At 40.2% G+C, this 144179-nt stretch overlaps 3 protein-coding genes and 2 pseudogenes across 18 annotated transcripts; 3 read left to right on the plus strand and 2 right to left on the minus strand.

Annotated features, from left to right (window-relative positions):
• Positions 1-16819: 16819 nt before the first annotated feature.
• Positions 16820-19538, minus strand: LOC113906930 (annotated as a pseudogene).
• Positions 19539-41251: 21713 nt separating this feature from the next.
• Positions 41252-98283, plus strand: CREB1 (cAMP responsive element binding protein 1). Of its 10 annotated transcripts, XR_003515007.1 has the most exons (10): positions 41489-41660; positions 59972-60093; positions 66457-66603; positions 67313-67354; positions 74174-74274; positions 77334-77476; positions 82150-82332; positions 84229-84379; positions 92101-92670; positions 93952-98283. XR_003515007.1 is itself a non-coding variant. In XM_027565580.1 (9 exons), exons 2-9 carry the CDS (start codon positions 59980-59982, stop codon positions 92243-92245), a joined length of 1026 nt encoding a protein of 341 aa, XP_027421381.1. In that variant the 5' UTR covers positions 41459-41544; positions 59972-59979; the 3' UTR covers positions 92246-98283. The 10 variants fall into 10 exon arrangements, 8 of the variants coding, with proteins under 8 accessions (XP_027421397.1, XP_027421381.1, XP_027421388.1 ...); XM_027565580.1 differs by having other exon boundaries at positions 41459-41544; positions 92101-98283; XM_027565602.1 differs by lacking the exons at positions 92101-92670; positions 93952-98283 and adding an exon at positions 87341-88075 and having other exon boundaries at positions 41484-41660.
• Positions 98284-104081: 5798 nt separating this feature from the next.
• METTL21A (methyltransferase like 21A) lies at positions 104082-114111 on the minus strand. Of its 5 annotated transcripts, none has more exons than XM_027565667.1 (5): positions 113951-114111; positions 113516-113606; positions 112920-113099; positions 111365-111476; positions 104082-105786 (listed from the first exon to the last, which is right to left on the minus strand). In XM_027565667.1, the coding sequence occupies exons 3-5, from the start codon at positions 113064-113066 to the stop codon at positions 105389-105391; spliced, it is 657 nt and encodes a 218-aa protein (XP_027421468.1). In that variant the 5' UTR covers positions 113067-113099; positions 113516-113606; positions 113951-114111; the 3' UTR covers positions 104082-105388. The 5 variants fall into 5 exon arrangements, with proteins under 5 accessions (XP_027421468.1, XP_027421459.1, XP_027421452.1 ...); XM_027565658.1 differs by lacking the exon at positions 113951-114111 and adding an exon at positions 113758-113935; XM_027565651.1 differs by lacking the exon at positions 113516-113606.
• Positions 114112-114191: 80 nt separating this feature from the next.
• On the plus strand, positions 114192-127421 carry LOC113906919 (protein bicaudal D homolog 1-like). Of its 3 annotated transcripts, none has more exons than XM_027565694.1 (2): positions 114192-114739; positions 127108-127421. In XM_027565694.1, exons 1-2 carry the CDS (start codon positions 114511-114513, stop codon positions 127140-127142), a joined length of 264 nt encoding a protein of 87 aa, XP_027421495.1. In that variant the 5' UTR covers positions 114192-114510; the 3' UTR covers positions 127143-127421. The 3 variants fall into 3 exon arrangements, with proteins under 3 accessions (XP_027421495.1, XP_027421486.1, XP_027421504.1); XM_027565685.1 differs by lacking the exon at positions 127108-127421 and adding an exon at positions 118945-119145 and having other exon boundaries at positions 114192-114756; XM_027565703.1 differs by lacking the exon at positions 127108-127421 and adding an exon at positions 118945-119145 and having other exon boundaries at positions 114193-114739.
• A 49-nt stretch (positions 127422-127470) lies between these two features.
• On the plus strand, positions 127471-131557 carry LOC113906937 (annotated as a pseudogene).
• Positions 131558-144179: the final 12622 nt, after the last annotated feature.

A 144179-nucleotide genomic window follows, 5' to 3' on the forward strand; every position in this document is an offset into this window, starting at 1 on the left:
TTTAGCACTCTGTCTCATCCAGCAGGGCTCCATTGCATCCGGATCCATATTTCAAATGGCAGGAGCAAGCAACCACCTTCTTTTGATGTCTACATGGCTTAGAGTGAAACCTACACCAGGCAGAGTTTTATTAGATTTAAATGGACTAGAAAAAAAGTGAGGAGAAAAGGAAGAAGATGATTTATCCTCCTTCTAGTCTAACAAACATAAAAAAAAAAAAAAAAATTCTCATAACAACTCATTTTAAAGCCAAGGGTTGAAGTCAAGGACCACATGACTGATTGGAGGAGTGAAAAAGTTTCCTTCTAGAACTAAACTAAACCATTAAATTATAGAAATTAATTATAATAATAAAACAGCCATAACAATACAAACATTTACTGCCTATACCCTGTACCTGGCACTGTGCTAAGTGTTTTTCAAGTTCACCAAACATGCCTGAAGGAGGGATTTACAATGACCCTTCCCTCTTAGAGAAGAGATAATAAGCCCACAGAAGAGCTATTAATCTTAAGATAAGCATCAACATCATTGGTATTTTTTCTTCTCTAGAAATAAAATATTAATTGTATTAATATTTTAAATTTATAAGCAATAAAGAATATTTTATGTAATGTTTTACTGTAAGCTAATTATGTTTACAGTTCAGTTCAGTTCAGTTCAGTCGCTCAGTCGTGTCCGACTCTTTGCGACCCCATGAATCGCAGCACACCAGGCCTCCCTGTCCATCACCAACTCCCGGAGTTCACTCAGACTCACGTCCATCAGTAGCCTTGAATAAAAAAGCATGGGTTAAAAACGATCAAATGTTTGCAACCTGAAATTAATATTCAGTGCACTGGGAGAATGTAAAGTTTAAGCAGAAATGAGAGTGAAAGCAATAATTTGAGCAATGCTAGCCTCCGTGTGGCAGAAGAGGTGATCGTTTAGAAGGACACACAGGAGCCAAGAAAGGTCAGTGCTGGCTTCTGTGTCCTATTCTCAAAGCCGCTCTTCCATTAAACAGATCTAATCCTTCATGCTATAGAGAGCTGCATGGAAGGCAGTTTGGAGGTATACTTAATTATAAAGAAGGAAGGGAAGAAGGCAAATCAGAAGAGTAGAATAAGAGGAGGTGAAGAAAGGAGAAAAAAGATTAAAACATAAATGCGGACTCTGAGTTAAATCCAATGTAGGCAAATAAAATCAGCATAACCACAGAAAGATTTTCAAGTTTGCAGATGTAAAGCCTCATGAAATCTGCATATTAAAAAATGCAAAGCAGGGAATTCCCTGGTGGTCTGGTGGTGGTTAGGATTCCAGGATGCCATGGCCCAGGTTCAATGCCTGGTTGGGGAACTGAAATGCCACAAGCCACGTGGCAAAAAAAAAAAAAAATGTTATTTTTATATTGAAATTCTTGGTATCAGAACTTGGCCTGTAGTTCAGAAAATAGCAGTGTTTAGGGCCACAGGAGGGAGTAGAATAACATGGTAACAATATTATTTTTGATATTTGTACTATATATGTAAACCATGTAGAAGTTTTCCAATTTTGGGTTTTCATAATAAGAGCTATTATTTACTGAGTGCCTTGTGTACCCAACTCTGTGCTAAACACTATTTGTAATACTCTGTTTGATTTGATATCCCAACAGGTCTACCAGATAACTATAATTACCCTCATTTGTACATGAGAAAACTGAAAATGAGAGAAGATAAGTTGCTCAAAAAGGAGCAAAAAAAGGTACTGCATTTGAGACAAAAGAGTCTGAAATGCAGTACTTGGGTGTAGTCTCAAAAAATGACAGAATGATCTTGGTTTGTTTCCAAAGTAAACCATTCAATATCACAGTAATCCAAGTCTATGCCCCAACCACTAATACCAAAGAAGCTGAAGTTGAATGGTTCTGTGAAGACCTACAAGACGTTCTAGAGCTAATGCCAAAAAAAGATGTCCTTTTGTCTTTTTCATCGTAGGGGACTAGAATGCAAAAGTAGGAAGTCAAGAGATACCTGGAGTAACAGGCAAATTTGGCCTTGGAGCACAAAATGAAGCAAGGCAAAAAACGCACTGGTCATAGCAAACACCTTCTTCCAACAACACAAGACTCTACACATGGACATCACCAGATGGTCAATACTGAAATCAGATTGATTATGTTCTTTGCAGCTGAAGATGGAGAAACTCTATATAGTCAGCAAAAACAAGACTGGGAGCTGACTGTGTCTCAGATCATGAACTCCTTATTGTCAGATTCATACTTAAATTGAAGAAAGTAGGGGGAAACCTCTGGGTCATTCAGGTATGACCTAAATCAAATCACAATTATTCAGTGGAAGTGACAAATAGATTCAAGGCATTAGATCTGATAGACAGTGTGCCTGAGGAACTATGGACAGAGGTTCATAATATTGTATAGGAGGCAGTGATCAAAATTATCCCCAAGAAAAAGAAATAAGAAAAGGCAAAATGGTTGTCTGAAGAGACCTTACAAATAGCTGAGAAAAGAAGAGAAGTGAAAGGAAAAGGAGAAAAGGAAAGATATATTCATCTGAATGCAGAGTTCCAAAGAATAGCAAGGAGAGATAAGAAAGCCTGTTTAAGTGAACAATGCAAATAAATAGAGGAAAAGAAAAGAATGGGAAAGACTAGAGATTTCTTCAAGAAAATTAGAGATACCAAGGGAACATTTCATGCAAAGATGGGCACAACAAAGGACAGAAATGGTATGGACCTAACAGAAGCAGAAGATATTAAGAAGAAGTGGCAAGAATACACAGAAGAACCACATAAAAAACATCTTCACGACCCAGATAACCACAATGGTGTGATCACTCACTTAGAGCCAGACGTCTTGGAGTGCGAAGTGAAGTGGGCCTTTTGAAAGCATCACTATGAACAAAGCTAGTGGAGGTGATGGAATGCCAGCTAAGTGATTTCAAATCCTAAAAGATGATGGTGTGAAAGTGCTGCACTCAATATGCCAGCAAATTTGGAAAACTCAGCAGTGGCCACAGGACTAGAAAAGGTCGGTTTTCATTCCAAACCCAAAGAAAGGCAATGCCAAAGAATGTTCAGACTACCACACAATTGCACTCATCTCACACACTAGTGAAGTAATACTCAAAATTCTCCAAGCCAGGCTTCAACAGTATGTGAACCAAGAACTTCCAGATGTTCAAGCTGGATTTAGAAAACGCAGAGGAACCAGAGATCAAATTGTCAACATCCGCTGGATCATAGAAAAAGCAAGAGAATTTCAGAAAAACATCTATTTCTGCTTTATTGATTATGCCCAAGCCTTTGACTCTGTAGATCACAATAAACTGTGGAAAATTCTTCAAGTGATGGGAATACCAGACCACCTTACCTGCCTCCTAAGAAATCTGTATGCAGGTCAAGAAGCAACAGCTAGAACTGGACATGGAACAACAGACTGGTTCAAAATTGAAAAAGGAGTACGTCAAGGCTGTGTATTGTCACCCTGCTTATTTAACTTATATGCAGAGTGGTGATGGTTTAGTCGCTAAGTTGTGTCTGACTCTTGCAACCCCATGAACTGTAGCCCACCAGGCTCCTCTGTCCATGGGATTTCCCAGGCAGGAATACTGGAATGGTTTGCCATTTCTTTCTCCAGGGGTATATGCAGAGTAAATCATGCAAAATGCTGGGCTGGATGAAGCACAAGCTGGAATCAAGATTGCCAGGAGAAATATCAATAGTCTCAGATATGCAGATAACACCAGCTTCCCTGGTGGCTCAGAGGTTAAAGCGTCTGCCTGGAATGTGGGAGACTCGGGTTTGATCCCTGGGTTGGGAAGATCTTCTGGAGAAAGAAATGGCAACCCACTCCAGTACTCTTGCCTGGAGAATCCCATGGAGGGAGGAGCCTGGTAGGCTACAGTCCATGGGGTCGCAAAGAGTCAGACATGACTGAGCGACTTCACTTCACTATGGCAGAAAGCAAAGAGGAAATAAAGAGCTTCTTGAGGAGTGCAAAAGAGGAGTGAAAAAGCTGACTTAAAACTCAAGATTCAAAAAACTAAGATCATGGTATCCAGTCTTATCACTTCATGGCAAATAGATGGGGAAACAATGGAAACAGTGACAGACTTTATTTTCTTGGGCTCCAAAATCACTGCAGATGATGACAGCAGCCATGAAATTAAAAGACACTTGCTCCTTGGAAGAAAAGCTATGACAAACCTAGACAGTGTATTAAAAAGCAGAGACATTACTTTGCTGACAGAGGTCCATCTAGTCAAAACTATGGGTTTTTTTCAGTAGTCATGTATGGATGTGAGAGCTGGAGCATAAAGAAGGCTGAGCACCAAATAATTGATGCTTTTGAACTGTGGTGTTGGAGAAGACTCTTGAGACCCCTTGGGCCACAAAGAGATCAAACCAGTCAGTCCCAAAGGAAATCAATCCTGAATATTCATTGAAAGGACTGATGCTGAAGCTGACACTCCAATACTTTGGCCACCTGATATGAAGAGCTGATTCATTGGAAAAGACCCTGATGCTGGGGAAGATTGAAGGTAGGAGAAAAGGACGACAGAGGATGAAATGGTTGGACAGCATCATTGCCTCAGTGGATATGAGTTTGAGAAAGTTCGGGAGATGGTGAAGGACAGGGAAGCCTAGGGTGCTGCAGTCCATGGTGTCACAAAGAGTTAGACACAACTAAGCAGCTAAAGAACAAGCTGCTCAAAGATACACAGGAAGAGGCAGAGCTGCTCATCAGTGCCAGTTCCATGTAACTAGCACTACTCTCAAAACTGCTCCATCATAAGCAGTAGCATCACTGCCAACAGCCACACTTTGGAGCAATTTACATAGAGTATCAGTTTTGATCCCCACTTCCATTACTGTTACTCCCAATTTACAGGAGGAGAAACTGGGGCTCAAAGAGGTTAAATAATACCCAAGGCTACCTAGCTAGTGGGCTTCCCTTGTAGCTTAGCTGGTAAAGAATCTACCTGCAATGCAGGAGACCCTGGTTCAATTTCTGGGTCAGGAAGATCCCCTGGAGAAGGGACAGTCTACCCACTCCAGTATTCTTAGGCTTCCCTGATGGCTCAGATGGTAAAGAATCAACCTACAATGCAGTAGACCTAGGTTCAATCCCTGGGTTGGGAAAGTCCCCTGGAAGAGAGCATGGCAATCCACTCCAGTATTCTTGCCTAGAGAATCTGCATGGGCATAGGAGCCTGACAGGCTACAGTCCATGGGGTCACAAAGAGTCAGTCATGACTGAGCGACTAAGCACAGCACACACCTAGCTAGTAAGGTGGTGAAATTGAAATAGAAATGCAAACAAGTTAACTGCATATATTAAACTAGAGCATGCTTCAGTGTTCTATGCATTTCAGAAATATGACTAACAAATGAAAACACTTCTCTACAAATAATACAGAACTACTTTTACAATAAATGTTAGTAAATGGCTTGCTCTGCACTCTGAATGTGAGAATTAGCATGAAAATCAGGTCAGATTCAGTTATAGGTCATTTAATGCAGAGACCTGTTGATTGTGTATTATTTTTGTTTTCTCATTTTGATAGAAATATGCTGTAATGAGTTAACTGTAATAAATCACATTAATAGTTTATTGGAGTTAGAAACAAAAGAATTGATGCTTAGTCTTACTATCTTTCTAAAGCAACAGTGAATTAAATTAAGAAAAATATTCTAAACAGTAAAGGATGTGACTGGAAACTGTTTTCTTCTACAGGATTTCAGGTATATGCATATTTGTAGATGCATACCAGGGCTATTGGGCTTCCCTGGTGGCTCAGAGAAAGCGTCTGCCTGCAATGCAGGAGACCTAAGTTCAATCCCTGGGTCGGGAAGATCCCTGGAAAAGAAAATGGCAACCCACTCCAGTATTCTTGCCTGGAGAATCCCATGGACGGAGGAGCCTGGTGGGCTACAGTCCACAGGGTCACAATGAGTCGGACACGACTGAGCGACTTCGCTTCACTTCACTTCACTAGGGCTATTTGTCTGGCAACAAGCAGACAAAGATGAACTTTGAAGAGTTCAGCTAATCTCTCCTCTTCCGCTCTCTTCCTACACTTTAACTTTTATAGTAAACTGGTTAAGTTATAGGTATTTATCTAACAACCGAGAAGTACACTAGAAAAACACATTTTATAAAACATGCATTAATCAGGATAACATAGACTATGCTAGATTAAAGTATGAGCCAGTGACTCTGAAAAGTTTAATCTCTTGCTCACACAGGGTGCTATGCCAATTAGGCAACTCCCCAGGGCATCTATCCTTTATCTGGGGACTCAGTAATCTAAGCTGCTTCCACTGAATGGCTTTGCTATCTCAGGACATGGCCTTCAAGATCACAGCAGGAGAGAGGGAGAGGGAAGCTGAAGGATCATATACAGGTCTTAAATGCTTTGTTTGAGAACTACTACGTGTCATTCTACTTACAATTCAGTGGCCATTCTGCTTACATTCTACTTACAATTCAGTGGCCATTCTGCTTACATTCTACTTACAATTCAGTGGCCATTCTGCTTACAGGCTCATGACTAAGAGGGCTTGGAAAAGTAGCAAGTAAGTGCAAACGTGATAGATAATATATCAGTGTCTCTGATATAGGGCACTGTATTCATGTTTTCTTAATACTACTACTGCCACTATTATTAATACTAACACTACAACTAATAATAAAACCATATATTTATCACAACTAAAGTTTATTTTTGTTATTTATCATTATCAAGGAACAAACTTTTCATTTTTATTAGTCAGTTCCACTGAGGTTATTTTGCTTCATTTAACCTGACATAAATCTTTCTACTCTTTGGGATTTCTTTTTGTTCTTTTTGTATTTTCTTGAGCTGGGTATTTTATATTCAATCTGATTTATTTTCTAATAAACACTTGTTATAAATTTCCCTCCAAATGACACTTGTCTACTTTTTATAATTCTGATAGTACTACTTTCATTGTGGTTTCATTCTGAATATTATACAATTTTATTCTGACTATCTCTTCATCCAGAAAACTATTTAGGAAAATGTCTTGCTAATTTCCAAATGTATAGATTTCTCTCCTTATTGCTTATAGGATCTTAGTTCCCTGACTAGGGACTGAACCTGGGCCACTGCAGTGAAAGTGTCATGTCCTAACCACTAGACTGCCAAGGAATTCCCAGGTAGCTCTCTTTTATTGTTGTTATTGTTAACTTATAATTGTATTACATTGTAATCAACCAGCATGGTTCCACCTATTTGGTAGCAAATGCTTAACTTGTTGAAATTTTTTTGGCCTGTTTTGTTTTTGTGTTACTATGTTTATCTCATTCTCTAAAATAAGGTAAAGAATTACCTAGAGGGTTTTTACAAGATAACATATAGCCAAATGTTTCTCCAGACTGTTGTTGTTCAGTTGCTAACTCATGTCCAGCTCTTTGCAATCAAATGTACTGCAGCATGCCAGGCTTCCTTGCGGAGAAGGCAATGGCACCCCACTCCAGTACTCTTGCCTGGAGAATCCCATGGACGGAGGAGCCGGTGGGCTGCAGTCCATGGGGTCGCTAAGAGTTGGACACAACTGAGCGAGTTCACTTTCACTTTTCACTTTCATGTGTTGGAGAAGGAAATGGCAAACCACTCCAGTGTTCTTGCCTGGAGAATCCCAGGGACGGGGGAGCCTGGTGGGATGCCATCTATGGGGTCGCACAGAGTCGGACATGACTGAAGAGACTTAGCAGCAGTAGCAGCAGCAGGCTTCCTTGTCATTCACTATCTCCCAGAGTCAAGTTTACACAAACACATGTCCATTGAGTCGGTGATGCTATCAAACCATATCATCCTCTGCCACCCTCTTTCTCCTTTTGCCTTCAATCTTTCCCAGCATCAGGGTCTTTTCCAGTGAATCAGCTCTTCACATCAGGTGGTCAAAGTATTGAAGCTTCAGTTTCAGCATCAGTCCTTCCAATGAATATTCAGGACTGATTTCATTAAGGATTGACTGGGTTGATCTCTCTGCAGTCCAAGGGACTCTCAAGAGTCTTCTCCAGCACCACAATTCTAAGGCATCAATTCTTAGGCGCTCAGCCTTCTCTATGGTCCAAATCTCACATCCATACACAACTTCTGGAAAAAACATAGCTTTGACTACTTGGACCTTTGTTGGCAAAGTGATGTCTTTGCTCTTAATACACTATCTAGGTTTACCATAGCTTTCCTTCCAAGGAGCAGGCAACTTTTAATTTAATGTAATGGCTACAGTCACCATCTGCAGTGATTTTGGAGCCCAAGAAAATAAAATCTGTCACTGCTTCCATTTTTTCTTCTTCTATTTGCCATGAAATGATGGGACCAGATGCCATGATCTTAGTTTTTTGAATGCTGGGTTTTAAGCCAGTTTGTTCACTCTCCTCCTTCACCCTCTTCAAGAGGCTCTTTAATTCCTCTTCACTTTCTCCAGACTATACGTCATGATTTCCAGGGGCAGTTATAGGCATTGTATTTTTACTGCCCATTCATACCTACCACAGCAATGATTCTCACATATACCACTGGTGAAAACCTCTATTCCAACTATTCTGTAGTTTTGGAATTTGATGAATTGAGATTGGGGTTGAGAAGATCCCCTGGAGAAGGCCGTGGCAACCCACTCCAGTATTTTCGCCTGGAGAATCTCATGAACGGAGGAGCCTCGAAGGCTATGGTCCACAGGATCGCACAGAGTCGGACATGACTGAAGTGACCTAGCACAAACACATGCTACTATGAGCATCACATGATAGCTAAAGATCTGTATAACAGAAATAAAACCCTAGTTCATCTTCTAAAATGTCGATGGCTTGTGAGAAGGTGTGACATTCGCATTACTTTTGCATCTTGTCTCTATGCACAATCTTGAGCATTCAGTAAAAGCTTCATAAAATGTCTTAAATGTAATTTATGAGCATGTGCCTTAGTTTCATGTTGCTACTGGAGCAAATCACCACAGACTCAGTGACCTAAAACAACACAAATTTCATATCTTAGAGTCCTAGTAGTCAGAAGTTCAAAATGGATCTCACTGTGCTAACCAAGGTGTTGGCACGGCTGCATCCATTTCCGGAGGCTTTAGGAGAGACCGTATTCTCTTGCCTTTTCCCGCTTCTAGAGGCTGCCACATTCCTTAGCTTGTGGCTCCCTTCCATTTGCAAAGCCATCAAGGGCAGGTCTTTCTCACAAAGCCAGTTCTCTTTTTTCTAACGTTTTTGCCTCTGCCTTGCCCACTTAAGGATTCCTGTGATTACATTTGGCCCACCAGATAATCCAGGATAATCTCCTTATTTTAAAGTCAGCTGGTTAGCAACTTTAATTCTATCTACAAACTTAATTCCCCTTTCCATGTAACATGATATATTCATAGGTTCTGTGGATTAAGACATGAGCATCTTTCAGAGGGCATTATTCTGTCTACCACAGTACATAAGACCAAAAAGGAAAAAGAAAAAGAAAAAAAAAAATAGAGGAGGAAATGACAGTGAATTTTTTAAATGGAGTAGTAACATTTACAACAGTAATAAAATTACAAATATATAAGAATTAGTGCATTAGACTATAAGCATCTGGAACAAAGCAAAAAAAAAAAAAAAAAAAGCTTTATTCAACACTATTAGTTTATTCCAAAAGCACACACACACACACATACACAGAGTAATACCTTGGTTAGCTGATGCTACAGCTGGGATATTACTGTTTATTAATTAGACAAATGAAATAAAAAATGAACAACATGTTTGCTAGTTATTACACTTTTGTAGAAAAAGTTCCTAAATGCCTTTCTTCCTGGAAAAGGATTTTTTTCTTACTGCTTCCATTCCAGCTCACCTCTAACATTTCCGGAAAAGTTCTAGGAGGATGGATAAAAGCCTTAACATTTGCCTCCCAGCTTAATTCGTCACAGCGCCAGGATGGATGGTGACTATGCAAACGTACTCTGGAGACAGAGCACCGCTGGCCTGAATCAGAAGCAAAGGCTGGTCAACATCGCCCCCTTGTGCAGAGAGGCAGAGACATCACTCCCTCTGGCTACCCAATCGGTATACTGCAGGAAATTTCTTGGCTGAAACTCCACGGAAAATGGCTGTTTGGAGAATGAAATTCCCCAGAGCTTTTAGAATCAACTCTTTTCATCGTTTTAAGCCTATTTATTGGGAAATCTCTCTAAAATATATTACACATAAGAAATAATCATACTGAGTCAATACTGCGTGAAAGAATGTAACGGCATAAAATAAATTATTCATTGCCTTGCCTTGTAAAGAGCACTCTGAATGCAATTTTAACTATCCTTTTTGGCTGTGAACCTCAGTCCATTTACTGTTCCACAGAGTAGATAAAACACCAATATTCTTTTGCATGTTTATGACTTTTTTTAAGGTTTTTTTCATCATTGCTGTTTGGGTTTTTTGCCTCCTCTGTTGCTTATCAGTGGTCACTTTATTTTGAGTTTGTCAGTGTGGCTTCCTTAGCAGCTTTCTTTCCTTTTTTATTTGCTGTGGAAATAGTAATTAGGATACCAAGCTGGTTAGAATTATAAGTAAAAGGAGGTTAAATAGGCTCTCAATAAAACCCTCTCTTACAAGTAAAATGTGTGAAATTTAAGACCAAACTAGAGAGACAGTGCACACAGCCCTGCCTGTTGCATTGCATTTCAGGGCTGTTTGATATCTATTTGACTTCTTAGCAGCTATTTTTCCCTCTTCCCTATTTTTTTTTTTTTTTTTTCTGAATAGGTTAGTGTGCTTTGGCAAGATGGAATATTGTTATATTTTTCAATGTGTCAAAACTATTAAATGGAATTTCCTGGGAATGAAAAAAAGAAAAGCCATATCCCTTTGAATGCTTATGGCAAATTGATACAAAACCAGGGATGCAACTTAAACACGAATTAATAGGAGAAAACGCAAAAGGTGGCTCATCTGTATAGCAAAATACTATGAGATACGAGTTGTGTATACCACATGTACGCACATCGACTGGAAAATATGTTCACTGTCCTGTGGTTTAGTTGCTACACTGATAGAAAAATGTGCCTCTCTTTGGTTCCCCAGGGGACAGTGCTGAGATCTATTTCAGAAGGCCCCTTGGGAGGTGGCAGCGGGCTCTAGCACTAGTCACCCGCAGGCTTGTCCCACTCAGTAATGCATCCTGATATTAGTTGCCCCTCATTCCCGGGTTCACTCCTCCAGTCCTTACTCTGCTTCCTTCGATCATCACCGCAAGTCATTGCACACAGCCTTTGTCTTGGGCTTTGGTTTTGAGAGAAGCCAGGTTAAAAAAAAAAAAAAAAAGACATTGCCAAAGGAGAATATGATGAGCCGCTGCACCCACTTACAACCGTGAGGGAAAGACTAAGAGAATGCAAGAAACTGACCCAGAACCATGGCACCAATCTGCTACAGAACCATCTACCTCTAGACATCTTGTTGCATGAAAAGAAGAATCCCCTATTAAGTTGTTGACAATTGGGTTTTGTGTTGTTTGCAGCCAAAGTACTTCTTGGGAGTATCTCACTTAGAGCTGAAGGCAGAAGGATCAGCCCTCATGTGGGAAGCCTGGAGGAGTTCCGTTTTGTGGAGAATGCTGGCAGAGACAAAGACAGAGGGAATGAGTCCTGTGGTTTACATTCTTCTACCAGTAAATTCTTCTTTTTGCCTAAGATAGTTGATGTAGTTTCTATCACTTGCAAACAAAAGTCCTGCGTCATTTAAGTCTGAGTTTATTCTTGTTCTACAAAAAAAAAAGTGGGTATGTGTGTGTTAGCGTATGTTCACTGAAGCATGGGAAAACACAAATGGATGTACTGAATGGCTACCAGCAGTTGTTTCTGAGAACTGGAATAGAGGGGAGTAAGAAGGACATGGGCTTCCCAGGTGGCGCTAGTGGTAAAGAACCCGCCTGCCAATGCAGGAGACAAAGGAGATGAATTTCGATCCCTGGGTTGGATCCACTCTAGTACTCTTTCCTGGAGAATCCAATGGACAAAGGAGCCTGGAGGGCTACAGTCCACAGGGTTACAAAGAGTCAGACAAGACTAAAGCAACTCAGTGTGCAAGAAAGTCATATGTATAATTTTCACTTTATGAACTTTTAATGTTTAAACTTGTTATAACCAACTTTATCATTTTTGTACTTTTAAAAGACCAATAACTGCAGAAATTCTGGGATAATGTATGTGTTGTTTGAGGCTGTTTAGTTTGAGATGTGTGGCAACTGAAAACTAATACACGAGTCATCACAAACCTGAGAATCACAGCTTACAAACCACCCAACAAACCTCAGGCAGACAACCACAAATCCCAAGGCCCAAATAAAAGCAGAAATAAGTGCTGAGTAAGGAACTGATGCCGGGAACTTGTATCCAATCGGCCTGTGACTATGGCCCCCTACTCTCCCAAACATATAATTTCCATTACTTCTCCTAAAACCCGACCCAATAAGCCCACGATCTAAGTTAAAAACAAACATAAAAGTGTGCCTGCCATGCAAATGCAGCTTCAAAGCAAGCTCACCCATTTACCCCTTCGCTGCCTAGACACAACAACCTAGAGCAGCCACGGCTTCCAGAGTCAATGTCAACAGCCTGAATGAAGCACTAAAGAAAATGGGAGGTGTGCTGGGCTAACCTGAGCACAGGGGCTGACAGGATGCAGCCAGGACCAGAGGGGATGGGGTCGTGGGAAAGGAATACACTGGCTCAGCCACACAAGCCAGCTGGTAGATGGACCAACGCAGAAACTAACAGGGACACGACACTCTCAGGGTCGAGATGGTGCCGGCAACTGGAGCACTGACAGGGGAAAGAAAATCAGGACCAGCAGGACTGAAGCCAGCAGGACCCAGAGCAGTGGCAGGAGGACACCAGGAACAGAACTCAGGGGAGGACCAGCAAGATCCAGTGTGAGGCTGCAGGGCTGGGAGGCAGCAGCTGATGAGGGCCGAGACCCGGAACTCCAGGTGGGGATACTGAGGCAGAAATCCAGGGATATGAGGAGTAAGAGCTATATATGCATACTTACCACATACTAAGTGCTTTAAACTCACAGTGCACTTAATTCTTCCAAATATCTTGTGAAGGGGAACTTTTACCATCTCCATTTTTGAAAAGAAGAAATTAAGGTTGATAGAAGATACTGATTTGCTCAGCCACGTGCTAGTATATTGGTCAGCTTGGGCTATTATAATAGAATACCACAGATCGGGTGATGTAAAGAACAGAAATTTGTTTTCTCCGCCTTCTGGGGTTTCAAAGTCCAAGATCAAGGTGCTGGCAAGGTTGGTTTCTAGTGAAGTCTCTTTTCCTGGTTTGCAGATGGTTGCCTTCCTGCTGTGTCCTCACATGGCCTTTAATTCAGTACACATGTAGAGAGAGAGATCTCTGATTTATCCTCCTCTAATGAAGACATCAGTCCTGATGGGTTAGGGCCCCACCTTATGACTTCATTAAACCTTAATTACCTTCTTAGAGGCCCTTATCTCTAAATATAGTCACATTGGGCTTTCGGGCTACAACAAAGAATCTGGAGGAGACGGGATGGGTAGGGGAGTGGGGATGGAGTGGGAAAAAGACACAAATCAGGGGAAAAAACACAAATCAGTGCAAAAGAGCTAGTTAGTAGTAAATACAGACAGTATGACTTCAGAATAGTTCAATAAATTAAGATTATAGTTCAATGAGTTTTGAATAAACGCATATACATTCAAATAACCCACAGTCCTAGCAAGAACTAAACAGTACATCTTAACCTTGAGACTCCCTCTACCAGACTATCTGATGACAGGAGGTGATGCTACTGGTAGATTTCACAGCAGCCCGGAGTCATCTCTGGCACTGAAGACACAAGGTCCGCGAGCAGCAAGACTGGATTATGAACTCCCTTCTACACACACCCACATCTGTACGGGGCTCCCTGCCTGGCCAGTCCTCACCCTCTGCTGCTCTGGATTCTAGCAGACTGATCCTCCCGAGCTATTACTACCCCTCCCTCTCTGTGTAAGGCAGTGCCTCTGGCATCTTCTCTGTGGCTCCAGCTCCTACAAAATAGTCCCGCAGTGGTTTCCACCAGATGACCCTCGTGCCTCCTCTACTTTGGTAAAGAAGCACTTCCTCCCTGTTGAGTTCCAGTTCAGAAGAATCAGGGGCTTCCTGCTGTTGCTAGTCTCTGAGTTATCCTGCCATCCATTGCTTGGCTTCTCTGCTCTTCCATCTCCTATACCAACAGTTACCTGCATTATATTCCACAGATTCAGACACTCAGCATGGTTTCTCTTCTCCTGGTTATGCTTTTCAAACCAGGGCTGCTACAGCCCCTCAGAAACTGGGGCAGTTCTAGGCATTGGACGGCGCCCGTGCACAGACGCTGGAAGATGGAGGACTCATTAGCAGAGATTTCTCCAAGAGAATACCAGAGATTATGTTTTTGTTCTTGACATGTTGACACCTTGCTGGTCTATCTTGTTAGCAAATTAGCACTTCCCTCCAATCCATTTGTTGCCCGTGGCTCACCGGTTTTTCAGGTGGACCTGTGCAAGCTGTCGAAACTAGCGATGCTTTTATCACATGGTTCTTTAGCTACTGTCATGACATTATGCTACTAATTGGATTTGTCGAACTGCCACATATTTTCCCCCAAAAAAGTGCATGTCTCTACGAAGTGGTTGGGGAGAAAATAGTGACTTTGGAGTGCAAAATCGGATACTCCAACACTGAGAAGCCTTCAACGGCCTGTGGGTATCCCCTTGGATGCTGCCAACCAGCTGGGGTGGGGTCGGGGAGAAGCCTTTGCAGAGGCTTAAAAGAGGCACAATGCCTGGTCAGCTCTAGTTCCAGTTTACGTCAAGCTCTAGCTAACTGTAAAATCCATATTGAGTAGATTCCCAGGACTACCGCAGAAGGAACCCCATCTCTAGTTTGGCTGCAAAACTAAGCCTTGGCTTCCAAGAGAGGGAACACCAGGAGGCAGACTGCACCCACTGGCTCACTGCCCTGTATCTGGGGACTTCTCCAGAGCTGCAATACTTCTGAGTCAAGTCTCCTTTCCTCAGCGCCCACCTCCTAAGTGACAGGCTGTTGGCCGGTCCTGATTGCCGGAGTAGAAGTCCTGCTGTCTGGGATGGGGAAGGAAACCAGACAGCTCCCACTTCTCCTTCACTCACTACGTGATAGATCACTTCAGCTGGAAGAAGTATCGCAAAAGGACCTGGAAGCTAGTGGGAGAAATGTGACCCCAAAAAAGAAAGAAAGAATCCTTTAGTCACAGAGCTTTTTATTCTAACCACAGAACAGGCTCTTGCTTTCTGTGGGAATAATAAAATCCTAGGCCCGCACTATACTAGCTCCTCAAACAAAAAGCAGCTCCCTAGACTGTAACTCCTCAGGGCTTCTGGGTTGGATTTAGTTTTCACTGGGTAAAGGAATACATTAAAAGGAAAGACTGAGTACCCTTAAGAAAATCAAAGGAGTAAATAAGCTTGGTGTTCAAACAAGGAAAACACAGGCTGCAGGCAGCTCTGCCCTGTGGTGGATTCTGCACCTGGTGAACAGACAGCACTGTGTCTGCCCCAGCGGGACTTTCCCCACAGTGGACCGGCGGCTTCAGAGGTCCAGCAGACTGCCAGGGACGGCTCTCCCACCTGGGAAAATAGAGTGAAAAGGAAGGGCTGAAAGAGAGAACTTCATTCCAAAGGAAAAGCACAACAGCTAAAAGTTATTATAAGAGAAGGATCTCAAAGCAGGTGGCAGGAGCTATTTTAAGGGTAAAGAAATATTCTTGGTGGAGAAGTGTTTGGGAAAAAAACACAAATAGTGCATGAATATCATATTAGAGGAAGAAAATGTTCTCTCCAAACTAAAGAGCGGGTATGGAGTCAGTTGTTTTCACATCACATAAGCCCAGTGCATGCCACCTCAGCCTTTCCTCATCTCACCTGGCTCCTGTCTTTGGCAACCCTTTCCTCCAAAGGCAGCCAGATTCAGAATTCTCTGAGAAGAGTGTTCCTCTAAATTATTCATAGGACAGTTCTACCAACTTCCTATCCTCCCCTTCCCAGAAGTATCTGCTCTGTAATAATCCAGTGAAAATGACCAATGCTTGGAACAAATAATGAATCACTCCTTGTAAAATTTCAGGAACTTGTATATATTTCATACAGGGAGGAATGTCTCTTCAATTCAGTTCAGTTCAGTCGCTCAGTCATGTTCGACTCTTTGTGACCACATGAATCGCAGCACGCCAGGACTCCCTGTCCATCACCAACTCCCGGAGTTCACTCAGACTCACATCCATCGAGTCGGTGATGCCATCCAGCCATCTCTTCCTCTATTGTCCCCTTCTCCTCCTGCCCTCAATCCCTCCCAGCATCAGAATCTTTTCCAATGAGTCAACTCTTCGCATGAGGTGGCCAAAGTATTAGAGTTTCAGCCTCAGCATCAGTCCTTCCAATGAACACCCAGGACTTTAGGATGGACTGGTTGGATCTCCTTGTAGTCCAAGGGACTCAAAAGAGTCTTCTCCAGCACCTACCCACATCCTAAATGGTACCACATATAAATATACTATAAACTTGACCTTTTTTAGGGTATGAGGTCTTGTTTTATGGGAGTGAGAACATTATTTTTTAAATACTGATTTTCAAAAGTTGAGATCACTACTTTCAATTAAAATCTAAAACAGACCAGAAAAATATTTATGATGTTATTTCCAACTTGTCTTCTCTTCCTCGTACGTGAACTTTGTTTTTAGTAAAGATACAGGAAAGTGTCTTAAATAAGCAAAAAAAAAAAAAAAAAAACCTTTCTAAAATCCTATTTAATCTTGTATTTTTTTTTTTTTTTTTTCATTTTCAAAACTGGCTTTAAATACTCATCAGAGTGCTATGCGAAGCGACTGGAGTGAGAGCATGTTACACATATGAGCGGGGGCTGGAGTGCCCTGAGAGAAGAGGGACCCATCCACCAGGGCAGCTGGGGTGCCCCACACCCACCCTGGGATAAAGGAACAGATAGAGGCCCTCTCTGGAGGGTCCCATGGGCCAACTGGGAGCCAGCCCTCCCTTCGAGGTAGATCATCTGGGAGGGGACCGAGAAGGAGCTCTCACAGTGGCGGTGATAGGCGGTCACTTCCTCAGTGGTACTGCTGATAGCTTGGGTAGCTTGGGCCCGGGGTACCCTCCTTAGGGGGCAGCTGGCCAGGGTCCTCCAAGAATGGGGGTGCATTGTGGCACTGCTGGGCAGTATAGCAAGTGAGAAGGATGCCAACACCCTCGATGAGGGCCAACAGGATGGTCCCCCATCATTGCCGAGCCCACCATGGCCAATGGGCCACTGCGGGCAGCCAGCACAGCCCTGGTCTGTGCTCCACTGGTGATGGAGTTCCAGGGATCTTCCTTGCCCCGAAGCCGCATCAGACCACACTTGATGGTGGAAAACCGCGCTCCTCCCCCGCCTGCCATAGTGAAGGCTCGACCGCAATCATCCACAATTCGCCATGGGCAAGGTTCCTGAGCATACTCCTCCATGGCGCCGCACAGTATGGCTAAACCCCAGCTGGGCCACACCCCCCGTTGTATTTCTTTTCTACCAGTGCACTTTTGGAAGTGTTTTATCCATATGACACTCTAGTCCTGGTAGGGATAAAACACGACTGACAAGTCTATGTCCATATTTACAACTGGTAGGGATTCCTACCATAATATTGACATTCTCAGTTCTCACTACAGTAGACTATTGCCAGGGACAGACACAATAATCCCCTCAATTGCATGCTTTTTCAATGTGACTCTGCTACTCCTTCCATCAGTGCAAGTGAAAGTGTTAGTCACTCAGTCATGTCCGCCTCTTTGGGACCCCCATGGACTGTAGCCCACCAGGCTCCTCTGTCCATGGAATTCTCCAGGCAAGAATACTTCCATCAGTGAGTGGAGTCCATTTCCTCTCCCCTTGAACCTGGGTTGGCTTTGTGACTTTCTTGACTCACAGAATTTGGCAGGTGTGAGTTCCAGGCATCCTTGTGGAGCCCCAAACCTCCATGTAAAGAAGCCCAGGCTGTCCTGTTAGATAAGTGTCTCAGAGGAAGGAGCCCCAAGGTGCCCAGCTGACAGCCATACCCAGACATGTGAGTGGGACCTTGCTGCATCCTCCAGCCGGAGCCATGACCAGCCCACACATGTAGAGCAAATGCGTATCTTTTCCACTGAGTCCACTCAGATGGCAGGTCTACAGAATCATAAGCAAATTACTGCTTTATGCCACTGTGTTTTGGGGTACTTTGTTACCTAGCAGTAGAGAACCAAACTACTGACTTTACACAAAATGACTAAATTGTGTACAGCTACCCAGATTTGGTACATCCAAAATGAAATACTTAACCTCAGAAAGCATCATCTGTCTAAATACAAAAATGTAAATGATTGAAGTTCAAATTATGCTCCAAATCAGAGACCACTTCCCCCAGACCCCTGCTCGCCTTCTTCTATGGCAGTGGCCCTCAAAGTGTGATGCCAGAACAGCAATATCAACAACACATGAGAACTTGTTAGAAATGCAGATTTTGGGCCTTCTACTGAGAGAGAAACTCTGAGGATGGGGCCCATAAATCTGTATTTCAACAAGCCTTGTAGGTGAGTCTGATGCATGCTGAAGTGTGACAACCACTGTTCTATAGCAATAACACTTCTGATGCTTAACTGGTATACCTGGCCACCTGGATAAAAACTAGGTTAGGTGGCTAGGTAAAGCCACGGCTAAGTTCCGACAAACAAAAAGTAAGCAGAAATGGGAAAAGGGGTGTTCTCTTCTCTGTCTCTTTCACCTTCATGCTGGCTGGAATTCAGATATGATGGGTGGAGCCCTGGAAGCTGTCTTTGATCATGAGATGATCCTGGGAAAGGAATCCATGCACAGCAGAGCAACAAGACAGAAGGAGCCCAGGCCCCTGATATTATGGAGATGCCACGTTCCCTGACTTCCTGAACATGAGGAATTCCTATCTTCAGTTCTGTTTCTAAAGTTTTCTACCCCTCACAATTAAATCCTAACTAAGATATCATTCTAAGTAGTACCCCTTCCCCTTACCAGCTGAAATATTCTTTAATATAAGAATATTTTATTTTCTTCACTTGTCACAAGATATTCTTTAGGTTGTTTCTATTTTCATTTGCCTATTAACCATCTCCCTATTTGACTGGAAGCTCATGGAGGCAGTTTTATTCATCATTGAATCCCCAGCATCCAACACATTTTACCCTCCAAACGAGGACTTGGAGAATATTTACTGAATCAGATGGACAGATGAAAGAATGGATGTAGTAAAGCCACAGTTTTTCCTGTAATCTTTAAGCACTGATAAAATGATCAAGCCTTAAATAAATCTTTTTACATCCAGTAAAACTATCTCCCTACAACATCTTATCTGTTCCACAATGTAATCTAAACATGAAGCAATAATAGTAACTAACACTTTTATACATCTTGTGTGAAAGTCACTCAGTCGTATCTGGCTCTTTCCAACCCCATGGACTGTAGCCTCCGAGGCTCCTCTGTCCATGGAATTCTCCAGGTCAGAATACTGGAGTGGGTAGCCGTTCTCTTCTCCAGGGGATCTTCCCAACCCAGGGATTAAACCCAGGTCTACCACATTGCAGGCAGATTCTTTCCCATCTGAGCCACCAGGGAAGCCCAAGAATACTGGAGTGGGTAGCCTATGCCTTCTCCAGCAGATCTTCTCCAGCAGATCTTCCTGACTCAGGAATCAAACCAGGGTCTCCTGCATTACACCAAAACAAGCTCCAAAAGAGGCACATACTATAATATACCTTACCAGTATTCCTCAAACCTGTCAAAAATCATCAAAAACAGAAAGTTTGAGAAAGTGTCACAGGGAACTTAAGAAGACTAGAAAATGTAACCTAGTATTCTGGATGGAATTATGGGAACAGAAAAGGGCATTAGGTAGAGACGAAGGAAATCTGAATAAATTAAACACTTTAGCTGATAATAATATGTCACTATTGGTTTAGTAATTGTAACAAATGTACCACACTAATACAAGATGTTAATAGCAGGTAAACTGGGCCTGGGGTGGGGTAAGGGGGGGTTGTGGGTATATACTCTCTGTACTGTCTGCTCACTTCCTTAAATCTAAAACTGTTCTAAAAAATGAAGTCTATTTTTTAAAAAAGACATATATTAATTCTCATGAAAACTGAGATGGGAACCATGATGAGCCCTATTTTACAGATAAGAGTACCTTAAGTTCGGTTCCCCCAAGTCTTTGAGACTTAGAATATACGTCTCTTCTGCACCAAAATGTATTTGATTCATTTAAATAATGTGTATTGATTACTGTCTGCCAGTCAGAGACTGAGCTTAGGTGATTCTATTAAGAGAGGCACAATTAGGAAGGCAGAAAGAACTTTGTATCTACCTACTGAAATTAAAGGGCACAAGCAAACATTTTATTAATAAAGTGTGCACAATCCTAAAGTGTATTTTACATGGTGACAGCACATATACTCCTTCAATAGCTAGAAACAACTGAGCTTGACATCTAATTATCAAGATAATTATTTAAATATGAAGCCACCAGCTGGCATAAATTTTTAAGAACACATAAGCCATATATCAGAAGTTACAAGGCTGTTTAAGAATGAATTTGTATCTTATCCCAGATACTAAAATAACTAAGGCTCTATCTTTGAGGACAATCCCTGGTCTACTGAAAGAACACCTCAAAGGAGAAAACTTCCTATGTCATTTGCATTCCTTTCTGAAGATATTCAGTGTAAACTTCCTTAACTGTTATTTTGGCTGGTAGAACCTTAACATTTTCATTACTGATTACTCCACTGATCAAAACAAAGATTTGGTACATTGGCTGATCAAGCTGAAATTCCTGGCCCATGCCAGTCTGACCATGAAATGTCATACATGCTCACATAATGTGGTACACGAAGACAAAAATAAGCTTTTTTTTTTTTTTTTTTGCAAAGTGTATTACCTCTGGGGCTTCTTGATTTTCATACCTGGAACTGTAAGCAACAGGTAGACTCCAATCTAAATATCCACCTGAAACAATACCCAAGGGAGCACTTGTACCCGTAACTTCACTGCTTCTTGTGATTCCTTTAGCTGCCTCACTGTATTTAGCCTTAAAAGTCCAGCTGAGGCATTAGGTCCTTCACAAAGTTTTAGCCCGCTCAGTGTGGGCCATGGCACCTTGTACAGACCTCAGTCATAGTACTTACCACAATTCAGTACATTTTAACAAGTAATAAATGCAGATGAGGTACCATTCTGGGCATCTGGGAAACATCAGTGAACAAATCAAAGATGCCTACCCTTGTGAGGAAAAATATACAATAAATAAACTATAATAAGTAAATTTTATAGTATGCTATAATGATAAGTGCTATGGAAAAGTAAAGGGCTTCCCTGGTGGCTCAGTGGTAAAAGAATCGGCCTGCCCATGCAGGAGATGTGGGTTCAATCCCAGGTCTAGGAAGATCTCCTGGAGAAGAAAATGGCATCCCATGGACAGAGGAGCCTGGCGGGCTGTAGTCCATGGGGTTGCAAAAGAGTTGGACACAACTTAGCAACTGACCAACAAAAACATATGGAAAAAGAAAACACGGAGCGGGTTAAGAGGGCTGGGATGGACTAGGGCACAGAAGAAGGTTCAAGTTATAGCACTTGAACTATATATAAGAGTACTCATGTTCTCTTCTGTGAGAACAGGATTTAAGCAAAGACTTGATGGAGGTGAGGGAATTAACTCACTTCCTTCAAGTCTTTGCAGATCCCAGAAAAAGAGGCTTCCAGATAGTGGAAAGAACAAGAGCAAAGACCCTCACACAGGAAAATGCTTGGTGAGTTTGAGAAGAAGCTTGGAGGCCAGTGAGTCTGGAGCAAAATGCCTCAGAAGGGAATAGGAGGGGAAGAGAGAGGCAAAGCAGGGAGCATCAATGATGGCAGCTTGTGGGCCATTACAAACACTGTGGCTTTTACTCTGCGTGAAGTGGGGAACTGTTGATGGGCTTTAAGTAGTGGAGAGACATGATCTTATTTTTGCAAGATTCACTCAGGTCATTATGTGGGGAATAAAATTGTAGCGGGTCCAAGACAGAAGCAGAAAAACCTGTTAGGAGGTAATTATAAGAGAGGAGGATGCCTCAGGCAAGAGAAGTAGCATAAAGTGGGGCAGATGAGAGCCAGGTTTTGGATTTAGCATCATGGGGGAAGGAGTCGGGTGTAATCCTTGTGTTAGTCGCTCAGTCATGTCTGACTCTTTGCTACTCCACAAACTGTAGCCTGCCAGGCTCCTCTGTCCACGGAATTCTCCAGTCAAGAATACTGGATTGGGTTGCCATTTCCTTCTCCAGGGGATCTTCCCGACCCAGGGATTGAACCTGGGTCTCCTGCACTGCAGGCAGATTCTTTACCATTTGACCGCCAGGGAAGCCCCGATAACAAACAAAGGAGAGCCAAAGACGTCTTCAGGGATTTTGTCCTGAGCAACTACTACAATGGAGGTATCAGGAACCAATGTGGGAAGACCATAGAAGAGGCAGATTAGTATGTGAAGAGCAGGAATTCATGAAAGAACATGAATTTGGTTGTTGTCTGAAAATGTTCTGTTGACAGTTTCTGGTAAGATGGAATAAATACAAGGAGAGTGGGTGTCAGCACTCTGAAAGAAAATCTGGGATTCAGCAGAGCAGCACATTTTAGAAGTGCTCCATTTCAAATTCCCAACACTTGATATCAGAGACAACATTGTGAGGAAAAACACAGAAATCAATGTCTTTGAATCTAAAAGTGATGGTGAAGAATTAGACTCTGAACACGAAAAAAATCTAAAAACACCTCAAATGATTTATCTACATTTACCTCTTTATACATGACCTGAGAATAAAATATGATTTTAAAAATCCACTAGATAGGACTAAATTTTCAAAAAATAGAAAGTAACTTCAGTGGTAAGAAATCACCATGTAATAGTTTAATGGGCAATGCTTTTCTTAGTGACACAAAAAATATCTTTAAATTGGATACAAGGAAATAATGATGATTAAAAATAACTAATACTTACTAGCCACAATGAGCCAGGGACAGTGCTAAGTGCTATACATGGAATTTTTTTTTTTTTTACTCTCACAACAATCCTATGAAGTAGTAACCAATTTCCCTCCTTTTAAGAGAATGCCCAAAATAGTGCAGAAAACTTATGTGTCTTTTGTATGTCCCATACAATCTTTGTGCTTTGCTACTTTTTCCCCTTTGGAAAAAATCATCAGCTTCCTATTTAATAATTCCTCACCTTTAAGAATTTTAAGAAGGAAATCTTTAGCATGGGTCTTAGATGCCTGCTGCATTTATTATCCCAAGTCCAGCTGCTCTCTCTGCTACACATAGACTTCTAATTCCAGTCTTTTGTGTGTGTTTGGGGTTTTGTTTGGTTCCCTTTTTCAAGTCAAAAAATAGGCATGGGAGACTTCGCAGTGTCTGGGACTCTGTGATCCCAATGCAGGGAGTTCCAGTTTGATCCTGGGTCGGGAAAGTGAAAGTGAAAGTCACTCAGTCATGTCCAACCCTTGTTGACCCCATGGACATACAGTCCATGGAATTCTGTAGGCCAGAATACTTGAGTGGGTAGCCTTTCCCTCCTCCAGGGGATCTTCGCAACCCAGGATCAAATCCAGGTCTCCCACATTGTGGGTAGATTCTTTACCAGGTGAGCCACAGGGAAGCCCAAGAAAACTGGAATGGGTAGCCTATCCCTTCTTCAGAGGATCTTCCCAACCCAGGAATTGAAACGGGGTCTCCTGCATTACAGGCGGATTCTTTAGGAACTGAGCTCTCAGGGAATTGGATCTCAAGTGCTACAACTAAAGATCCCATGTGCCACAACTGGGACCTAACACAGCCAAATAAATAAATAAATTTTTTTTCAACAAAAAACAAAAAAACAAGCACAGAAGGAGGTGCAGGGCTAAAGGGATGAGTAACTGTCCCTGCCTTGAGGCACTTACAGTCTAATTGGTGAAACAACACACAAATGGGTAATCTACTCCCTCTCACATGCCAGGTTTTCTGTGTGTGCAGCAAGCTCTGACAATGCAGCAACAACTCAGGGCAGGCCCTGATGGAAAGAAAAAGTGGGTGTTTTCTCAACTCCTTCAGCTTCATGCTGGATTACGGGTCATTCTGGTAAACATTCTTGGGCTGCAGTGAGCCACTCTGAGGGTGTTTTGATAACTCTTTGATACCTTGTATCACATAGGCCACAAGAGCATACACTGTTTGTTTAATCTTGGACTAAAGATGACAGACTAGGTTCTATGTAAGTCCTGAAGATGATTCAGTTCCGGCTTCCCAGGAAAAAAAAAAAAAAAACAAATTCTGACACACAATTACCAAAGCATGGTACTGGCTGCGCTCAAAAACCACAGTTACAAAAACTATTTAGCAACATACTGTAGAATAAATGTTCATTGACATTTACAGAGTATTAGTCAATAATATATTAAACAATAACATTTACAGATTTATTACATGAATCTACACAGGGTACTTGTACTGGGGTTAGGGAGTGGGGGAAAAAAAGGACGTAGTTCATTTTGGAAAAGGATCAGTCTAGTTAGGGAGCCTCTGTGAACCTAGAATAAAAACCAGAGTTATAAACACACCAAATTCTAGTAAATTCAATCCCATTTTACTGATGTTTATAACCCTCATAGGCTGCAGTCCATGGGGTCGCAACGAGTCGGATACGACTGAGTGACTTCATTTTCACTTTTCACTTTCATGGGTTGGAGAAGGAAATGGCAACCCACTCCAGTGTTCTTGCCTGGAGAATCCCAGGGACGGGGGAGGCTGATGGGCTGCCGTCTATGGGGTCACACAGAGTCGGACTCGACTGAAGTGACTTAGCAGCAGCAGCATAACCCTCATTCATAGTTTGAGACTATGTGCACTAAGGGACCTCTTATATTAACAGCATCTCAGAACTGTGACAATATCTGCTCAAACCAATGGATTAGGATGATATGAAGTTTTTTTTTCCTGATCTGCAACTACAAGACCCTAATGGTATAAAATCTGCTTGTGCAGGGGAGGGATGAGCAAGAATGTGCTCTAAGTTCAGCTGGCAATAAGATATTTCCTAGAAGAAGCAACACTGTTGTTAATGCAATTTACAGAAACCTATACCAAATCACTGTCATTTTTGACAGGTCCCTTAGGAAAAAAAAAAAAAAAAAAGTGTGTCAAATACTAAAACATTAGATTTTAGCTGACTGGATTAGATTCCTTGCTAAAAGCTGTCTACACAGAAGCAACATTGACAATCATGACACTGAAATTTTTAAGGGTTCTTATTCTCATCTGTAGCCTTAGGATGTGTACAGATGAAAAGATTTATTCTCTCCTCCATCATCCTTACAAACTCAAACAAGTAACTTCATCTAAATTCCTTGTAGAGGGAAGGGGTAAAAGCCTAGGTGGGAGGAACTTTTGAAAATAGTGTCTCTTCCCCACTCCATCTTTTGATGTTACTGATGGAAATGGTCTATGTGTGAAAAAGAAAACCTGAGAACCACTCATCTGAAATATCTGAACACACAACCAGATGATACAGATAGTTTCAGGAGATACGGGAACTGCTACCATTAAGCTCACCTCCAGTACAATTCCACTATATAGAGAGGGGATGCCTCCTAGGGTGTGGCTTGAACCGCTGTATCCTGTACCTGAGTTTAAGTGAAAGTGAAAAGTGAGAGTGAAGTCGCTCAATCATGTCCGACTGTTTGGGACCCCATAGACTGTAGCCTTCCAGGCTCCTCTGTCCATGGGATTTTCCAGGCAAGAGTACTGGAGTGGATTGCCATTTCCTTCTCCAGGGGATCTTCCCAACCCAGGGCTTGAATCCAGGTCTCTCACATTGTAGACAGACGCTTTACCATCTGAGCCTCCAGGGAAGTACCTGAGTTTAGGTAATAACAACTCCTGTGAGGGCGTGAGTCAGCTGCGTTGCTTTCCAGTGTCACCAAGACTACATACATGACTAAACCACAATTATCACAGAGATCAGAAAAGTTTTATCAAGATGCACGTGAACATCAGCATGAAGACTGATGCAGTTAACGACCACTTCACCCTTTTTATTCATATATTGAAAGAAATGTTAACTCTTCTAGAGAAGAAATGTGCTCTGATACTTCTGAAGTACATCCTATGATAAATTATATTTCACTTCAGCACAGTAAAGCATCAGTTTTTAAGCCCCAAAAGACATCCTGTGTGGATGCTTTGCTTTCTTTGAATAAGCATTAGGGAGCAAAGGCATAAAACCTAAAGGGGAAGGAGTTAAGAATCCAGTAAGAGAGTTATAAAGTTAAGAGAAACCTATCTTTTTGGACTGATGTTAAAGCTGAAACTCCAATACTTTGGCCACCTGATGTGAAGACCTGATTCATTTGAAGAGACCCTGATGCTGGGAAAGATTGAAGGCGGGAGGAGAAGGGGATGACAGAGGATGAGATGGTTGGATGGCATCACCGACTCAATGGACATAAGTTTGAGTGTACTCCTGGAGTTGGTGATGGACAGGGAGGCCTGGAGTGCTTCGGTCCATGGGGTTGCAAAGAGTCAGACACGACTGAGTGACGGAACTGAACTGAAGTGAATGCTGTAGATATGTGACTGCTACAACTAGTAAAAGAGTAGTGTAGCCAAAAATGCAGTATTTGGACAGGACTGCAAAAAAGAAAGCTGTTATCCTTAGAAAGTCAAATGTTTCCACCTTCTCAGGGTTACTAATGCTGTTTTCCCACAGCTTCTTGGAAAAATATCGCTGTTTTCTCTGGGCTCTTTCCAGGTGCTTTATTGAGAGAGCAAAATGGAGGAAGAGGAAAATACCATAAACAACTTCACTGTGGAAGGATGGGAAATGCTGACCTCAATCTGCTTCTGTTCTTTCTGTATAAAATTCTCATATGCGTAATTGCAGAGGAAGAAGGATAATCAGAAAATATGGCATTGGTCATTTGCTGATTGTTCTAGCACAATAATTCTCAAATATATTCATCCTTTATAGTCTAAATCAGAGCTTCTAAAACACTCTATGGTAAAGGACCAAATTTTAAAATTTCCAGTCTACTGCAAGCTTTTATAAATTACAGTAGAAATGAGTTACTAGAAAAGTAAATTTTTAAAAATATACAAAATATAAGCCCCCAAATTTTGTATTAGTGATTTCAACAGGCATAAAATACTATGTCAAATTGCTATTAAAGTTTATAAAAGCTTATTCTCAGCTTCTGTACTTACCTTGTGGCAGATGGATAACAAACTATTCTGAACTACAGTCTGAAAAGAATTGTCTTAACCACACACCTATTCACAAACATGGGACACATATACATCACAGAAGCACACACAAGCACATCAAAGTAAAGATAAATTTCTATCCATTTAAAAAATAATTTAAATATATATATAAAATAATTGTTCTATGTATTTCTTTAAAATTCACTTTATACCAAAAAAGTTGATGAGAAAGCAGCCATCTCCTACCCCACCTCTCCCCTTCAGTACCTACCCAAAGTGGCAGCTGTCTAACAATCACACCTATCAGGGGAGCTGTCATTGCCAACCTCCCGTCCCCCCAGCCTGACTTTCCTCCTGGGGCTCTCTTCTTCTCACAGTTGCTGACCTGAGTATTCCCTCTGCCTCTCTTCTATGCAGGGATACCCTTTGAGAAACACTATAATGCTGTTCAAAATATTTGCTGCTCCTGCCTTGGGGTTGATTATACTCACCCCATTGATGTCAGGCTTGGTTATGAGTTGTGACGTCCCATCCGATGGGAGGATTTTCCATCTCTGCCTTGTTAAACTCAGAAGTGACCGTGTGACTTGCTTTGGCCAATGACATGTGACATTCCAAGGTGGAAACTTAAGAGAGAGTTCTATCATCTCTTTTCGTTCTGCCACAAGTCTGGCAATTTCACAGATAAAGAATGCTCCGCCAGCCTGAGTCCAATTATGATGATGAAAAGGAGCAGAACTACACAACGGGCACAATGGGTGAAAAGAAATAAACCTACACTGTAAACCATTGAGAGTTTGGCACTGTTTGTGACTGCATCAGAGCCTGAGTTGATGAATATATCTGTATTTCCTAGATCTCCTTTGTTTTATGCTCTAATTTTGACAATTTATCTTCCAGTAGCTTCCTGAGAAAGTGTCTATAACAGGCAAAGATCTAATATGTCTGAAAATAATAGAATACTGCATTTGAAATAATTTTCTCTCTGAATCAGAAAGCACGGAGACATTGCCTTCTAGTTCCCAATGATGCTGTTGGGAAGACCACTGTTATTTTTATTTCTAGTCCTTTGTGTGTATCTTCACCCACTCCCAGAGGCTTTTAATGGCTGCTCTAAAATTTCGTGGTTATGTGCTTTGTTACGGGCCTTTTTCAAGAGACCTGAGTATCTTTCAATCTTAATGCTCATGTTTTTGAAATCTCGGACGGAATCTTCAATATTTATCTTAAAATCATCTTTTTCTTTTTTAAATAAAAATTTTAGTTTCATCAAAGTTAAATATGCTCTAAGTCTGCAGAGTCAACAACCTTCTCACTGAATATTTACTGTTCCCCAGGGACAGCTACTCTGATTTTTTTTTTTAGCTAGTTCTTTGGTATTGACCTCCATATCTCTACACATATATTTAACTGTGGTAACATGATATTTCTGTTTTAGGCATTATTTATTTTCATTATGGAAATGAGGATTTATTCTCCTCCTTCTCTGCACATCCACAACATACATGCTCCTTTCACTATATATCATAACTTTAATTAGATTAATCATGAGTATTTACATTATTGGGACCTTGTATACCAGTTAGATTTGAGTCATGTAATAACTATGATTACTTTTCCTCTCCTACCAAACTTTTTGTTTTCCCTGGAGTTAATAATTGTATTGTTCTTTTCATTTAGTTTCCTAAGCATATATTGGCAATTCAAAACTCTCCACGACTCATTTAAATTTCATCTCAGTACATTTTTACATGTCAGACTTTCTAGTTTGTTGGTTAGTTGGTTGGATAGTTTGTTGGTCTCTCTCTTTCATGCTGGACAATTCCCTCAAGTTCACTGGAGCACTCCCAAATGGAGGTCCTTTCTCCTCATTTCTCAAGAAAGAAGGATTGAATATACTTTAGTTAGCAGTTTGTTAGCTGGGTTTATAACTTTTAAATATTTGGACAAATGTTCCATAGGCCTCTTTTTATGCTCTTTTCCCAGGCTCTACAAATGGCATAAAGCAGACACGGCCACTAACCCCTGAACTCTGGCTTCCTGTCGGGCAAATTTGCTTCCTTTTCATCAATACCCCTCTGCAGGCTTAGGTATCAGCTTCCCAACTCTGCTAAGTCAGTTGCCCTTCCTCCATTCATCCTATCTTCTAAGCATGCATTGAATTCTCTCAACTGCTGTTATCAGCTTTTCTGTTCCTTTGTCCTTGAGGGGTCGTAGAAGTATCCTATTGCTGCTGTGACCAATTATCACAAACGAAATGTCTTCAAACAACACAAGTTTATTATCTTAAAATGCTGGAGGTCTGAAGTCCGTAATCAGTCTCAGTCCGCTAAAATCAAGGTGTTGGCAGATGGCATCCCGTTAGGAAACTAAGGGAGAATCTGTTTCTTTGCCTTTTCAAGTTCCTACAGGATGTCTGCATTTGTTGGCTAGTGACCTCATCCTCTATCCTCAAAGCCAGCTGCTAAGCATCTTCCATTCTTTCTCTCTCTCTCTCTCTAACTCTCCTGCCTCCTTCTTTCCCTTATAAAAAGCTTTGTGAAATCACGTCCAACTCTTTGCAACCCCATGAACTATAGCCTGCCAGGCTCCTCTGTCCATGGAATTCTTCAGGCAAAAATACTAGAGGGGGCAGCCATTTCCTTCTCTAGGGGATCTTCCTGACCCAGGGGTTGAACTCAGGTCTCCTGCATTGCAGGAGGATTCTTTACCATCTGATCCACCCTGGAAGCCCTCGGGGATTACACTGGGCCCACTCAAACAATCTAAGATAATCACCATATCTCAAAATTCTTAACTTAATCACATCAGCAAAGTCCTTTTTTTTTTCAAATAAGACAATCCCAGGTCCCAGAAATTAAGATAGGAGTACTTATGAAGGGACTGTTATTCTGTCTATCGTAAGGGTTTACACTTTTCTTACTCCTTTAGTGTGGAATGTCAGAAATGAGCAAAGCAAAAAATATGTGTTCAATCACCTTGTTTGATCAGGAGCCCAAATAGTATGTGTACTGTTTCCAGTCCCTGGGATTCTTCTCAAATCTTTTTTCAAGTAGATAAAAATAACAGATAGGAATAATAATAGAAATAACCAAATATCACTGAAGCCTTTAATCTATACATGAGATTAGAACAACCTTCAGAAATTTTTCATGAATCATAAGTGTCACTGTTTGGAAGAGAATCTGGCAGAGTAGAAATGGGAAGAAAATGAATAAAAGTGGAAAACAGAACAAATGAGTGGGAAAAAAATTTTTTGAAGGAGGTGCTTATAAGATTATGAAATATACCTGACACTCAGTAATATGGGTGCTAACCACAGACTGACAGACAAGAATCAAAGATGAGAACAGAAAGGTCACATCACATATGAAAAAAAGTTAAATTTAGAATTGGAATTTCTAAATTCAAACCCCAATTCTCAAACTTACAGTCTGATCTTGTGCAAGTCAATCAGGTGTCTCGGTTGTACAGCTGAAGCCGAAACCATCAAAAAAAGTTATCTCAATTTAAATCAGCAAACATATATGAAAGACTTCAGGGAGCCATCAATCACATTGCAGTTGGATGTTAGTTGAATCTAAAGCAGAAATCGGCACTAATTGAAAACTAGCATTATGGCAAAGTAATGATAACATAAGAACCCAACAGCTGGAAGGCAGACTAAAAGAAAATTTTCTTTCCTATTTCTAAAACAATGGACTTAAAAAAATAAACAAACAAAGAAAAAGATGGACTAACCATAAGAAAATTCACCTTAATGCATGGTCACGATTGCAGATATTCTATAGAAATACCACTTTTACTCATTATTATTACTATTTTTTACTGAACTCCTTCAGTGTGCCAAACACCCCATGCTAGGTATTAAGGTTATAGCAGTGAATAAGGCAGATGCAATCGCTGCCCTCACAGAGGTTAGTCTAGTAGGGAACCAGAAAATTAAGCAAAAAATGGCAAGTAAGTGTGATAGGTGATTTCAGTTCAGTTCAGTTCAGTCGCTCAGTCGTGTCCGACTCTTTGCAACCCCATGAATCGCAGCACGCCAGGACTGCCTGTCCATCACCAACTCCTGGAGTTCACTCAGACTCACGTCCATCGAGTCAGTGATGCCATCCAGCCATCTCATCCTCTATCTTTCCCTTCTCCTCTTGCCCCCAATCCCTCCCAGCATCATGGGAACCAAAACATGGACTTCAGGCAGTGAAATCAGACTAGGGTGCAAGTCTGAGGTAGGGGGTTAAGTACCGTGCTCAGAGTTCATGACATACCCTTCAGAGCTCAGCCACACAGCAGGAACTAGCAAAGCAAAAGTGAAAGGGGATGGTTAGACAGAGGGTGCCAAGGAGCCTACTCCTTCACCTAGGAAGACTGACAAGGTATTTTGGAAACTTTTTAGCCTAATTCTTGTGTCATGTATGAAATGGTGACAGGACCACTATGAGAGTAAAGTGCTTGTATTACTATGATGCTATCAGACTCACACTAATGAAATAATAATTACTTTGCTTTCTTCTCAAAGTAAATTCCCTCCCTTACTTCTCACTCTACAACCAGGCAGTGGAGCACAGTGGCTAAGAGTGCCACTGTGGGATCCGTTTGCCAGATCTGGAAATCAGGCTCCGGAATCAGGTTGCCAGCTTTGGGTTCACATTCTCACTCTTGCCACTTGCTAGCTCTAAGACCTTGGAGAGGTTATTTTCTTCATCCCTTTAGGCTTCAGCTTACTTATGTACAAAATGTTCCTAATGTTACTATTTTCCTCATTAAGTTATTATGAGGATTAAGTTAGTTAACAAGTCAAAAGTGTTTAAAACAGTGCCCAGGCCAAAGTAAGAACTCAATAAATCTTCACTTATTGCTGCTACCAGTTTTATTTGCCAACCACTGGCCTTTTGTAATTTCCAGGAGGATAAGAGGTCAGTTGATTTTGTTTACATGGCATTGCTTTCAGTCACAAGGAAGACAAGAATGCAGCAAGACTACTAGCTTACCAACTGGTCCTCAAAATAGAAATAAGACGCAACCAGAATCTTGCTGATCAGTTCTTCGGTTCTGACTCTGAACGTGGGAAGATCAGAAAGCTTCAAAGAGGTCTTCGTCTCTTTCAGGTTATATAGAACTAAGACAGAGATGGCAGAGAGTGTGACCATGCTGAAATCAGGTCCCATAAGAAGGCAGTACTTTGGTGGACTCTTATGATTCAGGCTGTAAAACAGAAACAATATTTATAGATGCATTTAGAGACTATCAAGCTAAGGGAGACCTGTTTATGCAAACCAATGCCAGGAGATTAAGTCCAAAATTTCAACTGCATTCACTCATGAAACATTTGAATGGCAGCTATGTATAAAATACTGTTCTAAATGTTAAGAATATAGCAGTCAAAAAAGAGACGAAAGTCCCTGCAAACATATTAAATGAGCTAAGTATATATCATACCAGAAAGTCACAGGTGCCATGGAGAATAATAAAGTACCAGAAGGAGACAGAGAGAGCAAAAGAGCAAAGGTGGGGTGTGGGGTGAACAATTTTCATCAGGGTAATAAGGGAAGGCCTCATGGAAATGGGGACGTTTAAGCAAAGACCTGAGGAGGTGAGAAGGACACGGAAACGTCTCAAAGGAGCATCCTGACCAGAAAGAACAGCAAATTTGAGTCCCTGAGGAGAATGTGTCCAAAGTGTTGAGGAACAGCAAGGTGGTCAATGGGCCTGAGCAGTGAAAGGTCGGGTGAGAAGAGCAGGAAGTGAATCAGAAAGGAAATGGGGTCTTGTAAGCCTAACTGTAAGAATCACAGCCTTTTCAGAGTGAGGTGGGAGCTACTAGATAGCTTTGAACAGAATCATAGTTTAAAAGGATCACCCTGGCTGCTGGGCTGAGAAGAGAATGAAGGCTAATGGAGGCTGATATGAAATCCTGATTGAAGGTAACGGCAGCTTGGACCAAGGCGGTATCAGTGAGGATGGGAGAATTAGTCACATATTTTGAAGAAACAGCAGCAGGATTTGATGACAGATTGGATGTGGGGTGTAAAAGAGTTGCTGAGTAAGCCTCAGCAGTGGAAATGATGGAGTTACCATTAACCGGGACAGAGAAGGTTTTAAGTATAGAAGGTTTTTGAGCAGAGGAGAGATCAGATCAGGAGTTTAGTTTTAGTATAATAAAATGGAAAGGTCTATTAAACATCCAAGGCTTCCTTGGTAGTTCAACTGGTAAAGAATCCACCTGCAATGCAGGAGACCCCGGTTCGATTCCTGGGTCAGGAAGATCCACTGGAGAAGGGATAGGCTACACATTCCAGTATTCTGACATGGAGAATTCCATGGACTGTATAGACAGTCCATGGGGTTGCAGAGTCAGACACGACTGAGCGACTCTCACTTTTCAGAGGTCTATTAAATATCCTTGGATACACAAGTCCTACTCTGAGACTGGGGAGTTGTGAGCATATTTATATCTGATGCCATAACACTTAATGAGGTACTGAGGGAGAGAGCATGAACCAGAAGAGGTGCAAGGTCAGAGACCAATAGTAAGAGGTCAGTGAGCAAAAGAGATTGAGAACAATGACTAGTAATGCATCGTGAATATCAGAGGAGAGTAAAGTGCCCTGTAATACTGAAGAAACAAGTGTAACAAGTGAAGTTACATGGGCGGTTGTGATTAACTGTGTCAAATGCTGTTGATAAGTCAACTGAAAAGACTGAGAACAGGCCATTGGATTAAGTAACATGGAGAGCAGTTTTGGTGGAATTCTGAAAGCAAGAGCTAGTTGGAGTGAATTTAACAGAAAATGTGAGAAAGGAACTGGGATGGTAAATACAGAACTCTTTCAGGGATACTCACTGTAAAGAGAAAAGAAAAAAAAAAGGGGGACAGTAGCTAGAGGAGAAAGTAGAAATAGAGAGTTTTGTTGTTGTTATTGTTGAAGATTAATTTTAAGACGCAAAATATTAATTTACATTGTTTTTCAGTTGCTAAGCCATGTCTGACTTTTTGTGACCCCATGAACTGCAGCATGCCAGGCTTCTCTGTCCATCATTATTTCCCTGAGTTTCTTCAAACTCATGCCCATTGAGTCAGTGATGCCATCCAACCACCTCATCCTCTGTCACCCCCTTCTCCACTTGCCCTCAATTTTTCCCAGCATCAGGGTCTTTATCAATGAATGAGTCAGCTCTTCGAATTAGGTGGCCAAAGTATTGGAGCTTCAGCTTCAGCATCAGTCCTTCCAATCTACCTTATCTAACTTATGTAGGGAACTATAACTGGTAAACAGAACACAAACAGATGTAACTGATCAGTGCTTTCTCCTCTCTATTGGAAAACTATTGGGAAAGTCCAATTAAAGTCAAAAGACTAATTCATGGGCATGGACAATAGTTCTACCTTACCACTGTTTCCAATTATTAAGACTCTCCAGCATCCATCTACACTGCAGGAAAAGTACTGCTAAGTACATCAGATGCTTTAATCAGCTGGGCAGGGTACCTCTCCTGTGACCAGTGCTGGAGAAACTCTAACCATTCTAATCATTCCTTCATTCAAGAAACATTACTGAGCGCCTGTTACACGCCAATTACTAGGGATACAAGTCCAACAAAATGTAACATCGCCTTTAGGAAGTTCATGGTTCAATAAAGGATGCAGACAAGCAAGGAAATCAAACCAGTCAATCCTGAAGGAAATCAACTCTGAATATTCATTGGAAGGATTGATGCTGAAGCTCCAATACTTTGGCACCTGATTCGAAGAGTCAACTCACTGGAAAACACCCTGATGCCTGGAAAGACTGAAGGCCAAAGGAGAAGGGAGTGGAAGAGGATGAGATGGTTAGATATGTAATGTTAGATGTTTAGATATGTTAGAACTATTTAGTGACTGAACCACAACTAAATAAATAGTTCTCATTTAATGGTAAAAGAGGTATGTGTACATGTAAGAGACAAACTTTGAATTAAATAGTTAATTGCTTAGTATGGGGACATCTAGGTCATTTCTTTATAGATAAGCTTCCCTGCTAAGTCACTTCAGTCGTGTTCACTCTGTGCAACCCCATAGACAGAAGCCCACCAGGCTCCCGTGTCCCTGGGATTCTCCAGGCAAGAACACTGGAGTGGGTTGCTATTTCCTTCTCCAGTGCATGAAAGTGAAAAGTGAAAGTGAAGTCGCTCAGTCGTGTCCGACTCTTAGCGACCCCATGGACTACAGCCTACCAGGCTCCTCCATTCATGGGATTTTCCAGGCAAGAGTACTGGAGTGGGGTGCCATTTGCCTTCCCTGGGGGCTTACAAATCCACCTACCAATGCAGGAGACATGGGTTCAATCTCTGGGTCAGGAAGATCTTCTGGAGAAGGCAATGGCAACTCGCTCCAGTATTCTTGCCTGGGAAATTCCATGGACAGAGGAGCCTGTCTTCTGTTCATGTGATGACAAAAGAGTCAGACTAAACAACAACAATGGTTCAAGTGTTTGACATCCATCAGTGAACAAAACAAAGACACTCCTATTTAGAATGTGTATATCAGCAGGGGAACCAATACACAATGAACATAAAAAGTAGTAAAACAGACAGTGTATCTGAAGATAATGACTGCTATCGGGAAAAATAGGGGTGGCTGAGGTAGGTGTCAAATTGTAATTTTAAACAGTATGAGCAAGGCCTCAGTGAGAAAGTGGCCATTGGGGCAAAGACCTGAAGGAGGTGAGGGAGTCAGCTATCTTCAAATTTAGAAAAAACATTTTAAGCACTGAAACAGACCCAAGGTGCTAAGGTAGAAGCGTAGCTGGTGTGTGGCAGGGGGAGAAGTAGGGAAACTTCTTAAGAAGTAATTGCAGTAATCCAGGCAAGAGATGAAGGTACTGCAGATCCAGGTCACCTGTACCTGCAGTGGGGGTAGTAGTCAGTTTTTGGATATATTTTGAAGGTACAGCCAATAGAATTATCTACAAGAATAGATGTGGAATAAGAGAGAAAAGAAGGTATTAAGAATCATTCCAAGATTTCTAACCTCAGCAACTAAGATGGAAAATGCTGCAGGTGCAGATGTGAGGGGGAAATCAGCTCAGTGTTGGACATATTGAGCTTTAGATGTCTATTAGACACCTCTGTAGCACCTAAGATCCTCTTGGCCTTCTTGCCTGTGGGATGATTTGCAACTTATTTTGTCCCTATTGCCATGGCCACCCAATCTCAGGCAGTAACCACCCACTAGTGCTTTGCCTCATGCTCAGGCCCCACGTCTCACACAAAGGTCTGCTTGGTGCCCACACAAAACATAACTGGGTATATGTTCCAGAGGAGGATAGTGTTAGCATTTTCTGATTGAATCTTAACCTTCTCTCCTGACTCACTTCTTTTCCCTACCCTCATTTCCCCAGGACGGTACTCCCTAATAAGATAGGAGCACAGAAGCCTCTGCCTCAGATTCTGTTTTCTGGGAGAACCAAGGCTAAGACAACATCCTAAGACAACAGCGAAGGCATGAGTGGATAGCTGTTGGGAGTATGGAGTCTGGAGTTTGGGAGAGTGATTTGGGGAAAAGATATAATTTTGAGAGTTAATCAGCATGGGTGTTGTATTTGCAATCACAAGACAGGATGAGGGCATAAACGAGTGAACAAAAAAGATAAATATCAGATACTGGAGAAGTTGACGATTTTATTCTAGTATCTTTGAAAGCAGTACTTTTGAGAGCAGAAACAACCTTTTATTCATTGCTATAGCTCCAGTTTTATAGTACAGGGCACAAAGTAGGTGCTCAACAGTTATTTTTAGAATAAACAAAATAGGTCATCATGGCCCTCGGGTTAGATAGAAAAACAAACTAAGTCACGAGAGGTGATGAACTAAAACAAGCAGGATTCATGGAACTTGAGTTCACAGTGAGGGTAAAAATTAGGTTCAACAGCGGAAGCAAGAGAGAAAAATAACAGGAAAAGGAAGTGGTGGTTAGAAAAAAAGTGCTCAGATACCACTTTCTCCTTGAAGCCTTTTACAATCATCTCATCTGCCTTATTCTAAGTCCACTTGCACCCATGTGCTCTTCTCTTTCATTAACCCTGTTTTCCAATTGAAAAATTAAGTCATGAATGGGAGTAGCTTTCAAGTCCCAGAGATAAAAATGGATGCTAAAGTTGGATGATTCTAGTTCATTTCTATGGTTTATGGATATGCAAATACATGAAATTAGAAGACTACATTTCAAATCTGAAGTATATCCAAAGTGTTTAGTAAAATAACATGCACTTGAATGACTGGATGACTGAATGAATAAGTGAATTAACGAGGTCAGGTAAGAACAGAGGTCAGGGGAGCTGACATCAAGGACAAAATACAACTGAATGACTGTTGGAGGCTCACCGATCTGACCATAGGGCAGAGGTGAATCAGGGAAGTGGGGCTGCAGTTAAAAAGCACCTAGGAAGTTAGCAAAGCAACCAAGACATGAAGAGGTAGGGCCTAAGTGAGTTCACAGTGTGAACAGAAAAGGAGAATGCAGGGAAATTTTAAAATTAAAAATTACCATATTTGTTGAGTCGTAAGTATAGGCTATGAGTAACTTTATGACCCCATGGACTGTAGCCTGCCAGGCTCCTCTGTCCATGGGATTCTCCAGGCAAGAATACTGGAGTGGGTTGCCATTCCTTTCTCCAAGGGATCTTCTGGACCCAGGGATCCAAACCCAGGTTCTCCCACATTGCAGGCAGATACTTTACCATCTGAGCCACCTGGGAAGCCCCAAATAATCCCAATATTTTGGTATCATGTATAGTGCCAGGGTAAGAAGAACAAGAAGGTAAGCTACATTTTGAAAGTGTATTTGACACAAAGATGAGATATATAAATAAATCTAATAATGGGCAACATTTTAATTGACACTTGTTACATGTCATTGTGCCAAGTACACTTTCCATGAATGATCTCATTTAATTACCATAAGTCAGTCATGTCTGACTCTTAGGGACCCCATGGACTGCAGCCTACCAGGCTCCTCTGTCCATGGGATTTTCCAGGCAATAGTACTGGAGTGGATTGCCATTTCCTTCTCTGCGGGATCTTCCCGACCCAGGGATCGAACCCGGGTCTCCTGCATTGTAAACAGACAGTTAACCGCCTGAGCCACCATTTCACTGATGGGAAAACTGAGGTGCAGGAGGGAAGACCATGCCCAAAGTCACACAGCTGAACCAGGATTTGAATCCTAAAATATTAAGAAATTTTGCCATGACCACAGAGATATTATTTGTTCAATAAATACTTGATGAACACCACTGCATTGTGCTGAGGATGGGAGGAGAGAAACTCTGGTGGCAAACGAGGCACACTTGGTCACTACCTGCACAGAATTACATGGACAGTAAACAAACAATTCCAAGAATGATGAATCAGGAAAGTGCTAAGTTACAATTAGGTAGGAGGAGTGGGTGACAGAAAAGAATTTTCAAGGAAAGGGAATAGCATGTATAAATACCTTGAGGTGAGAGCCTACAGTAGAGAACAAGAGAAAAGAGTCTGGAAAAATAAAAGACATGGCTGGAGTGCAGATAGCTAGAGAAATCATTGGGGAGGCTGAGAACACAAGCCTGGATAACGGAGGGCCTGGCCTTCACGATAAGGACTCAGATTGTGTTCAGTAAACAAAGGGAAGGACTGAAGGAATTCAATCAGGGTAGTGACTTGATCAGATTTGTATTTGTTAAAAATTACTCTGGCTGCAGTATGGCAAATGGATTGGAATGAGCCAAGACCAGTTTTGTAGGACCTAGATGCTAGTTGCTCAGAACTTCCAGCAAGAGGTGAAGTTAGCTTAGAGTGGGATGGAAATGTGGTCATAAGAACAGAGAGAAGCCACAAATCCTATTCTTTCAAGGTAGGTCTAGGTGATTCTGATGTGTGTTAGAGGTTTCTTAGGTTTCTGAACTAAGTAGATGGATAGGATTTCCTTTACTGAACCAAGGGCTATTAGGAAGAGGGGTTTGGCACACCCAAGTCATCCAGATGAAAGTGTAGCAAAAGCACTTGGAAATATGAATCTAGAGTTCAAGAGCAAGATCTAGGCTTGAGCTCTGAGCTGGAGTCTTTTGCATCTGGTATCTGAAGGGAACAGAAGAGGAGGAGACCACCTAGGAAAGCATACACGGTGGGACTCCAGAAGCAGGTGAAGCTCAACAGGATTCCAGTATTTAACAGTTGGCTAGAGGAGAAGCGGGTTGTTAAAGAACCAGAGAGTTAAGAGGAAAACAAGAGTTTAAGACAAGAGCATACGTGGATGAGGGTGTGGGCAATAGTAAGATGCCAGAACAAGGTCTTGTAAGCAGAGGCCTGAAGCTTGTCTGTGACAATTCAGAGCTGCTCCAGGTGTGTGGTAAGAACAGAAACTAGACTAGAGAGGGCTGAGGAATGAGTCATGAGAGAATGTCCATGTGGTAAGACATGGAGAGGGACTTAAAGACAGAAATCTAGGCGTGAGAGATTTGGTGGTGGTTTAGTTGCTAAGTCGCGTCCGACTCTTGTGACCCCATGGACTGTAGCCTGCCAGGTTTCTCTGTCCGTGGGATTATCAAGGCAAGAATACTGAAGCGGGCTGCCATTTCCTTCTCCAGGGGAGAGAGACTTAAGGCTGTTCAAATACTAGACAGAAACGCCAGTAGAGGAAGAAAGGTTGAAAATAACGGAAGGAAAGGAGGTTATTCTTCAGCCCAAGGAGAAAGCAGGAGGAGATCTACAGTACTAGGCTACAGTACCGGGCTAGGGAACTCTTTCAACAGCAAGTCAGTATGGGGCGGAGCTCTGACTTGGACCCTCTCCGCTTCCTAAGACACATTTGCTTTAAGCGTGCCTGCTAAGTTGCTTCACTCGTGTCTGACTCTTTGCAACCCCATGGGCTCTTGCCCTCCAGGCTCCTCTGTCATGGGATTCTCCAGGCAAGAATATTGGAGTGGGTTGCCATTTCCTTCTCCAGAGCTTTAAGCGACTGAAAGTGAATTACAACAGACCTGAAAGACCGGGAGAGAGCATTGCCGAGTTAAATAAAAAGAATAATGATAAAGTCAGCATCGAGTCTCGGGTGACCTCTCAAGGGGCAAGATCAGCAGCTTCCAAGCAACGGAAGTCGTACTGAGGGTTCGGATGGGGGAGTGGGCGGTGAAGAAAAGGGGGCAGCGGCTGCAGTAGGAAACTGTGAAAAAGAAAGTAATACAGGATGGTTCCCCCTCCACCGCTCCCCCCCCCCCACAAAAAAAGGAGGGCAAGTAAGGGGGGTTAGGGGAAGACACTTCGAAACTGCAAAAGAGCAACCTCGGTCAGGGCAGGTCATGGCTCGGAGGCCGAAGGTGTGCCCCACGGGCCTGGCCTTCCTCGCTGCCCGGCTAAACTCCGCCAGCTGCCCGGAGTCCCAGGGCCTCCGTGCCCCGAAATTGAACGGTCCCGCCGGCGCTCGCCAGGTTTCTCTGCGGATTCTCAGAGCGGAGCCTCCCGGCCTGCCCAGAAAGGCGGAAAACCCTTCCCACAGGGGCCCACGACGCCCCCGGGCCGCGCCGAGGCCTAGCATCCCAGCGTCCGGCCCAGGCCTCGGGGAACCGCAGAGCTGCAGCAGGCCTTCCTCCCCGGCTCCGCACGGCTTCCGCGCTCAGCCGCGGCCCCGACCCGGTGGCGCGTCTTTCTGGTCCCTGCAGCTTTTGAAAGTTCCCGGGGCCGGCGGCGCTCTGGGGCCCAGGCCCGTGACGCTGCAGCCGCCCTAGAGCCCGCCGCTTACAGCCGCAAGGGCAGCCCGCGCGGGGGTTTCCATCGAACCGTCCACACCCTTCGGGAATTCCCCACCACGCCACACACAAACCCCAATTCTTCCTGCAAATTTCCGCCGCCGGTTTGAAACCGTCGATACGCGGCGAGGGCAGCGGGGGTGCGTAGACAGACCCCCTCTTCCCCACCCCTGGGTCCCAGCCCACCGCCTCTTTCCCTCTCCCGGAGGAACCCCTCCGCCGCGCCCGAAGGAACTCGAAGGTCTTCGGCAACTTCCGCCTCCAGCGCGGAGGGCGGGGCCGCTCGAGCTCCTCCGGGCCGAGCTCGGCTTTTTCCGTGCGCGGCCGCTGCGCACTCGGCACTGGGCGGCGCTGGCTGGCTCCCTGGCTGCGAGTCCTCAGTCGGCGGCGGCTGCTGCTGCCTGTGGCCCGGGCGGCTGGGAGAAGCGGAGTGTTGGTGAGTGACGCGGCGGAGGTGTAGTTTGACGCGGTGTGTTACGTGGGGGAGAGAATAAAACTCCAGCGAGATCCGGGCCGCGAACGAAAGCAGTGACGGAGGAGCTTGTACCACCGGTAAGAGGAGCAGGAGGAGGAGGCAGGAGCCGGAGAGAGCCGGGGGGACGGAGGGGGGACGGGGAGGCGCCGGACACCCGCGCTCGGGGCCTTCCCCTCGCAGGAGGGGCCGCGGTAAAGATGGAGCCTCCGCCCGAGCCCCACACCATCGCCGCCGCTCGCAGCGAACAAAGAATAATGGCGGCGGACTGGAGCCAGCGGCGGCCGGGGCGGCAGCGACTCTGCCTGCAGCCAGCGGCGGCGCTCATGGCGGGGGGCGGCGGGCGGCGGGCGGGGTGGGAGCCGGCGGCCGGGGGTGTGTGCGGGCGGGCGGCCGGCCGCGGCGAGCTGGCGCCCGCGTTCCCGCCGCCGCCGGGCCGGGCGCGGAGCCGGGAGCCCGGAGCCGCCCCGGGGGAGGCCGCCCGCCGGCCCGGCCGGCGCTGCCCCCTGTGCCGCCTGCCCGGCCCCCGCCGACAGTCTCGCCCCCTGACCCGGCCCGCAGTCCGCCGGGGCAGCGCCGCCGAGGTGCCCGCGGGGGGTGGAGGAGGAAGAAGGCGACAGTTAAGGGCAGAGGAGGTGAAGGTGCCTGCCTTCCCGGTAGCCTCCGTGTCTGCCATGCCCGCCTAGCGAGGGGAAGCGGTGCTCAGTCTGACCTACTCTCCTCTTCTCTCTTTGTGCAATAAAGTTCGAAACCCAAGGTTTTCCTCTCGTCCTGTATTTTATTCACGCCCTTTCCCCCCGCTCCCGCCCCATTGGGAAAATGCTGTTTTCTGTGCTTTTCTGCTTACATGAGGTAATGAGAACTCGCGCTTTTTAAAATAATTTTTGACTCTTTCCCTCACCCTCTTTTTTTTTTTTTTTTAAATCAGTAGTCATGGAAATGCATTCTTTGGAGGAGGAAGGGGTGCTAAGAAAAATACATTTGTAATTAAAAACCTATTGGGATCTTGTAAAAGGGAAGCTGATGTTTGAAAACAGTTTCGGTTTTAACCCTTTTCAATAAGGTAATCACTTGAGAGCTATCATTCTGAAACACTTCGTTGAAAGGAGTATTAGCGATGTACTTTTGTTTCACATCACCTTGGCGGGGGGCAGCCGTGGTGTTGGGTCCTTTGGATCTCCCCTCGCACCCCGACCATATTTCTCACATCTTTCTTAAATACGAGATTGGTTAACCCTAATTCTAAAAATAGCCATTTAAAAGTATCCATTATTTGCCTCGCCCGTAGTAGGTAACCCTAGCCCCAGACCCACAATAATTTAAGCCACAAGGTTTATTTTTTTCTTGCCCTATTGGGGAAAACGGACAGCAGAAAAATCATTGACACATCAAAAATTAAAAGACAGTTTTTAAAGGACCATGGGATGTGACCTATTTAAGTTTCTCTTACCTTCTTCAGAAGTTAAAATTTCATGCTAGCGTTAGCTTTCATCAGTTCTGCCTTCTAAAGGTTTAATATAAAATACTTTTGGTTGCCAGTTGTTGAAATCTTTTACATTCATTTCCTGATTTAAATATAAAGCCAAAACGGTTATTTTAGGTGATGCAAAAGGTTCTTTTTAAAATACTTCCCTGTCTCATGGTATGATAGAATGGTGATTGATACAAGGTTTCTTGTTAGGAATAAATACTGTTAGTAGGAGCATTGTCTTCTGATATTCTTTATCCAAGTCACTTTTCCAAAACCTCCTTGCTGTATTACTAGTATTAAAAAAAAAAACACATTGGCCGTTTTTCATTGCCAAGAAATTTAATTAAGATGAAATAAACAGTATTTTTCCGTTAAGGGTTGGGAAGATGATTTTATTTCCAAACACTGAGGAAATTATGGTCTTGATGATGCCATAGATTACTGGTTTTCCTTAAGGATTTTCTGCAAACCAGCATAAGTTGAACAGAAGTTCTTTGCCCTTACAGATACTATCTGACAATGACGCTTCCTTTGTTGAATTTTTTTTTAAAGTTATGATAGTTTTTTCTTTTGTTTCATCCAAAAGATCTTTAAAATTTTTTAATTATAAATTCATAATCTAATTCTTACCAGTCTCAGGTGAAACTTCGTAAACTTTTGTAATCATTAATATTTGGATATTTTTTTGTAACATGTTACTAAGTTATACTCTACCCCCTCCAGGGATCAGCAGAAATTACAGTTAAATCTGCTTGAACCTTTTTTTAATGGACGTGTATTCAGAAAGCCAGTGAGTCTTTGATAGAAATTAACTGAAAACTATTAAAAGGGCATTTCTTATGGAATATAAAACTCCAGTGTAACTCCTTTTGAATCATTTTTTTTCCTCCCCCAAAGAAGAGCCTAAGGAAACTTATTCATAAAATGGCACCTTTTTCTGCTTTCTGAAATTCATTTTCATGATTAGATCTGATTAATAGACATTTTTGTTTCTTTATAGAGACGTACTTTTATTTTTCATTCTAAGACACTGAGTTTTATTTGGGGGGATATAATATGGCTACAGTAAAAGCAGGTATATAGCCCTCACTTCACCTCATTTTAAAAATTCTTTTCCTTTATTTACACAGAAAAAAATTCTTGTACTCTTATTCATACAGTGTATCAGTGAAATTTGTAATTTCATTTATTCTGTAAATGTCTTATCAGACATGGTTATGTGGACTTGTTTATAGCCAGCCTGTGATACAATCTTACAAGCGTATCTTTCTTGATACATAGTGTCACTTCAAGTGATGGCTTCTTTATTGACTAGTTAGAGCTCAAATCTGAGTTTAAGGATAGTAGTCAGAGAATGAGAAAAAGAAAATGAAAGGATTTTTTTTCTTCTTACTCAAGTATGAACACATTTCTACATTATCACTTGAAACACAGTTTATGGCGCTGAGTCGGACGAGACTGAAGTGACTTAGTAGCAGTAGCAGCAAACAGTAGTATTTACTGTGATAGAGAAGGTAGTTAGTGGAAAAAGCACTGGGTTTGGGAATCACAGGCCAGTTTGAATCCTGCTGTTGCCACTATTATCCTGTGCCTACCCTCAAGGAATTTTGTGACCAACATGAAGTTTCTTGATCTTTCTCAGTCTTTGTTTCTTTATCTGTTAGAATAATGCCAGCTACTTTTAGTGTTGTCAGGTAATTATAAAGTACTTCCTTGGGGATTAAATTTATTTTTAAGTTTTATTTTAACTTCCTAGCTGTGGAACCTTGGGCAGATTTCTTCTCTGTACTTCTCATTTTCCTTGATCTTAAGTAAACAGTTATCTAACTCAGACACGTGGGAATTAAATGAGTTAATACATATTAAACTCTAGGCATGTCACAAGTGGTCAACAAATGTTTCCTTTATGTTTTAAATTATCCTTCATCATTATTGTTACTGTGTTTTAATTCACTAGGCCAGAAGCTGCAGCAAATCCAAAGATGGATTACACTGTCATATCTCTCTACCCTCAAGGAACTATTGGGGACATGATGACTAATAAGGCAGAATATATGCCATAAGAAAGCAGTCAAAAGGAAAGAGAGATCACACTTGATGAAGATGGAAGAAAAGAGGATTATACTTTTGTATTTCCAGTTTTTATTTTTTAATAAGTAATTCTTTTAGATAGTCCATAATTCAGAACACATAAAATGTCATACAGCAGAAGGTCATGTTTTTTGCCCCCACCCTCCAATCACCCAGGTGTTAGCAGTTTCTCTTTTGTCCTTTCAGAGGTACTCTATCCATGTACAAACCAGTATGTATGTACTCTCCTGGCACATCCCCTTTTTTATTTGAATGGTAGTATGCTGTGTACACTCCTATATCTCGGCAGTTTTCACTTAACACGGCTTAGCATTGGGGTTGTGTCAGTACATAAAGACCTTCATTCTTTTCATTATCAGGCACTTTATCATCTGGATATACCTTTGTTTATTGACCAGTTAGTGTGTTGATTTTATTTTTAACTCTCATGGCTTTTTAAAGGAAATCTGTTATTACGCCTTTATTTCTTTAAATGAAAGATTTCATTTGAATGAGAGATAGCAAGTTATTTAAACTCCCTCGATTATCTTCAGTTTCGGGGTTTTTTTTTAAGTTTTATTAAAATATTTGAGATGTACATGAATAGGGAAGCAAGCTGTATAAGAATTAACTCTCAAAGTAAATTTAGTCTGTATTTAACGTCTTTGTTGTGGTCCTTAGAGCCCTAAACAGACTCTTCCTTTTATTATTTCCGCCAATAAAAGTCTATAGTTTTCTCTTTAAATGAGAAAGAACATCTTACATAGTCTAGATCTTTTTTTAAGTAGACCATTCTCATGGGATGCGATTACCCAGTAATCTTGATTACTGTACTAGCTTTCTCCGAGTTAATTTTTTACACACTCATTAACTTATTTTTTTTGATGATTTTCTAATATTTCTTGGTGTAGTTATCAGTGAGTTTTATATTTGATACCTAAATAAACAGTTTCACCTATATGATTTTCTACTGAGATTTTTCTTCTTAGATGAATTTTTTTTTCTTTTACTGTGGAAATCCTTGGCCAAGTTATTACTTGGCCCAAGTAATAACTCCTTTCAACAAAAGCACAAAAGAAAAGTTTCAATGCTCTCTTTTTCTTTTTTTCGACCTTCTAAGCAGCATTTAACTATTTGTACATTTTAAATATACATCTGTTAGTATATTTATCTTTAAAATACACATGCTATAAGGTCTTTAAGTTGATTAAACTTAGAAAATGATAACTAATAATCTAGCAGCAGGGACGCAGAAAGCTCTCTTATCTTTTGAAAAAACAAATCATTAAATGAAGCTGTTTTGGTGATCTCATTCTTTGTATGCTTAACTTGACATATTAAAGCTTTTAATGTAAGAATATTGTCTTATTTTGAGGATTTACTAGTATTATATAAAATACTAATACATGCCAATTTTACCCACTCAATGACTAAAATGTTTACAAAGCACTTATAGATTGGTAGGGGTCGGGAGTGGATAATTGAAATTTGTAAAGACAGGAAAGTTTTCCTCTGGAACATATCTGGGGGCTACCAGGGAATTAAATGATTTCTCACAGTCTCGTTGTATCGGTGAATTGCCTTTTGGATTGGAGGTAAAGATCGTGAACTAAAACAACAAACTGATGCTGTGAAAATGGCTACTTGTTTTCCTCTGCCAATTTAATAAATGTGCTAACTCAGTCATTATAAGTGCTTAGTCTTGGTCAACTTTTTGAAGTTACAAGAAGTATGGTTCTAAATTTATACTATCAAATCTGTAAATGTAGATTTTTGAGACATATTTGAAACACATTTGTTTCTCTTCTGACTCAGTATGCTCCCTTAGTATATACAAACTCTTTGTCTTGTGTTTTGCTTTGCATTTTTCTCTTTGCTTAGCTCTGCCAGTCCTGATCCTGTACAGATGTGTTTCATTATTTTACCTAGTTTTGCTTACCTGTCTCCTCTGTTACCAGTAAGAAGATGGGGCAAAGATTTCTGGTGTTAATTACAGCAGATAAGTAGATGACAGTATTTTACATAACCAGTGATGAAAAATTACCTTTATGTATTTAATCAATTACATGAATCACAGTTTAAGAATAGTACCCCTCGTTAAACTTTTAAATACCTGAGTTGCTTTTCCTCAGGGTTGAGGTAAGGTTAGTAAAGTTTAGTTTACCATAAGTGAAATGGGCTGTCTGAACAAATTCTTCCTGGTTGGATTTATCTAGAATCTCTGGATATTCTATCACTCATCAAGGTTTAGAGAGTAAGAAGTCTGAGGCATTGATGCTAACTTTTTTTACTCCTTTTGAGAAAAGTAAATACATTTGTTTGGAGAAGAGAGAATTAAGTGAGAAGTTAAAATAACTAAGTAATGACCTTGGTGTCTGAGTGGAGGATGGGCCTGAGAGTTTATACCAGTGGTATTAGAAAATGTCTACCAAAGATTACTAAATCTTGGAAACTAAGATTTCTTTCTTTAATTTTAAGTCTTTCTCTAATGAAGTGGTTATCTGTGTTTGAATTTCTGGTTGTTATTATATGACAGTATCTGTGTTAAGTTGCTTCAGTCGTGTCCAACTTTTTGTGACCCTATAGACTGTAGCCCCCAGGCTCCTCTGTCCATGGGATTCTTCAGGCAAGAATATGACAGTATAGATGTAACTAAAAATGTTTGTAATCTAAACGAAGCTGAGTAACAATTTTGAGGGGGGTTATCCCTTTTTGTGTAAGCAATTCGCAATAGGAGATTCATAAATACCTTGTCATCGTTGAATTGAAATTTATTGCTTTTTCTGAACTCTCTACTCTTAAAAGGGCATCACATTCTTAAAATATTTATTGTTTGCTGTTACTGCCATTTATCCATCTAGTCATTCTGTGAACATTTATTGAACATCATCTTTTTCATAGTTGGTGAAATAGTCATAAGAAAATTTAATCAAGTATTTTTAGAGATATTAAATAAACCATTGTTCTAGTTGCTATAGAAGCCTGAGTATGTGGCTTTACTGCCCTTAAGGTACTTACAGTATAATGGAGATGACAGAAACAAGTATAATAAAAAACGGTTTATATGTGGCAGAATGTCAGTTCTCACTGTCTTGAAGGACTACTGAGTTTAGAAGAAAAGGTGTTCAGTGAGGAAACTTATGAGAAGATAGTACTCAAATTGCATACGGAAGAACTTGGAAGGTGAGAACGAAGGCGAGTGTATTGTGGGCAGTGGCATGGACAACAAAAGTGAAGACATGGAAGCAGAATGAACTTGATACATTCACCTTTCTTGAGGTGAAGAAAGTGTCGTATTAAATGTAAATCCACAGTATCTAGGAGCCCTAAGTGTGAAGCAGGAAGCTTTAAATTCCATTTAAGAGGAGGAACAACATAAACAGAGGAATGGTGTGATATGACAAGCTAAAGTGTAGGTAACCGGGCTGCATACCCCCAGTTCTAGGCAACTACTAAAGTTCCCTAGGCACTTTTTGTCTCCAGTGCTGAATTCTTTTAGTGCTTAGTCGTGTCTGACTCCTTGTGGCCCCATGGACTAGCCTGCCAGGGTGCTCTGTCCATGGGATTTGGATTTCCCAGGCAAACATACCAGAGTGGGTTGCCATTTCCTTTTCCAGGGGAATCTTCCCAACCCAGGGATCGAACTCACCTTTCCTGTGTCTCTTGCATTGCAGGTGGATTCTTTACCTGCTAAGCCACTGGGGAAGCCTATTCTGAACATTGCATATAAATGGATTGCATTGTGATGAGCTTCTTTTACTTAACACAGTAAAACTGTTAGGGTTTATCCATGTTTATCAGGACTTCATTCCTTTCTGTTGCTAAATAATATTGTTTTATAGACATGCAATATTTTATTCATGAATTCATGGACATTTGAACCTTTGGGCCATTGTGAATAATGCTGCCACGAACATTCATTTATTACACATGTTGTCATTTCTCTTGGGTTTATACCTAGGAGTGGAATTGCTGGCTTATATGGTAACTATGTTAACCATTTTGAGGAACTGCCAGGCTTAGAGTGGTACCCTTTTACATTCCCACTGGTAGTGTATAAGAGTTATTTCTCTGTATCCTCAACACTTGTTTTTATTTTTCATTGTAGCCGTTGTAGTGGGTGAGACGTAGTATCTCATTGTGGTTTAGATCTGCATTTCCCTAATGACTAATGCTGTCAAGCATCTTTTTGTGTACTTATTGGCCATTTGTATATCTTGGAAGAAGTGTCTGTTCAGATCCTTTGCCCATTTTTAAATTGGGTTATTTGTCTTATTATTGAGTTGTAATAGTTGTTATTCTAGATACAAATTTATTACCAGATATATATGATTTATGAAACTTTCTTCTATGGATTGTCTTCACTTCCTTGGCACAAAAGTTTTTAATTTTGACAATTTCCAACTCATCTTTTTTTTTTCTCTCCCTTTCATTGCTTGTGCTTTTTGTTGTCATATCTTGGACATTATAAATTCTTAATTATTATAGACATTTTCTAAATATCTCTGAAAGCCACGACTATTTAATGAAAAATATAGTACATATTTGGAATTACACCCCACTTGCTCTGATCTTCTCTTTTATCCTATGTCCAGATTCCTTAGTTTTGAGTACTGACCAAAAGAAGCAAAGGTAAATATCAAGAAATAGCAACTTTGAAACGAAGTTTAATTCAAATTTTTGTGAATTATTTGTTACTAGAGAATTTATTATGTTTGTGTGAATGTAGTGTATTACTCGTGAATGTAAAAATTCTCCTGTATTAAGGGAATTCACACTTAGCAGACTTTTACCATGGAGGCATCCCTGGTATCTTGGGCATAAGCAGTCTGCCTACAGTGTAGGAGACACGGGTTCCATTCCTAGGTCTGGAAGATCTCCTGGAGAAGAGAATGACTACCCACTCCAGTACTGTTGCCTGGATCATCCCATGGACAGAGGAGCCTGGCAGTCTACAATCCATGGGGTCGCAGAGAATTGGACACGACTGAGTGACTAACACACACACACCATGGAGGTGGTACTAACTCCTTCATTTTTTGCAGTTGACTAAACTGACCTCTGGAGAATTTAAATTTACAAACTAGTAGAACATTTTCCCTGGGCAAGAAATAACAGTAAAGCATAGTCTTCGTCACTCTGAATATTAATAGCATAATCTCTTTGTGAAGAAAGTTTTGAAGGTTTAGCTTTATTGACAATTGTTAAAATTTGTTGTTCCTCATCAATAGTTTTGGTTTATAAAAGTTCATTTACTTGAAGGAAGTATTGTAGCCAAAGTCTTGTAAAAATATTGATTTTGTTATCTTATTAATCAAGTCTGCATCAACAGAAAGGTTACCATAAATAGCCAGCTCTTGCTTTCCTTTTTTCCATAATTCATTGTTTTTCTGTCATTTCAAAAAAGTTTATGGTTTGAAATAATTATTAACTAAATACTTGTTTGGAGGGAATTTATATGTAAACTGATGGTAGGGATTAGTTTATACTTGCCTAGCTCTTTGGTAAGTTTGTGAGCCCTTTGAGAGAAAGGGTTCTTGGCTGCTTTACTCTATAGTCCCCATAGTTTTTGGCAGAACACTTATTATGTAATATGCATGAAAACTTACAATGAATGAATTCCTCTTGGAGGGTCACAGATTTGAAAAGCAGGATTAAAACCAATCCCCCTTAAGGTTTTGCACGAAAGGGACTAAAACCAATCTCCCTGAGGTTAGAGGAAGCTGACGTATATGCATATGCTTAGACAATTAGGGGCTTCCCTGGGGCTCAGATGGTAAAGAATCTGCCTGCAATGCCAGAGAACCTGGGTTCCATCCCTGGGTAGAGAAGATCCCCTGGAGAAGGAAGGGAATGGCAACCCACTCCAGTATTCTTGCCTGGAGAATTCCATGGACAAGAAGCTTGGCGGGCCACGGTCCATGGGATCGCAAATAGTCGGACACTTGTAATTGCTTAGACAGATTACAGGTTTATTTTTTAAAAGCCAAGGAAATTAGATTTGTTTTTTCGTAGCTTAAAAATAAACTTTTTTCACTGGAGTCTAAATTAATTCCGATGGTTTACTAACGCTTTTCACCTCTGAAACAGGAAAAATAGCATGAGACTATTAATCAAAGTGATTACCAGAAGTCACTATCAGGTTGATAATAAAGTACATTTACATGAAATGCTGGACTTGATTTTTCAGGATTAGAGATAAAAGATATCTAAATATGAAGTGAGTCCTTATCAAAACTTTACATAAAGTCGACTGTGGTCTACATGTCATTTTTCATCTTTGTAGATTAACTATGGCTATTTTTTAAGATACAGTTCAATATATCCTTGGTGCTTTGAGTGCTCGAGATTTTTCTAGTAAGCCAAATATAATTAAAATGATTAGCATGTTGCTTAATAGTTTATGCAGTTCTGCTGCCGTATATTTCTTCACTTTTTATAATATCAGAAACTAGATGTGCATAGCCCTAAACAGTCTTATAAAGTTCTTAGAAATCTCTTAACATCTTTAGTTCTCCATCTGTGAAGTCAGAGCTAAAGCCAGAATTCCTGTCTTATGACTCCTGCCATGTAACGTGTACTGTGTTACTTCGGGAAAACTGATTTTCACTCTTTGTTGTCTAGTATGTAAATAATTCACCAAGACTAGCATTTAAAATTTAGTTCAAAACAAACTGTTATAATAATAAATGTTAACTTCATACACTTTTTTTTTAAAACACTTGGACATTCATTTTTCATTTCAATATAGTGATTTTCACATAGTCACTCAGGTTGAGTAAATGGAATAATGGGCTATAAATATTTAATCTCCAGGTATAACTTCTGTAAGTCCTTAACAGTTTTAGCCTTGAGCTAGTTTATGAAGCAGAACTTGAAATTTGAAGACAGCTTCACTCTTTACTCAACATGGAAATTGCTCTTCTAAAAGTAATTACATGTAGGAGGTGCATAATGCTTTTTTCCCTTTAAAAAAAAAAAAGCAGCTTCAAAAATCTAGTAGAATTTCATATATAGAACCTTATATAAGGTCACTTCTTTGTAAGGCTAAAGGTGGAAAAAGTTGTGAAAATGGTATCAGATGGGTGTTTGGATAGAAAGAATGGGAAGAGTTCAGTAAAATGTTATTATGTAAAATAATGCATAGTCATAGCTGCTGCTTTGCTAAGCAACATTGTTTGTCTCTTGGTGACCAGATACGTGAAGGCTTGTTTTAGAGCCACAAGTAGTCTTACCTGAAGGAAAACAAGACAGATACATTTTGCCAGTACTTAAAAAAATAACAGTAACTGATGTGAGAAAGTACTAAAGCTTTCTTATTAAAAGATAGTATAGAATTAGTCACACTAGAATATGAGGATGGTTTATGTAGATCAAATAATAACTTTCCTAATTCATTTCAGTTAAGTACTGCCTTTGAGGACAGTTTCTTACAGAGCATACTACATATTTTAAAATAACTTATTAAAAATAGCATTCAAATACTGTAGTAATCTGAAAACTGCAATAAATCATAACATGTAAATCTTGAACTTAAGGTGGTTTTCTCTAAGTTCAGCCCAATAAACAAAAAAATTAGAGAATTAGTTTTAATAAATAACATTGAAAAGATTCCCTTTTGTTGTATGTGTTTTTGTTTTGTTTTGTTTTTAGGTAATGGTAGTTGAGTACTGGCAATTACTATTAATAATTTATTAAAACATATAAACACATTTTCAAGCTTTTACTTTTGTCTCATGAGTGATTAAATTTCATCAGATTCAGATCATATAGAATTAATTTCAGATACAGCTTTTCTTCCCTTCCTCTAATACTAGACTATAGGCTAAATAAAGTATGGATTTGTATTCCAGTTAAGGGAGAAGGATCTTGGTAGGATCATAGAGAAAACTTTCTGAAAATTATGTCAGAATTTACGTAGCTTGGTAAAGTTACCAAGTTATTTTAGTTTTTCACATTGCCTATTCTGGTTCTTTCCCTAAAAACATATATATATATATAACCTTAATTTGATGGCATCACCGACTCAATGGACGTGAGTTTGAGTGAACTCCGGGAGTTGGTGATGGACAGGGAGGCCTGGCGTGCTGCGATTCATGGGGTCTCAAAGAGTCGGACACGACTGAGCGACTGAACTGAACTAAATCAGTCTCTAATCTAATAAGGTTCTTACAGCTGGAGTTGGTACGTGTGTTGAGCGTGGAGTATACTTGTGTACGTGTGTACATACCTACACACGTGTATACATATACATTACAACATTCAAATATGCTATTTTCCTATCTGGTTTCAGTGAAAGTATGCTGTATTTAATACCAAATGACTGTTATTAGCATCAGAAACCTGAAGCATTAAATTTCCAGTATTGATTGCATACATCTCAGTTCTGCTTAATAGGGCATAGAGTGAAGATAAATGAAGTATCTCAAGGTTAACAACCAAAAAGCATACAGGAGGTAAAAAGAGGAAGCAGTGCACCATAATCGTTGACTCCTGGAAAGCGAGTCCTTTATATAGCAGCTGAACATTTAGTTTTAATTTGCTTTATTAAATTAATCATGTGGTGGTGGTTTAGTTGCTAAGTCGTGTACAGCTCTTGGGACCGCATGGACTGTAGCCCACCAGGCTCCTTTGTCCATGGGATTCTCAAGGCAAGAATACTGGAGTGGGTTTCCATTTCCTTCTCCGGGGGATCTTCCCAACCCAGGAGTCGAGCCTGGGTCTCCTGAATTGTAGGCAGATTCTTTACCAACTGAGCTACAAGGGAAGCGCAAATTAATCATAACACTCAGAATATTACTCTTAATCAAGACATATTAAATGTGTACAAGTAATGCTAGCAAGGCTTTCAAACAGCTGTAGTATACTAAAAAATTAACAAGTACAAAATAACTATGTAAAAAGTATTGTACATGAGCCTTAGATGTTTTTAGGTTTTCTGCAAAATATTTTTAGTAATACATTTGACTATGACAACAAACTGGTCATTTAGTTTTAAAATCATGTGCCCAAATGTGACTTTTTTCTGTGATTACTCTGGAGACTTTAAAGTCTGCTTTTGTGATTTCCTTAAATCTCTAGACTTGGTGAAAGAGTTCAGGAGTCACCCACTTGCTAGATACAAGAGCAGGTTTGTTTTTTTTTCCCCCCTCGTTTATAATAAAGGTCATTTGCATTTTAAAAACCATGGCCTATATTCATATGTTCTCTTAGTTATGAATGTATTATTTATTCAGAGTCAAAATTCGTAGTTATTTCTATGAATACTGAACCTTTCATTCTAAACTGGATTACATTTGTCATAGATTTAAGGGATTAAAAAGTAAACTTGTGAGGGAGATGGATTTATTTTTCATAAACTTGAGCTAGAATGTTTAGGATCTTAAGGACCTGGGCACTTCTTAGAGTTCAAAGTATTTTAGGATAAAGAACAAGGTGAAGATTTACAGCATTCTTTGCTTTCACTTAATGGTTGTTAGTGAAAGTGATGATACAGGCTTGCTTTCTTGTTCAGTGACCTTTATTACAGAATTTGGTACTGCCAGATATTTCTCCCTGATTTGGTATAGTTCTGTATAGGTGCTGGGTAGGTGAATTTGAATGCTACCTTATCCATGAGGTATCCACTTTTATAGTATTGAAAATCCCTCAGCATCCTTCCCACCCTTATATTTTACCCAACACTTAACTGTGTTCTGATTTGTTACATGTTTTACTTGTTATACTTTCTCTCTTCTATTTCCACACACTAGAATATAAATTCCACAAAGTTTTAAAAAAAATTTATTTCTTCATCTCCAGTAACTTGAACAAGTGCCCAACATGTAAGTACTTGGATATAATGCTATAATACAAGTATACTGTATATAATGTAAGTTGTTAAAATTGAAGATCCTGTTAGTTTAAGAACAGTGAATTATTGACTTCTGGTGAGTTACCTCGGGATATATTGCTTTACAGAGTAAAATACATTGCAACATAAAAATTCTAAACCCATTAACTTAACTTTGAGACATCATTCTCATATTCTCATTTTGCCCTAGTAGCTGCAGATTGATTAGAAATGACCATCCTTTATCTTTTATCCTTTATACACCAGCCACTGACTCACTCATTTCTCTAAAGGCCTACTGTTATTAAAGTCTTTGCTTACACCGTTTTTCTTATCAGAAAATAAATGCCCAAATTTATTAATACTGTATTTATCCTCAGTGTTTGGCATTCCACCACTCTTGACTATTGCAGCATACTGTCTTCTCAAATAGACACTTTACTGGAATGTTTATCCTAACTATATTGAAATTTTTGAATATCGTCTTGACTATGTAAAGGTACAAAAGTAATACAATCCTAGTCAGATAAATTTCTTGATACTTTCTAAGATGGAAAGAAAAAAGCTGCTCTATCCTCTTTGAAAATTAAGAAAAGGACTGTTAAACTGATAAATTTTATGTATCATATCTGAATGGTAATATTTTTATATTTGCCCAAGATTAAGAGGCTAGGCGACGTATTTTTAGTCCATCTTTGCTATGAACCGTATAGTAAAAGGAGGTAATAAATATTAAGTGGCCTGCATAATTGTGTGTGTGTGCATGCATCTTGTGTTGTCACTTCCTAAGACCAAAGCATTTAAAATTGAGATAGATCTTTTTATCCATCTCTTGTTTTCAGATGAGGAAACTAGAACACAAAAAACTTAATTTTGTCCTGTGACCACTTGATGACAGCTCCAGCTTTCCATCAAATGCTAGGCTCTTTTTTCAGAACAGCATTCTTTGTTTCGCTCAAGGTGAGGTGCGTAATACTGCAGAATCATTCCCTTTTTGTTTTTCATGTTAAGAGATAGAACTCTGAAGACCCTTAGAGCAAAATGGCATGTCTTTGTGAATGAATTTTTAAAAAAAATTTTTTAGGCATAACACTATTTTGAAATTCATTTTTAAGTTCATAGTTTTCAAAGAATTACATTCTATTTTTAGGGTTAAATCATGAAAATACCTAAATCTTAAATATCATTCCCAAATAAATTTTGGAATTCAGAATTATTAGAAGAACTCAAGAATTCTTGATAAATTGTCAATTTTCCATGATTTCTAAAGATTTATTGTTTCTAATGTTCCAGATCCAGTATTGTTACAACATTCTATCAGACTTCATATGTACCTTATCTATGCTTATTCAGTCTTTTGCTTGTTTTTGCACTCCCAAAATGCATTTCATTTGTATAATCAATTAGGAATCTACTTTCTTCAAGTAATTTTGGAAACCCAGATATTGGCTCTGTTAAATGATCCTGTGTCTGAATACTGCTCTGCTGACTAAAATTGCTCCTGGGTTAATAGAAAAATTGAAGACTGTATACATCATACCTTATTATCTCTTCTCTCTCCACCTGAAGATACAAACACAAAGGAGTAAAAGCTTTCAAAGTCATAATTAATGTGCTCACATTAAATGCTAATTTAGTTTAGTTGGAGACTGCTGTTTCAGTACCTTCAAGGTGAAAACCAGAAGAATAGTTTCTGTTTTAGTTGACTCTTCTGAATTTCTTACCTGAAACAAATTGTTTTTCCTTAAATGATTCTCACTTGTGCTTTGAGAAAGGCCTGAATTAACTGATAAAAGACAATTGTACTGTTGCTCAAATGGTTGATATCTGCTGAAGCTAATTAATATGGCTGTCCCCCACTTTGAAAAAGGTTTGGTTGTCTTCCAGAATGAAATGGTAATGAAACACTGGCAGTTTATTTACATGGGGGATCCTAACCATTGGAAATACCACACTTTGTCTTTAGAAGAAAATTAAGTAATTTAACATCATCTAGTTGGGGAAGGAAGAAGATGCAAATCAATCACATTCTTTCTTTGAATGTGACCTTGTAACTATAATTACTTATGTTAACTGATGGTTTTATTCTTTTATTATAGAATCATAAATATCTTATTTTCTGAAGCAAGTTGCAATGATACCCTTCCCAGGTGGCACTAGTGGTAAAGAACCAGCCTGCCAATGCAGGAGATACGGGAGACGTGGAGTCCCTGGGTCAGGAAGATCCCCTGGGGAAGGGCAAAGCAACCCATTCCAGTATCCTTGCCTGGAGAATCCCATGGACAGAGGAGCCTGGTGGGTTACAGTCCACAGGGTTGCAAAAAGTTGGACATGACTGAAGTAATTTAGCAAGCACACACCTTAAATGTTAAAAGAAAATTAAGTGGCTCTAACATATTGAAAAGTAAACAGAAGAAGTATGATCTGTGCTTTGAGTTACTTTTTATCAGATGGTAGGGTGAAACTGTTTGGATGACAGCGTAGGTTAAAAAAAAATGCGGCGGACGTCCCTGGTTGCCCAATGGTTAGGACTCCGTGTTTCCAGTGCTGGGGAGGGTGTGTGATCCTTGGTGGGAGATTCCACATGTGGCGTGGTGCAGCCAGAAGATTTAAAAACAAAATGTGGCTTGGACTGAAGTCTTTTCAAAATGGTTGTGTATTCTCTATGAAAAGGTATTATGATGGTAAATTTTTGTTTATCTTTGTTCTCATTAAGTTGATTATGTGGGGCAGAAGATAGAGAAAAGTTTGTGGGTTTCTGCTGTTATTTACCTTGACTCAGTGCTGTCCTCAGATGGATCATTTACTTACTTTATTGTTATTATTAAGATTAGATTGTTTTGCTTTCATGTTTTCTTCCAGAGCAACAGTATGAACCGTATTTAGTATTCACAAACTATTTTTTGATGTTGCTTTCTGTTACTTTTAAGTCTGTGTGAAATTTTTTAGTTTAAAAGAACATCGATTTTAAGTGTACAACTCAAATGAATTATCACAGGGGGTAGTAAAGTTATTTTACAATTCTTTTAAAAAATTAGTTATTTTTACTCTTTGGAAATTGGGATAAACAGTTTAGGTAAATTTTGAACAAATACTAATTTCATATTATAGGTATCAGATTAAAAACTTTTTATCCGTGGATATCTCAAAATCATGACTGAAGTAAAGCTTTTGATTCGTATTTTGAAAATGTTACCCATCGTTTCTGGTATTAAAATGTCTTTACTTGAACACGTAATCCTGAATCCATGCTCACAGAAAAGTACTGAAATATATAAAAGGTGCAAATCATCATTTACAGTTCTACCAAATCTTTCTCTCTTCAGAGCCAGCACTTAACTATGGTTCAGTTAAAATTTCTACACCTTTTCCATGCATATACCTTTATAACAATTTGTTATACATTTTTTTTTTAATGTAAATGGGGTTCTACATTATAAAAAGTTCTATAACTTGCCATTTCACTGTCTTGGAAAGCTTTATTTGTCATTCCATTATAGTTAGACTTCATTGTTTTTCATTGCTTTAATATTTTAATGGTCCTTCTAATGATGGATACTTGTTTCTAGTTTTTTACTATTCCAAAAAAAATTCTATCTTTGTAAACTAGTCAATAAATAATAAGAGTTTCTTACTGAGTAGTAGTTTCTCTGTATTCTAGATGTTATTGTGTTGATTGTATGTATGAGATATTTTCTCGTTGTGTACTTGTCTTGGTGGCTTTTGTCTTGTTAATATTTTAAATAATTATGTAGTCAAATCTGTTGATCTTTTCCTTTGTCATTTGTTTTGTGGCTTCTTTATTTCTAAATTATTCATTTCCACAGAGATATTTTCATTTTTAACTGTCACTTGTAAAAATATTCTATAGACTCCTGTGAATGGTGGCAGAATGTTAGTATGTGATACGTTTTGATGGCATGTAATAATCACATAAGGATTAATGACTATTTTGATTATCAGTTTCAGAGTTATAAAATAAATGTAATAAATTCTGGAAAAGCATTGGAGTTTTTGTGTTGTTTATCAAATCGCCATAGGTAGTCCTTACTATTAAATTTATTTTTGACAGGTAATATGTTAGGAACTGAGTGATAACAGTAGTACACAAGTAAGAAATAATCCCTTTTATTGTGACTCCTTGAGACACAGTTCCTCCCCCAGTTTATCTGCTATATATATATAATCAGTTTTTCTAATCTCAAAGTAGTGTCCGCTGCTGGGAATTGCCCTCCACTTTTGCAGTCACCCAGTGCCAGATCTAACAAACACTCTAAACTCTTAGCAAAGCAGGATCTAAAAGGATCAGCCTTGATTAATGTATCCAGAATCTAGTTAAAATTTTTAAGTGTTTTATTGTGTGTGTGTTGTTTGTGGGTATACATGCACGTGTGGAGTGTTGCACATTATATAGGGTAATGAGTCAGAATGCAAAAGAACCTTTTACGTGTTTGAGGTCTCTAATTTGACTCTGTGTCAAGAGCCATAAGTTGAGCTCCTGAAACTTGGGCTATTTTGTCTTAACCACCAGCAATTTCCTGAAGAAGTAGGTTATAATTTTTCTGTTTCTTCCCTATCATAGAGGGAATACCTTTATAGGAGGTACCTTGAAGCCTGTATCTCATAGACCCTGTCATCAACTCACTTCTGCTCTCTGCCCTCCCTCCTTACCTGATTGATACATTTTGAAAACATTAAAACTTTGCTGCTGCCCTTCCTCTCCTTTTTAGGACAGATTCATGGAAGAGGGGAATCCCATCTTCCATAACAGATGGAGTAATATTGGGAAGTAAAAGGAAAAAGCTTTTTTCTTTTTTGAAAAAACTAGAACTTTTACAGCTCAGCATATTTGGACAAGTCTTGACAGTAATCCAACTACATTGTAGCTTAACTAGATTTCTGAGTGCATCTGCTAACCTAACCACCACATATACCTTTTTATAACTTGAAAATTGCCTTTAAAACCACAAAAGCACAAAGCACTGTAGTGCTTGTAACACTCTTCCATATTATTGTAGGTAACTAAATGACCATGGAATCTGGAGCAGAGAACCAGCAGAGTGGAGATGCAGCTGTAACAGAAGCTGAAAGCCAGCAAATGACAGTTCAAGCCCAGCCACAGATTGCCACATTAGCCCAGGTATAAAAACATGGAGAGATTCCAAGTTGTCTCTTCTAAGAGGAATATGTTTCAAATACAAGAGAACTTAGTTTTTATTAGAGATATACATAGAATGAGTGGTGACATTCTTAGAATATCAAAATTCCTATTTATTTAGTATCAGCCTAATTTTAGAAATGACAGTATTCAGTAACAGAAAAATGTATTGCTAAATACTAACACACTATTTGTAGTAGTGACATGATTCAGGATAATTACATTTAAACTGATGGGTAGGTGGTCTCTTAAAGGAATAAAACTATGATAACTGGGGTTTTTTTTTTTTTCATATCATAGATTTATTTGGGGGCATGGGGACACATAATCTGAAAGGCTAATTTTACATGTGCTTAAACGAAAAAGATAGAATAAACAAATAAATTGACACACAAGTAAATATCAAGGATGATAGTTTTTGTCCCTGTATTTCTTAAAGTATGATTCATAGTTCTTTCATTTTGTCTTTGTCTTAAACATTCTAAGGTTATATTCTCATCTTTATTTTTTGTTCTTATGTATTTTTCCTCAAATGTTTTATTAACATTTATTGGCATTATGTTATATATGAGTGAGAAAAGTGGTTAATATAAAAACCAAATAGCAAACAAATAACCTGCTAGGTAAGAAGAGTGGGATGTGGAGCTTCCGCTTCCCAGAGAGTTTAAAAGCTCTCCTACAGGAGAGTCTGGAGCAAGAATGGATCTTGGGAAATGGAGGACTAATCACATATGGTCACCACACTGAGCTAAAATACGGGTCAAATACTAGGTCTCTAGCAGGAATACTAGGGCCGAATACTAGGTCTTCTGGTAGTCAGAAGCAGTGGGATGTTCTGTGTTTTCTCCCAAGATCACTGGGGCCCACCTCCAGCCCTGAGGAGTAAGGCAAAGCAGATTATATTTAGGGATGAAGTAAACGTACACTCACGATGAAGCAGGTGCAGGAACAAAGGTGAGAGCATCAGGGCCTCTTAAGTACATGTCAAGGCAAATGTGTACAGGTCCTAATCGGGACTCATCCAGGCACTCAGCCCTCTAGTAAAAAGAAGATACAGTACCAGCAGGGATTTTGGTGATGACAGTCCTCAACATACCTATCTCTCGGGACACCATTCTTCTGGTCTGGATGTCCTCCACGTCTGCTGTGTAACGTCATTCTGGAGGTTGCCTTCCTACTGTCTTGTGGAGTTTTGTTTCCAGTGGTTCCTTGAGCAAGTTTGACTGGGTAAAGAATTCCTGGTAAAGAAAATGTTTTTCAAATTTTTAAGGCACAGTCATTTTCTAGTATTGATGTTTTAAAAGACTAAACCCATTTCTTACTTTGTATCTCTTGTTATCTTGTAAAAATCTCTGTTCACAGTGCTTCACCATTTCATTATCAAGGTCTTGAATTGTTACCATCCATTGTGCAGTAGTCTTCAGTGCCCCCCCCCCCCCTTTTTTTTAAGTGGAAACTTGGGTCTTCATTTCTGGGCAATTTTCTTAAGTTATTTCGTTGATGATTTTTTTCTCTCCCTCTTCTTTCTCTTTTATCTCTTGGATTCTTGTGATCCAGATGTTAATACCTCTAGGACTGTTTCTCTAGTTTTCTCTCCTGTTTCAGTCTGTCTTTGCTCTGCCCTCAGAGATTTCTTCAACTTCACACTTCACCCCATCTGTTGGATTTGTTTTATTTCTGCTATCATGTTTCCAAGAGTTCCTTTTGTTTCTGAACAGTCCTTTTGTATTTTAATAGTATCCTGTTTGTTTCAGGCTTCCCTGGTGGCTCAGACAGTAAAGAATCTGCCTGCCATGCAGGAGACCAGGTTCAATCCTTGGGTCAGGAAGATACCCAGGAGAAGGAAATGGCTACCCACTCCAGTATTCCTGCCTGGAGAATTCCATGGACAGAGGAGCCTGGTGGGCTACAGTCCGTGGGATCGCAGAGTCAGACATGACAGAGCAACTAACACTTACACTTTTTTTTTTTTTAATGTTTCATGCAGGCAGTATTTTCCCTTTATAATATTAAGTTTTAAGTTTTCTTCTCTCTACATAGATTTTCTTCTGTATACAGTTTTCCTCTTCTATCTTTTTGGTCACCATCTTTCATATTAGAAGCTTTCTTCATATTTGATAACTTGTGGTTGTTGGCCTACATTTAAAAGTAAGGTGACCAAAAACCTATGTTTGATGTTGTGTGTATACGTTCGGGGCCTGACGTCTGTGAGTTGTGAGGTTCGTGGTAGGGTGGCATCCCAGTGTCATTATGTTAAGTCTTCTTAACTTGGTGTTTGTTGGTCAGGTTCCCCAGAGAAAAGCTTTACTATCTCCTGCATGTAAGTAAAGACCTGTGAGCCAACCAACGGAAGGAGATTGGAGTTCAGTACCTCACCTCAGCAATGCCTGGTGTCAAGCAGTCAAGAAACCCTCCATCAGAAAATAAACCAACGTTTTTCTGTCCTCATAGGGGAGATTAGTGTCCGTTCACAGAGGCTGAGGAGGGGATCTGCTTGCTTTTCAAAGAGCCTTCAGTCAGCCTTCCTTATCTTCAGCCCCTCCTTTCACTCTACCTTCTAGGGGGCCCTAGATTCTGAGCCTCTTAAGGACCTTGTAGCACAAATCAAGCTGTCCCTGCCTCCACCTCATGAGTTGGTCATCTGAGGTCTTCCAAGTTCGTTACCATTCACCCACCTGTTTCTAGCCTCCAAAACTCATTATTGTTACTTCCTTTCCCATTCTTCTCTGCTGGTGTGATTATGCCTGTAAAAACAAAATCAGTTTTATGAAGCTTAATTGGAAATTCGGGAAGGAACAAAATTATATGCACATGTTCAATTAGCATATAATCACGGATAAGTGGAATGACATGATACTAGAGTTTTAGGAGAAGTAGTGTCTGTTCACTTTTGTAAGTTTTGTTGTTGTTCTTTTTAATACCTGATTACAGAGGGTTTTTTTTCATTTGCTCATCCAAGTCCTTAACATATATTTTGACGTAATTTCTCAGAATTCTGATACCTATTTTTGTTGTCTCGTAGTAAACTGTAAATTTGTAATAAAATTGTCAAGACCATTGTGATTTGACCATTGGATGTAAAAAAACAAATTCAGCCTAACTAGTGAAGGAGGAAAATCAATCTAAAATAATAATGAAATGTCTTCTGTTACTTTTGAAATTTACAAGTATTTCTTTTAAAGTGGAAAAAACATTGGTTTTGACTATAAGAATGTTAATTTTTATGGAGGGCTTTAAGTAAAGAGTTGGGTGAAAGGATGATTGCTGCAATACTGTTGTCGCCTTTCTTATAACAGGCACATTTGAAAACCTAAATGGACAGTAATAAGGAATTTATTAAATTATGTAATTTTACCATTACACAGTCATTAAAACCGTTAAAGAATACTATTAATGGTATGAAGAGATATTTGAAATGGATTTGAAAGATTCTGTGATAGTGCCAAAAAAATTGAGTGTGTGTGTGTGTATATATATATATATATATATATATATGCATCTTTATAAACACATGTATCTACAGCAAAAATATTAAATGATGAGCTCTGAGTGGTAGGAATATAAGTGATTTTTTTCTATATTGGTGTATCTGAATTTTCTAAATTCACAATGAGAGAAACCATTATGTGGAATGATTAGCATAGAAAGAGGATTATTTGTTAAGTTAGCTTGTTACATTTACCTTATAGAATACTCAGAGGACATACTAATTGCTTCAAATATTAGAAGAGCTTTCCATTGATATGAGATATTCTGAATAATTTACAGTTTTGGTTCTCCAACCTTGATGTCGGGGAACATGTCCTTGGGTCCATCAGAGGTTGTGACTAATTTATAAACAGGTACCCTATGTAACTCTAGTGGAGGTAATCCGTGGATCACATTTTGAGAACCAAGTAAAACTTAAGTAAGATTTGTAGTGGCCAGAAAAAAAGTGATTGATAAGGAAGGACTTCCTCACTGTCCAAAGGGGAAGCTCAGGACTTAAGCCTCTGCCTTTAGTAGGTGTCTTTCCCCCCAAGCTTTATAGTCAGATATTTAACTGCCTTGTAAACATCTCTGCAAATTCAGATGTCGTATCAATTCCATTGTTTTCCACCATTACCCCAGCCACCCATAAGCAGCTTCTTGTGTTCTCTGTTTGGCATAGTTTACCCGTTTTCACCCACATGTGAACTATGTGGGTCGTCTTTGATTTCTCTCTCACTTCCTTCCATCAGTCATTCATAAATCCCTTTCTGGTCTGCCTCCTGAATTTTCATTAAATTACTTATATTATTTCCATCCCTAATACACCTAGTGCCTAATTGCTGGCCTTCACTTTTACTACTATATATAGGCTTTCTCAGTTGGTCTCACCTCTACTTTCTTCTTCCTCTGAAATAAGTATCTTTTACCCTACCACTAAAGTAAAGTGATCTATCTAAAATGGAAACCACACTATGGTATTCAGGAGTTCAAAAGCCCTTCAGTGCATAAAATGCAGATTCTTTAATGTAACTTATATAAGATTTCATGACTAGCCCATCTGGCCCCTATTATTCCATCTCTCCATACTTCCTACTGCCTATAGTAACACACTTATATGTTCCAGTAGTAGTAACTGCTGGTCATCCCTCTCTGCCATGTACAGACATTGCTGTTCTCTTTGCTTTTGCCAGTGTCACCGTCTTCGTGAAGTTCTGTGCCTCCCCTCTGCAACTCATAAGAACATGCCTTACTCGTTCTTTCTTTTTTTTTTTTAACTAGTATGCTTTGTTTCAAATTAACATACTTTCCTGGTAGCCTCTCCTCCTCTTGCTTTGGGTGGGATCACTCTCCTCACTGTGTCCATTTTTCTCTTTGCAGACTACATTACTTCATTGAATTATATTTATTTGTGACCTTTTCCCCATTCCTTCATACACATGCCTCAATAATTTCTTTAAGGGCAAAAACCTATGTCTTTCTCATTTCTGTAGTTTCAATTCTAGCATTGTTCTGGCACACATATCCCCAGTAGGTGAGTTCAGTCACTCAGTTGAATGACTCCTGGACTGAGTCGACCTCATGGACTTGAGTCGACCTCATGGACTGTAGCACACCAGGCCTCCCTGTCCATCACCAACTCCCGGAGCTTGCTCAAGACATGTCCATCAAGTCAGTGATGCCATCCGACCATCTCATCCTCTGTTGTCCCCTTCTCCTCCTACCTTCAATCTTTCCCAGCATCAGGGTCTTTTCCAATGAATCGGTTCTTCACATCAGGTGGCCAAAGTACTAGGGCTTCAGCTTCAGCATCAGTCCTTCCAGTGAATATTCAGGACTGATTTCCTTTAGGACTGACTAGTTGGATCTCCTTGCAGTCTAAGGAAAGAGTATGATCACATGACCTTCATTAAATTCCCAAATTTATTACCAAATGGACAAATAAAATTGCTACCCTCAAACACATTCAAGCGCAGGAACCATAAATACTGTACAATCTGATAGATACATATGACTTAAGAGCCCTTTTAACCTGGGTATTGACTTATTAAGATTGCCTTCTTTGTGCCTCAGGAGAAAACTGGTTTCTCAAATTCTCTCAATTCTGCCCCTTTATCTCTTCAAGAGGAAGATAAATCCTTAAAATATCAACTATTACCAGTTCAGTGCTGGGAGGAGATAGACATTTTCAGTTTGTACTTCCTCATGAATGAAAGGCATACTTGTAATAAGTTTATAAGAGAAAAATATGCTTTATACTGTAAGATATGTATTTGTTTTAGACTTAGTAGCTAAGCTTCACCCAAGTTTGGGAACAATTATACTTTAGAACATGGCTTAATTTAACACATGATATTCTGAAGAATTTTACATTCCTTCAAAGCTAGCTTATCTCTTGACCTTGGGTAAGTTGCTTAATCTCTTGGAGCACTTAATGTTTCTGTCTCTCAGTGGGGAGAGAATATCGGGATGACTCTTATTCTAACCCAGTCTGATTTCTTCAAAGAGCAAATGAGAAATTGAATATGAAAGCAGGTGGGAAACTTTAAAGCACCGTACAAATAAAGTGGTATTTAGTGTTCAAAAAAGTCTGTGTTACATATTTTGATACTATATTAGAACAGTTTTTTGATTTTTGTCATTTGGGAGGAGTTTAAAAGTGGGGGGCATGGGAAGTATTTGCAGTGTTTGTTTCTTTTTGTTTTTTTTTTCCAAAAAGAATATTAAGCTTAATGTTAGTTCCTTTCACACCATTGGAATACTTAAACCTAGCAGAAGGGTCATCCTTTTGCTGCTAAAAAGTTGCTTCATATTAAACATGAGTACTCCCAAGGAGGTATCTGTGATGGTAATTTTTTTCCATGTTCAACACCATAGGTATCTATGCCAGCAGCTCACGCAACATCATCTGCTCCCACCGTAACTTTAGTACAGCTGCCCAATGGGCAGACAGTTCAAGTCCATGGAGTTATTCAGGCGGCCCAGCCATCAGTTATTCAGTCTCCACAAGTCCAGACAGTTCAGGTATGTGTATAAAAAGTTCTGCATCTACTTTCATAACTGTCGTTGATAGCCATATTTCTCTTCCTCTCATTATGAAAATAGGAACATGTCTAGTTTAGAGTTTTATTTTATAGTAATTATGGAATATGCTGCATCTGTATAGTCACCTTAAGTATAGGAACATATATACACAAGAACAGACATAATAAAAAACTGTTTCTTAAACTGGAGGAAAAAAAGAATTGATTGGGAAAAATCATAAAGTATACGGGATAAAGTGGAAATGTTGGGAGAGACTATAAGGGTACCTCAGGGAAATAAGATGCAAAATAATAACTTTGTAATTATTTTCTAAGCATGCAATTGGAAAAAACAGCCCTTGTCAAAAATTAATAACCTTACCTAAGTATTATTTGAATTTTAGAGAAAAACAACTATGTTTACAAGTCTTAAGTTAGAGTATATACAACTTCGAAATGATACCTTCAGAAATTGTACCTTAAGAATCAGGTATTTTTCCATGCATGTTATCTTATTCTTTGGAGAGATTGTTCCTTTAATTTGGATCCAAGGGGAATAAAGGCATGTAAACCTCTACTTAACTGTAGGGAACCTAGGGCAGTATACATCTTTGCAATGAGCTTATTGGGGAAGGAAAAAAAAAAGACTTGAACGTTCATTCAAGTAGGCCATAACCCCAGCCTCCCATTTCATATTTTTTGCTTCACAGTCTTCCTGTAAGGACTTAAAAAGACTTTTCTCCGGAACTCAGGTGAGTCCTAGGTCCTATTTTTAGAAAGGAAGGTGAGAAATTATTCTTTATATCTTTGTCCCTTCTCTCTAAACATGGAACTCAAGGTTTAAATAAAAATCTTAGGTATCTTCTAGGTGTAGGCCAAACTTGTTACCTATCCAGCCCTTAATCTGTTACTTAGTTTCCCTATTTACATCCTTCTCCCCTCCTCCAAACGGTAGTCTGGCATTACTTCGACTCTTTCAGAGAAAGGAGGCAATCTCCAGAGGTAACCAGTTTATAATCGGGTGATTGCTAAAATATTCTTCCCTGAGGTGAACCAGAATACCTTTCTAAAAGTATTACCTAGTGGTCCCAATTCTATCCTCAGAAACAAGCAAATTTAACTCCTTTTTCTATTGGACTGCTTCCTTTTCCCTATCTCCCACATCCTTCCCATTAAAAATATGTCCAGACCAAGTAAATGCCTGTTTTTCTTCAGCCATTTATAATCGACATTGCTTTGTTTCCTCTTTACCATCCATGTCGTCATCTTGTGGGTGAGAGCTGTTTTCTTTCTTTTCCCCTTGAGTACAGTAGCCAGATTGATTGATACTTGTAGAGGGGAGAAGTCCCTTCTTTGTCTTCTATTAGTGTCATCAAAGGATATAATAGATGTTAACTCACCTCTACTTCATTTGATCTCTGTGCTTTGGTTTGCTTGGACATTTAGGGCAGGGGTAAAAGGAGAAAGAAGAATGAATGTTTTTATATAAGTAAAATCATCAAGTTGTAATATTGAAAAGGAATTTGTTGTTACTAAATAGATGGTATAGTCCAGGTAAAGACTGAAGAATTTGTTATTTCTATAGAACCACACTGACTGAACAATAGTCTCCTATCTTTTGTCTCAGTTTTTATTTCATTGAATGCTGCCTAACTGTTGTTCATATGATGTATGCCATTACTAATTCCCTGCTTGTATCTTCCTCTTGATAATAGTGGAAAGAACCTGACCTTCTAGTCAGGAGACCTAGATTCCAGATCTCACATTAACCTTTACTTTTTCTTTTTCACTTACGATAGGAGGTCTTTCTATAAAGAACACACAAAAATTAACACAAAATTTGCTAACATTATAAATATTGGTTTTAATAAATGATGTTTAATTGTTGATTATATTCTTAATTTTAATCTTTACTCTGTGGTAAGAATAATAATAATGACCATTAACTTGTAGAAATGTGTGAGCTGTGCTTATAATTAGAAACCTGAATTCCAGAAACAGAAACACAAACAGTATTTTTAATTTAAAGGCCCTAAACCATAGAGAAGCTATTAAACTTCAGTGGTATTTCAGCTGGTTCACAGTGATTAGAATTAATCATTAGAGAATGGTTTATAACAGAAGAGGTGATCAAACAAGGAGAGAACTGATTCCTCAAACTTCTTGATGGAAGAATATTAGTATTCTAGAACAGCATTTCTGAAATATATAAGGTACATTTCTCTTGATGTGAGAATAAGATATTAAGATTTCTGTTTATCTTTTTTCATCTCAGAGGATTAGAAACTAAGCTTTACTAATATTTCATATTCATCAGTGCCCTAACTTATCCCTTAGGTATACGTGTAAGTCAGATCTCACAGATTATGTAAAAATTCCCACAAAAATAATGGGAGTTACACAAATGTATAGAAGTTAACAGTATCATCCTCACTTTTCATTTGTTAATTTTGGATGCATTTTTAATACAATGCAGTTAAAACATTGCATAGGATTTATGGATTATGTTACCTTAAATTATTACATTCATTCCTTCAACGAATTTTTATTGATCACATGCTATGTGCCAGTCACTGTTCTAGGTGCTGTGAAAGCAGCAGTGAGCAAATAATACTTCTCTATTCTCATGAAGATCACATTTGAGCGAAGAGAGACAATGAAAAAATAAATTATGTCAGGTGAGGATAAGTGCTGGGAAGATAATTAAAGCAGGGGAAAGGGATAGAGAATAATGTGGAGGGAAGGGTATTTTATTTTATGTAGAGTGGTCAGGGAACACAAAGAGCAGAAAACTAGAAAGCAGTGAAGGAGGCTAAGCCATACAAATAATAAAAGCAAGTCCAGAGGCCCAAAAGTGAAAGTATAGCAAGATGACATGGCCTGGATAGAGTGAGCAAGAGGGATTGTGGTTGGCACTGAAGTTTTTGATACAGCCTTTGCAATACTTCATAATGTGATGGAGACACACATTATGTCTTTTGTGATGGAGGCACACACAAGTCTTTTGTGCAAGGTATCCAGTGGTTATCATATAGCAAATATTTGAGTTGCTGAACAAACACAAGGATGTTACTTGTTTATTTTTACATGACAAGTGTTCCAAAGTTGCTGATCTTTATAATGGCAAGCAAGAGATAACCTATAAAGGATATGTTAACTAACAGATATTTTTGAAAAAAAGAAATTCTTTTCAACTATCCTTTCTGAGAGAAGGTGACATTTTAACAATGTATGAGAGAATACCTCCATTTTGAAAAGAAATCATGCTTTGGACAGAATATTTTGAATATAGAAGTTTGGAAATGTTCCCATACTTTTTTTTAACTGAAAACAGTATAGATTTGTCACCTAGAAACTCAAATGTATATACTTTTAAAACTCTGGAAATAGAGTTTTCCAAACTATTCAGAAGTGTTCTTGAGTTTCAGGAGGTGTTGAACTTATTTGTTAAAATGTAAAAGCTTTTATTAGCATGTAATAACTGACCAAGAGTCAGGGAGATGAAAGTATACTAGTAAATTTCATCAAAAGTTTGTGCAATTGATAGATGAAAGTGAAAAAAAAAATGATTGTTTTATTTAGTAGGCCCAATCACAAAGCACTTATTCCTATATCCACATGTCATGAACTCCTTTTTTCAGCAGTTGCAGATGTCAGATCACATTTCAGAAAGTCCAGGCTTAGAATCACATTTTTGCGTCACTGTTATAAAATATTAAATGGTTTCTTAATGAACCATATTAAAGCACATCACTCTTGTTGCTATGAAATATTAAGAAATTTACAAGTGTATTTTAATACTTACATTGACTCTTTAAAAATTAATTTGTTTTATGATATAGATAATACTTAAAACTTGAAAATAAATGTATGTGCTTATATCAGATTTTCTTATTTATAAGGGAGATCTGCAGATCAAAACAGTCTGGAGATTACTGCTCTAGACTTCTATTAAACTCCTTGATCCAGTGAATAAACTTGGGCCCTAAACCTGAGCCTGAACTGTACTCCAGGAAAGTGCTTAAGTTTTCAGGGGACCATGTATAGTTTGAGAAAACATTTAATACAACCATTTTTAAAATTTCGTGCTAGTCACTGTATATTTTATTTTGACATTTCAAATAACATCGAAATAGGGATTTTTTTTTTCCTTCTTATATAAATAGGAGGTATGGTTTTTTAACAAACTTTGTCTTAACAAATAAAGAAAATATTGAGAAATACAGATCTAAAAGGTTCAGTGATGGGTTTGGCTTTTTTTAAATTTCTTGACCTATAAGTGGCCATGATTAAAGTCCTATTTAAGGAACTCAGGAAGGGATTAATAATAGAGGCAGGAGGAGGTGAAGACCAGAGGAAGGGGCTCTGTCATTGGAGTGTGATGATAGTCTTTGATACTTACAAGTGGGATATAGTTTTTCATGTTATTTTTTTAATAACCTATTAAACGTGTTGAACTGTTATTATTTAAAAGGATTTTAATGGTGCTTAATGGTCTTAGCAATGAGGATTTAGTGGTTTAGGGGGCGGGTTTGGTTTTTTTGTTTGGTTTTGGTTTGAGGTGGGGTATGGTGTTGGGGGTGGGGGGAGTTTTGTTTGTTTTTTGGTAGATAGTCCATAGGAATTGGCTTCATATTCATAATTCTAAGTTCTTTCTGGATAGTATTCCACCAAAGAGGAAATACTACATTCATTATGTAGTATTGAATAGTTCTGAATTCCCTTTACATTTAAAAAATTGCAGTACATATCACTTATATGTGGAATTTTAAAAATACAACAAACTAGTGAATATATTAAAAAAGAAACAGACTCACAGATACAGAGAACAAACTAGTGGTTACCTGTGGGGATAGGGATGAGGAAAGTGGCAATATAGGAGTAGGGGACTAAGAGGTACAAACTATTATGTATAAAATAAGCTATAAGAACTTATTGTGCAACACAGGGAATATAGCCAATATTTTATAACTGTAAATGGGACATCGCCTTTAAAAATTGTGACTCACTATACTGTATACTTGTAAATTACATTGTACAGCAGTCATACTTCAAATTTTTTTTTTGAATTGCAATCGTAGAGTATAAGTTAGTTCCTTTTGTGTGAATTGACAAGTTATTTCAGGTAAGAGGAATAGGAGACTTTGTTCTACTGGGAGCAATAGATGCATTGAGTTTGGGGGAAAAAATTAAAGGCCATATATTTAAAAAGCAGTGTTAATTTGTTTCATTTCAAAATTGTCCTATGTGTAGTTTATGTAGCATGTTTTAAAGTTGTTATTTTAATGACTTTCAACTTGGAAGAGTGTGCTTCAGTTCAGTTCAGTCGCTCAATCATGTCCAACTCTTTGCGACCCCATGAATCGCAGCATGCCAGGCCTCCCTGTCCATCACCAACTCCTGGAGCTCACTCAAACTCACGCCTATCGAATCAGTGATGCCATCCAGCCATCTCATCCTCTGTCGTCCCCTTCTCCTGCCCCCAATCCCTCCCAGCATCAGTCTTTTCCAATGAGTCAACTCTTCACATGAGTGTGCTTACATCATTATATATCCTTGAAAGAAGGTTGTAAGAATGAGAGTTAAGCAAAAAAAGACAGAATGTAGAGAAACTAAGGTTCTAAAAAACATTAATGAGGATAAACATTTGTCAGGTTATTCACTTTGAGTTCGATCTTGTTATCCGTTGAAATTCTGGTTCTCTGCTAAGGCCTTTTTACAACTCCTCATCAGCTCTACATCTTTGAGAAAGTCTGTGTAGAGACTCTGCTGAGTGAGCTAGTTAACAGCAGCTACAGATTAGTGGGAAAGTGTTCTGTGTGTTCGTTTGGCAGTAACTATAGTGTTGTTCGGAGAAGGCAATGGCACCCCACTCCAGTACTCTTGCCTGGAAAATCCCATGGACGGAGGTGCCTGGTAGGCTGCAGTCCGTGGGGTCCCAAAGAGTCGGAAACAACTGAGCGACTTCACTTTCACTTTTCACTTTCATGCATTGGAGAAGGACATGGCAACCCACTCCAGTGTTCTTGCCTGGAGAATCCCAGGGATGGGGGAGCCTGGTAGGTTGCCATCTATGGGGTCGCACAGAGTCGGACACGACTGAAGCGACTTAGCAGCAGCAGCATAGTGTTGTTACTCTACCATGAATCACAGGTCTATAGGACTATACTTGGTTCACTTTAAAAATGTTTTAAGGGGCACATACATTACTTTAACATAGATCTATTTTGTGAAAAATTACTAGATTTAACAAACTTCATTTTAAAGTGAGTGTGTATCACAAAGCCCTCCGAATACAACTGCCTGCTGTCCAGAACCCTTAGGCTCGGACCACATTCTTGATTTCTCAAGTTTCTCTTAACTGTGTTTGTTCTTACTGCCTTTGCCATAAATTTTGATAAGGCGCTATCCCACATAGACCCTTTTGCCTTGGTTAAATTTAATTCTCACTCCGACAGCAGCATGCTCACCTAGGTTAGGAGAGAGCAAGAGGCTCCTGCTGTTTAGCCTAGGGAAACTTGGCAGTGTAAATTTGACAGACTAGCTTACCTAAATGACTGAAGTTCTAGTCTAAAAATGGTCTGAAAATGCTCTGGGTTGCTGCTTCTGACAAAATTGGTTTGAGATTGGAACCAGCAGGATACTGATGCTAGTATCAAATTTAGTTGACATCTAAATTTGAGATGTCAGGTGTTGACAGTGGCTTCACTACTTCATAGCTTTGTGACTTGGGTGATTTACTTAAACGCTTTGTGCCTCAGTTATTCCATCTATAAACTGGACATACTAATGGTACTTATCTAGTACCTAAAGTGAGTAATGTAATATATGTATATGCTTTAACATATCATCTGCCACATAGTAAGTTCTCAGTAAATGCTAGTTGCTGCTATTATTATTATCCCACATAAAATCTGTATTCATTTACCTTTATTCCTTCTCAATCCAAGCGTACTTTCCAGAATACACAGTTCTTTACCTTGAAGTTTTGCTTAATAAAAATTGTGGATTGCCAACTTTGACACATGTCTATATGTAGCAGAGGACTTCTTCCAGAATTGCTAGAAACAGCCATCTGGAACATGGTTGAAGGATCACCGATCTTACTTGTACAATTGTAAATATACTCAAAAGTATTTACACATCAGTTAAAGGAAAATATTGTACAATCAGTAGACTGACAGCTAGATATTTAGTCATTTATTCTTTCCTTTGTGTCAGAACTTTATTTTACTTGGTAGTTTTGTTCTAACTATAAGAAAACAACTGACAGGTGATACTGATACATTCAGTGTTGATTATAAGAAGACCTGAAAGAGATGAGACTGAATTTGGATATCACAAAAGTTTGGTTTTGACAAAAAATTTTTAGGTTCTCTGACTTATGTAGGATGGGGAAAAAAGGGGAGAGGAAAGGGATGGTATGATTATTTCCCATAAAAACTAATTTTCTACTGAAGCATGTATAAGGTTGATACATGCCCTTTTGTATTTTACCTTTTCTTAAAATTCATAAAAATTTTATGGGAACTAAATTTGATTATCATGATAAAGTTCTTCTTTATTTTCAGATTTCAACTATTGCAGAAAGTGAAGATTCACAGGAGTCAGTGGATAGTGTAACCGATTCCCAAAAACGAAGAGAGATTCTTTCAAGGAGGCCTTCCTACAGGTATGTAGGTAGTTGAATAGTTAAAAGAATTTAGGATCAGAAGTATAAAGGTGTACCCCTATGTAGTTACAGATGAAGAGATGTCAGAACGCCAGTTAGATGCTCTATTCAGGACCATACAGAACATGTCTTTTCATCTTGAGTTGCTTCTCTCAAATAAGTTGAAGCTTGTCATATAGAATAAGAGCACTTCTTAATCTGAACATGTTGTGTCTGACTCTTTGTGACCCCATCAACTACAGCCCACCAGTCTCCTCCCTCCATGGGATTTTCCAGGCAAGAATACTCGAGTGAATAGCAGTTTCCTTCTCCAGAGGATCCTCCTGACTCAGGGATCGAACCAGGCATTGCAGGCAGATTCTTTACCATCTGAGCCACCAGAGAAGCCTTACTCTGAACAGTCCTGGATAAAAGACTGATTTTTTTTTTTTTCCTTCTGTTTTTGTAGACTGTGCTGGCTGCTGCTTTTCTGTTTAAAAGATTGGAATACATTTGATAAGGTTATAGCATTTTCTAGTTATAAGTCAGTTCTGAGACTGTACCATGTACTTCATAACACATTTCTTATTCCATGGTACTTAGCATGATAACTGCTTGTTAATTTAATAGTTGCTTAGGGTGATGTTTGATGATATTCCCTAATTTTAGGGGCACCTTACTGCAATTTTATGTTCAGCTACAAAAGTTGCCTAATCCATACCTTGCTTCCAAGATGGACCAAAACTGTTTTTAGTACTACATAGAAATTGGAGCCATATTAAGTATTTCCAGGAAGAGCAATTCCACAAATCTTTTAAGTTCAATTCATAGTTTAATAAACTTCAAGCTTATTCTTCCCTTCTTTAGCCTACATTATTTCTATTTATATATATTTCTATTTTTCAAAGGAATGTTATATCTTTTCCATTTTCTTGGCTGTTAAGCCAGCCCTTTTCTTTATCCTCACAATTTAATTAGGGATCCTAAAGAAATACCAGTAAATTGAGGTCTTGAGGATTCTGTGTTACCAAGTATGTGTTGTATTTATTTATACTCATAATTCTCAAAATATAGCTAGTTTTATCTTTTAACTTTGAAATATATCTAGTGTTACTATGTAAGACATTTGATCCTGAAGCAAATTCAACTTGATACTAAGAAACAAGCTACATGGCTTCTCTATATAAGTTCTAGGTAAACCCTAGCTGTAACCTTATGATACATGATGTGTTTTATGTTGGAAAAAAATCTTTTTTTTTTTTTGCCTTAATTGGCACCACACATGTGTAGAGAAGGGTATTTTCCCTTATAATCAAACCTCCATAATGGAGTATGCCATTATTTTGCTTTTAGTTTATGAACTCTCAAAACCTAGCCTGTATGTCTTAATTTGATTATAACAAGATCTGTATCAATATTCTTAGGTTATTTTTGTGAAGTTGGAGAAATGGGAATTAATTAATACATGCTGGGTTTTTATTGGAACAGCCCAGCTTTATAGTGATCAGTTTTTACCCAGAGGAAGTCCTTGAAGGGTTCTCACTGGATTTCATCTGGCTTGGTGTTTTTATCAGTAATTGAGCTGAAAACATAAAAGCCATGTTTATCAGATCAACAAATAACAAACTTAAGGGCAAAGTACCCTAAGAGATGGTAGAATAAAAACCTTGAAAGATCATAGCAGCCAAGGGAAATAGAGTGAAACGAATAGTCACACTTTATTTTTTGGGGCTACAAATCACTGCAGATGGTGACTGCAGCCATGAAATTAAAAGACGCTTTACTCCTTGGAAGGAAAGTTATGACCAACCTAGATAGCATATTCAAAAGTAGAGACATTACTTTGCCAACAAAGGTCTGTCTGGTCAAGGCCATGGTTTTTCCAGTGGTCATGTATGGATGTGAGAGTTGGACTGTGAAGAAAGCTGAGCGCCAAAGAATTGATGCTTTTGAAGTGTGGTGTTGGAGAAGACTCTTGAGAGTCCCTTGGCCTGCAAGGAGATCCAACCAGTCCATTGTGAAGGAGATCAGCCCTGGGATTTCTTTGGAAGGAATGATGCTAAAGCTGAAACTCCAATACTTTGGCCACCTCATGCGAAGAGTTGACTCATTGGAAAAGACTCTGATGCTGGGAGGGATTGGGGGCAGGAGGAGAAGGGGACGACAGAGGATGAGATGGCTGGATGGCATCACTGACTCTATGAACATGAGTTTGAGTGAACTCTGGAAGTTGATGATGGACAGGGAGTCCTGGCGTGCTGCAGTTCATGGGGTCGCAAAGAGTCAGACACGACTGAGTGACTGAACTGAACTGAACTAAACTATAGGATAAAATGTTGAGGATAATGGTAAAATTTCTGAACTTGAGTTTAAAATAAAATCAGTTATTCCCATACAGGATTCTGGATTAAGAATTCATCTAAAAAAGATAATGTTCTTTAATTATCATTGATTAAATGTGGTTGCCAAAAAAGCCAATACACCATAAGATTGTATTGGTTTAAAAGAAAAAAATAACCTAGTGTCTAGATTAAAGTGAAAGTTGCCCAGTTGTATCCAAGTGTTTTACCCCATGGACTATAAAGTCCATGAAATTTTCCAGGCCAGACTACTGGAGTGGGTAGCTGTTCCCTCCTCCAGGGGATCTTCCCAAACCAGTGATTGAGCCCAGGTCTCCCATATTGCAGGTGGATTCTTTTCCAGCTGAGCCAGCAGGGAAGCATTCTTTGCCATGCAAAAGGGTTGTTTTTCCTATAGTCAGTTTTTCTATTCATCTCTTCTTTAATTGCACCTGGATTTTGAATCATCGTCTTTTTTATGTTCACTGAAAGGAGAAATTCATCTGTGTTTTTTCTAGTCCTCATATGGTTTTGACATGTAGATGCCCTGATTGATTTTTAGTTTAATGTTGCATATTTTATTGTTTATTATTGTAAGTTTTTACATTTTAAACTATAACATTTTTAAATTCTATCCTAAACACTCAACTTTCTGTCAGTTTTCTGATCTTTTCCTCTTCTTTGTATTTGGCCAGTAAATGTTACTTTTATTTTAACTGATACAATTCTCTATTTTTCTAGGAAAATTTTGAATGACTTATCTTCTGATGCACCAGGAGTGCCAAGGATTGAAGAAGAGAAATCTGAAGAGGAGACTTCAGCACCTGCCATCACCACTGTCACGGTGCCAACTCCGATTTATCAGACTAGCAGTGGACAGTATAGTGAGTAATTGATATTTCTGTTTTGGAAAATGAGTTGAAAAACTAATGGCTGCATTCTCAAAGTAATCTTATAAAAGCAGTCGGCACTTTGCTAGATCTTGATTGTCACTGTTATATTTCCTTTCAGTTCAGTTCAGTCACTCAGTCGTGTCCGACTCTCCATCGAGTCAGTGATGCCATCCAGCCATCTCATCCTCTGTCGTCCCCTTCTCCTCCTGCCCCCAATCCCTCCCAGCATCAGAGTCTTTTCCAATGAGTCAACTCTTCGCATGAGGTGGCCAAAGTACTGGAGTTTCAGCTTTAGCATCATTCCTTCAAAGAAATCCCAGGGCTGATCTCCTTCACAATGGACTGGTTGGATCTCCTTGCAGTCCACGGGACTCTCAAGAGTCTTCTCCAACACCACAGTTCAAAAGCATCAATTCTTTGGCGCTCAGCCTTCTTCACAGTCCAACTCTCACATCCATGCATGACCACAGGAAAAACCATAGCCTTGACTAGATGAACCTTTGTTGGCAAAGTAATGTCTCTACTTTTGAATATGCTATCTAGGTTGGTCATAACTTTCCTTCTAAGGAGTAAGTGTCTTTTAATTTCATGGCTGCAGTCACCATCTGCAGTGATTTTGGAGCCCCCAAAAAATAAAGTCTGACACCGTTTCCACTGTTTCCCCATCTATTTCCCATAAAGTGATGGGACCAGATGCCATGATCTTCGTTTTCCGAATGTTGAGCTTTAAGCCAACTTTTTCACCCTCCACTTTCACTTTCATATATTTCCTTTACTTATATGCAAAGTTTTGTAACAGAAGCATTTGCTTTTCTTCAGGGTTTAGTTAGGATTACCCACGTATGTAAGACCTCTAAGTGGCCCTTTGTTTTGTTCAGGTGCATGGAGAGTCTAAGAAGTTTTTTAAACCACTACTTAAAAATGTATTTCAGTCCTCATATAACACGTTAATAGAAAACATGAGTTTTCAGATAATTATTCTTTGATTATGTTTAAGGCCAATTTTTGTCTCACAGAAAACAAAGATTTTTTTGAAAAATTATCAAAGTTCCCATTTCTCTGATGTCTCTGATACTTGGGTCTCTCTTCTTATCTTTCATCTCAATCTATTACAAAAGTACTTTTTGAGTTCTCCCTTTGTTTGATCAAAGGCATTTGTGTGAATGGTACCTTTTTCCTCTGTTTTTTCCCAATATCTTTTTGCCTTCCACAGTGCCTCACACACTGATGTCTTCATTTTTATTTGTTTATTAAATACAATGCTGCCCGCTATATAGTTGCCCTCCCTCTCTTCTTTAATAACACATCAAATGTACACATCGAAACTCTTACTACATTGGTTTTCTAATGTCCTGGGGTAGTCTGTCTCAGAAATATGTATAAAAGTTTGACTGCCAGTTCATAATTTTCCAGTTACACCTTGGCCTTGGTTTGCATAACTAATTTGCATTCCACCCATATTAAAAACAAGTAGCACACTTTTTAGCTCTACCAAAGCTGAAACTTTTAATAGTAAGTAGAAGGCAGGCATTTTTGACTAAGCTTCTTGTCGATTCTGTAAGTTTATTAGAGTTCACTCATCCTCTTCCTTCTTCATTGGCAGAAAGAGGTGTATTGTGTATTTTTTATCAAAATAATTTGAGCTATTCAAGGTATGTGTGCTAACATATTGATACATGAACTTTTTCTCCAACTTTAGTACACTTGAGGAATATAGCATAGTGCTATTAGTAACAGAGATTCATTTACCACAGCAGTTCTCATTTGAATTAGAAATAGAAGGCATGCTCTCCAGACAGAGGCATATCAGAATCTGAAATAGGGAAGTGAAGTTGAGGGAGGTAAAGCTCAGAAAAACAGGTTTCATTTGGCACACCCCTTCCATTCAGCAGCTAACAGTTGCTTGTTTTAAGGTTAATACTTTGAGATTTTAAAGGCTTTATGCATTAATGTTTATGCCTTATTCTCTCTGTATATGCATATATGACTTTGATGGAACTGATTTAACATTATGTTCTTATTATTAACAATCAATATAATGACCACTTACATATGTAACAATATTATATATTTATTATAAAACAAGTATATGGTTGGGAAAATTCAAATGGTAGAGGTTTCTAGTATTAATAAAAATTAAAGACCCTTCCCATCCCTCCCCAGTAGTAAGAGTTTGGTATATATTCTTCATTCTTTTTCATTCTGTTTATACATACACATGTAAAATGTACATGTGAGACCTGCATTATTTATATACTACAGACAAATATATGCATATATAGTTATGTAAGTGGTTTATTTTAATAGCTACATTGTGTTTCACTGTATAAATATAACATTTGTTTAAAAATCACATACACTGATGAATATTTAGGACTTTTCTACTGTTTCAAATAATGCTACATAAACATTCTTTTAGTATATAGTGCCCTATCCTGTCAGTGGGGTAGCGTCTAATTAGTGGAATTGTTGAATCCTAGTCAGCCTGCCCAGTTACCCTTCCCAGTGACTACATCAATTTATAGCCAATAAATTGGTGGTTGTGTTTTTTCATTAACACTAGTATTAGTTTGTCCATTACTTGGTTCACAATCCCTGATAATAAGTGTTGAAAAGATGTTATTCTTAGGTAGAAAAACATGTTTCACTAAATCGTTTTTCTCTTCATTTTGGCTACTCAAACTCTCAGCTAAGTTTGTTTAATTATACACTTTCCTTATTTTGTGATAGAATCATTATATACATCTAAATACACGTTAGTTACTTGACTTCTTTTCCTTCTTGTTTTAATTTAGTTTTTTTGAGAGCAATCTTAAATCCTTTTAAAATATAACGTGTATAAATAAATATTAAGAGAAAAACAATGTTTGATAGGATCAGACTTCAGTTTTCAGAGTACTTTCCTATACACATGGTCTCATTTGAGTTTTATAACAATTATACTTACGGGCTAGAACCATATATTTTTACTTTTACAGAAGAGATAACAGATTCAAATAATAGTTTAGTGATGGAACTTGGACTAGAACCCAGATCTCCTGATTTTTTAGTTTGCTTCTTTCCTTCCACTTTGATTTCATTGGTATATAGTCAAGAAGAAAGCTGTGTGTGTTGAATACAGTGGAATTTGCTCATTAACTCTAATTGAGAAATTGTGGTTTGATTCTGTTACCCTTCTGATTCTTTCAAGTTATCCAGCAGTGTTAATCTCAGAATACTTTTTACATATTTCTTTTTTCCCCTTTGTCTAACATAAGTAAAATTTATGGAGTTAGCTAAAGTAGATGGATTGTATATTCCAGTATCTGAATTTTCACAGGTATTATTTACTAAACTAAATTGTAGCCATTAACTGTTATTATTTCTTTATTAAACAGTAAATAATATAATTTTTAATACATAAATGACTCGGGATATTAGTCATGCAGAGCTAGCTGACAGTTGATCCCAAACCATCAATAATTTGCTTCTAAGAGACACAAAGTAACATGCTCAAGTCAGACATGTTGACTTTGTTAAAATCCATTATGTAGTTTTATATGTAATACTGTGATTTTTTAGTCCTTCTCTTTCTGGAATACTTGAACTCTTAACAGGAGAAAGTGTCTAACTTTTTCCATGTACCAAAGGTTAATTCAGTTTCTTTTATAAAGTGAAATGTCTTGTATGAGCCAAAATTTATTTCCTTTGGAGCAGATGAATGACACATGTGAATAATCAATGGATTCTACGTGAGAAGGCTTGAATATGTAGCTTAGAAATAGCAATAAGATACTTTTTCCTAAATGATCATCTTGGGCTCCAGTTTTAAACTCTATGAGAGGTCTGTGGTAATTAAGTTCCATAGGACATTTCAGTTGTCTCATTGAGTGGATTTCTGTTACACTTTATGTATTCCTAACTGAGTAAGAGAACAGAATGCACTACTGAATTGCTTTATTAATTATGCATTAAAATAATCATTTATTGGGTGCCTATTACATACCCATGTCTGTGGTAATAAATACATGAATGTAGAGAAGAAATATAGTACATAGTTAATGCAAGAATAAAGGAAGTGTGGGTCACAGTGGTATCTGTTCTCAACCAAATAACTTCAAATGGAATTTAACATTTTCTCATTTTATTTTTTTAATTGTTTTAACTAACATTATTATAAATTGTAATGTGGTTCATAGAGTATACTTGTATTCTAGAAATTGGATATAAGTTTTCCTGAGCAGAAAGTTCGGAGAAGGCAGTGGCACCCCACTCCAATACTCTTGCCTGGAAAATCCCATGGACAGAGGAGCCTGGTAGGCTGCAGTCCGTGGGGTCTCTAGGAGTCGGACACGACTGAGTGACTTCACTTTCACTTTTCACTTTCATGCAGTGGAGAAGGAAATGGCAACCCACTCCAGTGTTCTTGCCTGGAGAATCCCAGGGATTGGGGAGCCTGGTGGGCTGCCGTCTTTGGGGTCGCACAGAGTCAGATAGGACTGAAGTGACTTAGCAGCAGCAGCAGAGCAAAAAGTTACTTGACTATACAGAATCTTTCTTGGTGATGTTATCTGCTGTAATAATTTCTCCTAGATATGTCTTGCAAATTATTCTTTGAATTTAGTGTGTGTGTATGTTATATGGTATTAATTAAACTTGTAACAATAAAATCTGTTGGATTTTAGTTGCCATTACCCAAGGAGGAGCAATACAACTGGCTAACAATGGTACTGATGGGGTACAGGGCCTGCAGACATTAACCATGACCAATGCAGCTGCCACTCAGCCAGGTACTACCATCCTGCAGTATGCACAGACCACTGATGGACAGCAAATCCTAGTGCCCAGCAACCAAGTTGTTGTTCAAGGTAAGAGAAGTTAGAACTCACAGGTGTAAATTCTTTAAAAGGTTAAAATTTTACAGACTCAGAAAAAAGTAAGTATGGTAATGCAAAGCACTGTTAAAATACAGCTTATTTTCTGCAACATAGATAATATTTTCCATGAACTCTTCTTCCGTTATTCCAATTAGACCAAAATGTCATGGCATAAAAACAACTATTTTCAGTTTTAAAAATATAACTTCTATATTTAACACCTTTAACATTTGGATGTAGGAGAAATGGGGTAGGCTAGAGGGAAAGACAATAAAATTAGGAGTTTAAAAAGCTAGTTTCTAAATCTAAGTATATAGATTTGCTTTGTGACCTTCAGTAAGAGCCAGCCTCCCTTGACCTCATTTTTTTTCAGTGTGTCACATGAAAAGTTGTGCTAAATCACTGATAAGAATCTTCGGAGGTTCAAATTCTGTTTCTCTGCTTTTAGTCAAAAGTAATTTATATCTTCATTTCTATGGTCATCATTTTTTATTTCAAAGGAAATCATTATATTCTGAAGAATCTTTGCCAGTGTGCAAGTCCACTGCTCTATGAGCAAGAATAGTTAAATCCATGATGAATTACAAAAATTCAAAAACTACAAATATTTTTTCTTTTTTTGTTTTCTTGTTGTTTTCTTCCTGTTTGTTTCAGAAATCTCTATCAATAGTGGATCATTTTTCTTTGAATTCATTGCATATTTTAAGAAAGATTTATGCCAGATTTAAAATTTGCATATTAAGGAGATAATACATATGTTTCTAAAGATATTTTCATTAATAGTATGTTTTGTCTCTATTAGGTAATGACAGATATGCCCCTTCACCATGGATGATTAATTTTCAATAATTCTAAAACCAGCTAAAGAATCATAATATATTTAAAGGGCCCTAATGTACTTACAGGATATTTTGTTACTAAACAAATAATATTTGAAGAAGATAATATTTTGCTTATTAATGGGAGTAAAACACCTTTTCACTTTACACGCAGGTACTCAAAAATTGTAAAGCAGGATGTCAGTGAATTTGAATTCTGAACGTCAGTTTGAAGATGGTAACACATTTAGTATATACATCTTTTTGACTCAAACTACACATTTTAATTGATATTAATAACAAATATGGATGATTTTTAAAGAGTTTCAAATTCTCTCAGATAATGTTAGGTTTCTTATTCCTAGGAGGGCATATTTATTATTAAGCTGTTTTTAGAAAGAGACTTTTTTATTTCACAAATGATAGATCATTTAATTATGAAAATAAAACTTCAGTTTATTTAGCCATTATCATTTACATTAAAGCAGTGCTTACAGGTGATATAATTGATCAAGTGATACATTTTTTCGTCCTTTCAGTTTTGTTACAATCAGGAATTTATAATAGTTGACCATAATGCTTTATTTTCTCTTCGATTTTGCTATTTTTTGAAAAGTCATGGTCGTTTTTATGTCGTGGCAAGAGTTTACTTGAAATTTTTTAATGTGAATTTACCAGTATCAAAGGAAGACATTGAGGACTATATTTTGTCTAGGAAGATCATCCAAGCTGTGCCCTACTTACCTTTTAGGTTTAAGGCTGGTAAACATGTTAACAATAGAACAGAACTATGTTCCAATGAAAGATAAATGTAAGATCCAGCAGATATAAGTCATGAAGATCCTTTTTCATCCAAGTGCCTATACTAATAAATACACTAAATTGGGAATTATTTCTGAGTAATGAATGAGCCAAAGAGTGCTGCTGATCTCAACATTTTAGTCAGAATCATCTGTTGCTTTTTTTCCTTTTAATTCAATATGTATGTTCAGATTGATGATTGACCCGTAGTTTTACCAAGTCACAGTGCTTCAGTGTCGCACACCATGCTCACTGTTTCTCTTTTCAGCTGCCTCTGGAGATGTACAGACATACCAGATTCGCACAGCGCCCACTAGCACCATTGCCCCTGGAGTTGTTATGGCGTCTTCCCCAGCACTTCCTACACAGCCTGCTGAAGAAGCGGCGCGAAAGAGAGAGGTTCGCCTCATGAAGAACAGGTACATACATTGCATTTCCTTAGATTGTTGTAGGTCAAGTATAACTTCAGATTATGTCAGTAGCATCTTTGCATTGGGATTTTTTTTTCTAGTAAAATTGATGGATCCTGCTAAAACTTCTTTATTTAATAAGCTGCACTTAATGATGGCTGATGGTCAGTCTTTGATGAGTAGTAGTTCTCTTTCATGCAGTTTCTCCATGAGAGAGATAATGCACAACTTTGCTGTATTTTAACTATTGCTTCAGCCAGCTGACTCAGTTATTTAAAAATTGTTTTTTGTCACAAGTAGTATCATTAAGAAAATTAGGAGTTGTGTGTGTATATAAATGGTAAGTTTTATTTACATTAAATGTATTTGTAATAAGATAAATGTATGATGGCCAGTCCAAGTTTTAATGCATATTAAACACCTAAATAAAGATTTTCAAAAAATAGAGTAATTCTGAGAATATCTTATTATTGACAAAAATTTTAAAATAGAGCTAGTCTTCAACAATGAACATGCTAGATGTCAAAAATTTCTTAAACATGGGAAAGTTATTTCCATAAAGTAAATTCATAGCTGTAAATAGCTTTGTTATTAAAAAACAAAAGCAGAATAAAAAATGTTATTTACTTGTATTTACCTTAGTATTTGTATGTATTTAGCTTAGGATTTAAATATTTACCTTAAGATATGGAAGTTATCTAAGACAAACCAAAGAAAAGGAAAATAAAGATATTAAAAGTTTGAAACATTGAAAATATTCCTCTGCCTTTCACCCCAAGATTCTTCACATGCTGTGATGAAGTGAAGGAAACATGAAAGTTGAATTTAGAGGATCTAGATTCAAATCCTGGGTCTACCCCTTTTGCTGTGACTTCAGAACATAACCTCCTAAACCTCAGTTTTCTGGCATTTTTACAAAGAATCTGTTTTAAAAATAGAATCCCACTACCCACCCAGAGGGTGGTTCTGTGGGTCAAATAAGATAATTCCTTTGAAAGCACTTTGTAACTGCAGTGCTCTATTGAAACATTTGTTTTTCTGCAATTTCATTTTTCAGCTCAGATCAGCCTCTTTGATTCCTAAAATATTCCTAGCTATTACAGAATGTTAGTAAATTAGATCTAGACTATGAGAAATGGCAGTTTTTTTCCGGGTTATTAGGAAAAGAGTTGGAAACAAGCTGAGTAACTTATTTGTGCTCTATCAATCTGTGATTTTCTGTAAGTATTTAAGTTAGAATAATAAGCAGAAACATAAAAGCTGTGTTCATATTTAAATGTATTTAAAAATATAAACTCCGTTTAAACTTTTTCAGTTTTAAATGTTTGTAAGGAAATGTTTTAACCCTTTTTAAAATTAGAAGCAAGTCTGATTAGAAGTCTCAAGTAAAGGCTAGGCTAAAAAATGTAAGATAACAATATTTACTGAAGAAACCAGTTCTCAACAGACACAGCAGTCAGGTAAAAAATAAATCTCTTGATTGTGAAAACATCAGAAAGACTTCAGATTATGTCTATGTAGTCTGGCTCTGTAGAACAGAAACACTTAAGCACAAGCTGAGCAGGCAGCACTATAGCTTCTTGTCTACTCTGGTGTACAGAGAGAGAGCTGCCCATTTATAAAAGCAAATTAATTTGACTGGCATACCAAATTTTCCTTTTTCTCTATTCATTTGATTCATGATTTCCCACACACACACCCACCCACCCACAAACACACATACCTCCAGGTTGGGGACAGGGCACACAGAGCTACAGCTCCTAACAACCTCTGCTTGCCTGAGATATTCAGGGAAGCTACCTAACTTACTGTGAACTCTTTAATAAAATACTTTGGCTTGGATTTAATTTCACTCTAAGGAAACTTCCCATTGACTGCTATAGCTCCCTTTTCCCTTTATTCCCAGATTCCTGCTGCTTCTACTTTTTCAACTTTCATTCACTAGAATTTGCCTTCTGAGCCCACCATACCACTCCTGTGTCTACAAAAACATACAGATACCCTCCAATTTGGCACATCTAGTATTCTGTTCTCATTTCATTTTACCTTTATGGGAGTATTTGACACTTCTAACTGCTCGTTTCTCTAAGCTCTTCTTTGGCTTATTCACCTGGTTTTCTGCCTACTTTTCAAGTTTTCCCTTGAAACTTTCATGCCTACCTGTATTTCAGGCACCACCTTTATGTTGATACAACTTAATTATATACTGGTTTTGACCTTTCCCTTGAGATATCACTTATTTAGGTACCAGTATATATTAGACACAGTACTTTGTTTCTTTATATATTTCATTAGTTCTGCCCACAGTAAGAAAGAAGCTTATCTCCACTTTACAGTAAGCAAGTAAATATTTTGGCAGAGGTCACACCTTTTAAGAAATGGGTAGAACTGGGATATGAGCCTGGATCTGACACCAGAGCATGTGCACATGCTACCTCTCTTGTGAGCATGCAATTGTCATCGCCTGCTCTGCCGCGCAAACTGGAACACATGGTGGCAGTGTGCTGGAGGTATGTAGGGCCACGAAGCAAACATGGGAGCTTCCCTTGAATATTTATTTTGCTCAAAAATTTGGCAGAAACAAACATTTTAAAGGTAAAACTAAAGATTCGAAACTAAAGGTAAAACTAAATTCATACCAAAGGTAGTTGGCTTTGGATTGTGCCCCCATCCTTAGTTTTCTCTGGTATTATGGTTACTTAGGTGGAAAAGTTAGAGAATCAGTCTTCTGAACATACTCACTAGGATAGATACCCCTTATGTACCCCACACAAAGGCTGTCCTCTAAACTTGGATTAGGAAAAGTTGTGATTCTTCAAATTCTGTAACATTCAAATTGCCATATACTCAGAAATGAAGCGGTAAATGTTCTAAAAGTATAGATGGTTACATTAATTGTGTTGCTACAGTAACAAAAAATCAGTGTCTTAGAAACAAAAATCTCTTCCTCACTTACTTACATTTTGGCAGCTGCAAGTCATATGCTATGGCTCTCCTCCACGTGCTCCCAGCCAAAGGAGGAGCATCTCTTTGAGGCCTGTCCTTGTAGCAAAGGGAAAGGGGCAATGCTTTTTGAAGCATCTGCTTGATTGTGATGAACATCACGTCCACTCGAGTACCACTGGCGAAAGCACAGGTGAGGACAAGCCCAACGTCAGTGAAATGGGGATGTATACTCTTCCCACAGGGAGGGAGGAGTAAAAAATTATGGAAGCAATGCAACCCCTGTCTTGTAATTTTAGAATGCAGGAAGAATATAACAGTTTTCTTAAAAGTAGACGTCATAAAGGAAAAGGTTAAGTAGGTATGACAACACCTATGATTAGCCAAGGAAAAGATAAAATAGCAAAGCAAACAAACTAGAAACCTTTTAACATATAAAATCAGGAGACTAATAAGGGTATGTAATAGGTAGATTTAAAGACAATGAATTAGAAATAGGGTTTAAAAAAATAAAAAATTCAAAGCAAGTTAAGTGTATGCTATGTCAGTGAAGGTACATCCATTCAGCTTCCCAGGTTGCTCAGCTGGTAAAGAATTGCCTGCAAAGCAGGAGGTCCTGGTTCGATTTCTGGGTCAGGAAAATCCCTTGGAGAAGGGATAGACTACCCACTCCAGTATTCTTGGGCTTTCCTAGGGCTTTCCCCTGGGAAAATTCTTTATGGCTCAGACCGTAAAGAATCCATCCTCAATGCAGAAGTCCTGGGTTCAGTCCCTGGGTTTGGAAGATCCCCTGGAGAAGGGAACAGCTACTTATTCTAGTATTCTTGCCTGGAATATTCCATGGACAGAGGAGCCTGGCAGGCTGTAGACCATGGGGTTGCAAAGAGTCTGACACGACTGAGCAACTTTCACTTTTTCATTCAACTATATAAAACCAACCATTAATAATGAAGGTTTGTTTTTATTGAGATGGGAAGATGCTCATAGTGGAAAAGAGCAGATTACCAATATATATATATTATAATCCCATTTTTATTTATTTTTATTACAGAAGATAAACATAGTCATTATAAGCATATTAGAAAACATAACCTAAAATATATACTCACCACTAATGTACCACCCAAAATGTTAACATTCTGGAGTATAATTTTTTTCCCCTAGTATATATGTGCAATGATAAATAACATACTTTTAGTATAGTTTTTAATTTTTTATTTTGGAAAATTTTTAGCTTATGGGAACAGTTAAAAGCATTTTAGTACAGAGTTCTAGATACTCTTATCAACCTTCTCAACTTTCTTACAATTTTAGCATATTATATAACCAGTCTGTGTTTCTTAAAACTAAAGAAATTAACATTCTGTCATATACTGTGGATAGTAATTAACATAGTATTTTTGGACTTCCCTGGTGGCTAAGACTGTAAAGTGTCTGCCTACAATGCGGGAGACCAGGATTCAGTCCTTGGGTCGGGAAGATCTCCTAGAGAAGGAAATGGCAACCCACTCCAGTGTTCTTGCCTGGAAAATCCCATGGACAGAGGAACCTGGTAGGGTACAGTCCGTGGGGTCGCAAAGAGTTGGACACGACTGAGCGACTTCACTTTCTTTCTTTTTTATCATGGTATAATACCATTAACTGAACTATCCATTTTATTTGAATTTCCTCAGTTATTCCACTTTTCTCTACCAAAATCCAGTCCGGGTTACTACATTGCATTTATTCATTGTGGCTCCTCATCCCCTCCAGTCTGTGACAGTTGTTTTCTTTTGAAGAGTAATAAACTTTCTTTCAGAATATCCTTTACTTTGGACCTGTGTGCTGTTTTCTTATGATTAGATAAAGGTAATGAATTTGGGGGAAGAATCCCACAGAGGTGTAGTCTGCCCCTTCTTGTCACTTATCAGGAAGCACATACTAGCATGATTCATTCCTGACAATGTTCACTTTGATCACTTGGTTAAAGTGCTCTCCAACTGCTCCACTACATTTATTTTTCTCTTTTTACACCCTCTTCCCTACAAGCAAGTTACTACATTCAGCCCACACTGAAATGGAGGATTATTAAATACCACCTCCTGGAACAGAGAGTATCAAAGAATTTGTGGTTACAGGTGAAAACTAACACAGTAATTGGTGTAATTTCACAAAGATACTTGGAGACTATGCAAATATCTTATTTCTTTTTCAGGTATTCCCCACTAATTTTAGTATTCACAGGAAGATCTTTCCTGATTATTACTATGATATTATAATGAGAATTTTGTTTCCCCATCCCTTCTGCAATTATTAACTGGAATTCTTTAAGGAAAATCTTTCCCTTCCCCGTGTATTTTTTATATCAGTATGAATTTATAGATATTTACCTTATTCTTTGGGCTGTAATTCAATATTACTTAATTATGATATTGTTAAGATTATTCCAGCTTTGGCCATTAGGAGTTCTTGTAAGTTGGTTCCTGTGTCCTTTAGATGGCATCTTAATTTTCTTGAAGCTCATCTTTATTTTCTGACACTACATTATCCAGGTTCAACTTCTCATCTTACGGTTTTCTCTGCCCTAGCTTTGAAATCAGCCATTTCTTCAGTGAGCCCTAGTTTCTTTCATTGGAAAATGGTTTACTTTGACCAATTGGTTAAAGTGCTGTCCAACTGCCCCCCATTACAGTTATTTTTCTCTTTTTATAAATTTTTCAAAGTGCTCTTTGCTACTGCGGTTTCACAGGCCCTCTTAAAGGACAGAGCTAGGAAATATATATGTGCGTGTGTATATACACTAGCTCATGTATACACACATCTATAGTTCTGTGTATTACTATATACTGTAGTAATTACTGTAAGTATGTTTTACTAACCCCACTGACTAATCTCTAACCACAGGGTTTATTTTAGCCTTACCTTCCCCCTTTGCTTATTTGTAACTTCGTTCTCTGAGAGAAACTTGGCTTCCCAATAAAGATGGTTTATTTATGTATTTATTAAACACTAGTATCATATAAAATAGTTTTATAATTGCTAACTTATACCCCTGTGAGAAACAAATTTACAATACAACATTTATGTACAATTCTTTTTTTTTTTTTTTTTTTCCGCTTATAACCTTAAAGTACTAGTAAAGGCACTGTTTTCAGAATTACTTAGCTGTGCTTCTTTTTTCTCTACTCCTTTCAGTGAGGTGGGTGGTGGTGGTGGTTTAATTGCTAAATTCTGTCCAACTCTGTGACCCCATGGACTGTAGCCTGCCAGGATCCTCTGTCCATGGAATTTCCCAAGCAAGAATACTGGAGCAGGTTGTCATTTCCTCTTCCAGGGAATCTTCCCGACGCAGGGATCAAACTTGTATCTCTGCTTCACAGGCTCGTTACCCCTGAGCCACCTGGGATGCCCTCGGTGAATTTATGGCATACATTTACAGTAAAGTTAGATTTGTCAACGTGTTCATTCAGTTCTGGGATTACCTGATATCTTGTTCTCTGTTTTTAAGTTGTCATTACTTTACTCTTTGTGCTGCGTGGTTCTCTGGCGTCTGACAGACATATCTCCCACCACAGTGCCGTACAGTGCATTTATACCATTCTAAAAAGCATTCCCAGTGATGATTCTTGGTGGTTGGCCTCTACCCCTTTCCTCAGCTCCTAGAAACCACTGAACTGTTTTCCATCTTCTTCTGTCTTTTCCAGAATCTCCTATAACTGTAACCTTTTGGATATGACTTCTCTCACTTAGCACAATGCATTCAAGATTCATTGTTAGTGGTGTATGAATCAGGTAGTTGGTTTTATCCCTGGTATTCTATGGATGTGGTTTATCCATTCACCTTAAAGTTTATCTTCATTTCTAGTTTTGAAGTATTATGAATAAAGTTACAATGAACAGTTAGATACAGGTTTTTGTATGAACTTTCAGTTCACTTGAGTAAATATCTAGGAGTGGCCTGGATGGATGCAATGATATGTATATATTTAATAAGAAACTGCCAAACTGTTCTTCAGAGTGGCTATACCATTTGCCTTTCTACCAGCAATGTGTGAAAGTTCCAAGTGCTCTGTATCAAGTGTTATAACTATATTTTATATTTAGGTCTTTGATCCCTTTTGAATTAATTTTTGTAAGGTGTGAAGTGTGTTCAGGTTTATCTTTCTGTATCAACTGTTTATTCTAGCACCATTTGGTAAAAAAGATTATTGTTTCTTTGTGGAATTGCCCTTGTACTTCTGTCAAAATGTAATTGACCATATTTGTATAGGCTTGTTTCTGGGGTGTCTGGCTTGCTTCATTGTTTTTTTTTTTCCTTTTTTTTTTTTTTTTTTGCTTCATTGTTTTGTGTATCTGCCCTTTTGCCCATTCAGTCCATTGGGAGAATCTTTTCATTCTCTTCTTTTCTTAAAAGTACTCAGATAGAAATTTTTGAGACACTTTAAGAGGCACTCTCTAAGCTAAAGAGTTCTTTAAATTTTTTATTTAAAGCTCATTTGAATTTTTGTATTCTATTCCAAAATATAGTAATTTTTATTTTCATGTGAGAATGCTTGCTACCCTTCTGCCCCATCAATTAAAATTGGTGCTTCAGAACAGTTTTTTTTTTAATCAGTTTTCTATGGTATGTTGAAAATTTTACATTAGGCAATTTCCAAGTCATTCTCTTTATTTTTTCAAATGCCTAATCTATAATATATTAAAATGTTTGTTGCTTTGAGCCAGATCTCTTTTTTTAATGTATTCTATCTAACCCAAAATAAAGGCTGCAGAAATGTTGCCTAATCTTTCCTGTCTTTTGCTTATAGGGAAGCAGCACGAGAGTGTCGTAGAAAGAAGAAAGAATATGTGAAATGTCTAGAAAACAGAGTGGCAGTGCTTGAAAATCAAAACAAGACACTGATTGAGGAGCTAAAAGCACTTAAGGACCTTTACTGCCACAAATCAGATTAATTTGGGATTTCAATTTTCACCTATGATGGTGGGAAAAGGACTGGCTTGGCCACAACCAGAAAGACAAAATAAACATTTTATTTTCTAAACATTTCTTTTTTTCTATGCGCAAAACTGCCTGAAAGCAACTACAGAATTTCATTCATTTGTGCTTTTGCATTAAACTGTGAATGCTCCAACACCTGCCTCCACTTCTCCCCTCAAGAAATTTTCAGCACCAGGAATCATGAAGAGACTTCTGCTTTGTATCCCCTGCCCTCTTCAAGAAGTAATAATTTGTTTACTTGTAAATTGATGGGGGAAATGAGGAAAAGAAAATCTTTTTTTAAATGATGTCAAGGTTTGTGCTGAGCTCCTTGATTGCCTTAGGGACAGAATTACCCCAGCTCCTTGAGTTGACGTAATGTTTGGGCCGCATGCTTAAAGTAAGTAAGGTGCAATGAAGAAGTGTTGATTGCCAAATTGACATGTTTTCACATTTCCATTGTGAATTATGTAAAATCGTTGAAGAGACATACCCTGTGAGAAAAGAATTTTAGGATGGTGTTGAAGAAATTAAGAATGAATTCAGAGTGCTTTCTATGTATATTCTCTTCAATACTGAACACTTGTCCTTGGTTCTTAAAAATATTCTGTATTAACTATAGCTCTTCAATAGGGCAGTTGTTGCTTCTTAATTCAGTTCTGTATGTGTTCAACATTTTTGAATACATTAAAAGAAGTAACCAACTGAATGAAAAAGCATGGTATTTGATTTTAAATTAAATCAAAGTAAGTAAAATTACAAAGCTTCATTTAGTTTAGTACTAAATTTTTAGTACAAAGATGCTCATTAGTAAACCAGTTCCTTGAGTTATATAACAAGGTTTTTAAATAAATGTTTTTGTCATCACCTTCAAAAATATTTATATTGTCACACATTTACTTTAAAAGGTTTTTCTAATTAAACTGCTCCTCTTTGCACTTATACCACCAACAGGAAAGCCTTCAAGATGTTGAAGCAAAGTGATATATTTGTTTATAAAATGTTATGTGTTGTAGGAAAATGCTGATTTTAAATTGTTTCCATATTAACATACTTTAACAGTTTAGTGAATTTTTTAATGAAAAAAGTTATAAGGATATAGTTTAAAAGTACAATATTAGATATACACAAGGAAAATATTTTCTTCAGACTTATTTGAATGACTGCTGTACTACAATATTTGAATTGTCATTCTTGCAAGACCTTTTTTTGTTGTTTTCTTCCAAAAGGGATAGGGATGCTTAGCTTTCCAGTATGCTGTATATCCTTTGTTATTCTGTGAAGGAGCTACCTGTTTTACCTGACTAGAACCGTCTGTATGTATCACACATTGTTTCCAATATGACTTTTAATTACTAATACTCATTTTATTCACTAAGTTGATAAATTTAAAAGTTACCCTTTAAAAAAATAAGACTGAGATAGATCTGAAAAATTTGAAATTGACATAATGTTAAATTATAATTTCTCATTTGAAAAGGTGTTCTTTTTTTTAAGAGTCTAGGATTTAATGTTTTATATTTAGTTATGTCATGGGTTGTTTTTAAGTTTGTTAATGTGTTAACAAAATATGCAGATGTGGGTGTTAATTATTGAGTCCATTTTGAAAAGTAAGACTTTTAATTAATATTTGTAAATGGTATTATTTTTTGTTTGTAACAAACCGTTGTCTTTTTTTAAGGATGAACAGAGTTTATGAAGCCAGCATCATTCTAAGAATTGAGTGATGTAGTCTTATCTTTGGACAGTTCACCAGATTCTCAAGAAGGCTTTCAAACGACTGTAAATTTTGTTGTTTATCCTGCTGAGCTAACGGTGAAAGTTGTAGCATAAAAATTATTTGTATGCCAGCATAGATATACCATTTTCCAAAACTGGTTTGATAGAAACCAAGCAAAATCACAAATCTGTTTGCAAACCAGAATTTTTAAATGAGTCAGAATGTCAAAACTGAACATTTTAAAAGTCATAAGCTTTAGAAATGAAAATTGCTTAATATTTAGCAAATTAAATGTTTTCAGAAATCAAGGCTGTTTAATTAGCAAGTTGGTGGTCTCTTAGTCCCTGATAAATCAAGGCAATCACATCCATATTAGCTGGTTGGATTTATAAGTTACTTTGAGGATGACTGCTCTGGTTTGAAGTCAGTTAATGGTGAGGTAAGAAGTATATTCTGTTGCTAAATCTGTTTAGACCTTGGAGAGACTTGAAGATTTTCGTTTATACAGATAGAAATTAAGCATCTTTTGTGAAGACTTTTTTTTTTTTTAAGAGAATTGGGAAAAATGTGTTTGTTTTTAAGCATGCAACTTTGAGAATCTTTGTTAACAACATAATTTTTAAAAATCTTACAGCCAAGAATATATGTGGCCACATTATAAATGTTTTTTGTCTTCATGTTGGCCAAAAGGGAATAAAACTGTCATCATAGGAATCTGTACATATGCTACTGATTTGCCTAGAAAATAGCAAGTTTGGTATTGCTCACTTTGCAAATATAGGGCCATGTGGCACTTTTATCTATAGGACAGATTAATTCTAATAAAAATGAAGTGGGAGGGGTTTATTTTTGATATATTGCTCTTATGAGTTTTTAGGCTTTGATAGTGTTTAACTGAAAAGTGGTTTAGAAAGGGCTAGATCCAATGTGTTCACATTATTAAACAGAATTGATACCAGGTGTAATTTTTAAGTTCATTCTTTTTCAAACTCAAGTACCATATTGGCAACCATAATATTGTCATAGGTGCTCTATTCATTTAGATATTCTTGGGGGGATGGCATTTGTATAATACATGTGTACATATATATATACATACAGTATATATCTGAGGCTCTGAGAGCTCTTAAGTCAGGAATGCTAAGTATTATAGTATATTGAGGTCAGATGAAATTTTACATTTTTGCGTGATCTATTGCATCCCTTTTGGTAGTTTCTTGGACTGCATTACTCCAGCACTCATGATGGATTTTTTTATCTGCTAATTTCCTTTTTTTTTAATTGTTAATTTTATTTGACTTGATACTTTTAAACATGTTACTAGTCACTTGAACCACCACCACAACCACCACCACCCCCAAAAGTATTTGGTTTTTATGCTTTGTCTCTGGCAGCTATAACAGTGGTGAGAACATTTTGAAGATAGCTTCTAAAAGGTACCACTGATTTTTTCAAAAATCATCCTGGGGGAAAATTTTTGGTGTTTTCATTTGAGCAGGGATTTTTGTCAGAAAATACACTTAGATGGTAAGTCAGCAGCAGTGCTAGTATCTGAAAGCACAATACCAGTCAGGCAGGCTGTCCGATCAGAAGTCATCTGGCTGAGGTTTATCTCTGTCTCTCAGGCCTAATCCCTGATCCTTTTGACCATTTAGGGTGACATGTGGAATCATACAAAGGCTTATTAGGAAGATACAAGTTTGTTTAAACCAGGATGCTTTTACTTACTTTAAGTGACTTCAATCTAGATTTCTTATTTTCATTTCTAATATTTTTAATTCTGTGATCAGCTTTAGTCAGCTGTCAGCATAAATTGGTCTCTTTATTTTGAAGATCAGAAGGTTGGCTGCTTCATTTTTCAGGATTAAATAAGGCTGACATCTTAAAGTTAAAATTTTGAATTAAAGTAGGTTCCAAAGACACTTGTTACACACCATTTCATTTTTTTCAAGAGGCTCTATTTGTTGCCTTTGTAACCCTGAAAACTGTGGGTATATTGTTTCCCATTGACTTAATACAAAAGTTGTATATTTATTTGGATTATATTTACATTATATTCTTTGTAAATGTTTGGTGTAACTTGCACTTTTAAAACGACCCTGTTTGGGGTATTAGCAAACTTGAGAAATTCCCTCATCAATTGTCATCTGACTTTTTATGTCTTTCTCCTCTCTTCAAATCATGTGTCTTTTTTATGGAAGCTTTTCATTGATTAAAATATTTTATTTAACACCTAAATGCTAGCCTTATAAATAGCTGTAAAAAGAGGAAAATAAGGAAATTAGACTAGCTCAATTAATTTAAAAATGGGTTCAAACCCTATCTAATTCTCTTTCATCATGAATAAAGATAGTAGGAAATACAACTCAAGTGAATAAATACTTATTTCCAATTTTAAATGAGATTCTGTCCTCACCCCAACAATACTATCTATAGGATCCTAAGATATCCTTGAATTTGTGCAGAACAGTGAAAGACTTCAAGGTAATTAATTATTGTTGTCATGGAGAACACGTAATAATTTGATTAACTTTTTCACTTTAAATTGTCTTTGTTAACATAAAAAATAACTGTCTAAATTTGACTGGTTTCAGATGAGAGGAAAAGTGAGGTGTGCTTATAGTAAGCCTATAGGTGAAGAATTGTGGGATAAATTTGTTCACTCAGTTGTACAAAGCACAACTAGAACTTTTTGTTGGATGGCTTACATACATCTTGAATACTTTTAATGTTGATGTGTTGACTTTTTTTAAGTTGACTGCACAGTCACTGTTTGTACTAGGAACTGGTTTCCTTGACTGTCTAGAATCAACGGCTGAGAGAGGCACTAATCCCTGAGGGGTTGAACATATCATGGAGCTGAGTCAGTATGGAAGAATTTCAAATCAATCAAACAGGGTGCTGCAGTTCCATCTGTCTCATCTGCTGATGATAAGTTCTTATTGATGAGTGAATGTAGCTTAAGCCTTTGTATGTGTCCTCAGGGGGCAGACAAACTTTAAGAGGGACCAGATAACATTTGAATGGAGGAATTATATTTCAGGTGTTTTAGCTTGAAATTTATTTTTTAAAAAAATAAAAATAGAAAAAAAAAAAAAAAAGAACAAAGCCTGTGAAGCAATTTGATACTATAAACAGGCTGAGTTGTTTAGCACAGAGAGAAAATATTGACCTGTCTGCATTCTGGTACTGTACATACAGGTCCTAGTTGGGTAAAACACGATACATTTTGAGTTATTCTCACCAGCAAGTAAAAGTAAAGTGAATATTCTTCAGTAAGTGTCTTTTGAAAGGGTCAAACTATAGGAAATGCAAATTTTACCTGCTTTATACAGGCATTATTTAATACTTGCCTATAGAAGTATGGCATTTCTAAGCTGGTGTCTGAGGAGCATCTCAGATGTGAGAGTAAATCTAACATAGTTCAAAAATTGGTAAGGGAGGAAGAAAATCCCTGCAGATGATGACCTTAGTCAGCTGGCCAAGTGAAACGATCTGTCATTGTGTTTGGGAGGTTTTATTTTCTTACGTTTTTAAAATTGAATTGGTATATGCTTTATAGACATTGTATTTTTATCCAGGTGCCACTCCAATCTGTGTATGTAATAAAATTATTTATATTAAAATTGGGAAATAATCCGTGAGTATAGATGAGGATGGCAGAGAAGAGTGCTCGTTCGCAGTTTTCCATGTAAAGTCCCTGACTAGTTTGTCATGTCAGTTGTCATCCCCACCCAAAAAAGGAATTATTTCTAACCTAGCTGTATCACTTGAAACTTTAGAAACAAAGTAATCAGGGAAGTTTCTAGAGAGAAAGGTGTCAGGTTTTTGGTTTTGTTTTGTTTTTCCTTGAGGATTGGGGTCAAGAATACCTCCCCCCAAAACTGTCAGCACAAAACAGGGTATTGACTTTTAACTCTGATGTTGCTATTGGAGTTGAATACTAAATAAGTAACTATAGTGAGGAAAATACATTTCTAATAAAATTCCCTACATTCTAGAAGCATCCCTGTTTTAATTTTTTTTTTTTTTTTACCTAAATCTTTTTGTGCTTTGTGTAAAAAGAAAAAATGTACTGAGTTATAATGCATTTTATTAACACTATGTACATATTAGCTGCTTTGTGTTCAGAATGGTAGCAATTGCTTTGTATATTAAAGTAATCCTTGTGAATTTGTGAAATATTGTCATAAAGTGCTTTTTCTTACTGTAATCTTTGTGGTATCAACTGTCATAATGCCCTTTTTACACAAACATTTATGTGCTGTCACATAAACATGCTTTTAAAAACTCTCTAAGTCTCTCTTTTTGGGATGGGATCATCTACATTGTGGTTTTCCTAGGTGTGTTAAGCAATATTTTGTGGACTTGGTTTATTTTGTTAAATGGCAAAAGTTATGCTAGAATATATCACAAGCTTATGTTGCACAGCAGCAGAAAACTAACTCAAACAACATATCTTTACTTAATTTTACTGTATTCCTGGTTTTTAGCACAATATTTCTTTTTTCAGCAAAATTAATGAACAGTGCCTTTTTTAGGATTTAGAGATGTTACTGCCCTGTTGAGACAACCGATGGGAGACATACGGCCAGCTGTGTTTAATGTCTCAAAATGCATGTTTGCATTGGAAGGATAAGAACAGATGGATCTATTGGGTCTCCTTGTAATTCTAAAGTTCTGTGATTGCATAAAATGGAAGGAAAGGGGAGGAGATGTGGTTAATCTGCTCTTTACTTAAAGCTCAAGAATAAAAGATTCTCTCCTGTACTATTGATTCAATTTCTGAAAATTAGCAGTTGCAGTCTACAGGGCCTTTAAAAATTGCCATGTTGTTTAAGCCTGTTATATCTGCCATTGTATTGAAAGAAATACATGAGTTTTATTCCTTTCTTCTTCTACAAAGAGTGACCACATAATGTACAGACAGACATTTTTGCGAGGGAAAGGGTGAGGTGTAAGCCAGGACTATGATGAGCTAACTGGGATTTACGGTGACCTTCCTTGTCAGCTGAGCTTAGGTGCTTGGATCTCCAGTAAAAACGAAGAGTGCCTATCCTCTCCATCCACAACTTGCTGTCACTTGCTTATTTCACAAACACGTACTTGTTGAGAACACAGTTCAGGGCACTGAAAAGTTCCTGTCTTCAAGAAACTAAGACACACAGCCAAGGAAACAATTGTAACACATTAATACAATTTGAGTCCTGAACTCTAGACTCATATTTGTCATCTGTACTCCGACTGCAAAATAGAGGTCCAAACTGAACTTTTAATTTCTCCTCTAAATCTATTGTCCCTTAAGCTGGTTCTTCTCCATCTGGAAGGTGACACCATTATCCACTAAGCTGCCTTGAATCAGGGTTGTCCTTCCCTCTTCATTTTAATTTCTCCACAACTTAAGCACATTGACCATACTAGGGCTTAGAATGCTAGTGAGGGCCTAACAAGAGAGAAGGTAATTTGAGTTTGAATGTGACTTTTGTTCTTGAGGTGCAAATTCATAAAACATCATTTTGAAGTGTGCATTCATAATGTATTACCACCACCTATATCTAGTTCCAAAACTTTTATCACTCCAAAGAAATGCTGTACTCAAATAAGAATCATTCAGTTTTCCCCTCCCTTCAGCCCTTGACAACCACCAATCTCTGTAGATTTACCTGTTCTGGATATTTCACATTATCATACAATATGTGACATTTTATGTCTGGCTGCTTTCAGTTAGCCTGCTGTTTTTGAAGTTCCTCCACATTGTAGCATTTATCAGTACTTCATTTCTTTATGGCCAAGTAATATTCCAATGTATATATATGCCACAGTTTGTTCATCTGTTGTGCCTTTTTTGTTCCCACTTTGGAGCCATTGTAAATGATGCTTCTGTGAACATTCGTGTGCAAGTTTGGTGTTTGAGTGCTTGTTGTCAACTTTTGAAGGGTATATACATCTAGAAGTGGAATTGCTGGGTCACATAATTCTGTGAGTTAAATTTTGAGGAACTGCCTCAGTGGCTGCACCATTTTCCATTCCCACCAGCGATGCAGAAGTGTTCCAGTTTCTCTACATCCCGGCCAACACTTGTTTACTTTTTGGAAAAAAAAAAATAGTAAAGCCATTCTTATGGATGGGGAAGTGGTATCTTACTGGGGTTTTGACTTGTAATTCCTTAATGATTAATGACACTGAACGTCTATTCATGTGTTTCTTGGCCATTTGTATATCTTTGGAGAAGTGTCCAATTGCATTGCTTGGCTTTTTCTTGAGTTTCGAGTTCTTTATATATTCTGGATACTACATCCTTATCAAATAATAGGATTTTGCAAATATTTTCTCCTGTAACTTTTCTTCTCATTTTCTTGATAATGTCCTCATTCTAATTTTTTAACTTAGTTTTTTAAAGTAATAGTATATTTGGAAAAAAACAGTACAAATGGGTGAGTTTATCCTTTTAGTGACAGTCTGTCACTAAATGTACACACACATGTAAATCTTTTCTCTCCTTGCCTCTTTTTTATAGATGGTGCTTTATTCCTCTGAATGTGTCTTGGCAATAGTTGTATTTCACCACATGTCTATCTACCTCAGTCTAACAGGTGTGAAGTATCCCATTGTATAGATACAACACAGCTTATTGAACTAGTACTCTCTTTCTGGACATTTAGTTTGTTTGAAACTGCTGACTGTTAAGATATACACAAGTTAGTATAGATGTATATACAAGTTAGTGTATCTCCAGGATAGATACCAAAAAGTGGAAACTTATTAAGTATAGTTTTCTTCATATTTCGAGGTGGTTTGCCAAGCAGTATTAAGAAACTGCTAAGTTAATTTTAAAATGTCGTATTCATTAGTATTTTTTATGTCAAACTTCACAGTCTCTCTTCTCATAAATATTCAGAGAAAAATTAAAAGCAGACTAGCTTAAGGTTAGTAGTCCTCATTTCTGTTTTACTGTTTTCCCTTCTAATCTTCCTGAGCAACAGTTGTCCTCAGCTAGGGAGCATGTGGTGATGCCATCTTTTTAGTGTTAGATTTTAACCCTTCTCTGGTTGGAAGAAGAGCATAACATGATTTTAAAGCAGAAACTTCTGAGCTAAGAAGTCCTTGATTTTTGAAGTGAGAGAGCCCTGAGGACTGCCCTGCTTTTTTTCTGGCAGCTCACGTCAGTGGTGAGAGAAACCAAATCTCCAGTTTCGAACAACACGGAAATATACTCACTATAGCGTCTCACCTTATTCTTGTAAAGCACTTGAAAATGCTGCTCCTGTCTCAGCAGAGGTTGTGGGAGCCATAACATGACTTTTTCTAACACTAAATCACGTGTGTATTTCACCAACTATACCCAGGACCTCTTATCAGCTCAGTTCAGTCCCTCAGTCGTGTCTGACTCTTTGCGACCCCATTGACTGCAGCACTCCAGGCCTTCCTGTCCATCACCAACTCCCAGAGTTTACTCAAACTCCTGTCCATTGAGTCAGCGATGCCATCCAACCATCTCATCCTCTGTCCTCCCCTTCTCCTGCCCTCAATCTTTCCCAGCATCAGGGTCTTTTCAGTGAGTCAGCTCTTTGCATCAGGTGGCCAAGGTATTGGAGTTTCAGCTTCAACATCAGTCCTTCCAATGAATATTCAGGACTGATTTCCTTTAGGATGGACTGGTTGGATCTCCTTGCAGTCCAAGGGACTCTTACCAATAGTGCACTAAAAGTGATTTTTAAAAGAATCTTATTAATAAATTGTTTCAATTCCCTGGCAAGTCCAGTGGTTAAGATTCTGCCCATTCATTGTCAAAGGTGTGGGTTCAGTCCCTTGTCAGGGAACTAAGATCCCACAAGCTACATAGTGCAGTCAAATAAGAAATTTTAAAAAGTGCTTGAATTTTAAGAACAGTATCTTAAATTGTTATTTTTGTTTCTTGATTTTAAAAATGACTGAAAATCATTTGCTTCCATCAACCACCATAAACTAAAGGCATAGATTAACCAGAAATGATGTTGGAACTGAATCTTTTATATAAGTGCATAACAATTTTGTTACTGAGAATACACTTTACATTTTGATATCGCTGAGAATAAGCAATTTAATAAGGTAACTGATAGGTAAAGGAATATTTATTTTTCATGAGTATATATTTATTGAACAACTTTTATGAAGAGGACACTGTTAACACTTGAAATATAAAATATGAGGTACAGTCCTTGCCTTGCTGGAGCATAAACTGTACTTGGAGAGATGATGAAACATTTCAGACAACGTTACTCTGCCCTCGGTTTTCAATCTAGTGTTCAGTTCACTTAGATAAAGTTTTTTGATCAATTATAATTGTGATCCTTGAGTACAAAGAATAAATGTACTATTAGAAGCTGTTAGAAACCATGGCTTCAGATGGTTCTGTCATGAACTAAAGCAAGATATCCTTAAGAGGGATCTTAGAAAACAAGTGGACTTTAGAGTTTTAGTTCTAAAAACCTGATGTATATTTTAACTGAGCATCTTGGCATTTGATTCTTTTTCTTTTTTTAATATAAATTTATTTTAATTGGAGGCTAATTACTTTGTAATAGTGCATTGGTTTTGCCATACATCGACATGAATCCGCCACGGGTGTACACGTGTTCCCCATCCTGAACCCTCCCTCCCACCTCCCTCCCCATACCATCCCTCTGGGTCATCCCAGTGCACCAGCCCTGAGCACCCTGTCTCATGCATCGAACCTGGACTGGCAATTCGTTTCACATATGATAATATACATGTTTCAATGCCATTCTCCCATATCATCCCACCCTTGCCCTCTCCCACAGAGTCCAAAAGACTGTTTTATACATCTGTGTCTCTGGCTGTCTCGCATACAGGGTTATCGTTACCATCATTCTAAATTCCATATATATGCATTAGTATACTGTATTGGTGGCTTACTTCACTCTGTATAATAGGCTCCAGTTTCATCCACCTCACTAGAATTGGCATTTGATTTTAACTGGGAAAAAAAAAGTTACTGATACCCACTTGGCTGTTAACCACATAACAGTTTAAGAAACCGAGCAATGTGAGAATCAAGGCTTAGGCCAGTAGGTCTAGAGGAGACTAGATTTCTATCCTTGAGGACAAAATAAGCACACTTTAAAATGCATATTTATAGAATAAATTAATCCTTTTCTCAGAAATAAAAAGTCGCAACTCTGTTGACATTTATAGTGGACCAGATATATTCTTACACCCCCTCCCTCTGTACACACCCCTGAAGCACTCATTTCCCAGCTTCTGGTAACATCGGTGGCTGATGGCGCTCAGCTGAGTCTCTCAGGAACTGTCTCCACCCCAAAGTTAAGCCCCTTGGATCCAATGACTGACTACACAAGGATGTAAGTCCCACCCCCTTACCTCAACACCCATTTTCTGGCCACCCCAGCTCTGAATTCTGCTGAGGGCTTTCCCACCTGCATCCCAACCCAATTTCTCCCTCTTTCCCAATCCTGCTACTTTTACTCCCTCAGAGGTGTTGTTCTTGAAAGCATTCTCATTTAAACTTTCCAAACCTTAACCTTCAACCCTGAGTCTATTTCCCTAGGGAAATGGACCTGTGCCATTTTGAACCAAAAGCCAAAAAAAAAAAAAAAAAAATGACTTGATTTTCACTTAGACAGCCGAGCTATTGCAGGTGAATTTTTCTCACCTTTTCTTCTATTTGTAGGACAAGGGGAAAAAATTACCTTCCACTTTTTCTGATTCTTAATGTTTTACAGAAACGTAAAAGAACCCAATCACAGCCTCACTTGGTGGTGCACCCAAGCACTCTACTGCCCCCCCCCCACCCATACCCAGACATTCTCAGAGCTCTCTCCAGAGTCAGGGATGTTCAAGCAAAGGAGCTGAACTCCAATCAATACATTCATTTCTAGTAACAAACCTAGATGGGGTTGGCCTTTCATTATAGTGTTGTTAATATTGCAGGGCTTTTATTTTACTTGTTTTTAAAGATGTTCCAGGCCCATGGTACAGTACTGGCATTTTATGGATTCGGTTATCTGTGGACATTTCCATTTCATGTGCATTTATCAGAACTGTGTTGAACTGGCACATCACGATCCTCAGAACTTTAAATTCACCTTTATTAAAGTAAAACCTCTATCTAAACCTCTATTTAAAATATGACACATCCAAAATAGTCATTAAAAGTTAAGAGGGAGGAGGTCTTGTTTGTAATGTTTTACAAAGAAATCTATCTCTAGTACGAAACATCATACTGAAATTATAATATTCTTGTGGTCTAAATGTTTAAGCTGTTGTTTAAGCTTTTACATTGTGGGGGTAAAAAACAAAAGGCCAGGGTATGTGTGTGACTTCATAACGTCTATCAAAGGTAATCATAAAACAATGTAGCAATCAATCAATCCAAAGATCAATACCCTCTAACTGTAATTCATTCAACAAATATTTGGTTATAATATACTAGATACTGGGGAGACCATAATGAAAGAGGCAGAGGCATTCCTGGCCCCCCAAGAACCATACAATCTTCTGGGGCACACAAACATTGAATAAACAATTATAAGTGCAATGTGGAAGGAGCTGAGACTTGGGGAGTTAACCTCCCATGGAGGGATGAGGTCTAAAACTTTTTCTTTTACTGTCATCCTGTGCATCATGAGGAGGCAGGGAAAGCCTACAAAACAACATTTGAGAAATACAAAAACATTCGAGAAAGGGTAAAGCTGAAGGGAGATACTACAGCTTTTGATTTGAAGAAGATAATCTATTCCCAGCACATAGAGGTCTAAGATTTTAGGAGCTTACCAAAAAGTAACTAAACTTTTATTTTTATTTACTCTTTTGTTTATATACCTAAATGTGAAATTACACCAAAAATGCATATGAGTCCTCAGAAAACTCACATCCTAATCTTTAGTAACCAAAAGTACTTAAGGCCTAAATACATCAGACAAAAGATTTCAACAGTATTAACAGATCAAGGAATGTACATTAAACTTCTTGTCTTATAAAATTAGACAACTGGGATAAACATATGTCTTACAATGTGTTTTAAATGATTTGCATCACCTAGCCTCACCAAAACAAGTTCTTTATACCAACCCTTCATCAGAGCATCGATGAAAATTGTTTATTGAGAGGCAGTATATGGGATACAGAAAAAACACAAACCAAAATCTCACACTTTCCTTTCATGTTAACTGAATTTCAGAGTTAGTAATATATAACTAAAGAAGTCACAGCTATGGGACGAAGTGCTGCTTTGTTTTACAACTGCACATTTGCTTTGTCTTTTGAGAACCTTTGGTTAAACTTGTACAGCGGGCTACTTTATTACATATGATTATATTCCCCATATAAGACCTTAATTGATACACTCAGTGACAACATTCTTATAAATTAGAACCAATTATAAGTCCTCTCTCAGGCATCTCCTCTGTGCTTTGTAAATATGTACGTCTTTTTCAGAATCATAGTGAACCTTACTCACAGTAAATTGCCTCTCCAGCATTGCTAAAAAGTTGTAATCCCGTTCATAGCGAATTCGGCAAGCTAAAAGAACCACAGAGTGGTTGCTACAGAGATGCTCCAATGTTTGAAGAAGATCTGTGAATGTTTCTTCTAAATATATGATATCAGCTCCAAGTATCAGGTCAAATTCTCCAGGTGAAAAACTCCCCAAATTTTGTCCCCAAGTCAGCTCCTTAACAACAGCTTTGGGCTGGATATGGGGTGGTAAATTGGCTTGAACGTTTGATTTAAGAAACTCTAATGCTACTTTTCGATCCGTGATAGTCACATGAGCACCTAGAATGTGGGACAGAAAGTAATGCGCACATCAGTACAATTAACAAGGAGAGGGGTCAAGTTAAAAAGCAGGGTGAGCGACTCTACACATTTCACCTAATACCTCAGAACAGTGGCTAGAAGCTCCTCCTCTAGTGCCTGCGGGTAAACATGAAGCTTCTGTTCGCCTCTATGACTTCTCACTGTTTGCAGAAGTTAGGCCTATTAAATACAAAGTCCCCAAGTGATAAGCTAACTGATGCTTCTGAATTCTGCAGGCAGAAGTGGCCCACCCTCCATAGGTGTCTACCATTACACTTCATTCCTTAGGGTACCATCTTCAAGTCAGTAGGCTTCAGGGCAGAATGGAAGCCAAAGATGAAAAATCTGGGCGCAATTGATTATGAAGACAGCAAGATACTTTTAAACACAGAAAGGCTCCTTTCTGGGGCTAAAGCTTTAAAAAGCAGCATGGAAAAGATTAACTGGCTGCTAAGAAATTTCAATCTACCTCTACTTACGCTGTCAGGAAGCAGCCAATCTATATGCAATCATTCAATTTACATATAATTATGGAAAAATGATAACATTAAAAATCACAAGATTGTATCACAGTCCTGTAGGTGAAATAATGTTCTCTGTGTGCTAAGTTTCTACAAGCAATGTGTAAAATAAAGGAGGCAGTATTGTATTAATCTGTTTCTTGTGGGTTGTTTACAATGAACTAAGAGATTCAACTTTTTGAACCAGTATGGCGGAGAGAAGTCTGAACTGGTAGGTAGCCTTCAGGTGAAGCAACTATATAAGGTCAGCCCTGAAACACCTCATCTACACTGCATTAACACTATCATACACATAATCCTGCTTGGTTTTAACCCTGTAAATTCTAAAACATAAACATTACACTTCATTCTTTCATAAATTACTTTTCATCTGTACCCTCCAGTCTGCAGTCTTCATGGGCAATCCCCCAGAGGATCCCAGCACAGCTGTTGGCAGCACCATTTCCGTACAGTTTATACTGAAGGTTTCTTATCTTGACATACAGCGTATTAGAGTATATAATTCAGCTGGACATGTGACTCAGTCCTGAGTGTGATACTGTGAAAATGTGCAAGTTGACAGATGCATGCACCTATCACTGTTGCTAGACAGAATGCTGCCTGGTGAGTAGAATTCAGTGATACTTTCCATCTCTCCTGGTAACAAGCCTTTCCTGCTTTGACCTAGAACTTTACCTCTGGACTTCCTAACAGTCTACAGAGCACTCTACTGTCAGCACTGGAGTGATGTGGTTTTCCATATGCCACCTCAGTGTTCACATTAATAGCTCTTAGATGTAGACCTCCTCGAACGCCTGCCTCAGAGGTTTCTGAGGCTACCTCTGACCTGCCAAGTGTGCCACAAGTTTCAGTAGAATCTTACTGTCAGTTGACCATTCCCCAAAACATCCACCAGCTCCATAAATATCCAAGTGGCTGCCATCAGCCATGGGACAAAGACCCCTACCTTCACAGAATCTACATTCAAGTGAGGAGAGAGGCAGCAAGGGGTGTTTTTAAAAGTAGGGTATCCAGTATGTTAGTCGGAGGTACACACTAAGGAAAAAAATAAAGCAGGAAAGAGAGATAAAACATCAGGAAGTAAGAAGAGTTGGTTTGAAAGGAAGGGCCTCACTGAGAAGGTAACTTAGGTAGGGGAATAACCAAATGCATAGACACATGTATGGAATCACGATTATAACTATGATTAAAATATGAGTGGAGATTCCTTTAAAAAACTAGTAGTAAAACTACCATATGACCCAGCAATCCCACTACTGGGCATACACCCTGAGGGAACCACAACTGAAAAAGACACACGTACCCAGTGTTCATAGTAGCACTGTTTACAATAGCTTAGGACACAGAAGCAACCTAGACATCCATCCACAGACGAATGGATAAAGAAGTGGTGGTACATAAATACAATGGAATATTATTCAGCCACAAAAAGGAGCAAATCTGAGTTAGTTCTAGTAAGGTGGATGAATCTAGAGCCTGTTATAAGAGTGAAGTAAGTCAGAAAGAGAAAAATATATCATATATTAACAAATAAATGGAATCTAGAAAAATGGGACTGATGAACCTATTTGCAGGGTAGGAATAGAGACTCAGACATGCAAAACAGACTTGTGGTCATAGCTGGGGAAGGACAGGGTGGGATTAAATAGAGAGAGTTGTCCTGAAACATACACATTACCATATGTACTGCCAGTGGGAAGCTGCGGAAAACAGAGGGAGCTCAACCCACTGCTGTGTCTCAACCTAGAGGGGTGGGATGGGGTGGGTGGTGGGAGAGAGGTTCAAGAAGGAAGGGACATGTGTATATTTATGGCTGATTCACATTGTTGTACGCCAGAAACCAACACATTATAAAATTACTCTTCAATTAAAAATAAATTTTTAAAAATATGGATGGAGAAAAGGAAAAGAAGGAAACACACCAAGATTCTAATGGTAATTATGTTGTAAAGTCATGAACAACCAGAATCTTTGGTGGGTTTTTCCTTTTTTTCAGACTGCTTCTAGGGCTATTTTTGTAATAGAGTTATATCATTTTTATAACAAACAGTAATTTTCCTGATTTTCTAGCTCATCTTTCATTCCAAAGCTCTTTGGGCATCCACTGTGTGCCAGCTGCTGTATTCGCGCCAAGGACACACAGAATGAGACACCATCCCCCTCCTCGGGAGCCTCAGCTGGCCAGGAGAGACGGACACCTGAAACAACCGCCTGGAGTCAGACGTGGCAGAGCTGGGGGCAGAGGGGGCACCGAGCCCTGGGGCGGCAGAGAAACGAGGCCACAGCTACTGCCGGGGCAGCCACAGGCACGCCGTCTGCCCTTCTGCATTCTGGCCCCTACCAGAGGCCCCATCTTTTGTGGCAACAACTAACTAGTCCCTTGCTCTGGGATGGTCTTTGCAGAACCTTACCTGGCTTTCCCAAGCCCACAAATGCAGATTTCCAGATCGGAAACAAACACGCAGAGGGGCTATGAACACTTGCTGAGCATTTACTTTGTGCCAGTCAATGACCTACAGATGTCTACAGGTAATCTCATTTGATCCTCGCTGGGCAGTGAATACGGTCATTATCCCCATTTTATTGGGAAACTGAGGTTTAGAGATTCAGCAACTTGCCCAAGGTAACACAGCTGCTGCTAAGTCGCTTCAGTCGTGTCCGACTCTGTGCGACCCCATAGACGGCAGCCCACCAGGCTCCCCCGTCCCTGGGATTCTCCAGGCAAGAACACTGGAGTGGGTTGCCATTTCCTTCTCCACTGCATGAAAGTGAAAAGTGAAAGTCAAGTCGCTCAGTCGTGTTCAAGTCTTTGCGACCCCACGGACTGCAGCCTACCAGGCTCCTCTGTCCATGGGATTTTCCAGGCAAGAGTACTGGAGTGGGTTGCCATTGCCTTCTCCAGTAACACAGCTAGTAAGAGGTAAAAGAAGTCAGAGGTGGTGGAGTGCTTACTTGCGGCTGGGAGGTGGTGAGGGAGTGGGCAGGAGGGCATATTGGGAGTTTGGGATCAGCAGGTGCAAACTATTGTATGTGGGATGAATGGCAGCAAAGTCCTACTGTGTAGCACAGGGAACTGTATTCAGTATGCTGTGACGGAGCAAAATGGGAAATGTATGTATGTATATATATGTCTGGGTCGGGTTGCTGTGCAGCAGAAGTTGGCATGACATTGGGAATCAACTATGCTTCAGTAAAATTAAATTGAAAAAAAAAAAAGAGGTCAGCGCCTAGTGGGCCTCTAACCCTGTGCACATCACCACAGTCTGTCTTGACAGCACTGAGGACGCCCTTGTTCTCAGGAAGAGACAGAAGAAACCTCTTTCCATCCAGTTAACTCCTCTCACGCCACCAAGACGAGGGTTAGTGTTGCAGAAAGAAAAAAACTCAGGCTGCTGTATCCGACAAGCCCGGTTTGAGTCTCAGCTCAACACTAATCAGGACTTCAAAAAGTGGGTTAGTTTCCCAGAACTTCCAGCTTCACTGGCAAAATGAAAATTTTAAAACATACCTAACATACACAGGGATGATACAAGGTTAATGTGAGGAGAACAAAAGGTGGTATCACTGAGGGCCTCCCTGGTGACTGAGAGTGCTGTGACACCAGATACGCGTGTGGGCTAAGTCGCTTCAGTCATGTCTGACTCTTTGCCACCCCGTGGAACTGAAGCCCACCAGGCCTCTCTGTCCACGGGGTTCTCCGGGCAAGAGTACTGGAATGGGTTGCTGTTCCCTTCTCCAAGGGATCTTCCCAACCAAGGGATGAAACCCACATCTCTTGCGTCTCCTGCATCGGCCGGTGGGTTCTTTACCACTAGTGCCACCTGTGATGCCAGACAGATGGACCTAAATCAGCCTCTAGGTACGTAATTCCACCCACCGCCCCGCCTATGCTCCCCATGGGAAGGCAAAATCTAAACAGAGAAAGTAATACTGAAAAAGATATGTTGCCAGAAAAAGAACAGGACAAAAGTGGGGCTTTAGTGGGTCCTCAAGTACTTGTACGCACAAGATGGAATTCTAGATCCTGACCACCCCAGTGTGGTCTGAGGACCAGCGGTTTGGGCATCACTGTCATCACTTGGGAGCTCATAAGAAATGCAGGCTCTTGGGCCCCACTCTAGACCCAGGGAAGAACAAACAAGAGCCCCAGCTGACAATACTGAAGTGAGGAATAGTATATATTATATCTTAGAGGCAGGTCTACCCAATCATCAAATAGCTTGAACTGCACAAGCCAGAAACTGTAGAAAAGAATCAAAAAAATTGTCAACAGTCAACTCTTTGTCAAAAAAGAGTCAATGAATTATGAAATAGAAATGAAGGTTAAAAATGCTCTAGGCCTAAATTAATGTCTGTATGCAAAACACACACACACACAAACCTTGACATCAAGTCAGAACTACGTACTGTTTAATAGAGGATGTCAGTTCAAACTTCAGGGGACCCAGCCCTTCCTAAAAGGAACAAACCACCAAAGATTCCTCAGCAACAAAGGTAAAAGATTTTCTGCTCTCCTTACTTCCTTGGGGTAAATCCAAACATAGACACAGGGATAGTGGTTTAGTTGCTAAGTCATGTCCAGCTCTTGAGACCCCATGACTGTAGCCCGCCAGGCTCCATGGGATTTCCCAGGCAAGAATACTGGAGTGGGTTGCCATTTCCTTCTCCAGGGGAACTTCCCAACCCAGAGATCAAACCTGCTTCCCCTGCACTGCAGGAGGTCGGTACCTAAAACTGTAAAATAAAAATAAAAAAATACATGAATTGGATAATTCTCTTTGAATTCAGTCTCCTTAAGATCATCACAGAATTGAAGGGGGCAAAGCATCTCCAGTGAGAATATAAATAACAGGATGAGACAGAAAGAGAAGGAATGAGCCTTCCTGGAGTTGTGAACATAGCAGTTGTGGCCCGTGACTCATAATAAGTACAAGGAGAAGGACAGTAACCCAGTAAGAGGGAAACTAACAATGGGTTTGCGTCATGAAAAGGCGACCCTTCCACTCACACGGGAGGGAGTCCTGCGTCACACTCACCCAGCAGGGCAGCCACTATGCCCACCAGCCCTGTGCCAGCACCCAGCTCCACAGCAGAGCAGCCCCTGAGCTCCACAGTGCCCATCTCCAGATACGTGGCAAGAACGACAGCCTGAGTCAAAACACAGTATGACAGTTAAGGTCAACAAGCGCTTCAGGATTTCCAGCAGGCTCCATGCTCCAGGAAGTTACCACACACCCCCTCCCACTGAGAGGCTCAACTCCCAGGTTAACAGCACCCGTGGGAACTCAGCTGCTGCTGGTAGGGTCACCTAGAGCAAACATGGATACCAAGTCCCACAGCCCAGCTGCCCCCAGCCCCACCGGAGGCCCTTGGGGGGACAGCAGCAGTCAGTGATTCTGTCCACCCAAGACCGGGTCCTGCTGAATCTGGGAAGGTGGTTAACTTCTGTGTCACAGCACTCTGACACTCAAGGTTTACAAACCCATTCTGGCAGAGCTGACATGAACAGTCTCTGTGATTTGGCTTAAGGAAAGTCCAGTTCCTAAACCGAGTTCAAATCAGCAAAGCCAAAACCAAAGGGGACAAGCAGAGCCCCACTAAGCCTCTCGGAGCTGCACCCCTCTCTCCTGCTCTCCTGAGCCCCTAACACTCATCACCCCTCAGCGACCCGACATCAAGGGGTAAGTTTCAGATGAAGGGTTGGACTTGATATGTGAGTTAGCATTTGCAAACAACTCTAAAAATCAATGTATGCTCTTAACATAATTTTAATTTTTCATGGCCACATAGTATACTGAGCAATTCCTCTTCTCGGGGAGAATGAAGGAGACTCACCCATTCCTCGCTATTCTGTATCTTTACTACTTTCTGAGAAAACTTTTCTTGTAGTTACCTTGGACTAGATTCCTAGAACTAGTACCACTGGGTTACAGATATATCAATATTTTGTATCCCTGAATGTTTCTGACACCCCTAATACAATGTTAAGATGGTAAAACTGTATCTATGCCAATCATTTATCCAGCATTCACTGAATCCTGAGTTTCCCACTGAATCCCAGGTGTGGCTAGAGGCTGAGGGCAAGTCTGCCACAAGCAGTTGAAAGAACAGGGCTGGGGAGAGGGAAAAGTAGCAATTAAAGTGTCCTTTTTTGATCATGACAACTATGGAAAACTTAAAGAAAACACATGATCCTCCTGTGGGGCTTTGTCAGTTACATTTTCTTTGTGCAATGTTAAACTTAGTCTCCAAAGCAGCTAGGGGCTCCAGTGGCAAGTCATTTAATTTCTCTCAGCTTTCTTTACTCACCCTTAAAATGCAATCTATTTAGTGGGGTGGGGGGCGGGCAGGAAAATGATTCTAGTGGGTAGAGGTTTTCTGGGGATGGGGTGTGGTGATGCAATGTTTTAAAACTCAGCATAGAGGTACTTGCACCACTTTGTGAATTTACTTAAAAAAATAAAAAAAACAACTTGAAGTGAAAGGTACAGTATATGAATTACAAGCCAACAAAGCTGTTAACTTTTCAAAAATAAGAGCAGTCTTATCATCAATTGCTGATATTTTCAGAGGCGTCCGGGGCTCACTTACCGCGTCCCAAACCACCGCTGCGACTCCCAGTTGCTTCCAGTCCTGCCGGATCTGTATCGTGTGGTTTGCAAAGGAGAAGGTGGCCAGAGGCTTGTGGAATCTCTGCAGCCCCATCTCCGCGGTCTCCGTATAGGGCACCAGGGCCATCTCGCCCCCGCCCAACTCTCTGTTCCCTCCAAGCTGTAGGGCAAAAGAATCCTGAGTGAGGCTCTAGCCAGAAAATGCATGACCTCTTTAGTAGCTCCAAGTGCTCAAAGCCAGTTGTTACAAGTTCAAAAGAAGAAAGAGTTGAGGCGAAGTCTCTAATCCCTTTTGCACGGCCCTCCTGGGAAGTGAGATTTCGCTCTGAATTCACGCCAAAGGTGCTGGATGCCCTATACATTCAGCTGTAACCACTCAGTGAATTCGGTAAGAGTGAGCGAAGTGGAGATGTCAGCTCAGGGCGCGGACAAAGTAGCGCTTTCTAAACCGCCTGGGCCCGCGTGGACTGCGGCTTGCAACCCGCCGCGATCGGCGGGGCATCTATTGTTTTGTGTTGGTCTCCCCTCGCTCCCTCTCCCTCGGTGAGTTCAATGGGGACCACCACGGACTCGAACCTGAACTTCAACCCGGGGTTAACGTTGTGATTATCCTGCTTTATGGTACCAGTTGGATATACACGGTCTACGCAGATCCATTTCCTGGAGACTGAAAGTGAAAGACACTCGGGGATTCTGAATCACTCGCGGGGAGCGGGACCATGGGTCCGGCATGGAGTGGCCCCCCTCCGCGGCTGGGAGCCCTCCCCGGAGTCGCCCGCCCCGCCAACCCCAAAGAGGGGCAGCGGACAGGGACGCACGTCTTTCCGCCGGGCCCTGAGGCTACGGGAAGCAGCGGGGTAGGGGCTGGAGCCTGGAGAGGGGCCGCCCACTCGGCGCGGCCTCACCCCGCCCCGGGAGCGCCGGAACCTCCCCGCCGATGGCACGGCCAGCACCCCGGGAGCCCGGCGGGCCACACACTGGGGCCCGCGGCACGGCCTTGCCTCTACTTACGGCTCCGGAGACGGCCTCGCGTGGCGCGCGCGTCGCTTTCCCCGCCCCCAAGGTCGCCGACGGAAATGACCGGCTTTAAAGGGCCAGAGAGCGGGTAGACCGCCGGGCCGGGCGGGGGCGAGCGGCCGGCGCTGGGCCACCCGTTTCCGGTCCCCCGCCTTCCCAGAACAAGCGGTCCCCGAGCGCCAGCGACGCGGAGCGGCGGGTGCAGTGTGGGGACCCAGAGCGGGGATGGCGGGGCGGAGGCGGGGGCGGGGCGGGGTTCCCGCTGTGTGTGTCCGCAAGGTATCAGCACCCGCAAGTCAGTTTCTCTGGCCACCGAGGGTGGAGCTCGTGGGGGATCCAAGCTCTCTAAATCGGGGCGTTCTATAACGACCACCGCAGACTCGATCCTGAACTTAAACTGGGCGGACTCGATCCTGAACTTAAACTGGGCGGACTCGATCCTGAACTTAAACTGGGCATTAACAGTATGATTATCCCGCTTTAGGATACCCTCTGTTATTACTGCCCCACCATCATCTCCAGTATTAGATACAAGTGACATTCGCAAAGAACCAATGAATATCTACAACCTTAATGCCATAATCCGGGACCAAATCAAACATCTGCAGAAAGCCGTGGACCGGTCCTTGCAACTGTCTCGTCAAGGAGCTGCAGCACGGGAGCTGGCCCCCGTGGTCGATAAAGACAAGGAAGCCCTAATGAAAAAGATCCTCAAGTCGCTACTGAGCACCAAACGGGAGCAGATCCGCCACACTGAGGGCGGTGCTGAAAGCCAACAAACAGGTGATCTCATTCTACTGGTGAGCTATGCTAGCCAACACTTTAGTTTATGCCTAAATGTTTTCACTGTCCACTACCATCAGGATGGGAGAAGGAAATGCCAACCCACTCCAGTATTCTTGCCTGGAGAATTCCATGGACAGAGGACCCTGGCGGGCTATAGTCCATGGGGTCACAAAGAGTCGGACATGACTGAACAACTAACACTACTACACTACTGGATATACACCGCTGGAGATGCGGGGGCGCGGAGGGCGTGGGTGCCACCGCGGCCGGGGACCGCGAAGCCACCCGCCTGGCGCTGGACAGGCGGTGGGTCCACCTGCCAGTCTCTGTGCTAGTTCTCGCGCTCGCGCTTTTGTGTGTGTGTGGTTTTAAAATTTGTGCGCTTGCGGGTCAGTTAGCGGGTGTAGGAGAAAATTCGCCCCTAAGAATACGTGGTCACCCATCCACCACCCATCACCCATTCACCATCTCACCAAAGTGAAGTCCGAATTAGTGAATTCGCGCGCTCGTGGCTGCGGAGTGGAAAATGCGGGGTTGTTGCTAGCGCGGTCAGCCGGGATCCTGTCTCCTTCCTCCCCCGGCCAAAAGGTCAGCGCACCTGCCCTGGGGGCACCCGTTCTTGAGACGAAACTGCTCAGAGTGTGGTGTCTGGCCGCAGGCCCATGGGAGGGACGCGGTTGGAGAGAGCATCCAGGAATGTGACTGCGCTGGGGGCTGGAGGGAGGGGGGCAAAAATGACGAGATGAGGGCTACCCTCCTTCTCCCTGGAAGGTTTCTTTTTCCACTTGGATCTTGACCCCCAGACCCTGCAACCCACCCGCCGCCGCTCTCTCGCAGCGAGTCTCAGCTCCGCCTGCACTTTGGAATAAACTGGAGCGCTTTTCAACCCTGCAGAGCTGGATGCTGCCACTGCAAAGTCTCAGCTGGTTAGCGGTGGGGCCAGAGCAATCCTATTTTTCAGAGCTTCCCGGGTGATTCCGGCCGGCAGACTGGACCATGCCCCTCCCCACGACCCCCGCGTCCCCGCTTCCTATTCCTCTCGCATCCCGCAGGGGGCGTGCTCTGCTCTCTGTCCAGATTTCCTTAGAAAGCTGGGACCCTCGGCTGCAAAAGTGACTTGAAGAACTTTGAAAGCCACCAGTGAAAATCTTTTCCATTTTTCCTTCCTTTCTTTGCTTTGCTCAGTTATTCATCATTAACTTTTTTATGTTAGTGGCATAAAACTGGCAAGAAAGTGCAACGATTCCCCAAACACTCCCTGCCCGGTGCCTAGCCTCCCCGTTTATCATCTCCCACCAGAATGGTACATTTATTACAACTGATGAACCTACGGTAACACATCATTATCACCCCAAGACCAGAGTTTACACATTAGACTTCACTGTTGGTATCAGTTCAGTTCAGTTTTGTTGCTCAGTCGTGTCTGACTCTTTGCGACCCCATGGACTGCAACATGCCAGGCCTTCCTGTCCATCACCAACTCCTGGAGTTTACTCAAACTCATGTCCATTGAGTCGGTGATGCCGCCCAACCATCTCATCCTCTGTCGTCCCCTTCTCCTCCTGCCCTCAATCTTTCCCAGCATCAGGGTCTTTTCAAATGAGTCAGCTCTTCACATCAGGTGGCCAAAGTATTGGAGTTTCAGCTTCAACATCAGTCCGTCCAATGAATATTCAGGATTGATTTCCTTTAGGATGGACTGGTTGGATCTCCTTGCAGTCCAAGGGACTCTCAAGAGTCTTCTCCAATACTGCAATTCAAAAGCACCAATTGTTTGGCGCTAAGCTTTCTTTTTAGTAAAACTCTCACATCCATACTTGACTACTAGAAAAACAATAGCCTTAACTAGATGGACCTTTGTTGGCAAAGTAATGTCTCTACTTTTTAATGTGGTGTCTAGGTCATAACTTTTCTTCCAAAGAGTAAGCATCTTTTAATTGCATGGCTGCAATCACCATCTGCAGTGATTTCGGAGCCCAAAAAAATAAAGTCTGACACTGTTTCCCCATCTATTTGCAATGAAGTGATGGGACTGGATGCCATGATCTTTGTTTTCTGAATGTTGAGTTTTAAGCCAACTTTTTCACTCTCCTCTTTCACTTTCATCAAGAGACTCTTTAGTTCTTCTTCACTTTCTGCCATAAGGGTGGTGTCATCTGCATATCTGAGGTTATTGATATTTCTCCTGGCAATCTTGATTCCAGCTTGTGCTTCATCAGCCCAGCGTTTCTCATGATGTACTCTGCATAGAAGTTAAATAAGCAGGGTGACAATATACATCCTTGATGTATTCCTGTCCTCATTTGGAACCAGTCTGTTGTTCCATGTCCAGTTCTAACTGTTACTTCCTGACCTGCCTACAGATTTCTCAAGAGGCAGGTCAGGTGATCTGGTACTCCCATCTCTTCTAGAATTTTCCACAGTTCATTGTGATCCACACAGTCAAGGCTTTGGCATAGTCAATAAAGCAGAAATAGATGTTTTTTTCTGGAACTCTCTTGCTTTTTCAATGATCCAGCGGTTGTTGGCAATTTGATCTCTGGTTCCTCTGCCTTTTCTAAAACCAGCTTGAACATCTGGAAGTTCATGGTTCACGTATTGTTGAATCCTGGCTTGGAGAATTTTGAGCATTACTTTACTAGCATGTGAGATGGGTGCAATTGTGCGGTAGTTTGAGCATTCTTTGGCATTGCCTTTCATTGGGATTAGAATGAAAACCGACCTTTTCCAGTCCTGTGGCTGGGTTTTCCAAATGTGCTGGCATATTGAGTACAGCATCTTTTAGGATTTGAAATAGCTCAACTGGAATTCCATCACCTCCACTAGCTTTGTTTGTAATGATGCTTCCTAAGGCCCACTTGACTTCACATTCCAGGATGTCTGGCTCTAGGTGAGTTATCACACCATCATGATTATCTGGGTCGTGAAGATCTTTTTTGTACAGTTCTTCTGTGTATTCTTGCCATCTCTTCTTAATATCTTCTGCTTCTATTAAGTCCATACCATTTCTGTCCTTTATTAAGCCCATCTTTGTATGAAATGTTCCCTTGGTATCTCTAATTTTCTTGAAGAGATCTCTAGTCTTTCCCATTCTATTGTTTTCCTCTATTTCTTTGCACTGATCACTGAGGAAGGCTTTCTTATCTCTCCTTGCTATCTTTTAGAACTCTGCATTCAAATGGGTATATCTTTCCTTTTCTCCTTTGCTTTCTGCTTCTCTTCATTTCACAGCTATAAACATTCCTGTACAGGCTTCTCTATGGTCATAAGTTTCCACCTCCTTTGGGTAGAGACCAAGGAGCTTCACTTCTGAGTCACATGGAAGAGTATGTTTTGTTTTATAAGAAACTCCCAGCTCTGCAACTTAGTTTCAATTAGTTGTGAGACCTTAGCTAGGATGCATTCACCTGTGCCTCACTCTGTTCCCCAGCTATAAACTGTTCACTCTGTTCCCCAGTATAAAGAGGGGGTAATGTGCTGATTAAACTACTAAACAAGGGCTTCCAGGTGATGCTAGCGGTAAAGAACCTGCCTGCCAATGCAGGAGACATAAAAGACGCAGGTTCAATCCCTGGGTCGGCAAGATCCCCTTGAGGAGGGCACAGCAACCCACTCAGTATTCTTGCCTGGAAAATCCCCATGGACAGAGGAGCCTCGCAAGCTACAGTGCACAGGGTCGCAAGAGTCAGACCTGACTGAAACTATTTTAGCACGCAAGGTGAGGTTCAAATGAGTTATCTAAAGTACTTAAAACCATGCCCAGCAAACAGTGAACTTCATGTAGCATTTGCTCTTACTCGTCTATGTTTGGGATGGGACTAACCTCAGCCTTGACTCCAGGACCAGACACATGGCCCCAGCCCGGCCAAAGAGTATTTCCTTCTATCTGGTGGGTCAGAAGTAGGCATGTGACCAAAGCTGGGCTTTCCTGTGGCCAATCGTGAGACTTGCTGGGACTCTCAGAGAACCAGAGGGTTGAGGAGGACGAGAAATCCGAGTCCTGGTAGTCATCTGGTCCCAAGAGGACTGAACCAGGAGCGACTGGAGCCCCTGCAGGTGCCTGTGGAAGGAGAAGTGCCTCCCGAGGTGCCAAGTGACCACCTGGATCCAGTGGGCCAGAGTGCTGGGTTATTTGAGCTGTTAAATTCCCTAATTAGCTTAAACGAGTTTGAGCTGCTTTTTCCCTTTTGTGTCCCCTGCAGAAGAAAAACAATCCTGATATTTTCAGTCTGGGCTGGTTCCTTGAACAAAGGAGAAAAAGCCATGCCCATCAGGGCCACCCGGTGTGCTGTGTGTGGAGAAGCCAGGCCTCCAGATGGTCCTCCAGGTCCTGCTGCAGCTGGGCTCCCAGGGTCTACAGGATGCCAGTGTAACCTGATAATAAAGCTCCTTTTTTTGCTTTAGCTATTGTATTTTCTGATGTGTTTTTTTAGGAAGTAACATAAACAGAAAATGAACATTCTATAAGGTCCTCATGTATATAATAGGGCTTCACTTTTGGCTCAGCTGGTAAAGAATCCGCCTGCAATGTGGGAGACCTGGGTTCGATCCCTGAGTTGGGAAGATCCCCTGGAGAAGGGAACAGCTACCCACTCCAGTATTCTGGCCTAGAGAATTCTATAGACTGTATAGTCCATGGGGTCACAACGAGTCGGACACTACTGAGCAACTTTCACCTGTATAATAACTTGCTATTGTATTTTCCAAACAACAAATATGATCCTAATAGATGGACTTGTGTTTGAAAGACAAAAAAATCTCCTCTCTACACTCACTGTCAGCAGATGACTGGAGTCCACATGTGCGTGCTAAGTCGCTTCAGTCATGTCCAACCTTTTGTGACCCCATGGACTATAGTCTGCCAGGCTCCTCTGTCCATAGGATTCTCCAGGCAAGAATACTGGAGTAGGTTGCCATGCCCTTCTCCAGGAGTTTTCCCAACTCAGGGATTGAACCCATGTCTCTTACATCTCCTGCATTGGCATGCAGGTTCTTTACCACTAGCACCACCTGGGAAGCCTCCCCTCCCACCTTGATAAATATGTTGACAAAACAGAAGTGTGATCTCTGGTTGCATCTTTCTTGTCCATTCTAGGATGAAAAGGCACCCCCACCCCCACCTCACACAGCCCTAAGTCTTCTGTCTTCTCTCCAGAACTGGAGAGGATTGCTCCCCAACTTTTTCCACCAATGGCTTCTCCTTTTTGCCTTCAAACAAGTCTGCTGCTGCTAAGTCGCTTCAGTCGTGTCCGACCCTGTGCAACCCCATAGACAGCAGCCCACCAGGCTCCCCCATCCCTGGGATTCTCCAGGCAAGAACACTGGAGTGGGTTGCCATTGCCTTCTCCAATGCATGAAAGTGAAAAGTGAAAGTGAAGCTGCTCAGTCATGTCCGACTCTTAGCGACCCCATGGATTGCAGCCTACCAGGCTCCTCCATCCATGGGATTTTCCAGGCAAGAGTACTGGAATGGGATGCCATTGCCTTCTCCATCAAACAAGTCTAAGAGTCCCCTATTATCTAAAAATTCAGGATTTTAAGAGTGCTATAGGCTTGCCTCTGCCTGTAACCTGCCTACTCTTCTTGGCGCCCAACTGGCATGTTCTGTTCTCTCAGAGTGCCTCTGGCCAGCGCCAGGTCTTGGCTCTGTCCTGGCACCAGCCTTCTCTGGACATTGGTCCTCTGAACCTTAAAAGGTTCTTTCCTCTAGGACATCAGGGCACCTGTCTCTGGTGTAGCCCTTCTGCCACCAGGGTCCTCCAGGCCTCTGCAGCTTCTCAGAATGCTGGCCTTTCTTCTTATGCTCTTGCCTACTTAGCCTCTTTACTGCAATTTCAGGGTTCAGTGTATTCAAAATCACCACTTCTGCACAAACAGTGGTCTGCTCAGCAGCTCGGCCGAGCAGTGGAAGAGTTGGGGGCTGGGACTGCAGGATGCAGACTTGAATCCCACTTCCACTGGTCCCGAATCTCACAACCTTGGGCAAGTTACTACCACACCTTGAGCTTCAGTTTCCTCATCTGTAGATGGGGTTGATAATAATACTCACCTCACAGGATTGCTACAGGCACCAAGAGGGATGCTGTATGGAAGAGCTCATTGAACACTTTAATGCATGGTATTGTTCTTGCCTGGAGAATCCCAGGGACGGCAGAGCCTGGTGGGCTGCCATCTACGGGGTCGCACAGAGTCAGACACGACTGAAGCAACTTAGCAGCAGCAGCAGCAGCATTGAGTATCTTTAGAGTGAAAAATTAAGAAAACAGACTTAGAGTCAAAGCCTGGACTTTACTGCTGGTCATATCCTTTCCTAACTGTAGGACCTTGACTCATGAATTAGCATTTTGTGAATTTTCCTCATCCGCAAAAGGGACGTCTTATCATGACCCTGACAGCTTGATAGGAAGAGGAAGGTGGTGACCACACGCTCAGTTCTTCGACCAGTACCTTGCACACAGGAAGTATTTATTAAACATCTGCTGTAACTTACTTCATCACCCTCATCTGCTACCCCGACTTTTCCCTAGTTCACAGGATCTGTAACCTTCCCGCCTTCCAGTGCCCACGCCTTCAGTCTGTTTCATCAGTACTCATGTGATCCCAGGTGGCTTCGGTGACCGAGGTGTGTTCAAGGCACTGGCCCTGGTGGTGCACATCCAGGGAAGAAGCCTGTGGTTTCTGTCTCCCTCATCTCATCCTGACATCCTCCTCCAACCAGGCTGCTTGCTTGGGGTCTGTCTCTGACCTGAGGGCACCGTGAAGTCTTTACATGATTTGCCATCCTTCAGTTTATTTGTCTAATGTGTAACAGGCTCTTACTGTTTCTTCCTAAACACTTTCCTTCTCTGAGACAAACCCCCTTGTCTGTAGACTGGCCTCCTGGTCTCCTGTCTGCCACCAACATCAGAACACACTGGGCAGCCCTGCTGGTGGTTGAAACATTCCAATACTGGCTGCAAGTATGTATGTGTCAACCCCAGTCTCCCAGTTTATCCCAGCCCTGTTTTGCCCTTGTTTCCTTTGTATCCATATATCTATTCTCTACCTCTGTGTCTCTAGTTCTGCTTTGTAAAATAAGATTGTCTGTACCACATTCCAGTTGGTGTACTTTGTTATGGCAGCTCTAGGAAATGGTTACACTGACTTCATGGGCTGGAGCCTTGGCTGAACCTAAGCTGCTGAGAGTGAGCTGCCTGAGAGTGGTCTCCTGGCTGGCTGACCTGCTGCCATGCCTGTGGGTCAGTGTCCTGCCAGGTTGTCACTCTACCATCCTCCCATTCTCAAAGTGAAGTGTTAGTTGCTCAGTCATGTTTAACTCTTTGTGACCCCGTGGACTGTAGCCTGCCAGGCTCCTCTGTCCATGGGATTCTCCAGGCAAGAATACTGAAGTGGATTGTTATTCCCTTCTCAAGGGGATCTTCCCAACCTAGGGATCGAACCCAGATCTCCTGCATTGCAGCCACCAGGGGAGCCCCAGTATTCTTGCCTGGGAATTTCCATGGACAGAGGAGTCTGGTGGACTACAGTCTATGGAGTCGCAAAGAGCTGGACACAACTGAGCAACTAATACTTTCACTTTTCTGGTCCCCTTCTCAAAGCCCACTTCTAAAGAGACCACTCTGCCTGCACACAATCTTTCTAGCCATGCATTTCAGTAGCTTCCTATTGCCTATCAATTCATTGCATCAAATTAAAAAACCTAAGTTTTTTTTTTTATCCTCCTCTGTTCCAAAAGATATTTAGGATAGTATCTTATTTACTTTTTTGAGATTCTTAGTGATCTCACTGCAAAACTAGACCTTCCAACAGTCTCAGAATCCAGACCAAATTATTAGCTTAATTTGTTCAGATCATCCGTTCATTTGCTGACATTGTCTCTGGGGCCATCTACTCTGTGTCTGGCACAGCTGTGCATCAGTAGTCAAGGCCTCGCTCTCAGGAGCGTGAGTTCAGCTGGGGCTCCAGCCCATGGCGTCAGTGTATCCATTTCCTGGAGCGGCCATAACAAAGTACAAAAACTGGGTAGCTTATAAAAACAGAAATGTATTGATACTTCCTCACAGAGCTGGAGGCTGGGAGTCCGAAATCAAGGTGTAGGCAGGCAGGGCTATACTCCCTCCAAAGATCCCAGGGAAGACTCCTTCCCTGCCTCTTGCAGTTTCTGGGGGCCCTCAGTGTTCCCTGGTCTGTGACAACGCAACCCTAATTTCTGCCTCCATCTTCACACGGCAGTCTTCTCCCTATATGTCCAGATTTCCCGCTCTTTATAAGGTCACCAGTCATTGGACTTAGGGCCCATTCTAATCTAGCATGTCTTCTTAATGGCATCTTAGCAAAGTCCCTCTTTCCAAATAAGGTCACATTCTCAGGTGCCAGGTGTTCGAGCTTAACATCTCTTTTATGGGGACACAACTCAATCCACAACAAAGCATCGAGGACAACAAATGAGAACAAAATTTTAATGAAAAATAGCTTTTTAAAATACTCCAAATTTGCTTAAAATTCATAATTTTATAGTACAAACCAGTAATGGACAGTGGTTGAGAGCTTGGCCCAATGAATCATAGCATCTGAGTTTAAATTCTAAAAAGATAAACTTCTTCCCTTTTTCAGAAATAGGTTAATAGTAGTGAGATGGTTGGATGGCATCACAAACTCAATGGACATGAACTTGAGCGAACTCCAGGAGATAGTGAGAGACAGGGAGGCCCGGGGTGCTGCAGTCCATGGGATCGCAAAGAGTTGGGCATGACTTAGTGACTGAATAACAACAAAATAGTAATGCCTATGTCATTGAACTGTTGGGAGGTGGTGAGCATGTCAATTTAACATGATAAACATGTCAATTACCATATATAACACCGACCTATTTAACCACTTATTCTGATTTACTCCTTTTTAATTTATCATTTAGAATCTTAATTTTTCAAAAAGGTAGAACATCTTAAAGCCATTGTTATTGCACCTTAAATCAAGCATTATTTGCACTTGTGCAATCCTTAGCTGTCGTTTGTAAATGGGCTACTCTATGCTCATACAGTTCACCTTCTATTAAGTAACAGGGATTATAAATATCAAGTTATTCAGACACTGTATTCCATTACGGTGAACATTCTGCTCGCATGGCCTACCTTCTATGGGAAGGTAAATCAGATTATAAAATTGAGCCATTGTGACATCATATAGCCACTGCAGTGAACTGGAAGACAGTGCCTACTTGATTTTATTTAAACTGAAATTTCCCATAATGACAGCAGCCTGGGACAACATAACCACCCATTAGCCAAGTTCAAGAGCTATTTACACAGTACATAGGTAAAATGGGTTTTGCTACTATAAATTTTACCTGTAGTGACTTTTCATTAATATGGGCCAAGGTAAACTGATTAGGCTATCAATCTCTGGAAAGTCGAAGCCTCACTGATTGAATATTATAGTAAGACCAAATTGGCCACACTTCCCCACTACTCTTGAAAGGAATGGCCACCAGGGAAGCATGTAATATAGTTGTACCATAACCTCTTTTTAAAGGTATAGAAATTGAGATGTGTGGGCATTTTCCCCCCCTTTTGGCCATGCCTTGCAGCATGCAGGCTCTTAGTTCCCCAACCAGGGATTGAACCCAAGACTCCTGCAGTGGAAGCACAGAGTCTTAACCACTGGACCACCAGGGAACCCCCAAGATGTGGGCATTTTTAAAAGGTATTTTTTAAACTTTGCACTCTTAATTGAGTGCAAAGTTTAAATTGAGACTCTTAATTGCTGTACGCTAGCGTTTGAACTGTGACTAGAAAACACATTGCCCTGAACTTCTAACCCAGCAGCAGTTCTCAAACTTTTTGGTCTCAAGATCCTTTACACTTTCTGAAATCATTGAAGAACCCCCAGAGAACTTTTGTGTGGGTTGAAAGTGAAAATGTTAGTTGTTCAGTCATGTCCAACTCTATGCAACCCCATGGATTGTAGGTCACCAGGCTCCTCTATCCATGGAATTCTCCAGGCAAAAATACTGGAGTGGGTAGCCATTCTCTTCTCCAGGGGATCTTCCTGACCCAGAGATCGAACCCAGGAAACCCTGGGTTTCCTGCCTTGCAGGCCTGGCATATTCTTTACTGTCTGAGCCACTGGGGAAGCCCTTTGTGTGGGTAAGATCTATTAATGTTATATTAGAAAGGATACGTTTTAAGAAAGTAAAACAAACTATTTGTTAATTCATTTTAATATTATAGCCACATCGCCATTATATGTCACTGTTACAGCAATGACATCATCATATGTAGGGAGCCTCTGGAAAGCCCCATAATCTATTCATGAGAGAATGAGAGTGAAAAAGGTGAATAACATCTCAGCATTATTGTGAAAATAGTTATAGGTTATCAATTTGCTTGTTATCTTTAACAGGGAAGCAACATAGGCAATACAGAGTTTGGGTTCTGAGTGGACTCAGGAGGTTGATGCCCTGGGTAGAATTCTGGCTCCACCACTTAGCTGCATGGCCTTGGGTCAGGGGTGAGGAGTCACATAGCCTCTCTCAGCCTCAGTGTCCTACCTGGAAAATGAGAACTCTATTCCCCATTACCTCAGAGGCCTGCTGTGGGGTTTAACTGAAATAATGCCTATAAAGGAAGACTGCTTTCCCAGCCACCTTTCAGGTAAGGTAGGCTTGGCCATGAGGGTGAGGGCCATAGCGTCCCTGCCTGAAAGCCTTTTCTCGCCCATCCTCCTGCCCTTGGAGGCGTGAGGAGGAGCTGGAGCCCTGAGCTGCTGGATTGTGACAGGAACAAGAAGTAAATCTTCATCTTATTAAGCCACGGAGATTTGGAGCTTATTCACAAATGCAGAATAGCCTGGCCCATCTTCACTAATACGTAAGGGAACTCACTGGAAGGAGAGGACTCTAAGGGGGTGATATTTAAATGGAAATTTTTAAAGATTAAAGAGAAACCACTACTTAAAAAGGCTGGGAGGCTTTCCAAGCAAGGGAGTAGAAAATACAAAAGCCCCTAGAGGGAAGGAAGACCAGCTGTGAGCCAGAGAGGGGCAGCAGGAGATGAGCCTGAGGGAGGCGCCAGAAGATGAGCCTGAGGGGGTCGGTAGGAGGGGGGCAATAGGAGATGAGCCTGAGGGGGGCCAGCAGGAGCTGAACTTGAGGGGGGCGGTAGGAGGGGGGGGCGCCAGGAGATGAGCCTGAGGGGGCGGTAGGAGGTGGGCAGTAGATAAGCCTGAAGAGCAGTCAGACCTGGCACTGAACCACTGAAGGACCCGACTCCCTGGGCTTTCACCCCACAGGAGAGGTGGTTCTGGGGCACCACCACCCAGCTCCTCTGGGTGAGTCACAGAGCCCTGGGTGGCTCCGGGGTGAGGCTGACTGCCCTGGATGACGTGAACACAGCCAGAGAGGCAGTCTCGAGGATATTCGAGAAGCCTAAGGAACAAGGCTCACGTTGGTGCTACAGAAAGTTAATCACATTCAGAGCCCTGGCATGACCATGTTCATTACCATCTTCCTGAAGTTATTCTGCAGCTTCTGAATGTCAAAGTTTCTGTAAGACCTCACCGAGAGAGAAAAGGAGGACTGCCAGGAGCTCTACCCCAAGGGGATGGGCAGCATCAGTAGCCGCATTCGGACATTTCATGTTGCCGGTGAGGTTGCCCTGGTTCACAGCTGCATAGCAGCTGCAGCTGAGCCTGACATTCTTGTTTAACAGCACAAGAGGCAGCTTCAGGAGAAGTTTCCAGGCTTGTGTTCTGGTGGGTTTTGCCATCACAGCTGTGGTTTTTAGAGAACTGCTGAGTAAACACAGCTTCCCAGGTGGTGCAGTGGTAATGAATCCACCTGCAGAGGCAGGAGATGCAAGAGACTCAGGTTCAGTCCCTGGGTCAGGAAGATCACCTGGAGAAGGAAATGGCAACCCACTCAAGTATTCTTGCTTGGGAAATCCCATGGATGGAGGAGCCCAGTGGGCTACAGTCCATGGGTTCACAAAGAGTCGGACGCAACTGAGCACGCACACACATGCATACACCAAGTAAATATTTGTTGAATCAATGTTACAATTCAGAACCATCACACAAAATTATGGCCCACCTCACTGCAAGAGTTTTTTAAGTTCAAATTCCACTTATTAGGCACCTTGGAGTCAATGATGCTGAAGAGTTAGCAGTGTTTTATCAACCTGATTCCAAGAAAAGGGATGGAGCCATTTGCTTTTCATACTGGGCATGTTAATTGATATGTAACTAGTATAAAAGTGTATACATTTTAAGTAAGTCAGATCAAAAGGAGAATCAAATGTTATCAAATGAAAATGATTAGCTTGTAGTTCCAAAAGAACTCATTCACTTACAGCAATGTCCCTCTTCAGGTGTCACATGGTATTTGGAATTCAAGTCTTGCTGATGGACTGTAAGGAAGTTTTCCAGATGGGATGATGGAAGTGGAATTACATGCAAATGTGAGCAGGGAGGATGCGGTGCTGAGGGTCCAGGACAGGATGCGGGCAGCTGTCCCTGACTGACAGCCTTTGGACAGCCTTGACTTACAGATAAGTTTTGTTCATTCCACACCAACTTGGCTCTCATGGTTTTAATTTTAATTTTGTTGTCAACATTTTGAAGTGGGGAGATAGAGACTTCCCTGGCAGTCCAGTGGTTAAGTCTCTGAGCTTCCAATGCAGAAGACATGGGTTTGATCCCTGGTCAGGGAACTAAAATCCCACATGTGGCCCCCAAAAATGTTTTTGATTTAAAAATTAAACTATAAGAAAAAAAAAGAGGAAATGTCAGGTAAAAATCAAGGTCTCTGGCTTTCTTTGAAATTTTTGTAAGTATCTGGCTAAAATGAGCCTAAAAGCCCAGAAGATAGCAACGAGTTAGAGCTGAGCTGGCACTCTCCTCCCAGGACGGTACACTTTCTCTCCAGTTTGCCACAGTCCCCTCCACTCCTTAGTGTCTTCTCCTTAGCCAGTTTCATGCATTGCCAACACCATGGGAGTCTTTGAGGGGCCCTCAATAAACGGCATCTCTCTTTTTCTTCTTTGGGTTCTAAAGAAGCTGGAGAAAGAAAACAGCGAATAAAGCTGAAAACAAAAATATCCTTTTTACTTATTGAGAGAGAAGAGGCTGGAGGCGTGGATTATATCTGCAGGCAAAAGCAAGCTGACACTGGGTGAGGGCAGGACATGCAGTGACTCTCACAGTACAGGGAGTGTGGGCTCTGTGCATGGACCTGCTTCCAGGAGGAAAAGGGACAGAACCGAGCCACATCTCAGAAGTTTACCCTTCCCCAAAGGTGTCAAAAGGCAGAGAGGCCTGGAGTGATGGTCTTGAAGATCCCAGAAAGGGGAAGGAGCCCAGGTTGCTGGCCTGGCCCCCGGGAGCACTGGGCTGAGGACGGCTGGAGAAAGGATTCCAGAATGTGCCAGGCTGATAAAAACCATCTCCTCCCATGGTGGTGGTGAGTTCTTCAAGTGGCTTTTAGCTCAAGGCAAATAAATATGGTAACATTCAGCAACAGTGAAAACGAAGAGTCTAGAAAGAAAGAAGCCGAACCCACTGATAAACTGGAATGAATCAACAGGATCAAGCTGGCATCCATTCGAGTGGAATGAAAAGCACTGAAAATGAAGGCCAAGGAATAAAGACGAAGAGCTGAAAGGGAATCCAAGATGTGCTGAGGACATGGGGGCTAAATTCAGGAAAATAAGGGAGAGAGAGACAGAGAGGGAAGGAGAACAGACTGGCAACCAGCAGAGATGGAGGGGCAGCAGCTGAGGGAGTATCATCATATTTATTGAGGGCAGCAGGTGCCGAGCACATTCACGACCCTACAAAGCCCAGGCGTGCCTCGCCTTACTGCTCTCCACTTTACTGCACTTCACAGATAATTGTGTTTTTTACAGATTGATGGTTTGTGGCAGTCCTGCTTCGAGCAAGTCTATAGGCACCATTTTTCTGACAGCATTTGCTCACTTTGTGTTTCTGTGTCAGTTTTTGGTAATTCTTTCAATATTTCATATTTTTCCATTATTATTGTATTTGTTAGGGTGATCTGTGATCAGTGATCTTTGATGTTACTATCATAACTGTTTTGGGGCACCATGAACCTTGATCATACAAGACAGTGAACTTAATTCATGAGTATTGTGTCGCTGCTCCTCGGACCAGTTGTTCCCCCATCTCTCTGCCTTTCCTAGGGCCTCCTTATTCCCTGAGACACAACCATATTGAAATTAAGCCAGTTAAAAATCCTACAATGGCTCTAAGAGTCCATGTGAAAGAAGAGTCACCATCTGTCACCTTAAACCAAAAGCTAGAAATCATCAAGCTTGGTGAGAAAAGCATGTCGAAAGCCGAGAGAGGACAAAAAGCTAGGCACCTTGCACCAGTTAGCCAAGTTGTGCGTGCGAAGGGAAAGTTCTTGAAGGAAATGAAAAGTGCTACTTCAGTGAGCACGTTGGTGGTAAGAAAGGAAAACAGCCTTATTGCTGATGTAGAGAGAGTTTGAGTGATCTGGATAGAGGATCAAACCGGCCACAACATTGCCTTAAACCAAAGCCTGATCCAGAACGAGACCCTAACTGGCCTTCAATTCTATGAAGGCTGAGAGAAGTGAGGAAGCTGCAGAAGAGAAGTGTGAAGCTAGCAGAGGTTGGTTCATGAGGTTTAAGAAAGAAGCCATCGCCAGAACATGAAAGTGGAAGGTGAAGCAGCAAGTGCTGGTGTCGAAGTTATCCAGAAAGACCTAGCTTAGACAATTAATAAAGGTGGCTGTGCTACACAACATCTTCAGTGTACATGAAACAGTCTTATATTGGAAGAAGACGCCATCTGGATGTTTCATTTCTAGAGAGAAGTCAGTATCTGGCTTCAGAGCTTCGAACAACAGGCTAACACTCATTTATTTTCTTGGGCTCCAAAATCACTGTAGATGGTGACAATAGCCACAAAATTAAAGGTTGCTTGCTCCTTGGAAGAAAAGCTATGATAAACCTAGACAGCGTATTAAAAAGCAGAGACAATGCTTTGCCGACAAATGTCGGTGGAGTCAAAGCTAGGGTTTTTCCAGTAGTCATGTATGGATATGAGAGTTGGACCATAAAGAAGGCTGAGCACTAAAGAACTGATGCTTTTGAACTGTGGTGCTGGATAAGACTCTTGAGAGTCCCTTGGACAGCAAGGATATCAACAAGTCAATCCTAAAGGAAATCAGCCCTGACTATTCATTGAAAGGACTGATGCTGAAGCTAAAGCTCCAATACTTTGACCACCTGATGGGAAGAGCCGACTCATTAGAAAAGACCCTGATGCTGAGAAAATTGAAGGCAGAGGGAGAAGGGGATAACAGAGGATGAGATGGTTGGGTGGCATCATTGACACAATACACATGAGTTTGAACAAACTCTGGGGATAGTGAAGGACAGGGAAGCCTGGCATGCTACTGTTCATGGGGTCACAAAGAGACAGACACAACTTAACAACTCAACAGCAACAACACTCTATTAGGGACTAATGCAGCTGATGACTTGAAGTTGAAGCCAATGCTCATTTACCATTTCTAAAATCCTAGGGTCTATAAGAATGATACTAAATCTACTCTGCCTGTGCTCTATAAATGGAACAATAAAGCCTGCACGACGGCACATCTGTCTACAATATGGTTTACTAAATATTTTAAGACCACTGTTGAGGTCTATTGTTCAGTAAAAAAAGATTCCTTTCAAAATATTACTGGCATTGATTATGTACCTGGTCACCCAAGAGCTCTGATGGGGATGTACAGTGGGATTACTGATGTTTTCATGCTAGCTAACACAGCATTCATTCCACAGCCCATGGATCTAGGAGTCATTTCAACTTTCAAGTCTTACTTAAGAAATACATTTCATAAGGCTATAGTGGCCAGAGATAATGATTCCTCTGAAGGATGTCATGAAGGACATTAGTGATTCATAGAAAGCGGTCAAGATATCAACATGAACATGAGTTTGGAAGAAGTTGACTCCAGCCCTCCTAGATGACTTTGAGGGGTTCAAGACTTCAATGGAGGAAGTAGCTGCAGATATGGTGGAAACAGCAAGAGAACTAGAATTAAACGTGGAGCCTGAGGATGAGACTGAATTGCTGGAATCTCATGGTGGTGGTGTAGTCGCTAAGTTGTGTCCAACTCTTGGTGACCCCATGGACTGTAGCCTGCCAGGCTCCTCTGTCCATGGGATTTTCCAGAGAATACTGGAGTGGGCTGCCATTTCCTTCTCCAGGGGATCTTCCCCACCCAGGAATTGAACCCTGGTCTCCTGCATTGCAGGCAGATTCTTTACCAACTGGACTACCAGGAAGACCCAATAAAATCTCATGATAAAACTTTAATGGATGAGGCATTGCTTCTGACAGATGAGCAAAGAAAGTGATTTCTTGACATGAAGTCAACTCCTTGTGAAGATGCTGTGAAGAGTGTCGAAATGGCAACAAGAACAAAAAATAGAACATAATATGAACTTGACTGATAAAGCAGTGGTAGGGCTTGAGAGGATTGATTCAAATTTTGGAAGACGCTCTACTGTGGGTAAAATGCCATCAAACATCACTGCAGGATACAGAGAAATTGTTCCTGAGAGGAGGGGTCAATCAATGAGGCAGCTGTCATCATTGTCTTATTTTAAGAAATTGCCACAGCCACCCCAGCCTTCAGCAACCACCACCCTGATCAGTCAGCAGCCATCAGTATGAGGCAAGACCTTCCACAGGCAAAATATTATAATGTACTAAAGGCTGATCATGGTTATCATTTTTAGCAATAAAGTATTTTAAAATTAAGGTACGTATTTTTTTAGACACGATGTTAATGCACATTAATAGACTCCAGTGTCATGTAAACATAACTTTTATATGCACTAGAAAACCAAAAAATTCATGTGAGTTGCTTTGTTGCAATACCCACATACCTCAGAGATATCATAGGTTCAGTTCCAGACCAACGCAGTAAAGCAGATATGAATAATGCACTATATAGTCTTTAAAGATGAGGAAACCAAGGCCCAGAGTGGTTTTAAAGGGCCAATGGAGGGACTCCAAGGCTAGTCTCACTGGCTTCTAAATCCTTCCTCTCTTCCTTCCTGTCCTTCAGGCCAAGCATAAGCAGTTGCTCTGAAAGCAGGGGGCCAGGGTCAGCTCCGTCAGAGAACCACCATCAGGAGTCAGGGAGCTGGCTGGGTTGGGAAGCCCCCATCTGACCTGACCCTGGGCAGGTAGGCATGCTGGCCTCTCCCTGCCAGGAGATTGTTTGCTCTTGTCTGTGGTGCTGGGACCCCACCTTTCCCATCTTCTGCCCACTCCCCCTCCCCATGAAGTGAAAAACATGGGCAAACAGAGGTGACTTTGACCACCGCCCCACCAACCCTGCACACACTGTTTAACCCTCTCAGGTCATCAGGAGTAAGTGTTCTGGGAAAACGGGAGAGGTGCAGGCCAGACCTCTCCCTGAGGGGCTTCCTTGACTACAGTTTGATCCGGAAGCCCCCAGCAGACAAACCTCAGTCACACCTATTCCGGGTCACATTCACTCAGTATTTCTCCAAGAAATCAGCCGTTGAAACGTCCTTAATAGGAAATGTTTTTAGAAGGAGCATATGGAGAATCAAAAGGGAGCTAAATATAAACCTGAATTTGCAGAACTGAAGAAGGAGCAAAGAGAAGCTGAACAGAATGAGCTGGATGGAGAAGCTCTTTGCTAAAATAGGTTTTTTTCAGTGGATGTGGGTGTGTGTTTTGCTGTATATGTGAATTTCTAGAGCATTAGAGTTACCTATAATTAAAAAAAGAAAGAAAAAAAAAACAGTTTATGAGGCCAAAAATAATTCTGATGCCAGTCACATTATGGAAGTAGCTGAGGGCAGATGCACTAACTTCCATCAGAATAAATCCATGTGTCTGCATTTTACAGACTTAGAAGTGGTCAAATAGAACAGAGATTTTTTAAAATAGAAGTTTCAAATTTAAGATTTTTTTTAAGTTCTTGAAGCAGCTCTAGGAAAATTATTCTACATCATTAATGCTGAAATAAAAAAAGGCAAACGTTGAAGTTAGGGCATAAGCAGGCATGAAAGAAATTCCCATGGTCTAAAAAAGGTGAGGAAAGAACAAGGACTCCCCTGGTGGACTTCCCTGGCAGTCCAGTGGTTAAGACTCCGGGCTTCCACTACAGGGGGTGTGGTTTCAATCCCTGGTTGGGGAACTAAGATTCCACGCACTGCAGGACGCAGCCAAAAAAAGAAATTTGAAACTTTAATAAATGGAAAGACATCCCATGTTTGAGGCTCACAAGACAATATTATTTTTTAATTAATTTTTATTGAAGTATAGTTGCTTTACCATGTTGTGTCAGCTTCTATTGCAAGGAAAAATGAATCAGCCATACATATACATATGCCCCCTCCCTCTTGACTTTTTTCCCATTCAGGTCACCACCCAGAGAATTAAGCAGAGTTCCCTGTGCTATACACTATGTTCTCATTAGTCATCTATTTTATACATGGTATCAATAGTGTGTATGGGTCGATCCCAATCTCCCAACTCCTCCAACCCCCTTCTTCCCGCTTGCTATCCATACATTTGTTCTTTGCATCTGTGTCTCTACTTCTCCTTTGCAGGTAAGATCATCTATACTATTTTCTGCTTTGCAGGCAAATTCTTTACCTCTGCGCTACTAGCTGCTGCTGCTGCTGCTAAGTTGCTTTAGCCGCTTTAGTCGTGTCCGACTCTGTGAGACCCCATAGACGGAAGTCCCTAAATTCCACACATAGGCATTAAAATGCAATATTTGTTTTCTTTCTGACTTCACTCTGTATGACATAGATGGACCTAGAAAATATTATTAAGATGACAGTGGTCCTCAAACTGATCTACAGAGTCAATGCAATACGCATCAAAAGTCCCAGTTGGGCTTTCTGGAGAAATTGGCAAGTTGATTCTAAACTTAAATGAAAATCAAAGATACCCGTAATAGATGAAACAACCTTGAAAAAGAACAGTTTTGGAGCACTCACAGTCCTCAATATCAAAACTTACAACAAAGCTAAAGTAATCAAGACTTTGTCATACTGACAAGAAGAGAGACATATAGACCAGTGGAACAGAACTGAAATTCCAGAAATGAACACTTGTGATTATGGTAAGCAGACTGTTGGCGAGGGTGCCAACATAATTCGAGGGCCAAATCAATGGTTCTGGCATCTTTCAATAAAGGGTGCCAGAACCATTGGATATTCACATGCCAAAGAATGAAGTTGTATCTTTATCTTACAGCATATACAAAAATTAGCTCAAAATAGATCCTAGACCAAAATTTAGGAGCTAAAACTATAAAAATTTTAGAAGAAAACATAGGGATACATCTTTTTAAACTTGGGTTAGGCAGTGGCTTTTTAGATACACCATCAAAAGCACAAGTAATAAAAGAAAAAATAGAAAATTGGACTTCATCAAAATTAAAAATGTTTGTACTAATGACACCATCAAGAAGCGAAAAGACAATCATAGGAGAAAATATTTGCAAATCATTTGTGATAAGAAAATTGTATTCAAAATATATCAAGAGCACTTACAATTTAGCAATGAAAAAGATACCCCAGTTTAAAATATGCAAAGTCTTTAAATAAAGGTTTATTCAAAGAATTACAAATGGCCGATAAGTAGAAGAAACTATGCTCAATATAACTGGTCATTAGAGAATTGCAAATCAAAACCATAATACGATGCCACTTCATACCCACTAGGATGGCTATAATAAAAATACACACAATGACAAGTGTTGGAGAGGATGTGGAGAAACTGGAATCCTCATAAGTTACTGTACGAATGTAAAATGGTGCAGGACTTTGGAAAACAGTTTGACAGTTCCTAAAATATTAAGGATAGAGTTTCTATATGACTTATCATTCCACTCCTAGGTATATTCTCAAGAGAAGTGAAAACATATATATCTACACAGAAATTTGTACAAAAATATTTGTAGTAGCATTATCAATAATGGCCAAAATGTAGAAACAATTCAAATGTCCATCAGCTGACAAATAAAGAAAATGTGTATATCCCATCTGGGATATTATTCACCCATTAAAAGGAATGCAATATTTATACATGTTACAACATGGATGAGCCTTGAAAACATGCTTGGTGAAAGAAGCCAAACATGAAAGACAGTAAGAATCTGTGTATATGTGACTCCATGTATTATATGATACTATCTACAGTGGACCTTCGAACAAGAGGGAGTTAAACTGTGTGGGTCCACTTACACATGAATTTTTTTTGATAAATCCATACTACAGTAATACCTAATTAGCAGTTGATTGAATTCAATATTGAAGAAACTTGGATACAGGGAGGGCTGACTGCAAAGTTATATAGATTTTCTACTGCAAGGAACATAGGTGCCTCCAACCTCCACATGGTTCAAGAGTCAATTGTATATGAAGTGACCAGAATGGGCAAATCTATAGAGACAGAAAATAGAATAGTGCCTTCTTAGAGCTGGGGAAGGCGGGGAACCGGGAGTAAGTGCTATGGGTGTGAGCCTTCTTTGGGTGAAAATGAAAATATTCTAAAATTAGTTTGTCGTTAATGATTGCACAATTCTTTGAATGTACTAAAAACTACTGGGTTATACACTTTAACTGAATAAATTTTATAGTATGTGAATTATATCTCAATGAAGCTGTTTTTAAAAAGTGAATTAGCCTTTAAAGCTAATAATTAAGCAAATTAATGTTTTACTATAATTTTAGGACAAGGTGATAATTTTCTTATGAATTTGATGGATATTTTAGGAAATAAGCCTCAAGTTTTTCATTGTAAAAAGATTTGCTGAAGTTTGGATTCTGTTTCTTCATTGAGGAATTTTCTCTCTTTCATTGTTACCTTAAGGAACAATACTAATTATTAAAATCTTGATCTTTCCCCTATTCCCTCCACACTAAGAAGCCCTAATAATAGGTAGCTAAAATTTTAAGGCAATAATAACCAGAAACATATCTGCTAGATCAGTGGGATTCAGACTTTTTTTACTTCAGCTCACACTAGAAATATTTTCTTTTGCCAACTAGAACATGCCAACATATGCATGCTTGCTAAACTCACTTCAGTCATGTCCAATTCTTTGTGACCCAGTGGACTAGCCTGCCAGGCAACTCTGTCCATTGGATTCTCCAAGCAAGAATACTGGAGTGGGTTGTCAAGCCCTCCTCTAGGAGATCTTCCTGCCCCAGGGATTGAATCCGAATTTCTTACATCTCCTGCATTGGCAGGCTAGTTCTTTACCACTAGTGCCACCTGGGAAGCCCATACTAATATATAAGCAAATTAAATAGAATTTTCATGAATCAATATTCCCCAAAGAATAGTAAGAAGAGATAAGAAAGCCTTCCTCAGTGATCAGTGCAAAGAAATAGAGGAGAACAATAGAACAGGAAAGAAGGCAATGGCACCCCACTCCAGTACTCTTGCCTGGAAAATCCCATGGGTGGAGGAGCCTGGTAGGCTGCAGTCCATGGGGTCGCTAAAAGTCGGACACGACTGAAGCGACTTAGCAGCAGCAGCAGAGATCTCTTCAAGAAAATTAGAGATACCAAGGGAACATTTCATGCAAAGATGGGCTCAATAAAGGACATATATGTATGAATCTAACAGAAGCAGAAGATATTAAGAAGAGGTGGCAAGAATACACAGAAGAACTGTACAAAAAAGATCTTCACGACCCAGACAATCATGATGGTGAGATCACTCACCTAGAGCCAGACATCCTGGAATGTGAAGTCAAGTGGGCCTTAGAAAGCATCACTATGAACAAAGCTAGTGGAGGTGATGGAATTCCAGTTGAGCTATTTCAAATCCTAAAAGATGATGCTGTGAAAGTGCTGCACTCAACATGCCAGCAAATTTGGAAAATTCAGCAGTGGCCACAGGACTGGAAAAGGTTGGTTTTCATTTCAAACCCAAAGAAAGGCAATGCCAAAGAATGCTCAAACTACGGGACAATTGCACTCATCTCACACACTAGTAAAGTAATGCTCAAAATTCTCCAAGCCAGGCTTCAACAATACGTGAACCGTGAACTTCCAGATGTTCAAGCTGGTTTTAGAAAAGGCAGAAGAACCAGAGATCAAATTGCCAACATCCACTGGATCATCAAAAAAGTAAAAGAGTTCCAGAAAAACATCTATTTCTGCTTTATAAACTATGCCAAAGCCTTTGACTGTGTGGATCACACCAAACTGTGGAAAATTCTTCAAGAGATGGGAATATCAGACCACTTGACCTACCTCTTGAGAAATCTGTATGCAGGTCAGGAAGCAACAGTTAGAACTGGACATGGAACAACAGACTGGTTCCAAATAGGAAAAGGAGTACGTCAAGGCTGTATATTGTCACCCTGCTTATTTAACTTATATGCAGAGTATATCATGAGAAACGCTGGGCTGGAAGAAGCTCAAGCTGGAATCAAGATTGCCGGGAGAAATATCAATAACCTCAGATATGCAGATGACACCACCTTTATGGCAGAAGATGAAGAAGAACTAAAGAGCCTCTTGATGACAGTGAAAGAAGAGAGTGAAAAAGTTGGCTGAAAGCTCAACATTCAGAAAACTAAGATCATGGCATCCGGTCTCATCACTTCATGGCAAATAGATGGGGAAACAGTGTCAGACTTTATTTTTTGAGCTCCAAAATCACTGCAGATGGTGATTGCAGCCACGAAATTAAAAGATGCTTACTCCTTGGAAGGAAAGTTATGACCAACCTAGACAGTGTATTAAAAAGTAGAGAAATTACTTTTCCAACAGAGATCTGTCTAGTCAAGACTATGGTTTTTCCAGTAGTCATGTATGGATGTGAGAGTTAGACTATAAAGAAAGCTGAGTGCCAAATAATTGATGCTTTTGAACTATGGTGTTGAAGACTCTTGAGAGTCCCTTGGACTGCAAGGAGATCTAACCAGTCCATCCTAAAGGAAATCAGTCCTGAATATTCATTGGACAGACTGATGTTAAAGCTGAAACTCCAATACTTTGGCCACCTGATGTGATTCAAGGGAAAGATTGAAGGCGAGAGGAGAAGGGGACGACAGAGGATGAGATGGTTGGATGATATCACCGATTTGATGGACATGAGTTTGAGTAAACTCCAGGAGTTGGTGATGGACAGGATGGCCTGGCATGCTGCAGTCCATGGGGTTGCAAAGAGTGGGACATGACTGAGTGACTGAACTGAACTGAATTGAACTGATGTGTGGTTTGGTGGTTTAGTCACTAAGTTGTGTCCGACTCTTGCGGCCCCATGGATTGTAGCCCACCAGGCTCCTTTGTCTATGGGATTTTCCAGGCAAGAATACTGGAGTGGATTGCCATTTCCTTCTCCAGAGGATCTTCCTGACCCAGGGATGGAAGCTAGGTCTCTGCATTGCAGGCAGATTCTTTACTGACTGAGCTATGAAGGAAGCCCTGATGTATAACACCCTCTAATATTTTTCCTGTTCTATTTCATTTTTGGAAGTGCTGGTCATGACAGTACATTTATTTTTATGAACCACAAATGGGTTCCCTGGAGTAGGAAATGGCAACCCACTCCAGTACTTTTGCCTGTAGAATCTTGTGGACAGAGGAACCTGGCAGGCTACAGACCAGGGGGTCACAAAGAGTCAGACACAATTGAGCACAATGGGTCCCTGAAAGTGGGTCTGAGTCACTTAGTCCCCTTGCTATCAGAAAGTATGGGTTCAGCTTTTTGTTTTAGGAAAAAGCAAAAAAAATATTTGGAAAAAAATTATCAAAAACAAATGCATACATGTTCATGAATGTTTTCATGGAAAATAATCTGATGATACAATAGGCCAGCCAGGCAAATTAAATGATCTAGGAATATAGATGCATTCGAAGTCACTTCAGTCATGTCCGACTCTTTGCAACCCTATGGGGTTCTCCAGGCAAGAATACTAGAGTGGGTTGCCATGCCCTCCTCCAGGGGATCTTTCCGACCCAAGGATCAAACCTATATCCCCTGCCTTTCCTGCATTGCATGTGGATTCTTTACTGCTGACCCACCAGGGAAGCCCAGGAATACACATAGGTCTTAAAAAAATGTATCTGAACACAGAGGCAGGATTAGGGCTCCATGTGGATGCTTGCTTACTGAGATAGATGAGAAATAAAATGGGTGGAAAATGTGAAAGTGAAAGTGTTAGTCGCTCAGACCCCATGGACCGTAGCCTGCCAGGCTCCTTTGTCCGTGGGATTCTCCAGGCAATACTGGAGTGGGTTGCCATTTACTTCTCCAGGGGATCTTCCCAACCCAGGGATCAAATCCGCATTGCAGGCAGATTCTTTACTATCTGAGCCACCAGGAAAACCCAAAATTGTTGAAGGAGGTTTAAAAAGGAGGAAGCACTTTGAGGAGTATTTCCTGGTGGCCCAGTGGTTAAGACTCCAAGCTTTCACTGCAGGGGGTGTTAGTGTGTGGTTCCTGGATCCCTGGTCTGGGAAATCACATCCCACAAGCCACACAGCCAGGTGCGGGGCAGGGGTGTGGAGAGGTTTGGGGGGAAGCACTCTGAGAAGAGGTTAAAGAGTAATTCCAGGAAGAGCCATAAGCCAGTTTCTGATTCTCTATGCCAAGTTTCTGATTACCTTATCACCTTCCTCTTACTCTTCAAACTTTATATGCTGATGTTCTAATGCAATAATTCAATCACACTGCATTAGCCTGAAGCTTGATTTGGAGGACTGATAATCCAGTCTTGTTTTGATGACATTTTGAACTTGGAGCTAATAGAGAACTCTTTTTTGTCTAACTTAGCTCAGCCTAAAAAATTATACCAGCAATAATAACAGTATCATTTTACAATGAAAGTTGAATTGGAATGTGAATGAAAGTGCTACTGGCCAAGGGCCCTTTTCCACTAATTACATCTTATTTGAAAATCTGACCCAAGTATCTGACAATCAAAAAGATGACAATCAAATGACATCTTGCCATTATTGTTCACAGTTATTCCATCTGGTTCTTATAACCAGAAGAAAACTTGGCACTTTCATCCGATGAGAGTGACTGTCAATTCTCAAAACATCTTATTTTCTCTTTGCTGAGAATAAGTGACAACTGATCTCAAAGTATGAGTACTTATCATGTAAAACAAGAGACTTGGGTGAGGGATTTTTGTTTTGTTTTTTCAGAAAATAGGGCTGGAAGAGCATTTTGGTGTCAATGGATATCTCATACTATCTTCTAACAGTATAATCTAATTTATATCTCTTTGTGTTTGTCTGAATTTTCAGTTCAATTTAACAAGTACTTTTTGAGCACCTGCTATATGAAATGAAATGAGCCAAGCACAAATGAATATACCAAGTTGTATTAGTCAGGGAAATGGCTGTAGCTCTGTAAGAAAGAAAACATTGGGTTTCAGTGGCTTAACCCCCTGAAAGTTAATGTTACCCTCACTTGATAACTCAGCGATGGTATTCCAGGCAACTGTCTTTCAGCTGATGATCCAGGAGCGTAGGCTGTACCTCTTGAGTCCCTGCCATGCTCTACTGCTACTGCTAAGCCACTTCAGTCGTGTCCGACTCTGCTCGACCCCATAGACAGCAGCCCACCAGGCTCCGCTGTCCCTGGGATTCTCCAGGCAAGAATAGTGGAGTGGGTTGCCATTTCCTTCTCCAATGCAGGGAAGCGAAAAGTGAAAGTGAAGTCGCTCAGTCGTGTCCGACTCTTAGCGACCCCATGGACTGCAGCCCACCAGGCTCCTCCATCCATGGAATTTTCCAGGCAAGAGTACTGGAGTGGGGTGCCATGCTCTAGGGTTCCGGAATTTTTGGCTTCAAACTGCCTAAGAGGAGGAAGAGTGAAGAAGGCAGGCACATTTCTTTCTCTTTTTTTTCTGCAATTCTTAAAAAATTATTTTCCACTGGGACTTCTCTTGTGGTCCAGTGGTTAAGAATCTGCCTGCCAGTGCTGGAGACACGGGTTCCATCCCCAGTCTGGGAAGATCCCACATGCCTCAGTGCAACCAAGCCCAGTGAACTTCTCAACGACTGAAGCCTGCGTGCTCTGCTGCAAGAGAAGCAGCCACAGTGGGAGGCCCGTGCACTGCAACTAGAGAGTAGCCCCAGCGCCTCGCAGCTAGAGAAAGTCTGCCCATGCACAGCAACAAAGACCCAGCACAGCTATAAATAAATAAATAATTCTTTCTCATTATGGTTTATTATAGGATATTGAATACAGTTCTCTGTGCTATACAGCAGGACTTTGTTGTTTATCCATTACAAATATGTATATAAAAGCTTACATCTGCCAACCCCAACCTCTCTGCTGCTGCTAAGTCGCTTCAGTTGTGTCCGACTCTGTGCGACCCCATAGACAGCAGCCCACCAGGCCCCGCCGTCCCTGGGATTCTCCAGGCAAGAACACTGGAGTGGGTCGCCATTTCCTTCTCCAATGCATGAAAATGGAAAGTGAAAGTGAAGTTGCTCAGTTGTGTCCGACTCTTCGCAACCCCATGGACTGCAGCCTACCAGGCTCCTCTGTCCATGGGATTTTCCAGGCAAGAGTACTGGAGTGGGTTGCCATTGCCTTCTCCAACCCCAACCTCTCGGCAACTACCAATCTGTTCTCTGTCCTGTGATTCTGTTTCTCTTTCATAATAGGTTCATTTATGCAGTATTTTAGATTCCACATGTAAGTGATATCAGACAGCATTTGTCTTTCTCTTTCTGACTTACTTCTATCACACTTGCTAGTATGATCATCTCTAGTTGCATCCATGTTGCTGCAAATGGCATTATTTTGTACTTTTAATGGCTAAGTAGTATTTCATTGTATGTACATACCACATTTTCTTTATCCATTCATCTGTGAGAGGAACAGTTTCACTTCATGGGTGTTTGTCTTGACTATTGTGAATAGTGCTGCTATGAACACAGGGGTGTATTTATCATTTTGAATTATAGTTTTTTCCAGACATAGCCCCAGGAGTGGGATTGCTGAATCACCCGGTGGGCCCATTTTTCATTTTCCTAGGCCCCTCCCATTGTGTTGTTTTCATAGTGACTGCACCAGCTTACATTCCCACCAACAGTGTAGGGAGGTTCCCTTTCCTCCACACACTCTCTAGCATTTGTCATTTGTAGATTTTTAAACGATGGCCATTCTGACTAGTGTGAGATGGTAGCTTTGATTTGCATTTCTCTAATAATTAGTGATGTTGAACATCTTTTCATGCAGACGTATTTCTTAAAACACCCAGCCCAGAAGCGACACCTGTAAGTGTCCACTTATATTCAACTAGTAAGAACAAGCCATTCAGGCACACCTGGCTGTACAATACTGACCAATGTAGTCACTGGCTGAGTAGCCACTTCCTGCAACAAGTTCATACTCAGGAAGGATGAGAACGAACTAAAGGTCTCTAGAACCTTCCTCAGGGTAGAGAGAAAGGTCAACAAGGGAGCCGTTGTGGAGGTGACTTTGAGAAGATGGTTCTTGATTAACAGACAGAACTTCCAGACCGTGTTGGTAAGAGAGGTGTTCCAGATGGAGTGACTGGCACTAACACCGCGTGGAGGTGGGGAGAGAATGTTGAGAAACTAGTTTTCCTGAAACAAGGCTTTGCATAGGACAGCGATCAAGATTAAAAGGTTGTTTAGGTCAACATTAAGGCCTTGAATGTTGGGAGTTTGAATCCTGTGCTTCCATTATCACGATTATCATGCATTTTTAACACCAGGGCCCCAGAACAATGAGAGCATTAATCCCTGATGAATAACAGTCACAGACCAGACAATACATTCTGTATGAAGGGATTTCATCTCTTCAGATAGAAACACTAAGGACAGCATCGTATTGCATTCACAGGCTGTAACAAAGTCCAACATTTTGCCTTTGTTCCCACGTGTCTCGGTGTTTACGAAGTACAACCCAAACGTTTACACCTCACTCTTGCTCCTTCTCCCAGGATTATCTCACATAGTTGTCTAGAGATGCAGGGAGTAGCCTTACACACAGATGGCACATGGCAGGCGTGCCTTCTCTCAGGTACCACAGAGGACCTTCCTGGGGCTGTGAACTCTGAATGCCAACACCAAACACTGCACATTCCGAAAATATGATTTCCCTTCCCCTTTGACCGATGACGCAGTCACAATATTAAGGTCAGCGATGGCGTTTAATTTATTGTTGTTGCTGTGGAAGTCACTAAGTCATATCTGAGTCTGCAACTCTGTGGACTGTAGCTTGCCAGGCTCCTCCGTCCATGGGATTTCTCAGGCAAGAATACTGGAGTGGGTTGCCATTTCCTTCTCTAGGGGATCTTCCTGACCCAGGGATCTGTTGAACATTTAATGGGCATAAATATTTGTTTTTAAAAATTCAGGGGCAAAGAGACAAGGGGGGACATACAACAACATTGGGGAGCCTTAGGAAGTGGACTAGAAATTAAACTTCTTCTGAAAGTACTTAGGTTTCCGATCCTAGTGTTCTGTGAATTGTGGCTTTAATGTACAGCCCTTCAAATACAACAGTGACTTTAAAATATACCCAAGTAGAACATTTTAAAAATTCTGATTGCAGGTAGGATCTGACTGTTTGAATTGTGCTGTGTATATCAGTGTATTAGTTGTCTATCCTTTGGGGATTAAGGCAGGAAAGAAAGAGACAAACAGATTAAAGAGAGATGCTGCCTTTGTCTCTTCTACAGAAGTCTTATTTGAGGCCGTTGTACCTGCCTTGCCAGGTACTTTCTTACTCTTTCATTCTCATTTAATATAATGCAGTTTTCAAAACAGTTTTAAAGCCAATGTTATCTTGGTTTAAAACAGTCTAAATAGGTATGATATAAACTAGAGTTTAGCTGTACAAAGCTCTCAAATATGTTTAGTTGTATATACCTAATCTGTTTTGTGTCATAAAATGAGACAATTATGAACAATTATTTTCATAACCATCAGTATTTTTAAAGTCCACATTCATAACCATTTTTTCCCACTATAAAATTAACCCCAAAATTTAAAAGATAGTATTTGAAGTTGGAAAAGGTACTGTGAGATGAGCAGTTTCACTCACCAATGCTGTTCATTTTAATAAAAACAAATTTTCTGGAAAGTAATTTGGCAAAAATATATCAAGGGTTGAAAATGTCTATTCCATTTGTTTCTGTTAAATACGCATTCATAAACAGCAAAAATATATTCTCCTCTCAAAAAAAAAAAAAAAAAAAAACACAACCCGAAGTCTTAATGGAGGTTTGCTCTTGGTGATAATAGGTAGTTTTACTTTGGAGTTACATATTTTAAAAAAATGTCTCCCCAGTGAAAAAGTATTATTTTTATGATTATGGTGAAAATCCTTTCCATATTACAGAATATTTATAAAGATTTTTAATGAAATAAGT

This window comes from Bos indicus x Bos taurus, chromosome 2, assembly GCF_003369695.1.
Source record: "Bos indicus x Bos taurus breed Angus x Brahman F1 hybrid chromosome 2, Bos_hybrid_MaternalHap_v2.0, whole genome shotgun sequence".
Classification (NCBI taxonomy): Eukaryota; Metazoa; Chordata; class Mammalia; order Artiodactyla; family Bovidae; genus Bos; species Bos indicus x Bos taurus.

Coding starts and splice junctions, on each gene's coding strand:
- LOC113906919 (XM_027565685.1), top strand. CDS start 114,511: ATGAATATCTACAACCTTAATGCCATAATCCGGGACCAAATCAAACAT. Junction 114,757..118,944: donor CAGGTGATCTCATTCTACTG/GTGAGCTATGCT, acceptor TGTCCCCTGCAG/AAGAAAAACAATCCTGATAT.
- METTL21A (XM_027565651.1), bottom strand. CDS start 113,066: ATGGCCCTGGTGCCCTATACGGAGACCGCGGAGATGGGGCTGCAGAGA. Junction 111,477..112,919: donor CAGCGGTGGTTTGGGACGCG/GTAAGTGAGCCC, acceptor GTTTTGACTCAG/GCTGTCGTTCTTGCCACGTA. Junction 105,787..111,364: donor CATAGTGGCTGCCCTGCTGG/GTGAGTGTGACG, acceptor CCCACATTCTAG/GTGCTCATGTGACTATCACG.
- CREB1 (XM_027565580.1), top strand. CDS start 59,980: ATGACCATGGAATCTGGAGCAGAGAACCAGCAGAGTGGAGATGCAGCT. Junction 66,604..67,312: donor CACAAGTCCAGACAGTTCAG/GTATGTGTATAA, acceptor TTTGCTTCACAG/TCTTCCTGTAAGGACTTAAA. Junction 82,333..84,228: donor CAACCAAGTTGTTGTTCAAG/GTAAGAGAAGTT, acceptor TTCTCTTTTCAG/CTGCCTCTGGAGATGTACAG.